Source organism: Dioscorea cayenensis, chromosome 9 (genome assembly GCF_009730915.1).
Source record: "Dioscorea cayenensis subsp. rotundata cultivar TDr96_F1 chromosome 9, TDr96_F1_v2_PseudoChromosome.rev07_lg8_w22 25.fasta, whole genome shotgun sequence".
Taxonomy (NCBI): Eukaryota; Viridiplantae; Streptophyta; class Magnoliopsida; order Dioscoreales; family Dioscoreaceae; genus Dioscorea; species Dioscorea cayenensis.
The window spans coordinates 2,988,950-3,133,128 of NC_052479.1; the positions used below are offsets into that span (position 1 = coordinate 2,988,950).

Here is a 144,179-nt window from a genome sequence, read left to right on the forward strand (position 1 = left end):
GTTTTAGTGTAAAATTGTTTTTAATTTAAAAAAAACTAGTAGGACCCATCTCAGTTTTAAAAAAATAAATTTTAATATTAAAAAACTAGTGGGACCTGCCGATTTTTTAAAAAAAATAAAATTTTAATATTAAAAAACCAGTGGAACCCACAACTATTAAAAAAATTTAAAATTTAATATTAAAAAAATAAAAATGCCTAATTTGGTAAATAATTCTAAAAATACCTATTTTAGTAATTAGTTTAAAAAAAAGCAATATTTAAAAAAAAAAGCCGCAAGTCTTCTAATTTGAACTGATTTATTTAAGCAAGTCAAGATTTTACCATTTTAACTAATATTTTTTTGTAAACAATTATTTGTTTTAAAAGTGGATATAGGTAATATTTTTGAAAATTTAAAATTATTAATTTAATTATGAAAAATATTATTAAATTATTAATAAAACCATGACAAACAAAGATAATATAATTTTTATAATTTAATAAATACATTTCTTCAAATTACTTTTTTTTTCCTAAATCATCTACATCAACTCTAAAATTGGAAAGAAATAAAATAGAAACTCTTTTGTTGTAGAGGTGTTTTCAATATGTAAATTCATATAGTTTAGGAGGTGAAAGAAATAATACTTGAAACTTCATTGGTGATTTAATAGTTTTTATTCTTCTAGAGGTTAGTGATTATATATTAGTAAATATATTGCAATAGTAAGTTGTTCGCATATATCACATCATGCTATTTTTCATATAGATTGTTATTTGTTATATATTCAAACCCATATCTTCAACTTTTTTTTTCTTCCCTTCCAATCTAAATATCTCTTCAACTCTCATAATTGTCATTGCTTGTGGAACCCAATATCTTTATCATTCTCTTCTTTTTATTTTTTTTTTAAAAAAAATAAAAATAAATAAAAGTTTAACTAATTTGTCAAATATGTACACGAATAATTATCAACAAAACACTACCTAACGTAAAATACAAAGATATGTTAGTGCGCGTTGGGAGGTGAAAAGTGGGATCATTGGTATTAATTCTATAAAAATACTATATAATACTGTTTTTTAACTATTTTTGTGAGGCAATATTTATTATCTTTGTCAAAAAATAATAAAGACAACTAAATAATTACCATCTTAAAAACACAGTTAAAATGTGAATAAGACCAAATATAATATCCCACTTAATTAAGTAATTATATATATATATAAGAGATTCAAATAAAAGTAGAGATAGTTTTGGATTTGGATGGAGGAGAAATGTAGATGAGTGGTGTACAAGGGATGTGGTTGCAATTGAATTGGACCAGTCTAAGCTTGTCGGATTCGGGTTACACTAACCACCAACATCAACCCTTCACATCACCCTCTGTCTATTCAATTTATGTTTATTTCTCATTAAGGAAATATCATTATTGCTTATAATATCCGGTTTTAAGGTTCAAATTATTGTTCTTATTAATTTTTGAAATTTTATAGCAATAAATTAAAATAAAATAAAATAAAGGCATTGTTGGTTATCAAGATGGGAGTTTATATATGTTTATTTTTATTAAGAAAATATATATTATTTCATGGATAAATATATCTCTAAAACTATTAACATAATTTTTTTTCTATAAAAAGCAACAACCCTGTATTGACACAATTAAATAAGTTAATATAAATTTTAACTTCATGAATAAAAATAATCATTTTTTTAACTAAAAGTTTCTTTTTTTATTTGCCTTAAAATATCATTTAATGCCAATCTTGCAATAAGAGTGCTGGAATTTCATTTTCCTCGTAACTTAAAAATTAAGAATTTGATGTCATCACTTATCCGCATTTATAAAATATATATATATATATATATCATTCAATTATCATCAATATTTTATTTAAATTTTATTCATCCCTATAATAGGAGAACAAGAGTTCATTTTTTTTCTAAGTGAAAGATCGAAAATTTAACTGTCTTCCTTCCATTAAACACAGTAGTTGAGATTTTATGATTGTTTATATTTATAAAAATAATAATAAAACAAATTTTGTTATAATTAGTGATGAATTATAATTGTAAATTTTTTTTTATAAAGTCAGACAAATCATTTATCTCTCTCACTTGTCAAGTGTAGCTTGTTATTAATCTTCTATGGGGAAGGCCATTGAATATCATTAAAGAATTCATGCACATAATTAAAAGTTTTATATGTTTCAACAAACACACAGCCACAATATGTATACTGTATACATACGTGTGTGTGTGTCTATATATATTATATTTATAATTTTCATGAAAAATAATGAAATAAGATGGTAAAAGTAACAGTTTAATCCAAAATAATTTAAGTGGAGAAGCATACCAAAGGATTCCATTGAGGGTAAGTGAGTGAGAGATAAGCCTGAGAAGAAGGTGACATGAGGAACAAAACAATGTCTTAAAATGAAGAGCCATTAAACTTTTTACCTTATCCGCCACCCCCATCACTTGATACCATATTTCATAATATATATTTATCTCATCCTCTTTATATATTTATATTTATATTTAGCTTTTGAATACCTAATCTCAGTTTTAAAACTCATTTGGTGAACTTCTAATTTTAAATGAAATAAATGTTTATTAAATGTGATGGCGAGAAAAATAGCAAAGATTATGTTGATATCTCCAAGAAAACATGATATTGCATTCATGTTTTCAGAAAAACAAAAAAAAAAAAAAGGGAATTATCTATGTTCTCAAATTTGTTCACCTTTCTCAAATTTGTTCACCTTTTTGAATTTTCGTCTTGATTAATGACCCTGCTAAAAATTTTATAAACACTCAAGGGGCATTTATAGTTTACGGTAATGATATATAACTATCTAATAAGATTACTGTAGTAATGAGATCAGAAATGTTATATGGCCATGAATATTGTGATAATTTATGAAAATCATGTTTAATTGGGAATTCATATTACATAGTAATCAATTTGGTATTGTTCCAGATTTCTCAAAATACCCTTGTATCTGCAATTTTGAGCAAGTTTAAATTTAAAGTAAAATAAAATTTCAGATCAAAACAATTAAATTATTTAACGTCAAAGAATAATTTTTGCACAATTTTTCTAAAATTTATATCTATAATTTTGAACAAATGAAAATTACAGTAAAATATTTTTTTTACATGAAAAAAATTAATTATAATAAAAAATTAAAATTTTGAAGTTTAAGATATTCTCAAAATAATTAAATTTTGTTTATCCACCGAGTAAAGTATGTAGTCATTGAATTTTTTTTTTTTTAAACAAAAGACATATTTATCAAAAAAAAAAATCATATCACCACCCACTTAGTAATCCAACATAACAACCTGATTTAGTCGTAATCAGATTATCAAATTTCATGGTAATATTCCAAGGTTGGTAATCACATATAACCATCAATATTATCACCGTCATTAATTTAAACGTGGTAATCTTTTCAGACTACCACATAACAAGCGGTAATGTGAAAACATTATCGCGAACCAAACAACACCTTAGGTGTTACATTTTTTTGGATTTTTTTTTTTTTAATTGAGTTAAAATTTTTCAAGGAGTAATATAAATTTCACATCATTTCCATCTCTATTTTGTCGCATATATACATGGAATAAAATCTAAATTATATAGAATGAACATGAAATAATAAAAGACATTCATGAATATCTCATCTCAAAGGTGTTCAATTCTACGCTAATGAACTCATATTCTGTTATTTTTATCATCCTAATATAATTAGAACTTCCCTGATGAAAATTTACATTTCATCATATTATTATTTTAAAATACTTTATATATTAAATGGTAATATTATAATGAAGCATCCCACACCTACAAATGCACATAATTATAAAATAACACATCTTCTCTTAACACCATTAAACACCATTATATGTTTATAACACAAGCAAACCGCTCATTTATATTCAAAAAGTGCTAATTCTAATTTAACTTGAGCATCCAAACAAAAGCTAACCTGGTTATTTGAATATATCATTATTTTCACAATAATTTTAAAAATACAATTTTTAAAAATATAAAGCATACATCCTTGTCTCCATAATATATGTGATTCTAATTTTTATTTTTAAATAAAAAATATACATTGGAAATAAATAAATAAAAGTTTGTCATATTTGTGGAGTCCAAAGTCCAAACCAAATGTGATGGAACTGACACATCTTAAACAATAAATATGATTCTATGCATGTGAAATGAGGAGAAGCTTTTCAAACATTGATGTACCAACAACACTGTTTCATGACTTTAGGGAAACAATTACAATGTTTAAGTCATTCCACAACCTTCCATGTTCTGCCTCTGACAAAAAAACCACCAAATTTTGGAAACTAGGGTTAGGGCTCCACTCTCTTCTTCTTCTTCTTCTTCTTCTTCTTCTTCTTCTTCATCATTATCAATTTATGGGCACATTAATCACAATAACTTTTATTTTAGATTTGCATTTTTTATGCTAGCCCACAGAGTCCATGGTTCGAGTTTTGTTTTGTTTTGTTTTTATTTATTAAACTTCAAAAAGTTGAGCTATTTTGTGTTTAGGGGTTTTAATTTTAATGTGATTAATAGGCAAATTATCTTGCTCTCCATAAAGTTTTTTACAATTTTAAAGATTTTAAAACAATATTTCTATATAAACATACAATGAAATCTCTGATATTATGTTTAAATAATTTATTACAATAGAAACGGTTGGCATATAATTTTGATTTTGAAAAATCACATAATTATTTATTACGCAAACAAATAAATGCCATTAAATTATTTTAATTCTTAATATCATATTTGATATAAATACAAATTTAAGTATAATAAAAAATATTTAAATTTAATCCAGATTATACATCATTTTAATGTTATGTAATATGTATGGATTATTATGGTTGTTGTTTGAAAATTTTTTATATGTGAAAAATAATTTATTTATTGATAACAATATTTCCTTTAAAAAAACTTAATATTGGTATAAATATGTTTGTTATGAAATACATATTTTTTACGGAAGCAATTTCAGAATAAAAAATTATAGTTGATACAAGCATTTGTCAAAAATATAAATCAGGCACTTATTTTTTTTAAGTTAATGTAAAGAAGCCTTTCTTCTCAGATATTTTTATTTTATTATTATCAGGGCATTGATATTAATTTATTTATTTTACTTATGAGTTGCCAATAATGAAATGTGAGCTTTTAATTAGTTTAATAGGCCAAGCCCTTATTTTCATAAATTCATCTAATCAGGTCTTTCTTCTCAAATATTTTATTTTATATTTTCTTCCTATCATTGACATTAATATAAGTTCTTCATAGTCCATGAATAAAATTGATAATAGAACCATACAAAGAAATTAATTATTATGCCAATTTGCTTGAGTAAATGTAAACCTAGAATTTACTTCTAGCTAAGGATATTTAATTATTTCTTTTGATTTTTCAAATATAAAAAAAAAATCACATTCATGTCTTAAAAGTCATATAAATTTAATGATTTTGACATTTATGTCTACTGTGAGAGCTAATATGGATCAACCATACAAGTATACAACATAGTTATACAAATTTATGATAGATAATCTAAAATAATAAACATACCTTAATTTTTAAAGTATAAAACCAACAACCTTAATCTCTAAAAACTTAAGAAAGATAAATTAAGATTTAAGACTACTTTCCAACAAAAAGAATCTACCTAAAATTCAGAAATGATGAATTAAGAGTACTTTTCAACTAAAACTCTCCCTAAGAAATAAGAATATGTTAAAATATACTACTAGTCCACATTAGAACTTAGAAGAGAAAAAAATAAATAAAGGAAAAAAAAGGAAAAGAAAAGATAAGTTCCAAACCTTTTAGAAACTAATGGTGGGGATCTCAATGACCATAAAGAACCAATAAGATGAGTGCTAACAGTGCTAGTGCTAGTCCTTTTTTATCTGCAACAAAGATTGCAAGGTTTCTCTTAAAGCCTTTTCAATGTAGCCTTTCATGAAATGCTTGCTAATTGATTACCCTTTTCCTCCAGGGAACATAATGAGTGTCTCCTTTCCAAAGATATGCTTACTATTAAGTGTTTCTCAATGGAATCTATTCTTCCAAACTTGTATGCCTTTTCTTTTTATTTTTTATTTTATATTGTTTAACCTCTATTTTATTTTATTATTTATAGCATGGTCAATTTTTTGGAATGATTATGATATTGTCACTCTCATTTTTTCATTAGCTGATGCAGTTAACACTAGAAAAATTATTTGGAATATATATATTTATATTTTTTTAATTTAAGTTAATATGGTAGTGTAGCATGCAGTGACTCATGCCACATGATAAATGATTCTAATAATTTTTTTTTGAATTTTGACCGATTAAAAGTAGATATTTTTTATGAGTATTTTTTTATATACATAAATATTCGAACTTAAAATCACTAGCTTAAATTATCCAAATCTCTACTACTTGTACCAACTTTTTTTTAGTGATTTTGGTGATTTTAATAATATCCTCATGTTGACTTGAATTTATAATTTTAATTGAACCATAGATTTTGAGAAATATGGATAATTATTTCATGTTTTGTTTTATTTTTTTAGTTATTATATTTATAGACCGTAGAATTTATAACAATAGGTTATAAATAATAATAAATATGTTCACAAAATTAGGCAAAATTTTTTTCTTTAACATCAAAACTCTTTTCTCATTTACTTATCCTTGTATATATATATATATATATATATATATGGGCATTATTTTTTGTAACTGTTCACAGAACACAAAAAAGTAAGAGAGAGAGAGAGAGAGAGAGAGAGAATGAAGGTAAGATAGAGTGAGGGCGTAAAGAGAGGAAAAATAGTGTTAGGGTTGGGGTTTAGTATAGCTGTATGAATTTTTTTGGAAGATGGAGAATGGGAGAGAAAGTGAACTGTGTAGGAAAGGGCCATTAAGTGAGAATCCAATTGCTCTGCATAGGTTCAAAATCTACGCATGTTTCTAGAAGATGTGGTCCTATATATATATATCAAAAGATATTTATTCATTCAAATAAAAAATTATTTTTTTCTATTATTCTCAATATATATAATCTTATTCTTTGCACTAAAATGATCCTAGAATTCATGCTAAACTAACATGGATGATAAAACCAACATCTCATCCTTACCTATTAATACTTTATTTATGTTCATTTGATCTTATTTTTCTATAATTTGTAATTTATAAAGAGCATTTGTATTTCCCCTATAGATCTAGGCCTTAACAAATCATTTTTATGTTCTTTAGTTATGTCATTTGATAATAAACGAATAATCATACATGAGTTATAAGATGAAGAAAATTATTGTCCACAATAATTCAAAAGTTTTTTTTAAAAAAAGTGGTACAAATTAAATTCATATTACAGTGCCAGCAATCATAAGAAGATCATGAAAACCCTAAACATAGCATGAGTGGAAACCCTAACATGACCTTGGTCAGTGTCAGTCAGTATCATGAATAGTAAACCCTAATCAAAACACGCTTCTCAAAATAAATAAATAATTAATTAATTAATTAAAATGAATATATATTGAAACTCTAGCTAGATCTGAGTGTCGTCTCTGAAATGGCGAACTGTTCATTGGTCTTCGCCCACGTGGTCGCTCACGTCCCGACGTGCATGGCTACGCATGCCATGAGTTCACGTAGCGTTTGGACCAACCCTTGAGGCTCTCACCACCTTTCTTCATTTCTCCTTGTCCTTTTTCTCCTTTTATTTATTTATTTATTTTATTTTAGTTTTCACCATGTTCGCTATTCCAATCTCTAGTCTTCTTGGATGGTTTATGTTTGGCTTTCATGTATCACTGCACCTGCTCCATGTGACCATGTTTCTAGCTTCTGTCACTTTGACAATTTATTCATATAATATGAACTAATTGCTTAATTGCACACCCCTATGTAATTAAGTGGCGAATTGCTGATATATTCTAATAAAAAAAAATTCATATTTATTTATATACATGATTATGATTAAAAATTATCACAAACATCGACGGTTTATTCCTAAATAAAGTGAGAACAATAAATGATAGTTTATTTTTTTTTAAAAAAATTATTGACTTTTATTTGAAGTTATACATAAATAACAATATTTATACAAGTACACAAGAAAATATTGAATTTTATAGGTATAATATCCGAATTGGTTTATCTAATTTTCTCTCTATTCCCTTTTGGTCCCTCTCTACTCAAAAATGTTCTCAAATACTCTCTCTACTCTTGAAAATGATTCTACTTAGTCTCTTCTAAAATATGCCTACTATAGGCTGTATTTTCAAGACTATAGAGACTAGCACTATAAGAAAAACAGGAATTTGGCACGATCTATTTGGCACAGTTTTGACTCCGTGCCAAATTTGTCACGGAAATTGGCATGAAATAAAATTTAGTGACAATGTTGTCACGGAATTTGGCACGATTACTAAATCGTGACAATTTTGTCACGATATTTAGCACCATTTATATTTTCGTGTAAAATTTAGATAAAAAACCGTGACAAAAACCATGACAAACACATTTGTCACGATTTTTGGCACGGACAATCCTAAACAGTCCCAAAACCATAACAATGGAGTCCATGTCTTTTGGCACGGTTTTTGGCACGGTCAACCCTAAACCGTGCCAAAAAACCATGACAAACACATCATACATTTATTTGTCACAGTTTTTGGCACAGTCAAGCTTAAACCGTGCCAAAAACCGTGACAATGGAGTCCATAATATTTGGCACGGTTTTTGGCACAGTTTAGTTTTGACCGTGACAAACACATCATCCCTTTCTTTGTCACGGATTTTGGCACGGCCAACCCTAAACCGTGACAAAAACCTTGACAATGGAGTCCATAGTATTTGGCACGGTTTTCATAGTTTGGCTACATCGTAGCCTTAGAAAAATGGTATTTAGAACATGATAATTGCAAAACTCGATATATTAACAAGGTTCATAACCAAATAATCAAAGAATAACTAAAAACTAAAGGTAATCCACTTTAAGCCAACCGGTTTCTTCCCCTCTGGAAAATCAACAAGATCCCAATTGTTGTTTCGTTGGATCGACTTGATTTCTTGTTCATGCCTTGTTTCTTTCTCACATATGTACATCTGGGAATTGCTTTATTCTATACTTTTATTTTAATGGTGAGACATGAGAATTAAATTAAGGTTGCTTGGTTGATGTTTCTTAGTTTCTCTACTAACTTGTTTTGATTCTTTGTTCATGCTTTGTCTCTTTCTTATATATTTAGAGAGAGAACTTTTCTCTCTTTGATTGCCAAATGGATAGTTACATAGCTGGTTGGTAGTTTATTATCATCCACTTATAAACCATACATGCATATTTATGACAACATTAACAAGGACTTTAGTTTATATATGTATCAATATGTGCATCTTATAAGTTATATGTAACATTAATGATAGTTTCTATATACAAAGTATGTACTATGTCCAATAATGGATTTCTATAGTTCATATCTTTGCTTAATTTCCATATATAAAGCTCATGTTTCAGCTAGTTTTACTGAATGATATATTTTATTACTCCATGAGTGAAGAGAACATGTATATCATTAGCTTTTTTTATCATTACCTTTATCATCTACTAGACAAAGATTCATATTTATATACTTTAGCATACAGTATTCATATAAACAAACATTTCCACAAATCATACAAGAGAGTTAATTACATGTATTTTTTTAACATACAATAATAATTATTTTGATTTCTTTTTAATTTCTAATATGGATTGAAACAAGATGGATACTATGGAGTCAGGATCAACACCATCAAATGAAGTACAATTTGATTCTACAAGTAAAATATTCGACAAAAAAAGACATTTGATAGGAACGCAAGTGTACCCACTGATCAAGTAGTAATAGCGTGCACAAAGGTAGGCATCGATACACAGGGAAAAATGAAAGTACTAGTATTAGCCCTAATTCCAAAATCTAGCCTAAAGAAAAGTTGTGATGTGTGTGAATAAACTAAGAAGCAAGAGAAAAGAAAAAAAGAATGCGGAAATAAAATCAATCGAGAAACAAGGGGAGAAATGCATGTCCGTGTATAGTATCCCCCTAGGGTTTGTTAAGTTCAAGACTTATGTAAGTATGCAATTCTATTTAAACTGAGAGAAATCATAAATTATATTAAACCCTCTTGCAAGGGTGAATAGTAACTAATTTAGTACAGTGCTAATACAGACAACCAACAATCACATTACACTCTATGAAATCTTAATGTGAACTAACAAGAATTTCTGAAATAGATAGTCCTTCTTGAGAAGAGATTATCCCTAATCCCATACAGAATGAAAATGCGATTTCTCTAAAATCTATTCTCTATTATTGCAAAGAGCATGAAAATTTTTTGTTAATCCACTTGAGAGGATTGAGGGAGGAGAACTCTTGACTCCAAAGTACCCCATTACTAGGCTTACTCACAATTCCCTCCAATCGTGGCATGTCCATGCTAGGTGAGTATATCTACTTATCATAAAGCACATCATACATGAGAACTATGGCTTTTGCCTCATTAGCAATCAAGCCATACAAAACACATAATTTGATTCAAATAATATGGATTGCAATAAAGAAACAACTAAAGCATTAAGATCCATAACTAACCCCAGCATAAAGTGACTTCTCATAACGGCTAGATGAGGCACTATGGATAGCAAATGCAACCCCAGCATTGCGGGCATCTCACCCTTAATTCATGGTCTTGTGACATTCTTCTTGAACCACCAATGCATAGGCACGGTTCAGAGGAGGCAAAGGATCTTAAGCTATGAGATTGGAACGATAGGTCCCACATAAGTCATCATCCAAACCAAGCAAGAACTAATAAATACAGCCTTCTTTTTGCTCTTAGCTTAAATCCACGACCCAATTACATGTGCGCTTACCACATGTGCATCCTCGTGCATTGACGTATGTTGAAAGCTCATCCCAAATCTTCTTCAAGCACCCATAATTACAACACTCTAGCCATTCTTCTCACATCGCGCCAAATCCAAAGTCAATTGTTGTATCCAAGGTCCATTGCTAATGGAAAACCGTTGGTGAAGATCATCCCAAAGTTCCTTCACCGTATCATAGTAGGTGATTGTAGATCATAGCATAGGCTCGATAGATTATATGACCCACTCAATGATCATGGAATCAACACTCCACCAATCTCTATCTCGCTTGTAAGATCATCAGGTTTTGTCACTAATCCATCCAAGAAACCAAGTTTATACTTTGCACGAAAGGCATTACGCATACTATTTTCCCATTCTTGATAATTGTCTCCTGTCAAAACCACTGGATACAAATTCATCCCAGGATGATTAGAAGGATGTAGATAATTAGGAGAAGTAAGATCAAGAACCACCGGTTTCTTGCCCTTGTTGCCTCCATTGCTGTCACCCATGGTGTGCACACAGCACCAAGATCAGAAAAAAGAGAAAAAAATGAGCTAGGGTTTTATGTTTAACCTTGCTCTGGTACCATAAAGAAATATTGCTTTAGTACCATAAAGAAAGGTGTTGAATATCTCAATATCTCCTCTCTGTACTTTGGTAATACTTGAATTTGTCTTTACCTTAGTGATGTTGGAGATCCTTGCTCGGAGGTGCAAAATCAGTTTTAGGCACATGATATTCTATATTTATAATAATTATACTTTGTTTATAATAATTACATAATAATTTTACTCTTTTGATAATAATTATGTACCAAATAAAAAACATAAATTTTTTCATGCATAATATTTTCTTACAAAATCTCTACTATTCTTCACTAAAATATGTGAGAATTTGGTACTATAATTTAATTACCCATACACATGATATTCTATATTTATAATAATTATACTTTATTTATAATAATTACATAATAATTTTACTCTATTTATTTATTAAAGAATAAATGAATTATTATTATTATTATTGTTATTATTGTTATTCTATTATTCTATTATTCTATTATTTATTTATTTTTAATTAATTAATTTTTTTATTATTTAATTATTTAATTATTATTATTATTTTCTTTTTTTATATATTTTTGTATTATTTTTATATTATATATATATTTTTATTTGTTTTATCATTATTTGTTTATTATTATTATTATAATTATATGTTTATATATTTTTTTAATAAATATATAATAATAATAGTAATAATAATTTAAGGCTTTTCATTCTTTTGGGAAAGCCATAGTTCTAGTTTCCCAACTTTCTAAAAAATTCTCAGTCTTTACTGCCCACCAAATCTCAAAATTTCCCAACACTAGTTCTAGTCTGCGCCGGGGTTTTGCCTCCATCTTCTTCTCCGCCCACCCACCACCTGCCGACCAACCCAAGAGCCCATTCGACGAGCCTTCAACCTCGGCAACGAGAAAGGAAGCTAGCGCCGAAGCCGACGAGCCTTCAACCTTGGTTGTACCGACTCGCCGCCCCTGTGGCCGTCCGGCGGGGTCTAAGAACAAGCCGAAGCCCCCCATCATCGCAGATAACGTGGTACCAAGGGACGGTGAGGGGCGCTGCCCTGCACGATCAGTAGCCGAGGTCGCTGATGCTCCAGGTACTTATTTTTACCTTCCTTTTGCTATTTTTCTTGTATTTTTTGTCTATTTTTGTTCTTGAATCTGTGCTATGTTTGTTCTTGCGGCCACGAACCGGAACTTCAGGTATGCTGAGAAGTTGCTAGGGCTTGATTCAAAGCTTGCAAAGAGCCTATTGATTCCATTCAGAGAAATCAAGGTATTGATTGGGGTTTTTTTTTTTGGTTTTTGAAGCTTAGGCTGATGATAGGATGAGTCAATTGGTTTTTTGGTTATTTCATTCAGAGAAATCCCTTTTAGATTTTGCTGGTGTTCTGTTCATGGTGTGTATTTTATCCGGAAATGTAGATATACTTTGTTATTCTTTGATTGCGTGATTCTCTACTGAAAGCGAACAATTGTTCTTGCTGGATTTCTTTGTTATGTTGTTTATTTAATCCATAATTTTTGTTGGTTAAAACTGATCCTTGGTTTATGGTGGCTGTGAATCATGGTGTTCTTCCCTCTGTTTCTTGATTAAAAAGTGATGCTATTATTGTTTATAGGATGAAAGTCTAAAGCAAAAAAAGAAAGTCTATGTGGGTCCTTGCGTGTTGCAATTGGATAGATCAGGGCAATTAAATTAGGTCCTCTGCTTGGTCTTTATTCCCCTGCCTTTTTCCCCCTTAATTATTCTTTGATTATTTCTTTTAACATGATGAAAATAATTTTTTTTTTTGGCAAAGTGTGAGCTATATTAGTAAGTTTTGTTGACATAAATTCAGTGCTTAAAAGACCTTGAATTGGATATTGGAAGTGTTATAGCTTTGTGTCTTTTGTTATCTTCAGTTTTCCAGGATTCTATTTGAAGTTTCCTCATTCTATTTCTTTGAGTTAAATGTACTTAAATTCTAGCTGAGTTTATTTTTTATTATTCCTTCATCAATATATCTGTCCAAGACTTGATAAGGTTCAATTATTTCTTGGGTCATTAGATTTAATTCTGATGGTTGATAGCAGAAGTATGACTCCTCAAATGTTAATTTGATGATTTATCAAATAGGATTTGAATATATAAGTTAAAATTGAACTTTGTTTTAACATGAGCTCGTATTCTAGCTTTTCTTGCTTATTGGCTTGTGTTTAACATGTTTTCATAACCATGCTTTTAATGCATATTCTTTCCTCTTTGTTATCATCAATTTTATTCTTCAGCAAACTAAATTAGTATGATCAGTTTCCAAATTTCAAATTGAATTGAACAATAGAACTAGTTAAAGCTAAACCAAATGGTTATTTTCACTTCAAAATAGCTTGCATCATAATTTAATAGAAGCCGATTTTTTTACCAAAGAATGTATCTCGGAGATCTTGCAGTATCTTTGTTGCTCCTAAAAAGCATGCTAACATGTGCATCATGTCCGCACGCATGCATTTTCCCATCCACTTTGCTCTTATGATCCCATTCAACAAGCTCCTGCAGTTACTAATATCCTTGAATTGGATATTAGTAACTTATATATTCGAGTGCTTAAAAATAAGCTATATAGTACATTTAACACATTTTTGGCAAAGTGTGAGAAATTTCATAGTTTAATATGATTAGTTAAAAAGACCTTGAATTGGATATTGGAAGGCCAAATACAAAAATATGAACATTGTGGTGATAAGAGCTTTTGATATGTATTCTATTCTTGGTAACCGAGAAGGTAAAGAAAGGAATAAAAACATGCAAATATGGCACAATAGTCTGTTACCATAGCTAGCTTTTGGTCAAAAAAACATATAAAACTGATTGACACGTGCAAATTGCTGATTTTGGGTATTTCTTTGACGCTTAACTCTCATGGTTGGTGATCCCAATGGTTATTATTTTTGTGTTCATTACTTGAAAGAAGGTGCAAGAACTTGAAGATAAAAAATTGAAAAAAAAGGACTTAATACTTGATTAATGATCACAAGCTTTGAAGATGATGATGATGATGATTTCCTAAAATTATAATTATTGAAATCTGGAACTTGTCACCGAATGATTTTCTAAAGGATGTTGTGAATCATTTAATTACTTGTCTCATACCAAATTAAGAACCTCGGTCATGAACAAATGTAGTCAAACTATTGGTTACTTATGTGAAGATGCTACCGACTATTTGATGGTTTCTTCGGGTTTCATTAAATATGATGCAACCTGGACTTCACGAGTGTAACTAGATGGGTGGGTGTGTGTGTTTGTGTGTGTAGTTAGAAATATCATGTGTACCAACAATGAGTTTTATCATGGAAGACTTTGTCAAATGTAAGCTTTAATTAATATTATTCACCTTGCTACGCAACCATACTGATGACTAAGAGACGTTAGAAAAATTCTGTATACTATTATACATCAGTCTTGCAATAGGAAAGAATATGTCGTTGGTCGCATTTGTAGGAGATTCCATTATGTGCGACATTTCTCAAACTAACAAATGGATAGTGTTGCTTGACAATCAATCCAATAAATGTGCTTATTTTTGAAGAATGAACACTTAGCAGAAATGGCTGCCTGCTTTGCTCTTGCTGCATGAATTATTTCAACTGGTTCTTTATGCTGGTGACTTCTTTATATGGCTTATGTGTGAGTCAGGGCAGGGCCTTGCTTTTTTATTTAACTTATATAAAAGCTAAACTATAATCCTACTGTATTGCAAGTCCTTGATGGAAGCTTTTCAAGTCCTTAGATTTCCCTTCGGTGAGAAGCATCTATTTTATTTTTATGGGAGTTCATCAATGGTTATCTTTATAATTTAATTGTGTTTATATCACTTTATTCTTTGGGAAATCTAAGGTTGCCTTCTGCAAACAATTCGATTCCATGGCAAAGGAAGCTTCTAGTTGTTAATCAAAGTGATAAGGAACTAAAATTATGCATTAGAAGTTTGTAGAATGTGTAGTGTGGCTTAAACTATGATTAATCACTAATGATAGTTTAAGCGATAGATTTTAATTAATAAGATGGGACCGAACAAATTAATGCATAGTAAATTCAATCATATCTCTATCAATCACATATGTTAAAAGTTTATTCGAAAATCATGATTATTATATCCCAGTCTCATTAATTTTAAAATTTTCATTAACTATATTATAGATTTTGAAATTTATATAATATTTAATGTATTTTATTTTATATTTTTAGTTATTAAATCCAGTTCGACCCGTTTGAAACTTGTTAACCTGAATCCGCTTTAATTTTCCTAATATCCAGTTGCAATGCGTTCAGAGCCAAAACCCTAGTTCTCGATCTCCCCCAAATTAGGGTTTCAATTCAAAGAGATGGAGGATGAGGAGATCGAGAAGAAGGTGCTCGCATACTTGAAGAAAAAGTGCTTCTTGCAGACCGAGCTCGCCCTTCAAGAAGAGCTTGGTCGGTTCTCGTCTTCCTTTCACCCCGATGTTGTAATACCCTGAACCTTTACATATCTGTTGGAAAATATATTCAGGGTATTACTACAGTTGCAGTAAGAATTTTCTACAGAGTAATCTTGTTGAGAAACCCCAAGTGGACAGAACAAGGACTTAAGTGTAAAAAGTTTTTAAAAAGATTTTTGGGTTAAAGAGTAATAGAAAAAAAGGATTGATATAAAAATATTTCTGAAAAACCAAGGACTGAAAGGTAAGGCGGTAGGGACCTTTTTGAAATATTGTGTTATACTTCAGGGACCATTTGATAGTTTCCAAGGACCTTTTGAGAATACTATTTCATAATTCAGGGACCATTTGTGAGTTTTGCAGGGACTGACTTGTAAGAAGTTAAGTTTTGAGGGACTAAATGTAAATTTTTGGCTGAAAACTTCATTGGGAGAAAAAAATCTAGACTCTTGAGTGTTCATCTTCTTCATCTCCTTCTCATTCTTTCCCCGCTACGATGAAACCGTGAGTTAAAATGGGAGTGATGGAGCTTTTGTCATGATGGAGGAGAATAGGATGAAGTATTGTTTGGTAAGTATTGTGATGATTTATTTATTGCGTATACTTGAATGTATGTGTGTGTGTATTTGGTGGATTTGATGAAGAAAAAAATGATTTATTTGGGTTGAAAAAGCATGTTTAATTATCGTAGATGATGAGTGTATTTGAAATTGTTTTGGAAAAACCTCAGATTCGAGTTGAAAAATCGCTTGAAATGGAGATGAGGGTCTGGAATTCATCAGTAGCATTCTCGTAGCATCGAGATTAGGGTTTGGTTTGATTAATTAAGTTGATGATGATGATGATTAAGGTGTTAATGAAGATGGTTGAATTGATTTGTTGGGTTTAACCAAATTGATTTGGTTGGATCAAACCAAGTTGAAATCGATTTTGGTTGAGTTGAATTGATTTGGTTAAGTTGGGCTTGATCAAATCAAGTTGAGATGGTTTGGGTTTGGGTTCAGTTGATTTGGGCTAAGGGTTTTGGGGCTGAACCAAGTTGGTTCAATGGATTTTTGAATAAGAATTGAGTTGGTTCAGTCTGGTTCAGTTTGATTGAGTTTGGTTCAGTGCAATTAAGCTTGGTTCAGTGCAATTGAGCTTGGTTCAATGGAATTGAGATTGGTTCGATTGGTTTAACGCGTGTTTAGTCTAAATTGAGTTGGTTTAAGTGCAATTGAAAGTTCAGTTGGATAATGCAAGGTCGGGTTTTTAACCGATTGGAGTGAGTGGGCCCAATAGAGTCTATTGTTGTTTATTGTATTTTATTTTTGGGTTTAAATATATTATTTATTTTTTTATTATATTATTCCATAGGGTGTTGTTCGATCTTGGGAGGAGTTCCAGGTCTAGCAAGGAACCCAAGGACACCGAGTGAGTTGGTAGTGGCTATTATTTTTAAATAATTGATTAATTATTATTATTTTGAAATAATTATTTAATGGCTAGTATTTTGAAAAATAATTGTTTAAGTATTTCTTTTTATCATGTTTAATTAGCGTATAATGTTGAGGTATACATGATATTTACTTCTTTGTTGATGTTCCCGACAATCGTATTGATACATCGGGTTTTCAGTATAATTATACGTATTTATGAATAGTGAAAAATACATGTATATGTGATTTAATTATTCAATTCATGTATTTATTTCTATGGTTATATATGCTTTTTGATTTGGAATGATTTGTGAAATCATGTGAGCATTTTAAAAATGTTTTACCAACAATATTTGTGGAATTGGTTTTCATTCCCGGAATAGAGCAGTATCATGAATCTGGATTTTACTGGTTTTATGCATTGTTATACTTTTGACATCGGGCTTTGTGGAAATGATGTTTATTTTCGTGATGTGAATGCTTGTCCCTGGATAAGGACCATGTGATGTGATTTATACTGATTAGTATTATCGCTACATTTACATGTTGGTTTGGATGGTGACGCGGGCTAAGGGCCCCGACTCATCGCGAGAGTGGGTTCCCACGGGCCGCCTTTTAGAGGTGGCGTGGTGGACCTGAGTGTTGATTTGTCCAGATCAGGTGGGAGCGTAGAGCCCTGATTGGATTATACATCGGGATCCTAGAGTCACCACATGGGACCGATGGGCCAACGTCAAGGTTATGAAGACCTTGGCGGCTCCCAACCTAGTCGCGACGGCGGCTAAGTGGGGGAGAGTTTTCCAGGCAGTGGAATTGAGAATGGATTTTTATATTACTTGTTATTTTGGGTTGTGATGAGGGGGCGAAGCCCAGCTGTCGCTCTTAGGGAGGTCTCTCACAACAATTTGGATTTTCTTAGAAAATTGATTTGATATTGATTTGTGATGAATTTATGTTTCAAAAAGTTCTTTAAAAAAATGTATTTTGCTAGAATTCTAGTATTTTTGGAAAAAGTTGGAAAATTATTTAAGCAGTTGGTATTTATATACTTTATATACACTGTATTTTAGTATTTGAAATTATTAAGCCACTACCGACCAACTGAATGTGCTGTAGCTGCAGGAGCATGACCCTAGATCGCTCGATCGAGTATAGAGCTAGTCGTGGGTTGAGTCCAGGACTGCAGTGGGTCCCTCATTTCTTTCTTTCTTGTTATTGGTGTCATGATCTTGTAGCGGTTGTACCCTGCAAATTAGAGTAATTATATTTATTAGTATTTATGTATTTGAACCCTCGTACTTGGTGAAAAAAATTGTAAATTGTGATTTGTAGAGTCGCTTTTTGTTTAAAACAGGTGTCGGGCTTTCAGATTAAAAGGGAATTTTAACTGATGGGTGCCACATTTACCTCGGTAGAAGGGGTGGGTGTGACAGATGTCCCCAGGTTTGAATCATTCCAAACTCCATTTATTTTTTTCTGGAATTTTCTTTTCTTTGTTTCACTATGTATGCTAAGCGTTTGTAGTGCACATTGATTACAAAGATAACTTCTTTCCAATCAATCAGTTTGTTTTTTGACTTTCAGTTTTACACTTAATCGAGTAGATAGTTGTATGTTTTCCAGTGCTGATTTAATAATGCATGTTACTGAGTGGTTTATATGGTCAAAGTGTTTTAGAATTACTGTTGAAAATATAAATTGCAATTGTAATTATGAGTTTATGCCATGTGAATTTTAATTTGATTTTCTTGATTGTGGAATGTCATCTAGCAGGCCAGAGAGTGGTGCGCTTCGATATCATGATGGTTATAGCAAGCTAAGATCTTGGGCGTACAGTTCTTTGGATTTGTATAAGGTAACTCGTGCCAAATTCTTCAATTTTATATTTGTGAATTATGGATGAGTTGGGTTGCTGACGTGAATGGTGTCATCATGGAATTGTATGTTCTTATCTATGTGATTTCACACCTAATTCTGATTCCTGCAGCACGAGCTTCTTCGTGTGCTCTATCCGGTATTTATACATTGCTTCATGGATCTTGTAGCTGCAGGATATATGCAGGAAGGTATACTCTAATTGTTGCCTTTTAGTTGGGGCTCTATTCATATGTAATGTTATTGCTATCGTGCATCTATTAACCTGAGCTACTTTGTGCTTCTATTTTCTCCTAGCTCGGACTTTCTTCCATACCTTCCGTGAGGACCATGATCTAATGCATTTACGTGATCTTCAAAAATTGGAAGGTGTTCTGTCACCCCAACACCTTGAGGTTAGGGTTCAACCCCTCATCCTTGGTAGTTTTCTGCTTGTATAAGTTATCTAAAGTACAAGATATTGCATTGTAGGAGATGGAACTTGCTCGTTCTTTGAGGCAGAGCAAAGTCAACATAAAATTATGTGAGGTACTAGCTTGTTCAAAATCTTCCAGTTTATTTTCAATCAAGATGTTTATAGAAATGCTTGCTTATTATTGTCGCAATTCAGTTTGCCTCACTATTTCATTTGTCTGTTTGAAAGAATAAAGTAGCAAGCTTTTAATTTGCAATGATGAACACTAAATGATATTTTAAGTCCTTTGATTTCTGTATGCTGGGTTATTGTCCGATTCCACACTCATGTTTGCATATTAGAAGATTGACTCACTCTTCCACTTATATCTTTATTTGTCTAACTCCTTAATTGAAGAACAAGATAACTTATTCTTTCATTCTTTCCATAAATTATGATGATTAATCTGACAATGTTTCTATGGTTATACAAAAGTAGTTTATCTGTTATTTTTAAATAAAGCTTAAGAAAGCTGGCACACACATAGGGTTCTGACACAAATTCTTCATGATCCCATGTTTTGTTAATGACCTGTCTCCATGAAGATTTAAGTATGTAGCCGTTCAAAACACATTTGAGGTTTTGGTTAACATTTTTTACCCTTGATTTATTCATCTAGTGGCAAGTTTGTGCTAGTTTAAGGCAAGAGAATTAGGATCAATGATCCATCAAGTCCAGTTGGTTTTAGGCTTGACCCGAAATACATCTTGTTGAGTTCAATGTGCTTATATTGGTGCTGGCCAAAGTTTAATGTTGTATTCGAATCTTGCCAGCAATCAAGTATCTAACTCTTCAAAATTGTTGTCATTTTATACCTTCTTAAATTACTTTGTTTAGGTGATAAAATAATTAAAAATTATTAGATAGCTCAAATATGCTGGTAAAAGAGCTTGTATTAATTGTTCAAGAATTAGACATTACATAGGATTATAGAATTGCCTCTCTAAGTTAATTCTGTTACTTCTATGAACTTAGAATCAAACCCCTTTTGCTTTGATTATCTTTGAAACTGGCCTTTTCATAGAATGAAATCATTGAATAATTGAGTGCACCACATCCAAACTGTTTTTTATGCTTGTTTGTCTTTTTATGTAACTTCTCCCACCAAGGTTGAAGGTACATGTTAGAACACGTCTGGCTGACATGAGATTGATTGGTGCTAAGGTGGCCTATTTGTTGCCCTTTATCTTATTGTGGACTCCCCATAGAGTTTTTGATGCTGCTAAGGTTGGAAATTTGTTTATAATTGAGCAGTATATGAAGCAGATCATGGTGTTTCTGTAACTTTTTAAAAGGAGATTGCATTCTCTGAATAGGTCTATCCTTGCTTGGAATTCTTGCAATGATGCAGTGATGGATGTGTTTCCTGACCTGCCTGATAGATGTAAAGGGCTTAGTTTAGTTGAGGCTTACCTTTGCGGTATTCATCAAGGTGAACTATTGATTGCGCCGCTTTCGACATTGGCTCTTAAGTGCCAATGAATTGACTCCTTTTGTAGTTAGATCTTAGACTGTCCTTTAAGATTTATTATGAGTTTCTTCTTGATTGCATTTCATGTCTTGGGTGCTTATTTTTTCTTTACAAATTATGTAATCAATATTTGTTAAAGGTTGCAAACATTCTTTTATTTATAAATGCTGATTCTATATTCGTATATTTTTGTCTCAGTATTCGTATGACCTCCTTCTGCAATATCTTCAGAAGACACAGGCATTAACTATGCTTGGAATAATAAATGAGCATATTAATTTCCAAGGTATGGCTTTGTTGTTGTCAAAAAGCTTAAATATGAATAACTGACAATGCTTTCTATTATATGTGTGAATATTCTTTTCACTTGAACTAAATCTATTGTTGTTCCTTACATTTGTACTGTTCTTTTGATATGGTCTCCCTTTTAATAATTGCATTCTCAGTTTCTCCTGGCCAGCCTACCTCAATTTCAGAAGATGCAGATGTTGTTAGTCTAATGGGGTCTAGCCATGAAATTGCTAAGCAAATAAATCAGAAGGAAGTACACTGGGGGGTGAGTGCCAGCCAATGACTACCAATGGCTTTCTATAGTCTCATCAGGATATTTTGTTAAGTAAACCGTTCTCATTCCAAGCACATCACCTGCCAATGACAAAATTTACAATTTTTTAGGTCTTAAAATTTTTATTTTCTGCATTAATATAGTAACTTTTTGGGGGAATTTGGCTTATGAGAGCAAATTTGTAACTGGTTAGTTTAAGACCATGGGCCAACTTTTTGGTTGTTACTAATGGATTGCATATTTTGTTTTTCTTTGATTACTGTACACTACCACATAAAACATATCATTCAATGCATGCTTGTGTTGTTATTGTTATAGTTACTTGAAGATTCACTTGAGGAACGCTTGGAGAGGGCGCATTCTGATTCAGAGAAGGTGGAAGGTGAAAACAAAGAGGTGGATCCAGATGAAAATAAGGCATGTAGTTGCAACTCTTGAAAATTGGATATGCTTTGTGTTTCTGTAATTCCAACTAGTACATGTTTGATTATCTGTTTCATCTGCATCACTAAGAAGGTAGTTTTAGCTGAGGGAGGGGTGGGAACTTTTCTCCTTCTATTTACTGTATTCTGTCAAAAATGTTTTCTAAATTATTTTTAGTGATCTCCCAATTTAGTAATTAGTAGTCAAACTTCTGATGGCCCTTGAGGCCTCAATTTCTTAAAGGAAAATTCTCAAGTTTGGCCAAATCACTACAATTGATGAAGATGAACTGGGTGTTAGAATCCCTTTTTTGGTCAGGGGCACTTTTTTTTTTTTTTTTCCTTTTCTTTATCATCACTATAGTTTTCCATGAAATTATAGGCTCCATTTGATGACTCATTCTATTGGAGGAGATTGAATAAAATGCTGTTGGTAGTGTTTCACTCAATTCTTCTTTATTATTATTTTTTAAAAAATTTAAGGCCAAGCTTTAACTTCCTTAAGAGCCAGGAACCAAAAGGTTGAAGACTTTACTATCAAGCAAGCAAAGTTTTCGATTTTTTTTTTTTAATTTCAAATTAAATTTCTTGATAATTCTTGCAGTTCCTTTAGTTTAGTGAATAACAAGAATACTGTGGTCCTTTGACTGGAAATGGGTTTTCCTTTGTGATTTCCAGGGAACATTACTCCCATTAAAGGCTTTGGTAGCTTCCATGCTCTAAATGTTTATGTAGCAGATATGTTTTAATTCTGCTGAGTAAATTCTCTTACCTGATTATTTTTGACACAATCCTACAACTTTCTCTTGCTCAGAAGAGGTCTACTGAAGGAGGAAAACAAGTAGTTCCTGTCAAAAAATTGAAAAAGGATAAAGTTGTAGGCACACTGGGAAAAAATGTTCGTTCGGAGACAAGCACAGTTTCAATGGCACCTCGAGTGAAAGCGGAGCTAACTTTGCCTGTGATGTATTAACCAGCTACCATTTCTTTCCATTCATAATGCTTTATTATCTATTTTATTTGCTTAGACAATGAAAAATTATTAGGCATGGATGGATCGCCATCACATGTTGATGGATTTCTCAGTTCACTTTTTTTTTCTTATGGCACCAAGTTGCTTGAATAGCCAGCTTTATAGAGTCTTTGGTTTTGCTGAATGCATGCTCAAACTACTTTGTTGGAAATTTAAAATAGCAAATTTTCTTGTTTTGCTATATAATTCATGAAAAGTTTGGGCATTGAGTGTTATATAATTTTCTTGAGCATGATTTGGGAAACTAATTATTCTTAATGATGGCATAGTCCTATTCCTTTTGCTTTGAGATTATTTGACGATGTCAACTCTTTCTAACTAACTAATATTTTTGTTTTATTTTAACTCTTGGAACTGCCTGCTGTTAATAGGGTGAGTCTTTTTCTGCGTTCGCGATGTTCATTGGATGATTGGTTTTGATTGAACTGCTTTAAACCTACTTCTGTTTGATTTTATTTCAGTTATTGTTTCAAGTGTTTGATATAGTCCCACATAGTTAATTGCATTATCTGGATGGTCTGGATGGAGAATTTATGGTTCTTTAAAATAAAAATTGTTATTTATATTTTCTAGGCCCACTGAAGCTGAGCAATCTATCCTTGAGGACTTGAGAAATCGTGTGCAATTGAGTAGCTTGGCAATGCCATCTGTCAGTTTCTATACATTTGTCAATACACATAATGGGTAGGTATCAGCTCATCATAAAGTAGCATCTATATTTCTAACGATATAGTTGTGCGGTTTTCTATCATATATCAATTCCCATTGTTATCTATTTTTCTCAACTCGTCTTAAACTAACCTATTTCTCATTTTCTAGACTAAATTGTTCAGCCATATCCCATGATGGATCTTTGGTTGCTGGAGGTTTTTCTGACTCATCTTTGAAGGTTGCTTCCCTGCTACAAGTTGGGTTTTTTTAATTCCTTTCTCATATCTTGAAGACCTTTCTCTTTTCCTTTTCCAGGTTTGGGATGTGTCCAAGATTGGCCAAGCTGCGAAAACTTGTTAGTTCTATTTACCTGGATGCCGTATTTACTCTATTCTTTTTTATTTGGATGAAGCTCTGAATGTGTTTTAGTTATCTATTTGTTTATTTTCAAAAGCTTTTATCTTTCCACTGTTTACTCTTTCCATAGTGCTATCATTTCATCTGTTTCATTTCTGATAGTTTTATATGCTTATATTAAAAATGTTATGTCAGAGTTGTCAAGCTACATTTTAAGGTGCTAAGCTACATTTTTGCAATTCTTGTAATATGAATTTGAATTACTTTGCAGAATTCTTTTGTTGGTTGCATCAAATCTGAAATGGGTTTAATTACTTTAGTCAATATTGATGCTAGGGTTTCATGTCCTAAATACATCCATCAGTTAATACGCAGGGGGAAGGTGAAGCTTCTGAAAATGAACTTTTGTTGGGATCTGATGATGGAAAAAGATCGTATACATTATTTCAGGGTCATACTGGTCCTGTTTATTCAGCCACATTTTGCCCTCTGGGTGAATTTCTCCTATCTTCTTCATCAGACTCCACAAGTAAAGTAACTCTGAGTATTTTGTCTTATTTATAAAAGAGTTGGTTGCTGAGTAACATCCTAATGATCATTGCTTTTCATTTTCTTACTGCAATAAGATTATGGAGCACTAAATTAAACTCCAATCTTGTCTGTTACAAAGGCCACAACTACCCAGTATGGGATGTTCAGGTGAGATACTCCTTACAAAACCACCTGAATAGTCATTATTATGAATGAGGATAGAACACTGTTCAATCACCCTCTAAATTGAGGTGGCTATTGTTGGCTGTCTTTCATCTTATCTGAAATAACCTGGCTGTGTATCTATTTGATGAGTTCAATGCTAGATTTCATATATATATATATATATATATATATATTTTTTTTTTTGGCCGATATGTTAAATCATTTAATTGAGATGCTTGCATGTGGACAGGTTGCCTTACTGTTTAAACTCATTCTCACTGTTTTTGCTTTCCTTTTTTGTGTTCCTCTTGCTTAGTTTATAAGGTAATGAAAGATGTCTTTCCTTTTTTATATTTATTCATTCATCTTGTGTTTTATATGCTGCAGTTTAGTCCTGTTGGTCATTATTTTGCTAGTTGTTCTCATGATCGCACTGCAAGGGTTTGGTCAATGGATAAAATTAAACCATTGCGGATTATGGCCGGGCATCTATCAGATGTTGATGTAAGTTGCACGTCTCAGTCTTGTTTTACTATTAATTATTTGGGTGCCTAGTCGTCGTCGTCATCATCATCATCATCATCATTATTATTATTATTATTATTTACTGCCTTTTCCTCTATTTGCTTTCCTATCTTGGATCATGTAACTTTCAATATCTGTAGCATTATATCAATTATGATGGCATATTTATACATTAAAATTATTGTAGTGAGCCCCTCCCTTGGCCGAAATTTTGCATTTCTTGAGAATTCACATCAGTCTTGTAGGTTTTAGTGCTATGCTCCGAGGCTTATTGAAAGACATCTTGATATTCTCAAATCTTATCCAAGTCTAGAATGTTGCTTTTCTTAGATGTAAGCCAAACATGTTATTTTATCTATTACATCATGATCTTTCCTTAAAGTGTATTTTGTCATTTGTTTATTTTCCTATCATTACCGATCACTGAATATGGTCTGGATCTCATGATTCTCTCAAGAAGAAATTTGATGTGAATTTTTTTTTTTTTTATATTTAAGCCATCTGACTATTGGCAGGATGATATATCTTTGTTCATTTATTAAAACCAAAATAAAACATGTTCATGAAGATGTTTATAGAATATATATCATAAGGGCATGGAGACAGTTGCATTTTGTAACTTACTGATATCATGCAGTGTATTCAATGGCACCCAAATTGTAACTACATCTCAACTGGTTCAAGTGACAAAACAGTCAGATTATGGGATGTGCAAAGCGGAGAATGTGTTCGCATTTTCATTGGTCATAGAGGCATGGTATTATCACTTGCAATGTCTCCTGATGGTCGATACATGGCTTCTGGTGATGAAGATGGTACCATTATGGTTTGGGATCTTTCGACCGGCCGGTGCGTTTCACCATTAATGGGGCACTCTTCCTGCGTGTGGACTCTTGCTTTCAGGTGGGGCATGCTTATATCTTGCACCTTTGTTTCATTGAATATCTACTTCCTACTAGTACAAACAAATTATCAGCAATCTTCGTGATTGATTGGAGTTCTAATATACAACACAATTAATTTCCTAATTGCTTTTTCTTTTGTCCTCTTCTATAGATTAGTCTCAACATATGCATTAAAATGCCACTCTTATAAATTTACATTTTTCATTCTGAAATGAGCGCTGCATCAATTGTGATGATTTACATTTACAATTGGTTTAAAGTCACTGAAGTGGTTGTCACTCTGTCCTTTTGGCCGTCTAATAAGACCATATTCATTGTAGTCCTAGTTTAGTCAACTTTGCTTGTTTTGGCTCCTTAAGCTGATGTGGCTGTTCATATGTGATACATACCATATTATTGTGAGCACTCATCAGCTTGAGGTGCTAAAATTAGCAAATCTATTTACTTTTAAGGCCAAAATGAACTTGTTTTTGTTTGAGGAGCCAAAATGAATGAACCAGTTGCTTGAAACAAGGAAATTCTATCTAATATCTACAGCATGTATCTGAATTCAAATCACTTGGAAAGCTTCAAAGCACATGTAATTATTATGGCTTGCATCATGTTGTTGATAATCGATTATTCGCAAATGTTCTTTTCTTCGAAAGCAGATATCACAAACTGTGAAATACGGTAACATTTCTGTTTTCATCTCTCTCAGCTGTGAAGGGACAGTACTTGCTTCTGGATCTGCTGACAACACTGTAAAACTCTGGGATGTCACTGCCAGCATGAAGCCACTAAGAATCGATGATAAGTAAGTAAAAAAATATTAACCAAAATTAAGGAGCATTCCAAAGTAGGTAACTTCTAATTGATCGGTCTTTGTTTTCATGTTTAGCAAAACTGGAGGTACTATAAACAGACTGCGCTTATTGAAGGTCCTCCTGACAAAATCCACACCGGTTTACACATTGCAGGTAAACAAACCGCTTCATCCGACTCATATTACCGGTTATATTTAAGCTTTGTATAAATATTAAAACAATCATCAAAACTCTTAAAATCTAAAAAATATCGATGATAAGACATTTTTATCTTTGTTAGAGATATTTATTTCTATTAGGGCACACCTCTCTATAAACGAGAAGGGTAAAACGGGAAGTAAAAAAAAAAAAAGATAATTAATGTTTATAGAGCTCTTAAACATGACATAATTTGAAAAAAGAAAAGTTTTCCAAATGCGACAGTCAATATAAAATGGATGGCGTATCTTGTGATACATAAAAATTTAAAATAAAATTTGATTGCTTTACATCTTGCATCTTTAGACTCAAAACTAATTTGCTACTGAATTTTATTTTTTGCAGTTCTCCCGGAGGAATCTGTTGTTCACTGCCGGGGCGCTTTCGAAATGCTAACAAGTTCCTGATTGATTATCGACAGTTCGACACGCAAGTTTTGCGCAAGAAATGCAGACTGGTAATAATCTTCGTCGAATGCGCTCTTTTATGCAAATAGACTGGTTCCGACTAATGGCAGTTTGACGTCCCAGCTATCCACTCCAAATACATTGATTTCAAGGTTTAATTTTTCCAAAGACCTGCAAATAGCTTAAATTAAGTATCTCATATAAATCTGTTTCTTTTAATCATGTGAGAAAATTATTTAAGAACTTTGTTGCAGTTCTAACTTATGATGCCATGAATTTATATATATATATATTGTGTATTGTGATGCTAAATGCTGCTGCTTCTTGTTTTTTTTTTTTTTTTTAATGAGCAATTTGAGGTTTTCAATTTGGTGCTTTTATTTTGCTTAAATGCATGATAATTTTTTTGGCAGGTTTTAATGAACAATTTAATTTAGGATTACCACTAGCTCAATGTTTGAGTATTAAGTCGTTTGGCTTTTATGTTTGAAGGCTTCCATGTTGGAATAAGGTATAACATTACATATTACAAATGAGTGAAGAGCAATATAAATACTTGTGTTGTTTTATGTTTGATGATGATAAATAACATGATGGAATAAAAAAATGGTAAATTTATAATAATATCTTTTGTATTATTTTAAGGGAAAATTACTGTTTATCCTTCGTTATTTTCAAAACTTCCCAAAAACCCCCTCCAATTTTTGTACACTCCGGACAGTCCTCTGTTATATTTTACATTCTCTTTAACCCCTCGCCGGTAAGTTGAAGTGGGTTCATGATATGAAATTCTTTTTTTGCCCTTGCAAAAGGAGGGAAAAATGGTGGCCAATCATATCATGTCCGAACTTTATGTATAATTTTCCAATTTTGTTTGCCTCCTGCTTGCTTTGTCTCAAACAAAATTTAGAAGGCTCATATCTTGTTCTTCTTGTTCTTGTTCTTTTTTTTCTTCTTCTCATTTGGTGACAGAGGCTTCGCCGGTAGAGACAACTTCGGAGACAGCTTCGGAAATGGAAAAGCTGAAGACGCGAGTTGAGAAAAAGCAAGTAAACGACTCCAATAAATTCGTCTCTTGGGATTACCCTACGGAAAACCACCCCACTTCCTCTCAAACCGCCGAGATGGCTGTAGCCACGACTCCCCATGCAAGGGCATTTTCGTCCATAAAATTTGAAACTCACTCCGTTCACATCCGTTACAGGCTTTGGGGGTTTGAAAAACATATAGTTTAAAATGAGGGGGGGTTTTTAGGGATTGTAAAACTAACGGGGTGTTTTTGACAATTTTACAAACTTAGAGGGTTTTTTTGACAATTTTCACTATAATAAATTACAAAGTTTTTCTTTTCCTACTATAAATCACAATGTTTGTGTCATCGAACTTGCAAAGTTTATGATGAAAGGAAGAAAGCTGACTGGCAGCTGACGTGGCTTCGCGTGAAACCGCGTCGGCACGCCGCGGTTGGAACACGTGTCAAGATCAAGACAATGGTCAGTGATCTTAAAAAAGACCGGTAGCTCATCGCCTTTACTACCCATTCTTCTTCTTCTTCTTTATGACTTAATCTATACTTCATTTATTAATAAAAATTAATAAATTTATATTTCCTATTTATTTCCATGATTAAAACTATCCAATTTCAGTCACACTATTCATGACTCCAATTTTCCAATATTTTCAAAATATAAAATTAATAATTAAAAAAAATGATAAATAGAAGGTAATTGGTTTCTTAACTTCACCGCGTGTGTCTTTACCTCTGATCCATCTCCCCCGAGCTTCGCGTTCCTCGTTGACGACCTCTCTACTTCTCCTCCTCCTCCTCCTTCTCGTCGCTCTCTCCGCTCTTGCTCTTCAATGTGGCGCTCATCGTCGTCGAGATTCCTCTTTAGATCCCTCGCCGGAGCGGCTGGAGTTAGGCCGGCAGTGGGGCGCTGCAGCCGCCCCCTTGATCGCCTGTCTTCGTCCGCCCCTGACGCTGGTGGTGGTGGTGGTGGAAGTGGAGGTGAAGAGCCCATGTCGTTTGCGGAGGCGAAGAAGCTCATGCGGTTGGTGAACGTGGAGGCGCTGAAAAGGAGGTTGGGGATGGAGGCTGAGGAGGTCATTGGGTATTCCGAGCTTCTTAAGGCTTGTGAGGGAATGGGGGTTGTTAGGTCGCCTGAAGAAGCTGCTGCTTTTGCTCGTGTGTTGGATGAGGCTGGTGTTGTGCTCTTGTTTCGGGATAAGGTGTATCTTCATCCTGATAAGGTGATTTCAGCTTGCCTTTCTTTCTGTTGATTTTGGTTCTTGTTGCTGTGTTTATTTGTTTGGATGAATGGTTTTGAGATCTGATGAATTGTTGTTGTTTGGATTGGGATTTGAATGCTGTTTGATTTTGTGTTTGTCTAGGTCTTTTGTTGATTTGGTGTTCATTGGATTGAAAAAAAAAGAGGGTATTTTAGATTATTATTATTGTGATTTTGGGACTATTTGTTTAAAAAGTTTGATTTTGATCATCTTGGGAAAATTTTAGATGCTAACTATCTGATGGAATTTTAATTTGCTTGTTAGAATGTCAGAAAGAAGGATTTATTTGGAGAATTGAATTGTGAGATGTTCAATTAGAAGGAAGGTTAGATGGATTTAGAAATTTAGTTATCAATGCAACCTAAAATAAGGGATTGTCTGGAAGGAATCTGATCACTGTCCTGATTGAATGTACGAATATAGGGAAAGAATGGAACCTGGATCAAATAGAACATCAATTGTTACTTCCGTTGTTGTTGTCTTGTTAGAACTGTCCTGCTATTTTGAACATTTTGCTGTCTGCTCTGGAGGGGAAATGGGGGAAAAGAGAATAACTTTGCTGCCATTGGGCCCTCTGGAATTGATGCGGAGTGCCAAGGATGTGGCTTTTTTGTTGAATTATTTCTTCTTCCTTTTTTCCTGTCCTTTGTGGTGAACTTACTGATTAATCTTTTATTGAGGTTGAAGACTTTCTACAATATGCATTCTATTGTCTCTTACTTTTGTTTTCTTTCCATAGTTCAATTTGTTTTCTGACTTTGCATGTCATGCTTGTTGAGGTTGAAGACAGACAGACAGACATACCTCATTGTCTACAAATATTTTGTGAATGATATATACCTTTTTGGTTTTGATGAGATTAGAATGTGGTCCTTTGCTGTCTTCTACTCATTTCTGAACCTGGATCAAGCTCTTTGTCATGTCAGTTTATGTTCATGTAGCTGATATTTTTTACTCTACTGACCATTTTCACTTTCATGACAAACATGATCTGATATTGGTTTTGATGAATTTGGAATGTATTGCTTTGATGACTTGTATTATTTTGTGAACCAAGGTCCAAGTTATCTGTCATGTGTTCATGTACCTGGTGTTTGTTTCACAAGTCATCACTTTCACTTTCACTTTCTAGACAAAAATGATCTGACCAACCTCTATGCTTGCTTTCCCAATTCTACACTGAATATTATCTCCTTCATTGAGAATGTGAAGTCTTGAACTTCAGCTCTACATAGTGTTTGAAAGGCTGATCTTTTTCATCAAATGACAGTCTTCTATGGCTATCATTTTTTTCATAAGACTTAATCCTTAAAGCACCATCTCTTCTGTGTTGCAAATAAATGATTATATTTCTTCGTCAAATAATTTGTTCATGAATATTTTCATTTCATGCACTTTTGGCTGGCAGTCTAACGCTTCAATACCTTTTATTATTTTAGGTTGTTGATCTTGTGAGAAGAGCCATGCCACTTGCATTGACACCGGAGAATGATCCAAGAAGAGAAGAGCTGAAACAGCTTCAAAAGAAAAAGGAAGAGATTGACATGCTCGCCCACAAACAAGTTCGTCGCATTCTCTGGTCAGGACTTGGAATCTTTGTCGCCCAAATCGGTCTTTTCTTTCGTCTAACCTTCTGGGAGTTCTCCTGGGATGTCATGGAGCCCGTAGCATTCTTCGCCACAACAGGCGGCCTTCTTGTTGGTTATGCTTACTTCCTTTTCACATCGAGGGATCCGACATATCAGGACTTGATGAAGAGGCTCTTCGTGTCGAGGCAAAAGAAGTTACATCAGAAACATAATTTCGATGTAGAGAGGTTCATGGAACTGCAGAAACACTGCAAAAGCCCTCTAGACCACACAGAACAATCTGTTGTTCATCACAGGTAACATTTCTGTGATCTTTACCGATGTCTTGCATCAAATGTTGCTTATTGATCTTCTTCACCCATTGCATGATCCAGGCTTATTTACTTCCATCCTGGCATACTTTTTTCTTATTTGAAGAAGATCAATTATAAAATTATGCGAAAAAAATTGTTGTAGAGATACTAACAAAGTATTTATTTTCCATCAAGATTTGCACTCCAATTTGCAAGAGTTTGCAGTTATGAAATATGATGCATCTACTGATAATTGTAACTCCTAATGTCAGATCCTTATGTTAAACAGTATTATAATTGTTATGTATTTTTAATATTGGTCTTTATTTGTAAATTGTATATTCATGAAAAAAATTGGCTAATTTATTAAAATATTGTTTATTTTTAAATTATTTCCCAAAATGCGCATTTCCGTAAATAATTACGGAAATGCACATTTTATATTTTTTATTATTTTTTTAAATTAGCTGGTCCCACGGTAGTTTTTTAATATTTAAATTTAATTTTTTAAAAAAACAGAGGGTCCCGTTATTTTTTTAATATTAAGTTTTTATTTTTTTAAAAACTGCAGGTCCCGATAGGTTTTAAATTAAAAACATTTTACATTCAAACCTTTATAATTTTCATTAATTTTTCTTATAACTTATTTTTTCTCACTTCTACTATGTTATTTTTACTTTTACTAATTGTAACCGGCTGTTAATAATTTAAATAAATAATTTTAATATTAAACACTTATAACTTATTTATTCTTTCGTCAAGAGTTCCTACGGGCCTTGGTCGGTGTTCCTCTCGACCAAGGTTGTCTCCTTCGTTCAGTATAACAAGAATATGAATTTTGCTAGATTTAATGTAAAAAAATAAAATAACATTGCAAGAAAATAAAAAAACTACAATGACAAAAAATTTAAAGAAGAGCTTCTCTATATTGATAATTTTTTCTTATAGAAATACTTGTGTGTTTTAGAAAAAGAATTTGGAGGGTTTATATAGGCCTCCACCTAACAAATGGATGGTTAAGATCAATTTTATCCAATGGCTCTCATGAATGTGGTAGGTGCCAATTGCCACCAACAATTCATCCCAACAACCCCCTTATAATGAAAAAATATTAAAATTATTTATTTAAATTATTAACAGCCGGTTACAATTAGTGAAAGTAAAAAAAACATAGTAGAAGTGAGAAAAAATAAGTTATAAGAAAAATTAATGAAAATTATAAGGGTTTGAATGTAAAATGTTTTTAATTTAAAAACTATCGGACCTGCAGTTTTTAAAAAAAATAAAAACTTAATATTAAAAAAATAACGGGCCCTTCTATTTTTCAAAAAAATTAAATTTAAATATTAAAAAACTACAGTGGGACCGGTTGATTTAAAAAAAAATAATAAAAAAAATATAAAATGCGTATTTCCGTAAATAATTACGGAAATGTGCATTTTGAGAAATAATTTAAAAATAAACAATATTTTAATAAATTAGCCAAAAAAAAAAAATTTTCCAGTTAGCAGAGGTTTTCATAAAAGTTTTTAAAAAATTTATAGAAATTAAATCTGCAACTATTGAAATTGATATAGCGTTTGCATATTTAAATCTCTAGAAATGTAGAAATTAAATAAAATAAAATTAATGGAAAAATAAAGTTAAAAAATAATATTTGCCCCAAAATTAAGAAACTGCCAATTACAAGGGTCGGTAGTACAGTACAATATAGTACAAGGGTTGAGTTAGAGCGCAACTATTTGTATTGTGTTATGTTTGGTAGTACAATACAACATAGTACATGTAGTTGAGTTAAGCACAGCTATTTGCACTGTGTTATGCTTGATATTTAATAGATAACACAAAAAAAAATTTGTGTTGTTGGCTATTTGATTCATACAAGTACGAGATATAAAAAGCAAATTTTTTTTGTGATATTTTTTATATTGTTTTATGTTAGTGATATCTTCAATTTATTTATTTTTGTTTTACAATAAAATTTTCAAAGAATAATAATTTATAATTTTTTGTTGCCTTTTCAATATTCATCACTTAAAATTTTTATGATCAATAAAATTATAGATTTTTTTTAAAAAAAAATTTACTATATATTGATTAATAATTAATTATAAAAGAAATTTGAACCAAAAAATTGGATTTTCAAAAATAATTCACCATATGTATTAATTCATAAGCTAAAGCAACAAATATTAATGCATGATTAATTAATAAAAAACATTAGTCTAATAATGCAGATAAACATTTATTTTTGTCTTTTGACTATATTGTATTTCAAGTACCCTTCAAGTTGTGCTATACGTAATCTCCCTTTTTGATATTGTATTCCTACTTTATTTGTTAATTATAAAGATAATAAAAAAAATTGTGCTATGTTGTACCTCAAATTTATTAACAGCTCACAAATTGAAATAATTTGTGCTTTGTAAATTTGAGAAAGAATTTTTATTTTTTTTTGGAACTTTTATTTGCCCTTTTTTATAGGGTTTTAAAATACATTTTTTTAACAAACCATACAAGGTTTTTTTTTTAATAAACATATAAAATATAAATATGTATCATATAAAAATCACATATGTTTAAAACTGTACTTATAAAAATATAAAAAGATATATATATATTTGTTTTTTATTCATTAAAAGTTTGGAATAGTTTATATAAAAATAGAAGATATAGAAGTGTACAAATCTTAAATTTTTCACATGAGGTGTAATTTTTTGTTTTTGAGGATTTATATATAGTTTTTAATTTTGAATTGATAGTTTGATATAATGAAATGTGACGCATTAGATACATTAATCAATAAAAAAAAGAGAATTTATTTTTTTAGAAAATTATTCGATATCTTGATTGCTTCAAAGTTACAAACATTTATAATAATAAAAACCCTAAAAACCCCCTAAAATGCAAAGGGATTTTTAAAAATAAACAAAAATAAAAAATAAAATAAAATAAAACATAAATAAGATTAAATAAAAGACTATAAAAATAAAAATCTTCTTCCTTACGTCAGCATCAAAATGTGAATATAATTTTTTTTAAAAATTGTTAATAATTTATATATATCAATCTAATCCAAGAATATCATTGTTGAAGGGTCAAATCAATAGGACCCCAACTCAAGTGAATCTTTATAACAGATTAATTAATTTTGGCATTATAATCTCAAAAATATCTCAATTAATCAATTATAAAATGATAAATAATACTTTTTTTAATCATGCATTAAATAATAACCATAACATAAATATGATCACATAATTAATTCTAAAACAACAAATTAATTAATCAAAGGCACTGTTTTCACATTATTAGAAATTATATTCTTCTAATTAAAGATTTGGTGCTTTGTAAATTTGGATTACTTGTTATAAATATTCAAGGTATCATTAAATGAGTTTTAATTTTAGAAATAAAAATAAATAATCACTCATATTTTTATTTTATTTTTCTTATATTTCTGAAATTAAAAATATGGGGAAAATCTAAGTTTAGATTTTAGTAAATATTTTTTTGTTATATTTCACAAAGAAATGTTTTTTTAGATCTATGTTTGGATGACAGCCTCATAGATCATGTCCAAATTTTGACTGAAATCTAGGGTTAGGTGGGACCCGTTTCTCTGACTATCATGTTCACCTTATGAATTAATAATTTACTAATAAATATTATTATTTCATATTATAAAATTATATATATATATATATATATTTTATATTTTTTTCGTATACCTCCCTATAATGTTCCATATTTTCACCAAACATGCCATGTTACTCTGTTGGTTTTACTTATTTTTAGATCCCTGCTTTTTTTAAGCGAACGTTTGGTAATTGAGATTTGAAAAACTGAGTAAAAATATAAAAAAAATTAAGGACACACAAAAACATACTCGTTTAAATCTTATAGATTGATTGAATATTTGTTTTTATATAAAGTGGACAAGTTATTCGTCTCAATGATGTTATTTATTTTTAATAAAATATAATTTATCTTGTAAATTTTAACTTTTGTTTTAAATGGGGAAAGTTTTTAATATGCATTAAAAAAAAGTCCATTTTGTTTAAATTGGTCGTAGTTCACTCAAATATTTTAATTAATTGAAAATTAGAAATTTATTTTCTGAATCTCTCTCTCACTCGCTTACTGATATATATTTGTATATGTAAATTTTGAAATTTATTTATTATGAAAATCATTTTTTCCGGAAATAATAAGCGGTATTTTCACTCCGAGCATGTCCATTGACCAAGAATTAATCATCCAATTTATGCGCTCTTACTTAATGATGTAAGATTTGGGTTACAAATCCGTAATCTCAACCAAAGACTTGTTATCACTAATACTATATTTAGTGAGACTTCAACTAAAAGACTTGTTATCACTAATACTATATTTAGTGAGACTGAAGCTGAGAATTTTTTAAATGTCTTACACTCATTTTAAATCTGATGAAAATGTGTTTTTGGGTGAAATTCAATAGAAAATTTAATAAGATAAATAAAATTTAAATATAGGATGGTACTTGGGCTTGTTTGGATCACGTGGAGTTTTGAGTTTTGATTAAAAATGAGATGCCCACAAACCCTTTTTAAGAAAATTCGAATACATGCTTCAAATCCATCATAGAAGATAAAAATAATAAATTATTTTGGAATTTATAAAAATAGATAGATATTATATACCATAGAGCAAGTATTCTTGATTTTATGAAATTATTTTGGAAACTTTTTTTCCCTTTCATGAAAATTGCATTTCCTTATAATGTATTATAATATTTTTAAATTTTTTTAATATATACAACAACAATGTCAACAAACCTACATTCTTTCGGTTTCAATTAAGTTTATTTTGAATAAACGGTTCATTTAAATTTTTTTTAAAGCTTTTAATTTAGGTTTTTTTTATTAATACAACAAATGCATATATATATAATCAAGAGGTGCACATAATAATTCACTAGCGAACTCTCACCCGATGGATATAAAAATTTTATAAACCAAGTTTTGCACAATTGAGCCAATACCATTGGACCAAAAAGTATGCAGATTTTTTTGATATCATATAACTAGATTAAATAATCATCAAATTGTTATTATAATAACCAACTTAACATAAATTATATTTGAATGTAAATTGGTGTTTATTGTGATCTAATACCTAATTCAAACATCTCACATCATTCATCTTTCTACAAAAACCTGCCCTCATGAAGTCACCCTTTATTAGTCATAGAATTATCTTACAAAAATTAATTGACTAAAAACATTACATTCAAAATATCATCATATATATATATATATATTAAAATTTTATAATTATAAAATCATCAAAAGTAACAAATAGAATGAGTTTATTCATAACAACACACAATGCTTTCATTAAATATTAATTAAATAACTCCACAAATCAGGGACCTATACAACAACCCAAAACAAATAAACAATTAGGGTGTATTTATTACTAATAAATCTATAACAACGAATGTCTTCATAAATATTAATAAAAATATCTCTAGGATCCACATAAAAAAAACCCAAAAACAAATAAACAAAGGGGGTATATGTAAAATTCTCAGAAAATAAATAATTATTAAAATTAGAAAAATTAATAATAATCTCACTTTTTCTTTTCTTTCTCTTTCTTGTCTCACTGTCAAAAGCTCAACGAAAACACAAAGCTTTCAAAGCTCTACCCAAAAAAACTCGCAAACCGACATCCACTCTCACTCTCTCTGGTACTCCGACGAGCTTGGAAGACGACGATGAAGGGCTACGTCACCTTGACGGCGCCGCCGGCGAAGCGCAGGTGGAAGGGCGTGGCGGTGGCGGTGGTGCTGGCGCTTGTTGTCTTCTCTATGCTCGTCACTCTGGCTTTCCTCCTTGGTCTTCATAACCGGCTTCCTTATGGTTCGCTTCTTTGATCCCTACCTGGATCTGGCATTGCTTTGATCTGCCCCGGATCTTGAGATTTGGGGCGGAGAGATCTGCATTTCTTGTTTGTTTTTTCTTGTGTTTATGGGTTTTTGGTTGAGATCTCTGATTTTGGGTTGGGGTTTTGTGTAGGGTATGGGAGTGGAGATCGGGCGCCTTCGGTGAGGAATTGTTTGGATTTGCTGTGATTGTGGGTGAGCATTTTGTGCCTTTTTTATGCTTATTTGTGCAGGAGTCGGGATTTCGGAGTTTTGATCATTTGGATGTTGTTGGGGGTGAAGAGCAGCAGATTTCTGAGGTTTGGGTTGCGTGTGTTTTCTAGTAGTTTGATTTCTATGTTCTCTTTTTGTTTTTTTCTTGAAAATTGGTTTTTGAACTAATGCATTTGATTGCTTGAAGCTTCTGATGTTTTTTTTTATGTGTTAAATGATGCCATTTTGTGCTATGGTCATCCGCAGGGTGAAGAAGCGAGGATTACTAATCTGGTGGAAAGATTTGGACATGCGCTGGTAAAAATTTAAGTTTTGATTTGGTTTTTGTTTTTGGTGAAGTAAATGCTTGTGTTTGTTAAAGAGAAAGCAGTAATTTTTGTTGGACTTGTTCAAATTTGTTTGGTTGTTGAGCTTAGATAAGTTCTTTTTTTGTATACTGTTTCTGGAAGCTTGGATTATATGTTTTTGTTACTACTTAATGTGGCAAGACTCTTGATTTGATACTTTGCTACTACAACTATGAGATTTTTTTTAAGCATCTTGTAGATAAATAGTTTTTGCTTAGTTTTCTCTTTAAAATGAGGCAATGATTGATCGCCAGGCTTTGGCAGAGATATCAATTTTTTGGCATTACTTTTAATGCATTGACAGAAGCCTTTTTTTTTTTTGGCTTTAAATACAGGTTGTGGCTTTTGTTCTGTTAGTTTATTAAACCGAACTTTTGGTGCTTTGGCTAAAGTTTATTTTGTTTGTGCGCCACTTCCATGAGAGTTGTTAATTACTATCAATGGTTACAATTTTCTTGTAATGTGTTTTTCCCATTTTCCAATTTTTTTTTATCTTTACTGACGAATAAACTGAATGTAATATTTAAGAATGATTACTCAAAGGGGACGCACTAAATAATGTCTCTCAGGATGTCACTGAGGACCTAACAACACAACCTGAGGCCACCCCCAAGAGTGCTGCAAAGGATACAGTCTCCTACTCCAAAGGTGCATGAGATGTCAAATTCTTGGTCTTTACACTTGAATTGCTCATAAAAGTAGTTGTCTTTTATGATATTGAATCTCTTAATTCCTTTTTGTTGTATACAGATTTGCCCCCTCCACAAGTAGAACCAAAGAAACAACCATCAAAAAAGGTCGGGGTAAGATTACTTGTGTGCATTTGCCAATGCTGTTTATCAAGTGAGGCTTTTTTTATATATATTATTAGTTTTTTGCATATTGTGAAATTGTTTAATTGCATATATACCATTACCAAATATGACATTCGTGCTATTACAAAGTTATAAACTTATATGTTGGCATCTATGCACTGTAAGATCGATCCTAAAAAGAAAGTGATTGTAGGGCATGTGTCAATCAGCATTAGTTTTACAGGGGCATGCGCTCAATTACATATTTTAGAAGGGTACTGCTAAATTCTACATAAAGGACAATTTTTTTTTTATTGTTTTACTTTTATATCCATTTATCTTTCTGCTTGATTCAACCAAGTGACTCAAAAATTAGTTGAATGATGAAGTTGCTTACAAAGATTGGGATGCCATGGTGTTAGCTTTTAGTCTTTTGTGGGTCTCAATTCTTGACAAACAAGTCAATAACTTTGTTGGTGATTATTCTTCATTTCTTGCGTTATTACCTTCTGAATATCATTCTTTGTTTATCTGCCAGAATAATGAAGTCAGTAAAAAGAATTCTGCCCAAGGTTCAAGCAGAGATGAAACTGGTAAACCTTGTCAGGTTGAATTCGGTAGCTACTGCCTTTGGTCTTCAGAACATAAAGAAGTTATGAAGGATACCACAGTGAAGAGGGTCAAAGATCAGCTTTTTGTCGCTAGAGCTTACTATCCAAGTGTCGCAAAACTCAAGCATCAGGAGAAGCTGTCTCGTGAAATGAAACAAAACATTCAAGAACATGAACGGATGCTTAGTGAAGCAATTTCAGATGCAGATCTTCCACCACTGTAAGATATTACATGAACCATTTGGATCCTCTTTCCTTCTTGCCTTTACAGTTGTTTTATGACCTTTACAAAAGTCTAGTATAAGCCTAATAGTGGGTTTGCCACCTTGACACCTTTAGCCATCTTGTGATTGGCTTGGACTAAGATTGGTAACCACCCTTCTTATACTATAGGTCTTCCTGAGCTCCCAGTGTGGGTTTATGTTCTCTGAAACAGATTCATTCTTCCTTTTATTTTCTGAAGTTGCCCCATTCTTGTAATGCTGCAAGTTAAATTTTAGTGTGACAATTTTTGTTAAAATAAAGTAAATTAAGAAAGGATTTATTGAGGCAAGAGATCGGGACTCGTGGTCCCTGAAAATTCATATGACAGTTGAGTATTTTCTAGGGATCATTCATAACCTCTGAGTTATCTGCAAGATTACATAGCATATTTTTAGATCATTATCTGCTTAAAAGAAAGTAACCCTATATTTAAACCTTGTTGGAGTAATTGGGGGGATGGCTATCTGACTAGGATCGTATGTCTAAAAATTGACATTGAAACTCCTGGATTTGGTGGTGATTGTGTTAGAATTTGTTTTGTTCTCCTGAAAGCGGTGCTTGTTGCTCCAGACATTTAGATTATGAAGAAAATACCTATTTTTATAGTGGGCATACTTGCGTATCACTTCCATATATGATATGAGGCTGCATGTTAGTTGCTTGGACCACCTTTTGAAACAATTGGAAAATTTCTTATATTTGTTTGATGACCATTCATCTAGAATGATATAAAGGTCCAGTCGGCCCTTTTTCATCCGTTTTGTGACTGCTCATCTAGGATGATGTCAATGTCCAGTCAGCTACTTTTCATATTTGTTCATCAGATATTGTATTCACGCAAGGGTCTGACAAAGCTGACGTGACTTCCAAATAACTTATGTTTTTAATGCTATGATAGTATACACTTAAATGTTAAAAAAAAGGGGGAAAAAAACTAATGGATGAAATTGAATACAGTTTGATTTTGGTTAATTTTAAATTGCTGTATAGGAGAGCATTACAATTTTGATTTGCATTGTTTTGTTTTGTCTTGCAATTGTTGGCGAAACTTTAATGTCCATAAGATCTTGATAATCTTCTACATGAGATTCAAGAGATATATTTTAATTTCTCTTTGTTGCAGTTGAGATCTTAGATTAGTTGGATTGCATGTACAAACTTTATGTTAATATTTAAGAACTTATTGCTTTTTTATGATATTTTCATAATCCTTTTTTTGTGACATTGTCTCTTGCTCTCTCTTGTGCACAAAATATCTATTTATTTTGATTTTTCAGGATGTGTACTATCATACTATAAATTTCTTGATTGATAGTCAGGAAAAGATAAGTAGGTGATTTTTCAACCTTTTTGTCCATGTAATCAAAATATTTGTAGCGGGACTTCTTGGGTTGGAATTTCATGGCAGGTCACATGCTGTATGAATTTTTTGGTTTGAATCTTTTGAAGCCTATGGCTGAATTCAAGCACAGTTTTTATGATACATTTCTTTGACAAGGGATATTAATGGCATCTTTTCTTTTCAGTGTTGAAAAGAGGATACAGAAGATGGACCAAACGATTGCAAAAGCCAAAGCTTCTGTTTCAGACTGTAATAATGTAGACAAGAAATTTAGACAAATACTTGATTTGACTGAGGATGAAGCTCATTTCCATATGAAGCAGAGTGCATTCTTATATCATCTTGGCATACATACCATGCCTAAAAGTCTCCACTGCTTATCAATGAGATTAACTGTTGAATATTTCAAATCACCATCATTAGATAGAGAACAGTCACATGGCCAGAAATTTGAAAACCCAAATCTCCATCACTATGTGATATTTTCTAAAAACGTACTTGCGGTATCTGTTGCTATCAATTCGACGGTGATGAACTCTGCGGTATGCTATTCCCTTTAAATTCTGTGTGCTATAAATTATATCATGTCTCTTTAGTAATTTTGACTTGTATCTGTTTTATGCAGGAAAGCAGCAATATTGTTTTTCATATTGTTACTGATAGGCAGAATTTCTTTGCTTTGAAATTATGGTGTGCCAGAAACTCATTTAAGAAAGCTTCTGTTCATATTATTAATATTGAGGATCTGGACCTAGAACAGCCAATTGAATTGGATTCTGAGGAATTTCGTGTCTCAATTCATGCCAGTGATCAACCGTCTTCTCTGCAGATGAAGACTGAATACATGTCAGTATTTAGCCCAGCTCACTTTCTTCTCCCAAGAATATTCAAGAATTTGAAGAGGGTGGTGGTTTTGGATGATGATGTGGTAGTCCAGCGGGACTTATCACCCTTATGGAAGCTTGACATGGAAGGAAAAGTGAATGGTGCTGTGCAGTTTTGCAGGGTGAGATTGGGTCATTTGAAATCATATTTGACAAATCAAAATTATGAGAGCAGTACATGTGCTTGGGTGTCTGGGCTAAATGTAGTCAACTTGGAAAAGTGGAGAGAGCTTGATGTCACTGGAACTTACCAGCAGCTACTTAAGAAGGTATTATTGCAGCTGAAAAACCTACCTGAGCTTGTCTACAATTTACAAAACTTATCTGAACTTTCTAAAATTTACACAAAAACTGGGTGCTTCATTGGTGAAATCAGTATGCTTTAGTTGCTAACTAGGTGAGCTTGGTTTATTGAGCCCAGTTAGGCTTGGTTCTCATTTCAATTTTTTGGGTATAATACAAATTATCTAACCAATGCCAGTTTGGTGTCTTGCCTGCTTTTTTACCTGATTGCTGAGATTTGAATTATAGGCCTTATTAGGAAATATGATATAAAAAAGTGGCTGCATCAAGCTGCATCAAGCAACAGTCATCTCATTGCTTATACCGTGCATTACATTTAGAACAAGAGGTATCATGCTCTTTGGCCAGTTGATCATACCCCCGTGTGGTGGCTTAATGGATTTTCATGGCACTACAAATGAAATGCCCTAATTTTTACGACTAAGTTTCTGTGATTTCTGATTGTATTCTACATTTTACCTTCTAATTAAATCTTTTGACAAATCTTTTAATGTTTTGTAGATACTTAAGACTATTTCTTTCGAAATGTTGTAATGATTTCTTTTATCCTTGTGTCCTTGAGACAGATGAAGAGCACTAGTAGTGATTCCGGGAGAACAGCAGCTCTGCCTGCAAGCTTGCTTGCATTTCAAGGTCTGATCTATGGTTTAGATGATTCCTGGGTGCTCTCAGGACTTGGTCATGACTATACACTGACCAGAGACTCAATAAAACATGCTGGAGTTCTGCATTATAACGGTAACATGAAACCTTGGCTTGAACTTGGTATTCCAAAATACAAGAAAAACTGGAAAAATTTCCTCACAAAAGACGAGCGGTTCATGGATCAGTGCAACGTAAATCCATAGCGAGCTTGAAGTACAAAACCGGGAAATCCTATGTTTGGAATTTGAGACAACTGAAGCAGATTGTTGAAATTTTGGCACCTCAAGTTCAATGAGATTCTATATGGAGTGAAATATCGAAATCATATAGGATGTCTACTACAAGGGAGCGAACAATTGTATTCCAAGCAAGTACTACATCGAAAATTCAACCCTGTTATTTACCCAGGCTGGCGAAATTGTACACGGGACGAGCTCGACAAGGTTGATGGTGTATGTAGACAGCCATTCAGGTCAGTTTTGAGTTCATTTAATTGTACCATTCATTTGTGATATAGTTAATAGTTCTGATGATTATTCCCTTTGTCCATGTACAATTCCCCCCTCTTCACATATTCTTTGAGCCCTTGTTTTTCTCAAACAATAAGGGTATACACTAAGCTATATTTGTGATTCTTTGGTTGTCAACTGCTAAATAGTGTATGAATTACTATTCTACAATTGGTTTGGGAATTTTAAGTCACTAGCATGATTGATAGCAACTAGCAACTCTTGCAAGCTTTCTTATGCTCTAAAATGATCTCATATAAGTTACTCCTTAATTTTAACCATTTATTTTCATAAAATATATCTTTATGCGGATCTTTAATATTGTTTTGCCAAAGAGATTTTATATAAATAAGAATATATAAAAAATCATTCTTAATCCAACTTAAAAACATAAAAAAAAAATGTTTAGTATCTTTATTTTTCTGGGAAAGGAGAAATTTTACAATAGTTACAATAGTGTATCTGTAATTTTAGTTTTTCTATAGAATATTAAACATTCATAAAATAATTTCACACTTAACAAAACATATCATTCAATATCATCACATTTACTACAATTTAATCATTTGTAACCATCCAAAATTTAGCACTTAGATTAGTTTAATCTCCACAGTACTTAAATAAAAAGCCAAAATCCACCCTCTAAATATAGTGGTCAGTTGGTTAACAAGAGACAGAGGAGCTCAACTCATGGAAAACAAACTAACGGACAAGCAAACCACAATCCAAGTTCAGGTCATATAAATCAACATCCACACAACTCAAAAACAAAGTGTAGGAAAACAATAGGAATAAACCTTTCCCTCTACCAACCTTCTCCCCACTCATACCTCTCCAATGGCCTACTGCTAAATTCTTCTATCCTTCCCCTCCCAATCTTTTTTACCCACATTGTTCCTTCTTACTCTCAAGAAGGAAGGTGGGGGGAAGAACCCATAAGTTAGCAGGCAGGTCATAGTGAGGAAAACCAACAGAGAGATAAAATTCTAAAATGGCACACACTCTTGTTCTTCTTCCCCTCCTCACCTTAGCATTCTTCACAGTTGCATTTGCCGAAGATCCTTACCTTTACTTCACTTGGAATGTAACCTATGGCACGCTCTCCCCTTTCGTCATCCCCCAACTTGTCATCCTCATCAACGGCCAATTCCCCGGTCCTAACATAAACTCAACTACCAACAACAACATTGTTCTTAATCTTTTCAACTATCTTGATGAGCCTTTTCTTTTATCATGGAATGGCATTCAACAAAGGAAGAATTCATGGATGGATGGTGTCCCCGGCACTAACTGCCCAATCCTTCCCGGCGCCAATTTTACTTATCATTTCCAAGTCAAGGACCAGATTGGTTCTTTCTTTTATTATCCTTCTCTAGGCATGCACAAGGCTGCCGGCGGCTTCGCTGTCTCCGTGTCAACTCCCGCCTTCTTATCCCCGTCCCTTTCGATCCCCCGGCTGATGATTACACTGTCCTGATCGGCGACTGGTATGCTAAAAACCACACCACTCTCACCCACTACCTCGACAGTGGCCCAGGCCTGCACCACCCTTCTGGTGTTCTTATCAATGGAAAAACCGGGAAAACACCAGACGGTAAAGATGAAGAACCACTTTTCATCATGGAGTCTGGCAAGACTTATCGGTACCGCATTTGCAATGTTGGTCTGAAAACTTCACTGAACTTCTGATTTCAATCTCATCCTATGAAGCTCGTCGAGATTGACGGCTCTCATACCGTGCAAAATGAATATATATCACTGGACATTCATGTCGGACAATGTTATTCTGTTCTTGTCATGGCTGATCAAACCCCCGGTGATTACTACATTGCCGTCTCCACTCGTTTTAGCCGCTATAAGTACACATCCACCGGTGTTGTTCGTTATGCAGGCTCGAACTCCCCGCCGAGCCCTGTGCTTCCTCCGGCTCCCGTCAGTTGGGCGTGGTCGTTGAATCAACGGCGCTCGTTTAGGTGGAATCTCACTGCAAGTGCTGCTCGTCCTAACCCTCAGGGCTCTTACCGTTATGGTAGCATCAATATTACTCGCACCATTAAGCTCACCACCTCATCCAATACCATCGACCATAAACTCCGATACTTTTTCAATAAAGTATCGCATGTCGAACCCGATACTCCATTGAAGCTCGCCGTGTACTTCAATGTCACTGACGACGTCTTCACCTACAACTATATGAAAGACGCCGAGGACCACATTGATGTCCCGGCTGCTAAACTCACTCCAAATGTCATCACCGTTGAGTTCCGTACCTTTGTTGAGATCATTATTGAGAAGAGCATGCAGGCTTTTCATCTCGATGGATACTCTTTCTTCCCGGTCGGGTAAGTAATCAGTAACTCTTTTGATACATGCTAGTCTATTTTAACTAATCATACATATACATATTATAGAATGGGTCCTGGAAGATGGTCGCGGTGAGTCGACATGAGATTCAAGTGTACCCTGGGTCTTGGACGGCGATCTTACTAACGTTCGACAATGCCGGAATGTGGAACTTGAGGTCCGAAATTTGGGAGAGGAGGTACCTCGGCCAGCAACTCTACATCAGTGTAATATCTCCGGCGAGGTCACTGAGAGATGAGCACAACATGCCTCCTAATGAGCTTCTTTGTGGCAAAGTTGTTGGACTCCCCCTACCACCTGCCTACAGTTTAAAAAAAAAAAAAGAAAAAAAAAATCAAAGGAGAAATGGGGAAATTGACCCATAATTGTATTATGTTATGGTTGTTGGAGATTGAAGGAAAGGAGAGGAAAAAGTGCAAAGGGTTTGTATGTTATCATCAATCATCTCACTAATTCCTATATGAGTTTGAATTTCATAATGTGTATATGAAGAGGATTTGTTTCATTTTTTCTTTTTTCCAATTTGCCATTTATTTTTCACTTGGTTGTATGTTTGATTTTAATAACTTGTCCAAGTTCTCTAGTGATTACTGGTCCTTATGTTATAATAAGCAAAATAATATGGGATTTTTTTTTTTCAAGAAATATATAATTTTTATTCATAAAAATCACTCTCTTTTTTTATCCATATTTACTTATAATTAAATTTTAAAATATATCTAAAAATATACAATTTTTTTAAATATATACAAACTAATAGATTAAAGTCATTTTAGTCTAATAACATAAAATTCTGCATAGAATGTTCGTGATCTATTAAAAAAACATATTTGAATTTCAGCGCATATAGAGTGAGAGAGCACATGTCACTTTTATGCACGCTAGCTTATTCACAATTTATTAAAATTAAATAAATAAAACACTAAAAACATTTCTAAAAATATACATATCAACATAAAAAAATCATTATATTTTTGTTTTAAGACTCAAAACTAACCTAAAATATCATAATATCATATCTAATTTGGCGATTTTGAGGGTATATTTGGAAAGTAATTAATTATAGTAATTTTTTAAATAAATAAATAAATAAATATTTATTTATTTATTTATTTATATGGGAAAATAGGACGAAACTTCTTCTTTCCTTCATCATGCCTCGCCGTCTCTCTCAACTCAGATTGTTGAAATTCCTATCTAATTTTGCTGCTTGATTAGGGCCTCCGTTTCGATCCCTTTCAATCGATTTCCCATCTTTTTCACCAGGTATGTTTGTTTAATCACTCGTTGATTATGCTGAATTGTTTGTTTTTGTTGCTGATTTGATGTTGTTGGTTTTGTATGCAGATCAATTGACGTTGAATTGAAGATGGATGATTGGGGTACGCCTGTGAATTTTGATGTGAATTTTGAAAATTTTTATCTGTGATATTTGTTATTATTTTTGAAGTTTTAATTATTTACAGATTGCTTGTATATGTTTTTCTTTTCATAATTAAGAATTTCTGGTTGTTTTTCTTGTTTTAAAGTTTTGATTTTTGGGAAACTTATGAAAACTTTGATGGGATTCAACAATTTTTGATAATATACTGTTGTTTAGAAAGAGCATCCTTGGTTTTTTTAATTTGATTTTTATTGAATTTGAAGCAAATCTATTGGATTGTGGGTTTGAATGGTTGTTTGTGCACTGTGTTTGATTAGGATATTGCTGCAAGATCATTATACGTAACTCAAAATGCAATATTGTAATGAATTGTTGACAATTGGCACTTTGTGTGTGTGCGTGTGCATGTGCTTGCAAGGATTTGGGTACTTGCAGAGTGTGTTTGTGTGTGTAACCCATAAATTATAACTTCATTCTTACAAATTTAATCCCAAGCAGTAATGTTTCAAAGTTGAAGTTGTGTAGGCACATTCCTTTGTATGGAGCTGGTTGATTTCTGGGCTAGCCAACCTTTGCCTTTTCACTTACCTCTACATAGATTGTCAATTGAGAGGACATTTATATTTCTATTATCCAGTTTGCTGTTTAAGGACAGCACTTACTTCTAGAGAATCATTCAACTCCAAACCGGGCAGGTCTTTGCGAGTATTTGGACTACAATATATGTAATCACGAGCAATTTTTGTTATATGTATAAGTTCTGTGCATGACTTTTTGATAGTAACTGTTATAATTTTGTTTCCCTTAAACATAATTTAGTAAATTAGATATTTTGTTAGTTTCCTTGGGATGTTCCACTGATTAGGAGATCAATATATGACCCTTTATTCCTTTTAATAATAAAAGCAAACTATATGTTCAGATGATGAAAATTTTAAACCGGCGCCTCCCAAAGAACAGCCAAGAAGTATGTGGGATGATGAAGATGCAGAAGACGATGGTGTAAAGGAGTCTTGGGAAGATGAAGATGTTACTCCGGTAAACTAATGCTATTTATCCCAACTTTTTTGTATTTCTTTTTGTCTTTTCACATGCGATTCACTTATCTAGCTCAGAGAATGGAGATCAGGTAGTAGTGGTGTTACTCATCTCAATTTTTGTTTTCAAAAAGGTCACAGTTGTGTTTTCCTTAACAATGGGCACATGGATTTAGGGACTGAATTATCATTAGAAAGGATAGAACTTCATAGGACCATAATTGAGGGGTAGCAACTAATTTATCTATATATATAGTAAGCATTTCCTTTTTGAATTTGTTATACTGTTTAGATTTCTAATATTTCATATGATTTGTGGGTTAAGGAGTTATAATTTAAGAAGTATTTTATTGCCCTCTTGGAAACAATTGCCTAAACACATTTGGGTGTTAGAAAATCTTTGCTATTAGCTGATTGATGCTAAGGTAGTAAATAGTAATTAACTTCACAAAGGGCTATACATGTGCTGTGGGATTTATGGTTGATCATTGCCTACCTTGTGATGATCCCATTGGTACAGGACAAATGGGAATGAAAACATAAAAAATATCCAGTAAAGGGATGGGACAATTTTGTCATGTCTTATTTGACAAAAGCGAAGTAATTTTATCTCTCTATCATCCGTGGGATAAATTTGTTGCTAGTGAGAACAATGTTTTACCTATTATGCCCTTTTTTTTTTAAACTAATGGCATTGTATCTAAAATAATGTTATGATTTAAAATTTTAAACTATCCCATTGGTACGGGATAGATGGGAATGAAAACAAAAAAATATTCACTAACATAGTGTTTGGATACAAAAGCAGAAGGGAAAATAAAGGAAAGGAAAGAAAGGGGAGGGAAAGAAAGGGAAAATAATAAAGGAAGGGAAGGGTTGAACCCTTGTTTGGATAGTTAAATTTTATGAATGGAAAGACAAGGATGGTTGTTTGAAAACTTGTTTGGTTACGGAAGGGAAAGGAAAAGAAAGGATATATAATAATATGATTTATCAATTATACCCTTAGTATTAAATAAAAATTACTTATTTCTATTTAAACACATGTATTTTCAATATCTCAAACAAAAAGTAGGTATTTTGTTTTAAATATTGAACTTATTACTCTAAAATTGCCAGTATTGTATGATTCCTTTTCGTATCGATTGTTATCATTGAGATTCATGAATAGTTTAGATTAATATTTAGAGATAGATCTTATTTCTATATTTACCTCCTCAATACAAAAAAATTCAAATAATTGAAGTTTTTCTATTTGGAATTGTGTTAGGTTTAATTTCTATTTCTTTAGTAGGATTATTTGTAACTGCATATGTATAATATAGATGATGTGATCAGTTGGGCTTTTAATTGAGTAATATTTCTTTGTTTGATTGACCTAGAAAAAATACAAACAAGTAAAGAAACATATAAACAAACAATAAAGAAATACATAATATTGAGAATTTGCGATGGGGATGATGTAAACTCACTAAATCTACGATTTGTATATTTTCTATAAGAAATTATGTGCATTAACAACCAAACAAAAACCCTAACATATGAGAACGACGGGATGTTGGCCATAAACAATTAAAAAACACATAATAACAAAAACAATATAATAATGAAAGCCTAAAAAGGAGAAGTCTAGTGATAAAGTAATGTTCAAGGCCATACAGATGTGTGATCTACATCGATAAGTAAAGAGAGAAATTTAAAAAACATAAGATCAAATTAATGCAAGATATGTGGCATTAACAATAGGGATTGAATCAAGAGTTGAAAATAAGGTGCATGAATTTTATTTTTAGACAAGATGATTGGTGACGGGTGAATCCTTGATTACAATAAAATTAGATTGAAAAAAGTGAAAGAAGAACTTTATATAAAGTGTTATGTAATTAATTAAAAAAATCGAGGGTAGTAAGATCTTTTTAAAAATTATAAAATTTTTAGGAGGTTCTCCCTTCTTTGGTACCCTAAATTGGGTGGTTAGAAAAAGTGAGATTTTGGAGGGTTTTGGAAGGTCAAAGTTAACCCTTCCTTTCCCTTCATTCAATTAAAAAAAATCATCCAAACAAGGGAAGGGCTAAAATTGACCCTTCGAAACCCTCTCTTTCCGTTACATTCCTTTCTTAATCCTCAATCCAAACATAGCATAAAGGGATGGGACGATTTTGTCATGTCTTATTAGACAAAATCTAGGCCTTTGACAAAAGCGAAGACATTTTTATCCCCCTATCATCCGTGGGATAAATTAGTTGCTATTAAGAACAATGTTTTACCTATCATGCCCTTCATTTTTTAAACTAATGGCATTGTATCTAAAATAATGTTATGATTTAAAATCTTAAACTAGTCTATCAATAATGCTTTTTGGTTATACAAAATAATATATATATATATATATATATATATTTTGAACGGTATCTATGAATTTATTTCTATTAGACTTCCATTATCCTTATTTAAATGTTATGATTCAAATCTTGAGTAGATGAGATTATTAATAAAAATAGGCAATTCAAATATTAAATTAATATAATTTTTCATGAATATGAAATTTGGGAATTGGGAAATCACTTTTACATCAATCTAAAGGTTAAAATTTGAAATAGGAGTAAACTTTTGTCTTATCTGTTTTATTAATTAGATATTTGCAATTTAGCAAATGCAAATATCCAGATGCCTGTAAACATTATGTGGTAATACCCTTAAAGCATCATTATATATCCAATATGATTTTTATGGGGAGATATAAGCAAATGTGTTTTTTCAAGTGTCTATAAACAATATACACTTTTGCGAGGTATTTATGTAATGATTTCCTTAATTATTTATTAAATTATTATATGATATTATTTGAATAAATATTTGTTTTAACTTTGGACAACAATAGGGGTAGTTTTGATCTTTGTTTTTTATTTTTTATTTTATTTTATTTTTACCACTGTCATAGTATAAGCTAAGTGTTTTGGTTGTGTTGTACCAAACAGCGAAGAGGCAAAAAAAAGGAAAATTGTTCTATTTTGTCTGGAGTTGTCTAGTCATGTCTATCCTCCTTGTTCTGTGTTGGTTACTAAACACTATCTTAGTTGGAGTTAATCCAATCTAGCTCAACCAAACACAAGGCCCTTATATGTAATAAAACCAATCTCAAACATGTTCATCTAACAGGACAATTAAATGTCTGATCAATCATTGAGAAGAAACATCTTGGGATACTTTACTGTTCCAAGCCATTTGATCTAACTTTTGCTTATGGTTTTGATGCATACAATGAATGGATAGTTAATCTGAATGCTGTATGCAAATGAACATGTCCTTGAAAGCATTGCTAGTTGCAGTGTTATGTGCTATATAGTTTTGGATTAAATCTGCGGCATTTACACTTGAGCCATATGCTCCTCCATATCTCAACTACAATTCTTTAATTAAAGAAACTATGAGACATGGTCAAGGAAGTATTCTTAAGTTTGTTCTGTGGTTGGTGGTCCTGTTGAACATGCTTTGCTGTTAAACTCTAGTGCTTCTGTTGCTTGATTGTTCAGATTCATCTAAGTGAGCAGCTTATAGATGGTCATCTCTTGCTTCAATGCAACGCTGCTAAGTTTAAGTTCTCTTTTGCAGTTTTGCTTATATCTTATGTGAATACTTTATCCCCAGTTTTGCTTGCATATCCTTCATGTTATTTTGCATCCTACATATATATATATTTATATATATAAGCCATCCAGTGTAACTTTTGTACATGATATGTTTTTAGAAAACTTGTTTGGCTAATCACTTATTCAAGTTCATCTTTTAAGTTTCTACATGAGAAACTTGTCAAGCCCAATCAATTTATGCTTGTTTATATTATCCTAAATCCTAGGCATGCTTGCAGTGCATGACATTAGGTCCTAGCAGTTCTTTTTGTAACATTTATGTGCTGATCGCCCTCATTTTACGCAATCACTTCAACTCATTTATTCCATGTTATATTTGATGGAGTTTTTATTTTTTTAAGCAAAACTTGTGATATTACTCTCCCGTCACTTTTCTGAATTATAGCTGACATGTGGGTAACTGGTACAGGCACCTAAACCAGCACCTTCAGTAGAGAAGACTGTACTTAAACCTGATAGCAAAGCTATTGGGAAGAAAGCAGAGGAGTCTCAACAGAAGGTTACTGAGGCTAGTCAAGTAGCTGCTGAAGTTCTCATAGATCCTGTTGCAGAGAAACTCCGGCAACAAAGGTGATTCTTGTGTTGTATGGATCTGTCCCCGACTTTTCAAGCAGTCATGCAAATTGATCATATCCATTCACTGACTTGGCGTCCTCTTTTGGTAGACTTGTAGAAGAAGCTGACTTCAAATCTACTGCAGAACTGTTTGCCAAGAAAGGCGGTAATAATTCTCTGGATAATTTCATTCCCAAGTTTGAGAGTGATTTCCTGGAGTATGCAGAACTCATTTCTCATAAGTTGCATCCTTATGAGGTAATCTTAACTTTGTTATGCGGAAAGCCCATCATGAAACAAAACCAGTGCGTGTACTAAAATGACTTTGTCCAATTGATTTCATCAGAAAAGCTTCCATTACATAGGCCTTCTTAAATCTGTCATGAGGCTTTGTATGACCTCCTTGAAAGCAGCAGATGCCAAGGAAATAGCGTCCTCCATCACAGCGATAGCAAATGAAAAACTCAAGGCTGAAAAAGAAGCTAATGCAGGCAAGAAGAAGCACGGTAAATATCCAGACTTTCACTCAATCAAAAAAGAGATTCTCTCGACTTTTCATCACTATGCTTATGCCTATTTTGTTTCAGGAGCAAAGAAGAAACAACTTCATGTTGGTAAACCTGATGATGATATGGTCGCTGATAGATACGATGATGTGGGAGAGGATTACGACTTCATGTGAGATGTGGAACATTGCTATTTTGTTTGGCTTCATTGGACTTTGAAGATGCCCGGCGTTAGTTCTATACATGAGTGTTAGCTTATATTATAGTTGCCATGTCTGGACCTCCATTGCAAAATCTGATCTCATAGTGAACAAGAGCACGCTAAGAATTTGAAATATCCGGGAGGCCATTCTTCAAATTTTCTGCACAAACTGTTTTATGCTGTAACTTTCATATTTTTAAAATACCCAAATCCTACTGATTTCATGTTTTGAATCTGTTTTTATAGAAATCATGAGTGGTTTGTGCTATGATTTCTCAAACAAAACGGATATACATCAAATCAAATTGAGAAAAAAAAACTTCCTGTTTGCTACTACTTGGGTTCAATCTTTGTTGATAATGCATATGCACCACTGTAGTCAAAACCACTGCTGCTTGCTTCCTTTGTTGGCAGTTGTTGATCATTGTACAGGTGACCATGTAGAGCAGTACCAACTCCTGCTTCTCTATAAAAATCTGTTGCCGATGAAGGTTCTGATTCTGGTTCAATTTGAAAGCCATCAGACTGCAACATGAGTTCGATTTCCTTGACGACTTGGTTCATTTTTGGGCGGCGTGCTCCTGTTTCTTCCACGCAGAGCATGGCCAGTTGAACAAAGCTTTTGAATGCGATGAGGGTTTCTGAATTCCGAATGACAGTGTCAACCATGTCCTCCAGGCCACAGTATGGATCTTCGCCCATCATGTTCAAGGCTAGCCTCACTTCACGCACAATGTACTTGCCTTTGTGGAGCGGTGGCTTACCGGTTATCAATTCAAGCATCACCACTCCGTAGCTGTAGACATCGCTCTTCTCCGTCAGCAGTTGAGTCATGTAATACTCCGGGTCCAAATACCCCTGTTGGAGGTAGGATGTGAGATACAAAATTATATATTCATATCAATACTTGGTAAATCAATGTTCTTACCAATGTTCCTTTGACTTGGGTGGAAACATGCCCTTTTTCTGCATCAGATACTAGTTTGGAGAGTCCGAAGTCTGCAACCTTTGCATTTAGGAGCTTGTCGAGAAGGATATTTGCAGACTTGATATCCCTATGAATTATTGGAGGATCAGCGAGTTCATGAAGGTACGCAAGTCCTCTTGCTGATCCTAGAGCAATCTTCAACCTCTTCATCCAGTCAAGTTGTTGCTTACCATTCTCTGCAGTTGATAGTATCAGCAAATATTATACTTTTGAAAACTTAAGCCACTAGAAAGCGAGAGACCTAGACATATATATTATTCTGACATTTGTTCACCATGTGAGACTATTAAGATTAGTAAATTTACCTGCGGACAAATTCTCTCTTAGTGTTCCATTTGAAATGAACTCATAGACTAGCATTTGCTCCCCTTGCTCAAAACAGAAGCCAACAAGTCCAACAAGGTTCTTGTGGTGAACTCTTGAAAGCAATTCAATTTCAGTCTTGAACTCCGCAGCGCCTTGCAGGGATCCTGCTTGCGCTCTCTTGATGGCAACTACCTGCCCGTTTGTCAGCTGTCCTTTATAAACCTGTATTGAAATTCATGTTACATATCAAATTTAAGCTAGGAAGAGAAACCACAATATATATATATATATACATATATATGTATATTACTCGCCTTCCCGTAACCTCCTGCTCCGATTTCGTTCATTTCTGCAAAGTTATTTGTGATCTTTGTCAGCTCATCAAATGTGAACCATCTGGCTCCTTTCAGTTGTGGTACTCCATCGACGCCTTTAGTACTTGCCCAAGCAGCTGAGTTGTTGCAAAATAAGCCAAATTTAGGAAAAAAAATCAGAAATATTTAAATTGTAACTGATTATATACATGATGTGTTGCTTTTAATACCAAAAGGTTTGCTAATTTCGGTGGCTCTCTCTGCTCTTCTTTTCTGTCTGAATGCATATATTCCCATTCCAATTAGCGTAAGCAGAACAATAGCACAACCTGCTGCTATTCCAGCTGCTGCACCTTTGCTTAACGAGCTTCCTCCTGATTGATTATCTGAAAACATTTCTTCTGAATTTAATTTGGATTTTTTGATTGTTTAAGTGAAGTAATTAAAATAGTTTGACTGATACCTAGGCAAGGATAAGGATTGGCAGTGAATAAGTATGGTCCAAAGATCTTTGGAGGCTTGAATTCATTCTGTTGGCCGAGTTGAGAAGAAATTCTGGATACTTCTGATTGATTGAAACTGGTTCCAGTTGGTGGGAACAACTTCACTTGAACTTGCATATATGAGTTTTCATCAAAAAATGGGTTTTCAAGGTATACTGAGCCAGGAGAGAGCGAAAGATTTTGCCATAGTTGGTTCTCTAGATCTTGAAACACTGTGCTATTTGTTACATCTGAGAAGTATGGTGCTCTGAAGGTCAGCATTCCAGTCAATGGACAAGCGCAATTGCAACTTAGAGGTCTGACACTGAGACCAGAAGAACATGAACTAGAGCCACAACTTGCTAGACTCGTAGAGTATGGTGTCAGCGCTTGTGGGTGATCACTGCAGTATATTGTATTCTTTAGCACTGACACTGTTTCACAAACTTCATTTCCGTGAAGCCTACGTTGTAGACAAAAATGAAGAAAATGAGGATGAATTCGAACAGAACAAGGATGAGATTTTGTGTGTTGTGAGATTCACATTATGATGCCATGGAAATTGGGAGGTGGAGTGAATAAGCTGATGTTATTGTTTTCGAAGTTCACTGTTTGTAAGTGAGAACTGATGTTGCTGCCCATGCCAAGTGTGCCGGTGAATTCGTTGTTGTCTAGTATCCTGCCAAAGATCTTCAATATTCAGAGACATTGTAGAAACGATCACTATCAATGACTCTGTGCCATATGTTGACAAGATACTTACACTTGTTGTATTTGTGGGAGGCTGAATAATTTTTGCGGCACTGGTCCGCTGAGTCTTCCATATGATACAACTCTGTTCCAACAAGAATGTTTCTGATTAGTAGAATTAAAAAGTGCATTGATCTCAGATAAGTTATACAGGCAGAAACTCACAGAGAAGTAAGAGTATCCAATGTCGAGAACCATAGCGGAGTTTCTGAACGATTAAATGTGTTGTTGCTCAAATCTCTGTTTGTCATTTCAGTGCAATGTTGCTTATTCTTAAGAATTTCAAGGAAACAACAGTAACTGTTTATTGTTGAAAAGGATTTTTACTATCTCTTACACGTAATTGAGACTGCTCATTCCAGTCAGATTTGGCATCAGTCCGGTTAACTTATTGTTTGCTAAGTTCCTGAAATGCAGAATGAATTCATACAGCGAACAAAGTGAAACCGATTGTAATTACTTGTGATAACTTTGCTATTTATAACTTACAGTTCATGAAGGTTTGTAAGATTGGCAATGGAGGAAGGAACTGGGCCCGAAAAGCCATTCCTATCAAGCCGACTGTTCTAGAAATGCACAGAATTAATGCAGAGAATTTGATGAGTAACTCTATTTAATTGCAAGACACTTACAGAGCTTCAAGCGAATTCACAAGACCTATACTCGCTGGAATCTCACCGGTAAAATTATTCCCATCGAAAAGTCTGCTCACAATGTGTCGAAAGATTCAGCCCAAAGTTAACCATGAAGAAGGTAACAATGAGTAAATAGCAACTTACATGTGTATCAGTTGCATCTGAGAACTGAAAAGTTTTTCTGGAATGGTTCCTGATAGATTGTTTTGGTTGAAATGACTGTAAAGAAGAAATATTAGGATAAAGACAAGTTTGACTGTTTACAAGAGTGGCTTTGAGAGTGAATGAGAATACTCACAAATGCTGTGTATGAACAAGTAGGTCCAATCCCGGAGATGTGCCTGACGAGATTGGGAGTTGCCCACTTAACTGATTATAGGAAAGGTCCAGCCAATAGACATTGGAGAGATTACCCAAGGATGCAGGAATTGTTCCGCTGAACTGGTTCGAGTTCAAAGCCCTTGTAGATTTCATTGCAGTCAATTTAAGTTTCAGCAGAAATACAGAGTTAATTCAAGCGTATTCGCATAATTCTTACAAGAACGAGAGTTTCGATAAACTGCCTAATACCCCCGGAATGCTGCCAGTGAAGCTGCAATTTTGGAGACTCCTGCAATGTTCAAGACGTATACCGGATGAGCTATTATTGTCTGGTAAAACACCCTCAACTTTTTCAATAGATAAACTTACAGACTCGTAAGCTGTTTCAGATTGCCGATGTTTTCCGTAAGAGGGCCGCCTAGACCTCCATTAAGAGACAAGTCCCTGCAAGTTTGAACTTAATCTTTTCGATTCGCTTCATTTCTGAAGGACAGAAAAATACTGATCCATAATTCAAAAACTCACAAAGTTTGCAACTGGGATAGTTGTCCTATGTCTCCACTCAGTGTTCCTTGGATATTCTGGTTTGATAGAATACTGAGAAAGGAAGAACATCAAATAACAAAATTTTTCACATGATTAACAACTCTGGTATAGGAAAGAAGAAGCTCTCACAGTGTAACAACTCTGGAACCAGTGCAGGTGATTCCTTGCCAAGCTGTGCCACAAGGATCATCTGTTTGTCCCCATGCTGATGGTGTGTTCTGCCACTGTTCCATCAAAGATCTCAGTGCAGCAACTGCAATTGTTACATTGATTTAGTCCAGTTTTTTACAGCAAAAGAAAACAAGCAAAGAATTACTGAAACTGATTGAAAATACTGACCATCTTGAGGATCTGTGTTTCCGAAACAGACATGAAAACCGGACAAACAAACAAGAAACAAGAGAATTCCGGTGAATTTCGCCATTCGAGCAAACTCGAGAAAGTTAGCAGTTTGTCAAGAAGACTGCATGCTGAGCAGAAACATAAGATGACTGCAATCTGAGACCTTTTCTTCAGAAAACACAGACTTTTTGTGCTTGAATTGTCTTTGAATTGATCCAAGATTGTTGGTTATGCTAATAATTTAATTCCATTGATCCTTTCTTTAAAGTCTTTGGAGCACTAAAACATTGAAAGTCAAAGACCTTGTTGTGCTTTCAGATAAATGGCTGGAAGTATGACAATTCAACAGCCACTCAGATTTTTTTTCTTTTAGTTTGCAAATTATTTGGTCACATAATAAGAAAGAGATTTTTTTTTTTTTTTCAAATTTATGTCATTGTGTTTTTAATACGCTTCTATGGCAAGTGCTAGTTTTTTATTTAAATATTTATATCATTGTGTTTTTAATTAATAAGCTTTGGTGCAATTAAATAAGAAGAAGAGTAAAATAAGACAATTATATATATATATATATATATTTTGATGAAAGTGACACACGTTATATATATTAGAGGTGTGCACATGGGCTGAGAATTAATCATCTAATCCATGCATCCTCAATCGGGGACGAGAAGATTGAACAGTACTACTAGGCTATGAGTCTTTTGGTAAAACAATAATATATTGTAATAATTCAGCATTTATCCAATATTTAGACTAATTTTTATATAGATTTATATTTATAGGCACTGAATATTTTTAATGATAATAAAAAAATTTATTTTTATCAATTTGTTGAATTTTCTTCCACTTTTGTACTGTATATGTCTGTATCTTTCTTTTGTCTTAATTTATATTATTTTTCTTCTTCTTATAAAAAACATTTGTAATAGGTAACGTGTAAGCAATTATCATAATATTTAGTAATATATAAATGATTTTTTTTTAGGAGAATAATAATAGTAATACAACTAAACATCCAATAGGAGGGATTATCATATATTTACAGCCATATTTGCTTAATCAAACTATCATCAAAGAAAAAAAAAACATTACCTCTTTAATAAATTTCTTTTATTCCAATTCTTCTCTTTCCTCCGGCCGTGTCTGTTTTTTTTTTTAAAGTTCTTTCATTGTGACAGGGTCATATACAACTTGTAAACCTCCGCATTACTTGACCCAATCTTTTAATTCAAAATGGCAAGCCAACATGTGAACAAATTTACTCTTTTTATTATGTTTAATAGAACTAGTTGCTTGCTAATCTTTATCTAGTTTTTTTTATTGATTTAATGTGATTTTAATTATTATGCTTATCAACTATCCCAACTAGTAGTCTATTTAATACTTGATGTATTTGTCCATGATCTAATTGATTGTTTTACTAATGAAAAATGGTTTGTTAGGTTAGGTATGAGGGTATATAGATTTGGTAAAACATTGTGTGAGATGGACAAATGGAGAGGTTAAATTTCAAATATGTAATAATTTAAGGAGCAAATTGTAAACTATCAAATGTCAACGAATTCTTTAATCCTTTGCTTAGATTTAGTACAAATGTGTGGTTTCATACTATGATGTATACTTTTGTGCAATTTGGTAAATATAATATTATTTTGCCATCGTTTAATTAACCAAATATTTGTTTGAATATATATATATAGGGAGGGACGGAGGGTGGGTATGCACACATCATATATGAAGATAATTGTGTGATAGTCAATATATTATATATATTATGTAAAGTGAACAAATAATACCACAAACTTATATTAAGATTTCAAAATTGATTTGACAACATTTGTCAATAAATAAAACAAATAATTGAAATGATTATATTTTTATTTATTTATTTATTTGAAAAAGGTGATAATCTACTTTCATTTAAAAGAAAACTAATACTACAAGCCACCACAAAGAGTGGACAGAGAAAAACAGACATATCAACAAAGACCTCGGCCCACTAGAAGTAGCTCAGCAACCAAACAAAATAGACCAAACAAGACCACCACAAAAACCCGAGGAAGAAATGGTGCCCTCCACCCAACGCTCCAACTGACAGCCTAGCCCATGTTCAGCACCTGCACCTTCTCAGCTGTGGAAGCACCAAATGTCTTCAAAGAGCGAGGCCCCAAGAGCACTTGGGTTAATTTCTTAGTTGATGGGTCCTAATCAACATCACCCGAAAGGCAACCATATTTGCTAATGGGCCTAAGACCCGGTCCACAAAAACCTCACCAAGTTGCCTAATCAAAGAACATTCGAGCTCAAAGATTGGAGCCAATGGCCATCCCAAAAGATAACCAAACCTCAAAAACAATCAGATCCTCTTGACATCTTATCAAGGAACCAATCTCAAAACATCTTATCAATGGGCCCAGCCCAGAACGCCCACCAATCTCAATTGAGTCCACCAAGCTTAAATGGTCCACAATCACCAAGGTGACCAATGGTGGAGTTGAGTCATGTGCCGCAACTTTCGAAGTCAATAGTTGCTCATAAAATCCACCACATATCAAGGTGGGATTTGCCACAAGTCTACAAGCAGATTCCATGCCTCCCATTTTGACAGCAACCTCAATCAACGCATAGTCGACAACGTTGCCTTTGCCTTAGGAATTGCATGCCTCTCGATTCGTTCCAACCGACTTCAACTAATTGGAGGATAACTGTATGTGTTTATTAGGCTGGCAAGGAGGCAACGGACCATCGGTCCGAAGCGATGCCTGTTTTTGAACGTTTGAGTCTCTCCGCCGGTCATCGGAATCCCCGGGAGCAGCGCTCTCTGGCCGAGATTCAAGGTTCTCCTTCAGCACGACCTCGGGAGCGAAGCTCATCTGGTAGGCCGTCACATTCTCCTTTGAACTACTCGAGACTCCGAGAGCAGAGCTCGCTGGACGGGTTCGTTGAGGATGGGTACGAGATCGCCGCACACCGGAATCTTGTCTCTCATCAAGTCCAAGAACTGGTTGCACTTTCTCCTCCTTGTCTACCGTACAAAATTGAGGTTCAAATGTTGTTTTCCCATTGGCATCTCGGTTAACCTCACGAGTGGATTTGGTATAGGTCGAAACCTTCACCGAGTCAAGAACCTCCTCACCCTCACTCGGTCGTCGGAGACCGAATCATGAGAGGGAGCCGCCCTCGAGGTTCTTGAGAAGACCCCGAGAGTAAAGCTCACCAGATGGATCTCCTGCCCCATCACCGGAGAGGCCCCGGGAGCTCTGCTCACTGGACGAGTCTCCATCACCCTCTTTACGAACGTGCCATCCCAGGGAGCACACAACCGGTGCTTAACATCACCCACCCTGGAGTCATCCTTCCTCATCGTCGAGACCATCTTTGCCATGCTACCTTGTCCACCAGTACGGGAGCAGAGCTCGCCTTTGCCAATGTGGGAGCCAAGCTCTACCACATCTGGATAATCTTCCGTTATACCAACTTGCCCTCCAGAATGGGAGCAAGGCTCAACCAAAGTCGGGCAGGCATCCTTCTTAGCCATGTCACCAACAAACCGAGCACTTCCAAGACTTCCACCGAGGCGAAGCTCGGCCACCGTCTGCCGTTCACCCAAAGGGGTACCATGGTCACTATAGGAGCAAGGCTCTACCACCGCCAGCGACTCACTGAAAGAGATCCCCAATCCAACCTCCGTCGGTATCTCACTCAACGAACCTTCTTTGTCCCCAAGCATCAGGTCCAAAAACGCCGACAACACACCAACTTCTTCCTTCTCGTCATCAGAGGACCAAAATTCCTCCACATCATCCTCACAATGAGGAGGGGAGTAACACACTGGCACATAGACCGGCCGATCATCGGGGTCGAAGGTGAGGCGAACATCTCCGTCCATCCTTTCCCCTGACCAAACTTATTTTATGTATATTTTTATTTATCAATAATTAAAACAAATATTCATATTTGCTCTTACTTGTAGTGTTTATTTGCCATTTTAGAAGAAACAAAACATTCAAGAGAAAGAAACCCACACCAACGGTGCCTTTATGAAAGATAGTGTAGAAAGCTTAAATTGAATATCTGACCTTGTACTCTCCAAGTGTGTAACCTGTCTTTTGTAAGATTGAAGACTTCTTGTTGAATACCATCATTGTATACCATGATAGTTAAGCAGATAACACTCCCATTAACATTGCTGCCCATGGCTCCACTAAATCTATCATACATATCAAATATTGCTGGCAAACTCAATATTGCATGTTATGTATCATGAGACAATCATGGATTCACCTTTTTAAGAGAAAATATTATCATTTAAATCTTGTAATATTTTTTGGATAAATGCGATGAGCATTATGAGTCAGGAGTGTGCACGGGCTGAGAGTTGATCTTCCAGTCTGTGTGCTCTCACTTGGCAACGTGGGACTTAGGTAGCAAGCCAGAACTCACATTAGGGGACCAGCTATTACCATAATGTTCAGCGGGACTTGAACTCGGGACACTTGAGAGTCTTATATCACGCCTTTCGCAGTAGAGCCAATGTTGCTGGGTTATAAACATTTTAGCAAATCTTGTAGTTTGTTTGTCTTCAGTTTGCCAGTCAATAGCTATTTGTGAGTCTATCTTTCTAGTTAAATAGCTGTTAATGATTGAAGTGGTGATCTACATCAATATTTTTTTATTTATTTGGTGATGATTTATAGTTTTTGATAGTATACATGAACCATCATATAAACTATAAAATGCTAGAAACATATAATTAAATTATATCATGCAATAGAGTATTAATTAAAACAACAAATCTAAGTTAGAATATCTAAGCACTAGCCTAAAACTGATTTTGCACCTCCGAGCAAGGATCTCCAACATCACTAAGGTAAAGACAAATTCAAGTATTACCAAAGTATAGAGTGGAGATATTGAGATATTCAACACCTTTCTTTATGGTACGAAAGCAATATTTCTTTATGGTACCAGAGCAAGGTTAAACATAAAACCCTAGCTCATTTTTTTTTCTCTTTTTTCTGATCTTGGTGCTGTGTGCACACCATGGGTGACAGCAATGGAGGCGATAAGGGCAAGAAACTAGTGGCTCTTGATCTTACTTCTCCTAATTATCTACACCCTTCTAATCATCCTGGGATGAATTTGTATCCAGTGGTTTTGACAGGAAACAATTATCAAGAATGGGAAAATAGTATGCGTAATGCCTTTCATGCAAAGTATAAACTTGGTTTCTTAGATGGATTAGTGACAAAACCTGATGATCTTACAAGCGAGATAGAGGATTGGTGGAGTGTTGATTCCATGATCATTGAGTGGGTCATATAATCTATCGAGCCTACGCTATGATCTACAATCACCTACTATGATACGGTGAAGGAACTTTGAGATGATCTTCGCTAACGGTTTTCCATTTGCAATGGACCTTGGATACAACAATTAACCTTGGATTTGGCGCGATGTGAGAAGAATGGCTAGAGTGTTGCAGCCTATTATGGGTGCTTGAAGAAGATTTGGGATGAGCTTTCAACATACGTCAATACATGAGGATGCACATGTGGTAAGCACACATGTAATTGGGTCATGGATTTAAGCTAAGAGCGAGAAGAAAGCTGCATTTATTAGTTCTTGCTTGGTTTGGATGATGACTTATGCGGGACCTATCGTTCCAATCTCATCGCTTAAGATCTTTTGCCTCCTCTGAACCGTGCCTATGCATTGGTGGTTCAAGAGGAATGTTACAAGACCATGACAAAAGGGCTAGATGCCCGCAATATTGGGGTTGCATTTGCTATCCATAGTGCCTCATCTAGCCGTTATGAGAAGTCACTTTATGCTGGGGTTAGTTATGGATCTTAATGCTTTAGTTGTTTCTTTATTGCAATCCATATTATTTGAATCAAATTATGTGTTTTGTATGGCTTGATTGCTAATGAGGCAAAAGCCATAGTTCTTATGTATGATGTGCTTTATGATGAGTAGAAATACTCACCTAGCATGGACATGCCACGATTGGAGGAAATTGTGAGTAAGCCTAGCAATGGGCTACTTTGGAGTCAAGAGTTCTCCTCCCTTAATCCTCTCAAGTGGATTAACAAGAAATTTTCATGCTCTTTGCAATCATAGAGAATAGATTTTAGAGAAATCACATTTTCATTCTATATGAGATTAGGGATAACTCTTCTCAAGAAGGACTATCTATTTCAGAAATTCTTGTTAGTTCGCATTAAGATTTTATAGAGTGCAATGTGATTGTGGGTTGCCAGTATCAGCACTGTACTAAATTAGTTACTATTCACCTTGCAAGAGGGTTTAATATAATTTATGATTTCTCTCAGTTTAAATAGAATTGCATACTTACATAAGTCTTGAACTTAACAAACCCTAAGGGGATACTATACACGGACATGCATTTCTTCCCTTGTTTCTCGATTGATTTTATTTCCGCATTCTTTTTTTTCTTTTCTCTTGCTTCTTAGTTTATTCACACACATCACAATTTTTCTTTAGGCTAGTTTTTGGGATTAGGGCTAATACTAGTACTTTCATTTTTCCCTGTGTATCGATGCCTGCCTTTGTGCACACTATTACTACTTGATCGGTGCGTACACTTGCGTTCCTATCAAATATCTTTTTTTGTCGAATATTTTACTTATAGAATCAAATTGTACTTCATTTGATGGTGTTGATCCTGACTCCATAGTATCCATCTTGTTTCAATCCATATTAGAAATTAAAAAAAAAAATCAAAATAATTATTATTGTATGTTAAAAAATACATGTAATTAACTCTCTTGTATGGTTTGTGGAGATGTTTGTTTATATGAATACTGTATGCTAAAGTATATAAATATGAATCTTTGTCTAAGTAGATGATAAAGGTAATGATAAAAAAAGCTAATGATATACATGTTCTCTTCACTCATGGAGTAATAAAATATATCATTCAGTAAAACTAGCTAAAACATGAGCTTTATATATGGAAATTAAGCAAAGATATGAACTATAGAAATCCATTATTGGACATAGTACATACTTTGTATATAGAAACTATCATTAATGTTACATATAACTTATAAGATGCACATATTGATACATATATAAACTAAAGTCCTTGTCAATGTTGTCATAAATATGCATATATGGTTTATAAGTGGATGATGATAAACTACCAACCAGCTATGTAACTATCCATTTGGCAATCAAAGAGAGAGAAAATTTCTCTCTCTAAATATATAAGAAAGAGACAAAGCATGAACAAAAAATCAAAACAAGTTAGTAGAGAAACTAAGAAACATCAACCAAGCATCCTTAATTTAATTCTCATGTCTCACCATTAAAATAAAAGTATAGAATAAAGCAATTCCCGGATGTAAATATGTGAGAAAGAAACAAGGCATGAACAAGAAATCAAGTCGATCCAACGAAACGACAATTGGGATCTTGTTGATTTACCAGAGGGGAAGAAACTGGTTGGCTTAAAGTGGATTTACAAGACAAAATACAATGCAAATGGTAGCGTTCTAAAGCACAAGGGTCGCTTAGTTGACAAAGGATACTCACAAGTGCATGAAGTTGATTTTGATAAAACCTATGCTCTGGTGGTGAGGTTTGAAACCGTGCGATGTTTTCTTGCTATAGCTGCACAATACTGATGGCTGGTCTACCAATTGAATGTCAAGTTGATATTCTTAAATGGCGAGCTCCTAGAATAGTTGTACGCCCATCAACCTAAAGGGTTTGTAATTCAAGGTTTTGAACATAAGGTGTACAAGTTGCATAAGGCTTTGTATGGGTTGCGCTAAGCTCCGCGCGCTTGTACAACAAGGTGGATAAAACTTCATACAACATGGGTTCACAATAAGTGAAAATAAGCCTACTTTGTACACTGAGATGTAAGGAAGCAAAGGAAATTTGATGGTGTGCCATTACATGGATGATATCATCTATATGGGATCATGCCAAACAATCACAGAAGAGCTCAAATGTGGGATGATGAAGGTGTTTGACATGACTGACCTAGGTCCCTTGCATTATTTCTTAGGGCTTGATGTAATTCAAGGAGAAGATGGAATATTCTTGCCAAAAAGGAAATATGCTGAATATTTAGTGAAAAGGTTCAGTTTACAAGGATGCAAGCCTGCTACGACACCTATGAATATAGCAGAAAAATTGCAGCTTGAAGACGGCACTGGAAACAGTGATGTTCAGAAATATTGAAGTCTTGTGGGAGGCTTACTTTATCTAACACACACACACACGCCCTAATATTATGTTTGCTATCAATATGATGTCAAGATTCATGCAAAATCCCACAAAACAACACAGTGGACCAGCTAAACGAATCCTTAAATACATTGCAGGGACTCTGGAGTTTGGGGTTTGGTATACATGCTCAACTAAGTTTAAATTGCAGGGATATTCTGACAGCGATTGGGTGAGCTCACTTGATGACAAGAAAAGCACATCCAGGAGTGTCTTTACTCTAAGCACCAACGCTATCACTTGGTATTCTAAGAAACAGGAGATCATCACACTCTTGACTGCTGAAGCTGAGTACATCACCGCTACATCTTTAGCATGCCAAGCGATCTAGCTCAGAAGGATTTTTTCAAACTTCGGTTTGGTGTAGAGAGAAGCCACAGTGAATGTACTAACCATCAAAGATGTTTTTCCATTGTTCCATCAAAGATCTCACTGTAACTACAGTAATTGTTTCTTTGATTTAGTCCAGTTTTTTACATGAAAAGGAAACAAGTAGAGAATTACTAAAACTGATTGAAAGTACTAACCATCTTGAGGATTTGAGTCACCGAAAAAAACATGAAAACTAGCCAGAGAAACAAGAGAATTCCTGTGAATTTCACCATTTGAGCAAATTCAAGAAAATTGGCGATTTGGAAAGAAGATTGCTTGCTAAATATAAACATAAGACAACTGAAATCCGAGAATTTCTTTTCAGAAAACACAAGCTTTTTGTGCTTGAATGATGTTTGAATTGATCCAAAGTTGTTGTTGGTTATTCCAATAATTTAATTCCATTAACACATTCTTTATTTGCTTTCATATGTTTATATAAAACTCTGATAATTCAACAGCCTCTAATCAGTTTTTTTTTTCTTTTAGGTTGCACGAGGTTGGTCACATTATAAGAGATGTTTTTTTATTAAAAAAAAATTATGTGAGATCTTTTAATACCCTCTTTCGCAAGCGCTAGTTTTTATGTATATCATTGTGTTATTATTTCATCCGTTTTGTGATTTAAGAAATTTACCTCTTAGTGTCTTCCCTGCTAGATTGATTTCTCTTATTCATACATATACATATATTGTGCTGATGAGTATAATTTTCATTCAATTGTATAGACTTTTTTAACTCACGATTAATGAAATGTGAATTATTTTGAACCAATTTTACTTATAATCTTATTGTTATTGTGTTGTAGGAAAGAAAGAGAATGATTTGAAAGAAGAATGCATCGAAAGCACAAAATTCGAGAAAAGTGGATCAAGTTTCAATTACCTTTAGTTTTTAGTTATTCTTTGATTATTTGGTTATGAACCTTGTTAATATGTTGAGTTTTGCAATTATCATGTTCTAAATACCATTTCTCTAGGGCTATGATGTAGCCAAACTATGAAAACATAGATTCTTTTTTATTTAATTCAATTGATGCTTGTTTGAAGGTTTTGTTGGATATTTTAATCTATACTTAATGATTGTGATTTCTTGATCAATAATTACATGATTGGTAATTTGATTTGAGACCAAGAGGTGATAAATTAAATTAGGTCTTGATTGAAATATCACACAATCATTATAAATTTTTAGAGTTTAATGAAATTGTATGCATCATTATAAATTTTTAAAGTTTAATGAGTTCCATAGATTCATAGTATTTCAGAGATGATGTTAACCTATCTAATGGAATATGCTATTAATGATCAATAGGTAATTTAAGGTAATTTGATGACAACATAAGAAATAAACATTAATTGGTTGAACTAGACAATGTAGGTGGAATTAGTCCAAGTGAACTTAGAAACCCTAGAGTCTATAAGCATTAATTTCTCTTCATCTAACTATCTCTCTTTATTCCTCGAATTAGATCTTTCTAAATTAAATCTTTCAATTTCATTAATCAAGTAGAATTGGGGTTTGAGTAATTTTGGTAGTTAATATACTTAATCCTCGTGGGACGATACTCTCTTATCATTATATTACTTGTTTACGATAGCGTATACTTGTGTTATAAAAATTTCACAACATGTGACAAAGGTGACATTTGTTGCCCTACAAGAGGATTATCAAAAGGGACAAGTGAGTATGATGTTGTACCAATTATGGTAACTTAATGACCCCCTAGAAATTTAACATGTAAGGTAGGTTGACACACGGGGTAATGACAACCTATTATGAGTACTCAAGATAATATATTAGGGACCACAATCTCACAATGATAAAATCACCATGTCATGCAACCTTAGAAGAATGGAGAATATGGTTCTTCCCACAGGGAACCAAGTGAACAATGGATAAACAAACTGCTATAGTATTTCTATAGTACTTGTATAATACCATGGCACAAGAGGTTCTATCCCGTATTACTCACCCACCATTTTGATGAGTTAGCACTAATTCATATATTTTCAAACATATAAATGCTCACAATGGTGTATTGCATGCATTTCATAGCATCTATTCAAATTAACTTATGGTTAACCATGCATTAGGAGGTCAAACTAACATTAAAAGGTTTATTTCAACAACCACCAATATTTGAAAGAATTATATGCAACTATAAATAAATAAATAAATAAATAAATAATTTTAAAAACAAACTAATATGAAAATAATAGAAAAGATCATTTAATATAAACTTTTTTTTTTTTGATAAATCTGGGTAAGCCACTTGTCGAGGATAAGCACAAATGAGAAGTTAAGTTCCATAATATTTGTGTACTCCACTTGGTTGAGATGGGGTTCGATCCTACTTAATTTCTCAAAAAGGGGCACTTTATGTAGGAGAGTCGGTGGCAATAGACCATTTAGACTAAACAATTATTTTCAATCCACATAAACTCATCACTTAACAACTCAAACCCTTTTCATTTACACATACAATATATAACCATAAACCACTTCACTTCAAGAAGAAAACAAGAAGTCAAAAAAGCTCAAAACGGAAAAAGGCAGGCAACTTAGGAGTAACAGCTCTTCTAACATAAACTATTGACTTCTCACCATCACCCCAAATGGCATAAGCCTCCTCACCATGAGCAGCATCATCACCAACCATAAGGTCCTCTTCTTTCATCCTTAGTTGCACCACTTGTCTTATCAAAACACATATAACACTAGTCACCACCAAATTCCACACTGTGACAAAAATAGCCCCTAAAATTTGAATACCAAGTTGGTGCAATCCCTTCCCAGCATTGCCTTGTAAAAAACTGTATAACAAACCATGGTGATTCTTGTGATATCCATACTGAAGACGCATTAGTCTTGGATGTGCTAGTATTCCTCCAAGAATTCCTCCAAGCAGTCCTGCAACTGCATGAGTGTGAAGCACTCCTAGTGTGTCATCTACCTTTTGTAAGAATGAAGACTTCTTGTGGATTACCATCATTGTGTACCATGGTAATGAGCCTGATAAGACTCCCATTAACATTGCTGCCCATGGCTCCACCAAACCTATCATGCATATATATCAAATATTATCATGTGATAATCATGGATTCAGATTCATTTTTTTTGAAAGAGAAAATATTATCATTTAAATCTTGGAGTTTGTTTTGAAGTTTAATTTTTAGGATAAATCATGTACAATTATTTGTGATTCGAACAACTGTTTGTATATATTTCTTATTAAATGCATGTTCATGAATATTATAGCATGTAATAGATTAACTAAAACAGTAAATCTAAATTAGAAACTCCAAGTCTTGGATTAGACATGCTAATCATTGGCCTAAGATCGATTATGCCTCTTTGTGCAAAAAATCTCTGACATATATCACTCTAGTCATTAAGGTGAAAAAAATTCAAGTGTTACCTAAGTGTAGAAAGGAAAATAAGAGAATGAAAGATTGAAGGAAAAATGATGATGCTAAGGTTTCATTTAATTACTGTGCTGGAAGCAATAACATAGTTGTTATGATATACTAATAAATAAACTCGGTCTAGCTCAGATCCAATAATAGTTCTAGAATGGTCCAGTCTAGCATAAAAAACTTATAGTCGTTTAATTAATGCAAATTGAAAATAGATAAAAAGTTCAAATTGTAACAATTAAATCTCAATATAGAAAGTTCATCATGCAAAACGTAAACTTCAAGAAGATATATGTATAGATATAGATTATGCATTATTCATCCTATGCCTTACTATTTAATTCAAGCTATTCACATTAAAAAGAACCAGTTCATGCATGCAGTATGGTATGATAATGATTAGATACATAGAGGTAGATAATTAATTAACCTGCAGCAGGAGTAATACAAACAAGGCCAGTCATCATTCCTTGAACAGCGCCAATGACAGAACTCTTCTTGTAAACAATCATGTCAAGAGAGAGCCAAATGGAGAGACTAGTGGCAGTGCAAAGGTGGGTATTAAGTACAGCAAGAGATGCAATCAAATCAGCTGAACTAGATGCACCACCATTAAAACCAGACCAACCCAGCCAAAGAAACCCTGCACCACCAAGCATGTGGATGATGTTGTTTGGTGGGAATTGTTGCCTGTCATGGGATAACCGAGGCCCAACCTAAGCATACAACCAAACATAGTCTAAACTCACTCATGCACAAAAATAGATATTTAATAACAAATTTAATTATATCAACTAAGTTAATGAGTTTGCACCGTGTATATGTTTATGCAAATTTTTTTTTATTTTATTTTCATTTTTTTATTTTTTATTTTTTTTAAAAAAAAGCTATTTGGTCGTTAAGAAAAACAATAACATACACAAAACTTAAAAGAGCAAATGGGGGCGAGGGCCACATATATGTATATTAGTTTAATCTATTTAACTTATGAGCACTTATTTTATATAATATGACATTATTACTTAAAGATTTAGAGTTTAAATCTTGCTTGTGGATGGTTGATAATTATCTCTAAAAAAATAATAAAATAAATAAATAATGTGATATTATTTGGGTATATTAGATTAAATATCTAACTGAATATATTTGTCAAATTCAAAACTCAACATAAATATAATGAATTGTTTTTAGAGAATATAAAATTAAAAGATAACATTTTTATATAAAAAAAAAACTTGTACGAACATATGCATTGCATCATAACCATCCAATATATTTCATGTAAACTACATTCTAAAGTAAATGATGATTTTAAAAGTATCTTTATTGTCATTTGTGTGATCTATGTCACATGAGATATATATTCATCAAAAACATTAAATATGTGGCCTAAGATAATAAATCAAATGATTCACTGTAAGGCATCTATACCAAATTAAATAAATATATCTTTGTAAAAAAAAAAAAAAAGAAAAGAAATAGATAAATAAAATAAAATAAAAAGAACAGAAACTAACCCAGTAAGCAGCAGTGAAGCCAGCAACACCAGAAGAGAGATGAATAACATAACCACCAGCAAAGTCCACAAGGCCCCATTTATAAAGAAAACCCTGACCCCAAATAGAGAAGGCACCAACAGTATAAGACAAAGAGACCCACAAAGGCACAAACAACATCCATGCATAGAAGTTCATCCTCCCAAGCAGTGAACCAGCAAGCAATACAACAGTAATGGCAGCAAAAGCAAACTGAAAGAAAGTATAAGTAGCATTTGGAAACAATGCAATGCTTTTGCTCTCAAGAAAGCTCGATCCAAGCGAAGATCCAGGGAAGCCGATGATCGGAAGAAGTTGCTCGTCAAAGGCCATACAGTGACAGAAAAGAACCCAACAGAGGAGGACAACAGCAAAAGCATATAAGGCCATGAATGCAGAGTTCACTGCCCATTTCTTCTTGACAATTCCACTGTAGAGGATGATGAGGCCTGGAACACTTTGGTAGCCTACTAGAGAGGCAGCTATGAGTTGCCATGCATTGTCACCGGAGTTGAGCCAATCTGGCCGGTTTTCAGTGATTGTTAGGGATGTTGGGAGAGTGACTGGAAGGACTTGGGACATGTTGTTGTAGTTGGAGAAATGAAATGTGGTGAGATTAGTGTTGTTGGTTTTTCCTTAATTTTGTTTGTTGGATGGGTAGGAAGAGCATTGAAGTTATCATTGAAGATGTTGTTGTTGTTGTTGTTTGGAATGGACGTTGATTCTCTTGGATTCTAATTTTGTGTGTGTTTTTAGTTATGTGATTTCTTGTGGAATCCGGAGGAATCGATGTTGTATTTAAATTGTTGTGGAGATACTTGCAAGGGTATGATTCATGTGGGTCCTTGTATCTTCAATTATTATTATTATTATTATTATTATTATTAATTTTTTCATCTTTTGATCCTTCTGTTTTTTTAGGAGCATGGGCACTGAACTAGCCCGGAGAAATGTTAAAACTTTCCGTAATTTTTTTTTTATATATAAAAATTTGAATTCAAAACTACTTACTAATTAAGTGACACAAAAAATTTTATTATTGGATTAATCGTCATTGATTTTATATACTATTATTGTTGTTGTTGGTGTGTGCTTGGTGATCACTTGTGAGAGTGCACATTATTATAGTAGTAAAAATCATTGTGAAGCATAATATAAACTAATTTCAGGATGCTTAGTGTGTGATTGAGTAATTACTTGTTTGTTGACATGTTTGCAGATGGTTAATCTTGTAACTTTATTTTTTATTTTATTTTTGAGAGAGAGAGGTTTTGTTTTTTCCTTTTTGTTTTGATGGTTTTCTTGTCCGGTTTTTAGACACGGTTTATTCTGTTTTTAAATAGAAACATTATTTGAATGAAAATAAGAAAGAAACTTTTGGTTGACTTAATTTAAAAACAAACTCTCTTGAATGAAGAATGGCTTTATAAATTTTGAACTTTGATGTAGCTCAAGCTCTGGTTTATTTATATTTACAAGCTGTATAAATGATGAAATATTTGAAACTAAACCAATTGTTCTACTTTATGAGTAAATCAATTGAGCTCAACCATATGTCATTACTAATATAGCATTAAATTAGATTAAATATACAAAGAAAAATAAAATAAATACATGCTAGTTATTTAAGTAAACATAGCAAAGAATAGGTATAATAAAATGTAAATTTGGGTGCACAAATGGAGGCTTAATTTAGAATATCAAAACAATTTTGGGACTAAAATGTAAAGTCACCATATGTCAATGTGGACTTCCACACAATAAGACAAATGCTAAGAAGTATTTAATTAAATTTTTTACAATGAAAAAGCAAGAACCTACAAGAGTATATTATATCTTTTCTTTTCTTTTCCTTTAATTTTTTTTTCAACATTTGATAACTTCGAGAAATTAAGCACTTGTGAGAGAGAGAGAGAGAGAGAAACTAAAAGAATAAAAGCAGTAAAAAAAATCTCAATTTAACTCAAAAAACTTCTACATTGGTAAACAATAACTAGAACAAGTCTCTTTCTATTTTCCGATGGTACTCATTGCATCTCATCATTCAACGTTTCTTGAAGCTAATGAAAAACAAGATTAAGATTAAACAGTTCAGCTCACCATCTTTATTATTAATATCGCTTAACCTTCGAGTCGCTTTTCGCAAGCATCACTCCTGAGAGCTTGTCAATCTCATATAAAAAGGCAGCTGAAAACAAGAAACTGCATGAAAAGAAACGAAAAAATTACAATTATGATATAAGTTTTTGCAGATGAATTCAACCGGAGAATGAGAAAGAAACGATGTTAAATACTCGGTCATCTAGATATCCCAACAAATGAGATAAAGAAGTACATGAACAACTCCAAAGACCATGAACAGATTGTTTACGGCTAATAATACGCCTTATAGGAGTTCAGGCATGTCATTTTTAAGAACTTATACTATAAAGGACTTTGCATATGGGTTCACTAACAGTTTGTTGATGAAAATCTTAAAAATTCAAATGTAATGACAGCAAATGGGATGAGTGAAATACCATGTAGTGATACAAACACGATGAACTGTGCTGGCAACAACTAATGCTACAAATTCCGCCAGGAAAACTGTAAAAGATTAGATGGAAATAGTATTAGAACAGAGGAAAACGTTCTAACCGTTTATGTACAAACTGACTTACCAGCACCCCATCCCGTCCTGGCACCATAAGATTCTTGATAATTTCCAATGAACTATACAAGATACACGTAAGTCATCAGAAGCAGTGTGGACACCAAATTCAAGATCAAAAGAAAATGAAAGCATGTATTACTTTCAAATTATCAAGATTTACAATTGAACATGCTAACCAGTATGTAATTTCACATACTGTTTTAGTTTCATCATTAAGCTTTCGAAGTACAGTCAGCACAAGGAAAATTATTCTGTTTCAGCTTTGCAAATATCATTTGTGCAATTAATAAAATAACCTTCTCCTTTTGATGGAAGCATAGAATAAGAAACTCAAAATGTAAATTATACATAACATGATAACGTCATTCATCACTCCACTTTTAACTGAAATAGTCAGTTGCGGCCTGCTGTATAAATGTGATTGATAACTATTAATGATCCCAAGGGCTTGAAAATACAAAATTAATCATGCCAAATTGCTCCCATATTCGCAAGCTATTATACTTGTAAGAATGAATCTCTACATTGGGGGGTGACATTACTATATATGCCACTCAAGAGATGCAGTACAGGAAAAAAGAACTCTGATGTTCTAACAAAAGGCAAAACAAATACATGTTTCAGTAACTGGGTAACAGAGATTATGTAATTGTTCCACTGGCTTCAGGAAGCAGAGCCCTTGAGTAAAAAAATTCAATAGCTAACTAAACTCTTAAATTGTAATAGATTCCAAACTTTTAATTTGCATGCCATATATTGTCATAAAACTAATTGCAATAGATTTCGCTATACCTCATTTCCATACATAACAGATTCTATGTATCTATTTCTTTCTATTGCTCTTCATGCAACACAAAGTCAAATTGCTCTTTTTGCAAATTCCATGCAACTTCTAAAATGAATGTTTTTGAATCATCATGTACATAACAATATTATACTGCCATTTGTAACTCTTCACAAAAGAAACAGTAGAATCTGACTTAAAAAAAACAGCCAACCAATAAATAAGATGCAAATAATATAATCAACTGGTGATCACAGGTTTGATATGAGTAGGTTGTTCATTAGATTAAAAAAAGAAACCAATGTTACAAATCATTTGCTTGGTTGGTTACATTTTGACAGACTACAAAGTATGACAGAAGAAGGAGATGAGCTTTAGCAAAAAAAAATAAAAAACTAATCGGATGAGAATTAAAACAGAAAATACATATTAGCACATCAAAATAATATAACAATAACAAGGAAAAACCACTTGTCTAAAAGCTTCCTAAAAACATAATCAACCATGATTCTTCTCCTAGCTCAACTTTACAGATGTAGCAAGACATGAGCCAGATTACCACACAACTTCGACGATAACAAACATGATTCAAAAGTTTAAAGAAGGAGACTGCATGGACTTCCCCACCTTTTAACTAATGCCTTTGATATATTGATCATGATGTTTCACCAGGGAATTAATTACACAATAAGCAAAACCAACATAAACAGAAGGGCCTAACTATTTCCATAATAGAACATTAACTTTTTTTAAATTTTTATATAAATAAAAAAGCTTAAATCAGGCAAGATATACATCATAGCAAGTTAGAAAACAGACGGCATTGAAAAGACACTTGAATACTCACAGTCAACAGCAAGACAAACAAAAGTGAGCTGATAAAACCACCAGCAATAGTTAACAACTCAGATGATGCTAATTTTCCCCTGTACATTTCAAGAAGGGAGAATGTGACAGCAAACAGAAGAAGTGAGTACAGCATGGATCGTCCAGGACCTGCCATGGCCTCAACCCTGCATAAATAGAACAAAAGCATTATAAACAATGGGCCATCATAGTCAAGCAAGAATAAAGTCTTATAGGTATTGCTGCACATTCTAAAGTACATATTAATAACTTAGCTAAGGATAAAATACTAGCTAGCATAGTTAGGATGTTACCAGAGGCTGGACTTCAATTTGCTTTAGACTTATTGGATAAGATGATCATTTCTAATCAATAAGAAGGAATATTTGAGAAAGAAAAGTTCTCTAAAGATCTCCAGAAGGGCATAACTTCTCCCACATGAGGACTGAACTTCAGAAGAAAAAAAAAGGATATAAAATGCATAACGGGTGATGCTTCTATTTCATACACCGGTTCATATATATGGGTCCCCAGCACTAACACACAAATATAACTATATGATAACAAAACAAAAAACAAATGTATAGGCTAACATTGTCAAGGATGCATGTGGAAATTCTAAAACACACATCAGGCTAAATAGATGCAAAGATTGCTATGCGTAATGCGGCAGGGCATCTCATTTGAAAAGCTTCCATCAAGGACTTGCAATACAGTAGGATTATAGTTTAGCTTTTATATAAGCCAAATAAAAAAGCAAGGCCCTGCCCTGACTCACACATAAGCCATATAAAGAAGTCACCAGCATAAAGAACCAGTTGAAATAATTCATGCAGCAAGAGCAAAGCAGGCAGCCATTTCTGCTAAGTGTTCAAATTTTTTATAGTGATTACAAATGATAAGCATTTGAAGCCACTAAAGTAACACATAGAAAACAAAGAACTTTGCAATTAATATTAGACCATTGTAGTTTCATATAATTAAATTCAAATGTTCAATATTGAGCATCCTTCTTAGAGAATATCTTAACTACATTATACTAGATGACTAACATAGCATTATGCCTAAGCACTCAAAACTACTTTCCAAAATTTATACAACTAGATGTTATCAACAAACACCAAACAATCACCTTTCATTACTTTACTACCAGTTTGAAATAAAAAAAATCTTATGCGGTTGGCTACCAATTCACTAAACTCAAAGATACCAAAACCAATGTAAACATGATCACAATAAAAAAACTAGCTTTTTTCTTTCATTTCTACATCAAATTCATACAACATGGAGTACCCTATAGTGGAAATCCTGAATCATTTTCGAATGGATCTTATGCAATGTGAGAACAATTGAGATCAAACTCTTCCTCTATACCATTAAAAAAAAAGGGAACAAAAAAATATCAATTTTGATAGAAAATAGATCAAACACAACCATTGCTCAGCGATTGATTTAGAAAAAATTTCTGGATCAAGATTCATACACTTCTCAATTTCAGAAGAAAAAAAAACAAAGAAAAAACATAGAAAATCACACCACATCATCAACGCAACAAATCAACAGATTTAATGGGAAATTGGTGAGTTTGAACCGAGGAAAAACCGAACCTTGAGAAAGAGAAGAGGAACTGAGAAGAAGTCTCTCCGATCGCAGCCGTGGGCGAACACTGGAGATGGTAGTCTCTAATATGAATTAATGGGTTCGCACAGCCGTTAGATTGATGTCCTTGGAATATCTGGGCCGTCCATTAAGAAAAAGGATTATTTGAGACTATTTTATATTAAAATATCAATATAATTTAAGAAATTACTAGGATGCCCTTACAAGATTGGTTAATAACTAACATGCCCTTGTAAAATCAAAAGTTAATTTTAGAAGCAACTTTAGAAATTACTAGAAACCAGTGATTTAAAAACCGGACTGGACCGGCCTGTTGAACCAGTTCAACCGGGAACCGACCAGTAAACTGGTCCGATTACTCACATAAAATAGTAAAAAACTGGACCGGCCGGTTCAACCGGTGAACCGATTAAACCGGACCGACTAATTTATTAATTTAAATTATTTAATTGGTTTATTTATTTTATAATTAAAAACTTAAATAAAATTAATAAACTTATTAAATTGGTCCAAATTTCAAAAAAGTAAAAAAGTAAAAAATAAAAATAAAAAACAAAATGCCGCAAGATATTAATATATTATGATTTATTATCATTAATTTATTATAATTAACTTATAATTTTATGCTAATCAATAATTAAATCATTAAAGTTAAAGTATTAAAGTATTAAACTAAACATTTCAGTGGTTTGGTTTTTATTTTTTAATCATTATTGTTGTTGTATACTTATATACTTATATTTTATTTAATTATTTATTTTTTAATATTTATTGTATAGTTATATCCTTGTATGTTTGTATATTAAAAATTTTAATTTTATATAAAGTTGAGACTTTGTGACCTTATAAAGGTAATTTAACTTTGCCATATCTAATTTTGTATCTTTATTATTATTTTTCCTTATTTTTGAAGTTATTTTTTTACTTATTTTTTTAATGTTTTTTAATTTTTTAAATATTTATTTATTTGAAAAAAATTAATTCCGGTTGAACCGGCCGATCCAACCGGTTCAACCGGTTGGATCGGAACCGGTTGCCTAACCGGTTCGACAACCGGTCCGGTTATTAAAACATTGCTAGAAACCCTAACCTCAAGGTGTTGGGGTGACATAACACCTTCCAATTTTTGAAGGTCACGTAAATGCATTAGATCATGATCCTCACAGAAGGTATGGAAGAAAGTCCGAGATAGGAGAAAATAGAAGCACAAAGTGGCTCAAGTTAATAGAGGCACGATAACAATAAGATTATATAAGAATAGAACCCCAACTAAAAGGCAACAAGTAGAGTATACCTTCCTGCATATTTCCTGCAGCTACAAGATCCATGAAGCAATGTATAAATACTGGATAGAGCACACGAAGAAGCTCGTGCTACAGGAATCTGAATTAGGTGTGGAATTACATAGATAAGAACATACAATTTCATGATGACACCATTCATGTTAGCAACCCAACTCATCCATAATTCACGAATACAAGGCTGAAGAATTTGGCACGAGTTACCTTATACAAATCCAAAAAACTATATGCCCAAGATCTTAGCTTGCGATAACCATCATGATATCGAAGCGCACAATTCTCTGGTCTGCTAGATGACATTCCACAATCAAGAAAACCAAACTAAAATTCACATGGTATGAGCTTAGAATTACAATTGCAGCTTACAATTCTAACAATGATTCCAAAACACTTTGACCATAAATTCATTACATAAACTACTCGATCATAGGCATTATCAAATTAACACTGGAAAACATACAACTATTTACTCAATTCAGTGTAAAGCTGAAATTTAAAAAACAAACTGATTGGTTCGCAAGAAGTTATCTTTTCTAATCACTGTGTACTACAAACCCTTAGCATACATGGTGAAAAAAAAGAAGAATCCAGAAAAAAAAAAAAATGGAGTTTGGAATGATTCAAACCTGGGGGCATCGGGGTGAGAGGAGGACGAGAGCCGACCAAGCTTTTCTTGAAGGGCGAGCTCGGTCTACAAGAAGCCCTTCTTCTTCAAGTACGCAAGCACCTTCTTCTCGATCTCCTCATCCTCCATCTCTTTGAATCGAAACCATAATTTGGGGGGGATCGAGAACTAGGGTTTTGGCTATGAACGTATTGGAAATGGAAATAAGAAAAGTAAAAGGGATTCTGGTTAACGGGTTTCAAACCCGATAGTGGTATTCGGATCCAGGTAAAACTTAAGGCCTTCTTCAACCACTGTTTATAGTGGGGAAAAAAAATATAATGTGGCTTAGGTAACATTGAACATTGAAGAAAAAGATGACCCGTATCTTGCTATATTTATGGCTCATTGTAACATTGAAGAAGTGAAAGATAGCATCTGGCTAGTGGATAGTGGATGCTCTAATCATATGACCGGTATCAAAGGGTTGTTTACAGAGCTAGATGAATAAAAAAAAGTTGCTAGTTTGATTGGGTGATGATACTCGAATACAAGTTGAAGGGCATGGCACAATAGCGCTTCAGACATCGCAAGGCACGGTGAGATACTTACATGAAGTTCAATATGTTCCTTATTTAGCTTATAATCTTTTGAGTGTTAGGTGTTGGTTTATAGTGGCTATTCACTATTATTTGTTGACAAAGCATATACAATTACAAAGAAAAAAACCAGTGAACAAATGATTAAAATACAAATGACAAAAAAATAGAATGTTTCCACTAGAGGTTGGCAATGTAGATCATCTTACATTATTTGTCAATAGTAGTGCAAAGGAGTCCAATATATGGCAATTGAGATATGGGTTAAATATTAAAGGTCTAAAAACATTAAGTCAGAGAGGAATGGTCAAAGGATTGCCACATGTTGAACAGTTTGGAATACCTGAAGGCTGTGTTCTTGGTAAACAAACCAGGTAAACATTTACTTTTGGCAAGGCCTGGCGAACTTCATCTCCATCACAACTCATTCAAGCTGACATTTGTGGTCCAATGCAGACTGAATCTCTTGGTGGAAGTACTTATTTTCTTTTGTTCACATATGACTTCACATGCATGAGTTGGGTTCAATTTCTCAAGTTCAAATCACAGGCATTTGAAAATCTTAAAAAGTCCAAAGCATTGGTGGAAAAACAATCTAGATGCTTCATCAAGACATTATGCACAGATAGGGAAAAAGAGTTTCTCTTTGAAGAATCTAAAAGGTATTGTGAAGAACAAGGTATAAGACATGAACTGAGGGCTCCTTACACACCCCAACAAAACGAAGTCGCCAAGAGAAAAAATAGGATTGTCGTGGAGATGTCAAGAAGCTTACTCAAGGAGAAGGCTCTTTCAAACAAATTCTGGGTAGAGGTCGTTACTACGTTAGTCTACTTTTTGGACATTTGTCCTACAAAAGTTGTGAGAAATCTGACGCAATTTGAAGCATGGAAGTGTATTAAACCTTCAGTTTAACACCTTCTCGATATCTCCCAAATTAGGGTTTCGATTCGAAGAGACAGAGGATGAGGAGATTCAGAAGAAGGTGCTCGCATACTTGAAGAAAAAGGGCTTCTTGTAAACCGAGCTCACCCTTCAAGAAGAGCTTGGTTGGCTCTCATCCTTCTCTCACCCTGATGTCCCCAGGTTTGAATCATTCCAAACTCCATTTAGTTTTTTTCTGAATTCTTCTTTCCTTTGTTTCACTATGTATGCTAAGCATTTGTAGCGCACAGTAATTAGAAAAGATAACTTCTTGCGAACCAAACAGTTTATTTTTTGAATTTCAGCTTTACACTGAATTGAGTAGATAGTTGTATGTTTTCCAGTGCTGATTTGATAATGCCTGTGATCGAGTGGTTTATGTAATGAATTTGTGATCAAAGTGTTTTAGAATCATTATTGGAAATATAAGCTATAATTGTAATTCTGAGCTCATGCCATGTAAATTTTAGTTTGGTTTACTTGATTGTGGAATGTCATCTAGTAGGCCAGAGAGTGGTGCGCTTTGATAATCATGACGGTTATAGCAAGCTAAGATCTTGGGCGTACAGTTCTTTGGATTTGTATAAGGTAACTCGTGCCAAATTCTTCAGCTTTGTATTCTTGAATTATGGATGAGTTGGGTTACTTACATGAATAGTGTTATCATGGAATTATATGTTCTTATATATGTGATTCCACACTTAATTTTGATTCCTGCAGCACGAGCTTCTTCGTGTGCTCTATCCGGTATTTATACATTGCTTCATGGATCTTATAGCTGCTGGATATATGCAAGAAGGTATACTCTACCTGTTGCCTTTTAGTCGGGGCTCTATTCATATGTAAAGTTATTGAAAGTCCAAGCTAGGAGAAAATAGAAGCACAAAGTGGCTCAGGTTAATAGAGGCACGATAGCGACAACAATAAGCAAGCATTCCTAAAAACATCTTGATTGAAAATAAACTGGAAGATTTTTGGACAAGCTAGCATCTCACATAATTTTATGTTGACTTTGCTCTGCCTCAAAGAACGAGTAAGTTCCATCTCCTGCAATGCAATATCTGGTACTTCAGTTAACTTATACAAGCAGAAAACTACGAAGGATGAGGGATTGAACCCTAACCTCAAGGTGTTGGGGTGACAGAACACCTTAAAATTTTTGAAGATCACGTAAATGCATTAGATTATGGACCTCGCGGAAGGTATGGAAGAAAGTCTGAGATAAGAGAAAATAGATGTACAAAGTGGCTCAGGCTAATAGAGGTACGATAGCAATAACATTACATATGAATAGAGCCCTAACTAAAAGGCAACAAGTATAGTATACCTGTGACATACCCCTTACATGTGTGTACCACAAGTGCACAGGTTGTCGAAGTAATAAAATACCCAAAGGGTGAGTAGTCGAATCCACAGGGAATAGATGTCTAGAAACAAGAAGTATTGCTACTTAGCTAGAGTGAAAATTAATTGATGATTGTGATTCAAACTATGAATAAAAATAAAAATAAAAGAAAAGAGAGTAAACAAGAGTAATCAGAAGAGGTAATCAATGGTAAAGTGGGGTACCAGGACAATGCTTACCCTAGGACTATTGTTTCAAGTGCAAGATTAAATATTATGTTTCCCTAACTAAGATTTAATAAGTCGTGAAAATCCAAAGACACACGGTCCCAAACCTAAGGTCAACCGTAACTAGCCTCTACACTATGCAACAGTGGAAAAGGGATACTCTCAACACCTCACACTGTGTAGGACTGCTTGAGGTTCTAGGGACTCCAAGTGATAAATCCCATTTCCTAATTTAGATCAAACCCTTTGGTCCAGGAGAAAAATCCCTAATCACAACTAAGCCCCATCACTAAAGACTTCTCAACACTTCACTCTGTTGCTCGCGCAACTAAGCCCCAATGGAAAAGATCTCTTAGCACTTCACTCTATCATGATTGCAAAGAACTCTTGGAATGTAGAGGTAGGATAAATCATGTCAGAGGGGAAAGGGGATGTTTCGCTACCTCTCGACTTACACTCTTAACCCTCTTTAATCTTGCTAAGTCTAACCCTAATGGAGATGATCACTCATCAAAAGGATGACTAGATGGATTCTCAACCCTAGTGTCATGTCACTCAAAGGGAAAATCAAATCAATAAGAAAACAAGATTGAAACTCAATTAAAACATAAATTAAACGAAACATAATAAAAGTTAATGAAACAAAATCATCCTAAGGTTTACAAGTCTAAGTACCTACTAGGGGTTTAGCTCTCCATAGAGTGATACAAAATCAAAGATAAAATCAAAAGTAAATGCAAACACTCCATAAAGATAACCCCTTGTCGTCCATGGTGATGGTCTTTAAGAGCCACATCTTCTTCTCCAAAGGCTCCTCCATCGAGCCTAGGGCACACCTCTCCGAATCAATACTGCCGAAAGCTCCCCTCAATAACTTTCCTTCAAAGGTAATCGATGTCGAATGCCGTAGAAACACTCCAAAATCCCAGCAAAAACCTCTTCAAACCCTAGCTGCACTCCCTCCAAAAGAAAAGAACAAGATCCCCAAAATAACTCTTCGAAGCGGTATTTAATAGACTGAAATTGGGATTTCACACGCCCCTGTGGAAATTCCACACAGGCTTGTGGATTTCCAGGTTCTTCATTTTCATGTCACATTCTCCCTTTCAAGCATATTGACAAATCTCTTGAAAACACTACACAAGTCAGGGCATGTGTATGCGACTGCCTTTGTGCCTCTTCAATTTGTAGGTTTGCTTGTACACTTTTGGAGGTTGGCACACACCCACATGCATATGATCACAACTTGTGCCTTAATCCTTATTCGATGCAAGAGATTCCTCAAAACTCGCGTTCATAATCCATTTTTGCTTTATTTCTTCAAAACTTGTCTCTACAACCCTAAATACACAAAAGAACACAAATACACACGAATAAGCCATAAAACTTGGTAAAAGTGATGCTTAATGTAAGAAAAAAGTATACTTAGTAATACTTATATATAAGCACTTATCAAACTTCCTATATATATCCTGCAGCTACAAGATCCATGAAGCAATGTATAAATACCAGATAAAGCACACGAAGAAGCTCATGCTGCAGGAATCAGAATTAGGTGTGGAATCACATAGATAAGAACATACAATTCCATGATGACACCATTCATGTCAACAACCCAATTCATCCATAATTCACGAATATAAAGTTGAAAAATATGGCACGAGTTACCTTATACAATCCAAAGAACTCTACACCCAAGATCTTAGCTTGCTATAACCATCATGATATCGAAGTGCACCACTCTCTTGCCTGCTAGATGACATTCCACAATCAAGAAAACCAAACTAAAATTCACATGGCATTAGCTCAGAATTACAATCGCAGTTTATATTTTCAACAGTGATTCTAAAACACTTTGACCATTTAAACCACTCAATCACAGGCATTATCAAATCAACAGTGCAAAACATACAACTATCTACTCGATTCAGTGTAAAACTGAAAGTCAAAAAACAAATTGATTGGTTGGAAAGAAGTTATCTTTTCTAATCAATGGCCACCACAAACACTTAGCATACATAGTGAAAAAAGGAAATGAAAAATCCAGAAAAAAATAAATGGAGTTTGGAATGATTCAAACCTGGGGATATCGGGGTAAGAGAAGAATGAGAGCTGACCAAGCTCTTCTTGAAGGGCGAGCTTGGTTTGCAAGAATCCCTTCTTCTTCAAGTACGCAAGCACCATCTTCTTGATCTCCTCATCCATCGAAACCATAATTTGGGGGATATTGAGAACTAGGGCTTTGGCTCTGAACGTATTGGAACTGGAAATAAGAAAAGTAAAGCGAATTCGGGTTAACAGGTTTTAAACCCGATGGTGGTATTCGGATCCAGGTAAAACTTAAGGCCTTCTTCAACCACTGTTTATAGTGGGGAAAAAATATAAAGTGGCTCAGGTTAGTAGAGGCACGATAGCAATAACATTACATATGAATAGAACCCCAACTAAAAGGCAACAAGCAGAGTATACCTTCCTGAATATATCCTGCAGCTACAAGATCCATGAAGTAATGTATAAATACCAGATAGGGTACAGGAATCAAAATTAGGTATGGAATCACATAGATAAGAACATACAATTCCATGATGACACTATTCATATCAGCAACCCAACTCATCCATAATTCAAGAATACAAAGCTGAAGAATTTGGCATGAGTTACCTTATACAAATCCAAAGAATTGTACGCCCAAGATCTTAGCTTACTATAACCATCATGATATCGAAGCACACCACTCTCTGGCCTGCTAGATGACATTCCACAATCAAGAAAACCAAATTAAAATTCACATGGCATGAGCTCAGAATTACAATTGCAGCTTACATTTCCAACCATGATTCTAAAACACTTTGACTATAAATTCATTACATAAACCACTCGATCACAGGCATTATCAAATCAGCACTGGAAAACATACAACTATCTACTCAAATCAGTGTAAAGCTAAAATTCAAAAAACAAACTGATTGGTTCACGAGAAGTTATCTTTTCTAATCACTATGCACTACAAACACTTAGCATACATGGTGAAAAAAAAGAAGAATCCAAAAGGAGTTTGGAATGATTCAAACCTGGGGATATCGGGGTGAGAGGAGGACGAGAGCCGACCAAGCTCTTCTTGAAGGGCGAGCTCGGTCTGCAAGAAGCCTTTCTTCTTCAAGTATGCGAGCACCTTCTTCTCCATCTCCTCGTCCTCCATCTCTTCAAATCAAAACCCTAATTTGGGGGAGATCGAGAACTAGTGTTTTTGCTCTAAAAGAATTGGAACTGGAATAAGAAAAGTAAAGCATATTGTAATTAGTGTAATTAGTGTAATTAGTAAATATGTTATTTTTAAGATTGATTAAAAAGGAGTTGGCACAAAATGATCTTATTTTTCTAGTTCTCAATATAAAGACATTAATTGAAAAACTACATTTTCTCATAATATAGTTAGGGTGTTTCTTTATGATTGACTACAAAGAAGTTGGCATAAAATGACTAATTTTTTTCTGATTCTCGAATTATAAAATTAATTTTCTAATATCAATAGAAAATGACTAGCGAAAATTTTTCTAGTTCTCGAACTAAAAATTATTTTTTTATATCATAATTAGTGTTGTTATTAAGGGTTTTTCCATTAGTATTAACTTAAAAGAAGTCGGTAGAAAATAACAAAACTTTTCTATTTCTTGATATAAAGATATTAAATTAAAAAAATTAAATATAAAGTAAACTAAGGAACTGCAATTTTTTTCATTAAATAGAAAACACACAAAAAAAAAAAAAAAAATTTTATTGACTAAAAAAATATAATTTTAAGATTACATACTTGGAATTTTTTCTTTCCACATGATGACTAATAATCAAATCAAAACCTAATTATCTTTTATCCATACCACATATCAAGATCCAAGTCAAGTTTAATTGCCCATTTAATAAACACTGAATCTAGACTATTTGAAAGTCAATAACTTTATTATATATATATATGTATGATGATGATGATGGTGATGATGATGATGGGTGGGACCCACAAGAATTTTTCTAATCCAACCTTTCACTTTCTTTAAAGTTTCTAAATCCAAAAAAACTCTTTAGTTTGCTAAGATTTGTTCTAATCCACTAATATTTACAAAAAATTTGAAGTAAACTTTGGTGTTTGTTTAATCATGGATTATTATTGTTGTTATTATTATTACTCTCTCTGTTTTATTTTAATTGTTGTATATAAGCTTTACACAAATATTAAAATTATTATTAAATTTTCTATGATTTTAAAAATAATTTATCATAAGACACATTTATTTTTATTAGAGTTATTTATTCGATGCACATACCTCATTTAAAAAAAGATAAAATTAAGAAAAAAAATAATTAATATTTATAGAATTTTTAAAAATGATAAGTAATTTAAAAAAAAAATGAATGTAACAGTTAAGACGGAGGGAATATTGTTGTTGTTATAAGGTAATTAATTTTAGTAATTAAACAATATTTTATAATATGAGTTATAATTTTTTTTTTGTGAATAAAATTAATAAACCACAAATTTATTAAAAAAATGAGAGAAAAAAACAGAGAGCACCAAGTACAGAAGAAAATACAAAGTACCGGACATAAGAAAACATAAAAGACTGTCTTCCTCACCAGGGATGAGGAAAACAAAATCAGTACTGACAGTAAAGACAGAAAAGAAAAGGAGAGTAAAGATAACAAGCCGGGCTGACGAAGTCAACCATCTGGAGACACAGGCCTGTCTAGCAACAATAAGAACAGATTACTCCTTACCAGAAGTGTGCATCGAATCACCAGCGGGATCGGTTGATCTAGAGCTCAGGAAGTTAAGAGAATGTTTGATCCTTTGAGCAGCATCTGAGGGTTTCTGCTGATGGGACTCCGCATCTGCAGAAATCCAAGAAAGAAGCAAATTAGTTGTTTTGTAGAGAGTAAAAAAAATGGGAGACCGATTTTGATTAAAAATACGGTTATTGCGTTCCAGCCAGATATTCCAAAAAATGGCTCTAGTGCAGAGATCCCAGAGAATCCTGGAAGTAGGATTCAAAGAGGGGATCCAATTGGTCCAGATATTAGAAACAAAGGATGGAAGAGTATCAATATCTAATAAACATTTGAAGTAAGACCAAATTTTTTCTGAGAAAATACAATCAATGAAAAGGTGGTCCACTGTTTCTGAGTTGTTATGACATAGAATACATGTATCAGTAGCATTTGGATTACAACCTTTTTTAAATAGATTCTCCAGAGTTAGAATTTTATTTTCCCAGGCAAGCCAACAGAATAAAGTTATTTTACTAGGGGATTTTGTCTTCCAGAATTTGGAGTAGAGTTGACTGTGAGTTCCTCCATCAATAAGGAAGTTGTAGTATGATTTGATAGAGAAGGTTCCGTTTCTATCTAATGACCAGATAATGGAATCCTCTTGGTCATTAGAACAATTTGGAATATAAATTTGAATTATGGCAAGATCGTCCGTGGAGGCTGTTCTTAATGGATTACCACAGGAGTTAAGAATATGAATAAATTTTCTTAAAGTAATCCAAGAAGAAGAACAGTCTAAAAAAAGTGATGCCCAATGATCTTTTGGAGATGAACCCTCCAACCATCTATCAAACCAGAAAAGTGTATTATTACCATTTCCAATTGATTTGGTTATACAGGAACGAAATGAGGGTAGAATGGCATTAATTCCTAACCAGAAGAAAGATTTATTTCTTGGTGGTTGATGAAATAAAATGCCAGGTGAATCTCTAATCGCGTAGTTGGCATTGATTATCTTGGTCCAACAGGAGGCCGGCTTTGTTGTGATTTTCCACCACCACTTACCCAGCAACGTGTTGTTGAAGATCTGTAAATCCAGAATTCCCCAACCACCCATGCTACGAGGTCGACAAATTCTTTTCCAAGTAATTACTCTAATTCCCTTAGAACCCAGGTATAGGCCCTTCCAAAGGAAATCTCTCCTGATCTTATTGATCTCATGTATGAACCAAGATGGAAGTTTAAATACTGACATCTAATATACTGGGAGTGATGAAAGTACAGAATTGATAAGGGTAAGTCGACCCCCAGAGAAAGGTAAATTGCTTTCCAGTGTGAGAGCCTCGAGCGGACGGAATCAATTAACCTTGTCCAATCTTGTCGTCTAGGGCGTCTACCAGAGAGGGGTACATCCAGGTATGTAATGGGTAGACAATCCCTATTGCAATTGAGAATTCTAGTTGAAGATGCGTGAGGTTGGTAATCAAAATTGGTGGAGAATAGGCAGCTCTTCGAATAGTTAATTGAAAGACAGATGCTGTTTCAGTGATCGAGCTGAACTCCAACTAAAACTTTGGAATTAATAGCATGATAGAACATAACACTGAGGGTATCAGCCGCTAGAGCGAATAGGAGGGGAGAAAGGGGGTCACCTTGTCTTAATCATCTTTTGCATCGAATATACCCTTGAGGTGTTCCATTAATGAGTATTTGTGTTTTGGCAGTATTGAGAATGGTGTGTATCCAAGAAATCCAGCGGTTGCCAAAACCTCTAGCTTTTAGAATTTCAAGAAGAAAGTTCCAGTCTAATGAATCAAAAGCTTTAGCAAAATCAACCTTTAAAGCAAAGCCAAGTAATTTCTTTTTTTGAAGATTAAAAATCACTTCCTGGGTAGCAATAATGTTATCAGCAATGCATCTACCCTTAATGAATCTGGATTGTGATATGTCGACTAGTTCCCCAATCTTTTGACTCAATCTTGGAAATGATTTTATAAGTGGAATTGATGAGACTGATGGGTCTAAAATCTGTGACCTCAGTTGGGGCATTTGTTTTAGCAATGAGAGCAATGTGTACCCAATTAAGTCGTTTGACGTTAATGGAACCAACATAGAAGTCACTACAAAGTTTGATGAGGTCCTCCTGAATTAGGCTCCAGTGTTTTTGAAAAAAGAAAATTGGGAAACCATCTGGGCCTGGGGCCTTATCCGCATTTAACTCAAACACGGCCTTTTTAATTTGTTTATATAAAAAACATTTGCATGTCCTAATTCAAATCAAATTAAAAGTTTTAAAAAAAAACATATGTGACCCAATCATAATCAAATTAGGACAACATGTGGATAAGATAAATAAATTTTATAATATTTGGATATATTCAAGATCACCAAACAATACATATCATGAGGCGATCTAAATATTAAATCCAAAGATCAGCCTAGAGCACAGATCTCAAGGCGATCTAAAAATACTCAAATATCAAGATTAGCCGAGAACACAGACCTCGAGTCAATCTAAAATAGTCAAAATCCCAAGATCAGTCGAGAGCACAGATCTCGAGACGATCTAAAAATATTCAAATCTCCGGATCAGCTAGAGCACCGATTTCGAAGTGATCCAAAATATACAAAATATCCAAATATTAAGATTAGCTGAGGGCACAGATTTCAAGACAATCTAAAATAGTCAAAACCCCAAGATCAGTCGAGAGCACAGATCTCAAGACGATCTAAAAATATTCAAATCTCCGAATAAGCTAGAGCACCGATCACGAAGCGATCCAAAATATACAAAATATCCAAATATTAAGATTAGATGAGAGCACAGATCTCAAGGCAATCTAAAATAGTCAAAACCCCAAGATCAGTCGAGAGCACAGATCTCGAGACGATCTAAAAATATTCAAATCTCCGGATCAGCTAGAGCACTGATCTCGAAGCGATCCAAAATATACAAAATATCCAAATATTAAGATTAGTTGAGGGCACAGATCTCAAGGCAATCTAAAATAGTCAAAATCCCAAGATCAGTCGAGAGCACAGATCTCGAGACGATCTAAAAATATTCAAATTTCCGGATCAGCTAGAGCACCGATCTCGAGGCGATCTAAAAAAATTTAAATCTAAAGATCAGCCGGAACGTAAATCTCGAGGCGATCTTAATCCCAAAATCAGCCACGTATGCAAATCACGAGGCAAATATATATATATATAATAAAAATAAAAATAAAATAAAATAAAATAAAGATAAAATAATCGAATAAGATAAAAGATGAAATAAAATAAAATACATTAAATTAAATCAAATCGATATATATATATATATATATATATATGTATATAATAAGATAAATTAAAATAAAATAAATCAACTCATGCAAAAATATATATACAATTAATTGAAATTAAATAAAATAAAATAAAATAAAGAATCGAATGAAATCAAATAGTATAAAATAAAATCTGATAAAGATATATATATATATATATATATAAAATAAAACAAAATAAAATAAAATAAAGAATTAAATGGAATCAGATAAAATAAATAAATAAAATTCGATATATATATATATATATAATAAAACAAAATGAAATAAATCAAATCAAAGAAATTAAGTAAAAAAAGAAAGTAAGTAAAAAAAAATCCGATAAAATATGTATATAATAAAATAAATAGATTGGATCAAATTAGATAATATAAAATAAATTAAATATATATTAATAATAAATAAAATAATATATGTATATATATATATAACAACCAATCAATCAATCAAATCAAGTAAACATGGAAATAATATATACATCTTTAAAATATATATATATAATAATAATAATAAAATAAAATACATATCTTATAAATATATATATATGCAAAATTCAAATCATAAATAATAGATATGATATATATGTATATAACATAATAAAAAAAAATATACATATAATGTAATATATATATATATATGTATTTAAGAGAGAGATTGGGGGTTATGCACGTGGTCGTCCCACGATCAACTCATTTCACAACCACTCCCACGTCCACGCTTTTAAAGAGAACAAAGGAAAAAAATAGGAGGGGGAAGGTTGGTTTCCTCTCGGCGAGGGAGATACTCATATGAAAAAGAAGTGAAAAAGAAGAGGAACAGAAGAGGACAGGAACCCCGGAAGAAGCGACCAAAACACGAAGCAAAGAAAATAGAGGAAGAAGTCACCGCTACAGCCGTCATCGCTATTACTACTGCCATTGCCTCTCTGTCAGATGGGAAGAGGCCGAACCTAGAGAAAGAAGATCAGACGAGAGAAGATAGAAGGAGGAAGGCGAAAGAAAAGCAGAGAAAGCAACAAGCGAAGAAGAAGAAGAGGGTGCTCACGTTTTCTCTTCCCCTGTACCCCTGTACCCCTATACATATTCTTGCTGCTCTTGATGTGAAGCCGTGAAGACAGAGAAGCCTGAGAAGCTGTCGCCATCGCCGACATGGCTGCTGCTGTTATTCTTGCTTGCCGCCTACAGTCACTCTTGATGATGAACCCATGAAGACGGAGGAGGACCAACTAGAGAAAGACGATGAACGGAACTCGGCCAAACATATAGTCATATAATAAAGTAGAAGAGGGGAACAAAACTAGCAAAAGAAGAAGAAGAAGACGGAGGATTTGTCGCTCTTCATCATCATCGAAACCGCTCGTCGCTGCTTTGTCATAGTTGCCTGTTGTCACCTGATGCCTGATGCCGTACTATTGCTGCTTCTGTCAGCGCCGCTGTTGCCTCTCTTGCAGATGAAAGAAGGAGTCTAAAAGTAGTAGGGTTCCTGCCACCGTTGCCGTTGAAGCTTCGTCGTTCGTTGCTATCACCGGTGCATCTCTGTGAGATGGAGGAAGGAGGATCTCTGCCGCCGTTTGAAAAATATCAAAGTCGTCATTCCCGTTCCTCCCTCATTGTTGTCGAAGACAGAAAGTTACATGGATATTAATGTATACTACACCAGGAGAGAGCAGTAAACGAAGAAAAAGAAAAGAAGACTCTCACCATTACTGTTACCTGCCGCCGTTGTAGCAGTAGAAGCCTCAGAAGATGGTCAAGGAGCAGGAAAACATGGCTGGCTTTCTTTCGCAATTCTCTCACGCAGTATAAGGGAGTCTTTAAGAACAATATACCTAGTTGAGGAATCATTAAAAAAATCCACGTGAGATTCTCTCTCTTGTCGAAAGAAATTCATTTAAAAAAAATGAATAATATATATGTCCGAGTTTCTCTCAATTATATATATATATATATATATATATATGTATATATTATATGATAACACTACAAGTTTTGTAGTTAAATAAATGCATTACATGCATGAATGCAAGCATGTGCGTGCCCAACCAAACACTTTAGTGGATGTCTCCCTCACAATCAAGACACCTATGGATTCAATTAAAAAAAAAAAGAAGTTTAAAAAAAAATGAAGAGGAAACAGTATTTTGGAATTCTTGGAATTCTATGAAGGTCTTAGTTGAGATAGCCAAGGACAAGTACCTGATCACGGAAAAGAAGGCATAAATGATTTGAATTTATGGTAGCAGTGCATGATACATTTCTTGGGTCTTAAAAATGTGAATGTGCATTAATCTGATCGTTAGGCTGCTGATGATTCGTAGTGGCACTGTTTACTGGTTGGAAATTTTTTAGAACCAAAAATTGTTACATATATATATCACCATGTATTATGAATGAATTTTAATTGTTCAAATACCATGGGTTAGTCAATGACTAAAATACCCATCCCAACAATTAAAATGTTCATTCTAAAACAACGATAAAATGCGCATTCCAAAACAACAAGAAAAATTATCATTCCGAGACAACGCCAAGATATTAAGTATGATTAATTTTCATACACAATAAGATATATTTCAAGACGACAGTGAGATATATAAGATTGCCAATGATTTGCATAATCTCATATCTCATTTGTGTAAGAGACCCACATCATGCTATCATAAAATCACCATGAAAAAAAAAAAAAGAGATTTGACTTTGCATGCATACGTGCATGATTCAATATATAAAATATAAAAAATAAAAATAAAAAAAATCAAAAAATCAAAAGGCTTGGGATCCCACCATGACAGAGACCCACATAAAAATGACTGAATATTAAGCAAAAAAAATAAATGAAATGCAATGTAATGGCATGCATGCACATATATTTACTCATGTGTATCATTAGTTAAAATGAAGAATTCTCAATAGGGCGGGTCCACCATTCACATGGGATTATTTTATATATATAAACATCCCAGAGCAACATGCTTTATTGACTAAAGAACAATGGATGGACATGGTATGATGCTGCCTCTTATAATTGCATGGAAATCTTGATTTGCTGACGTTACTCAAGGAAGTGGCAAAACAATTTCAAAAGTGGGTCCCACTATGAAAAATCGCATGAATGATGTGTCTAATAAAAATTTTATAGGAATTAAATCTGGGCATTCTTCAAGGTATGCAACCAGCCTTTTATATATGTATATATACATTTATATATATATGTATGTCCGAAAGTTCAAAGCAATAACAAAATCACTTATTCTGAAGAATGACAAGAATGCTTATCTCGAGGCAAGTCGGCAATGAGACATGCGAGACTACAACGAGGCATGCAACGCGATGATGAGGCATATGCAGCGACATGTGACAAAACAAATAAAAATTAAAACCAAAGCAGTTAACTCGAGATTCAAGTTATGAAAAGAGTCAAGACTTGAAAAATCCATATAAATCGACAATTGGATTCAGCAAGGTCAAGGCATCATAAGTCGAAGACCCAAAGAGTTCCACAAGTCAATATTCATATAAACGACAATTGGACTCAGCAGTCCCAAGACATCAAAAGTCGAAGACCCAAAGAGTTCCACAAGTCAATATTTGAAAAATTCATATATAATTGGACTCAGCAGTGTTAAGACATCATAAGTCGAAAACCCAAAGAGTTCCACAAGTCAATATTCGAAAATCGATATAAATCGACAATTTAACTCAGCAGTGTTAAAACATCATAAGTCAAAGACCGAAAGAGTTTCACAAGTCAAGACTTGAAGAAAGTTTCACAAGCATAAAAGCCGAAGCTTATGGAAAGTCAAAATCAAGTTTATGATTCATCAACATAGAGGATCCGGAACTTGAAATACAAATCAAATCCAAAATGCAAAAAAATGTCCAAGACACAAGTTCGAGCACAAGTTCATAAGTCAAGATGATTTCAAATTTCTTGTATTTTCAATGAAATCTATGAATTCATATTTATTGAAATGAATGAAATTAATTGTCACAAATTGTTTCCTTTTTCACACTTATTTCTTAATTGGAGGGTCCTGAGATAATGTCCAGGGTAATTAACATTAGGGGCTTGCCTCTAATGGAAGTCATGAACCCATAATCTCTTGAAGTCATAAAAATTAAATTTGATTTGTGATCCATTTATTTTAACCGGTCTAACCCTAATTAAAGGCCTGGTGAGAAAAAAAGGAGTCCACAATCTCATCAGTGGAGAACGGAACTTCAAGTGAAGAAAGATCAACACTATCTTTGTATTTGAATTGATAATGCAAATCAAACATGAAACGATGAGTAATTGGAGTGCCAAGTAGTATTTGAAAATGTTCAGTAAAACTTCCCCAATTTCTTGGTTCCCTTCAATCCAATTCCCATTACTACTGATGCGCGGAATAAGCTTTTTATTCCTTCTTCCATTAGCCAGTAGGTGGAAAAAATTTGTATTTGCATCACCCTCTTTGAGCCAAGTAATTCGGGAACGTTGTTTCCAATAAATATCTTTTTGTGTTATTAAGATGTGTAGTTCATTACGTTTAAGAATTAAACGATTGGAATCTTCCTCAGAGAGAGGTCCTCTTTCATGTAAGGAATCAAGTGTATTAAGTTCAGGGAGCAAACTTTTTTTATGAATATTGGAAGCTCCAAAGTTTTCTTTGGCCCACAGGCGTAGTTTCAATTTCAAGAATGCAAGTTTTTTAGATATTATGTAGGTGCCACAACCCTCAAAGTTATGATCTGACCACCAATCATGAATTAAATTTTCTAATTGATCACTAGTGTACCAAGATTTTTCTAATCTAAAGATTCTGGCTCTTGGTGGGTGATTACCAAATCCAGGTATATAGGAGAATGATCAGAGCCAAATCAAGGTAAAGAACTTTGGAAGGTATTAGGAAAAAAACAATGGCCAGTCATGTGAATAAAGGAATCTATCCAATCTGACCCATATTGGATCTGATTGTCCATTAGTCCAAGTGAATTTATGGCCAGATAAAGGAGGATCAATAAGATTGAGATCACTTAGGTGCTTTTGTGAATTAGCAATATCCCTAGGGTTAGGGTCTCCTTTATTTTTATCGTCCAGTGAAAATAAAGTATTGAAATCTCCACAGATTAACCAGGGTAAATCGTGTATGTTTTTAACTGTGCGGATCTCGTTCCAAAATTCAACTCTGATGGGAGCTGCATTAGGTCCATAAACACTAGTGCAAACCCATTTAATGTTAGAGAATAGATTTGTGAATTCCATAGTAATGGAAAATTGTCCTTTGTAAATAAAGGTACCATTTACCTGGGTGCCATCCCAGGCAATAATGATACCACCAGTAGTACCTGTGGTAGGGAGAAACTCAAAAAAGTTCAGTCTCAACCTACCAATAGATCTCCAAATAGAACAATGACAATCATGAAGTTTGGTTTCTTGTAAACAAACAATATCAGCTCGTGAAGAAGATATAATGTCTTTAACTAAGTGGCGTTTAGAGGGTCTGCCAATACCACGAACATTCTAACAAAAAACAACCATTAAAAAACTGAAGGGGTCTAGCTGTCAGATCTCGAATGAGATCCAGACTTGAGAGATGAAGTTCCAGCCCTAGCAGTTTCAAGTCTACGAACATTTTCTAAGCATTTATACTTATGGTTGGGAGAAACTTGGAATTTAACACCACATGCATTGCTATAATTAAAGAATTGTGCATTAGTCCATGAAGAAAAAACAACTGAATTAATGGAATTAGACATACCGTCCCGAGGATCATCAGGAACTTTTTTCTTGGATGATCTGGGTGGGTGAGGAATAAACCCAGCATCTTCATTCCATCGACCAGAAAGTTTCTTAGGTTGATCTCTTCTTCTGATTTGCTTCTGAAACTGGTTTTATGTGGAAGTGATTGCAGGTTGCTTGATAGATTGTGAAGTGTCAGGGGCTGTCTCAACCATCATATTAGCATAAGTGATCTTTCCAATGGGAAGTGAATTCCCGGGGGCAATCAATTGATCAGTTAGAAGATCATCCCTTTGGATTTCAGCTTCTAATTGTGAGAGATGCTCCTCACTCAGAATATGATCATCATTAGCTATTGCATCAATAGGTAAATCATCATCATCACCCCAGTCAACCAACTCTTCATCAGAGTGAACAATCAATGGGGAATTAGGAGGAGATGGATCCTGAGAGTAGAATTTATCTGAATTGATGCAAGGTACCAGGGACCAACCTCCATGAATAAAAATCCATTTATATCCCTCAGGAATATAAATCGACGGCGGTAGGGGTTTCAAGTGAATATGTAACTCATCAACATTAGATTTAGTAGAATCCAAAGGAATAATGATCTCCTTGCCTTTAGGATCAAGACGAGAATCTGAGATTAGAGAATCAGAAATTATCTCTAATGAAGTGTCCAGACTCGAAATAATATTAGCATTAATAGTATTAGGCTTAATTGAAATGGGTTGGGATGATTCATCTTTAGAAATGATGATATTATCCATATCCCGAGGCAGGTTCAGATCATCAAAAGAGGAAGAAATGATCTCAGTGGAATTTGTATCTCAAGATATAGTCTTTAAATGTGTTGAAGTATCCTCGGGGTTATTGGGGATAACCATATCCTGACGCAAGATCGAATCAGTGGTAGGATATGAGGGGATCTCAGTGGAAGTTGCATCTCGAGGCATTAATTTCTCCTTAGAGATCAAGGTTTGAATCAAGGTGCCTTGAGATAATTCTTTGTTTAAATTATTAAGAGAATCAGAGTTATGATCTCAAGGCGAACCAGCCACCAACAAAGTTCCAATATGATCAGAGGAAACCTGATCACGATGCACATCAACGGTTGTTACACCATCGGCCTTCACGTAGGCGCTGTGCATGTACAGTGTGCCTCTTTCCTCGTTACACTCACGAGGAATCTGGGGACCACTGTAGCTCTCTCACCGGAGCTTCGACTCCCCTTACCCGGGAGAGAAATGTCTGAGGCCCAGGCGGAAGCACGGGGTTTAAAATAAGATGTCGACGACCGAGATGAGTGTGTAACTGCCTGGATATTCTGAGTGTGAACCATCTATGAACAAATGATTGGAACGCCGTCATCTTCAAGCTTAACTTTGAAGCTTCTCACTCCCACGTCCACAGTTATCTCTAGGGGGAATGAGGTGGGTGATTTGAGTCTCACCAAAACCGTCATATGTTCGAGAGAGACTTCTTTGAACGAATATCAAATCCCCTAGTAGCTTCAAGACTGCAACGATAGGGTCCCAGTTCCAGCAATGAAGTGGGAGATTGGTTATCTTGATCCAATTGTGGTTACTGGTGGCGACAGCATGTGAACCGAATTCCGGCGTCCAGTGTGAGAGATTAATGGTGCAAGGGCCATGTTTGGTGGTGAATGACAGCTTTCCCTTCTTAACAACGGCCATAGCTGCTCGAGCTGTGAAGAGTGTGAGGATGAAGTTATCTCCGAATGGAGTGATATTTTCACAATGATCAGAATTCAGTTGGACCGGGAGTGCATCATGGAGAGATTGGACACTCGCATTTCCAGAAACAACCTTGATAATCACTCGCCGCTTGAGGTCTTCCTTAGATTGGATGATGGCTTCGGATATAGGGAGAGATACCCTAAGAGAAGGTATCTCTGAGCTAGATCAACGAGCAGGGATGTGTAACAGTGGTTTAGTGGGCGGTGAGGGCTTCTTCAAAGATAGATGCTCCCTAGGGGTAGTAGATTGTGAGTGTTTTAGCGGACATCTAGTAGCAAAGTGTCCAATACCAGAGCACCGGCGACAGGTGAGTTGATGACGGAAATCTTCAATTTTGTGGCCGTATCTAAGACAATGTTTACAGACTTCTTCATTCTCTGGTGAGCGACAGCGTTTTAGCGAGGAAGAGGGTGGTGGGTTAGAGCTTTCAGGAGGTGGGGAGATACGAGCAACATCAGCGAAGGTAATGTCGTCCTTCACAGGAGAGTTCTTGTTTTTCAAGGATGTATCCGCCTGAGGATGAGAGGCGTTGTCCGCGCGATGATGAGTAACTGATGCACGGAAATCTCTACGAGCACCATCGAAAGACTGACGAGCGCCTCCACGAGATCCACTATGAGAATGACGAGCTCCGCCTCGAGATAGACGGGCACCGCCATGAGATCCGCCATGAGGCTCACGAGCACCACCCAGAAATCTCATAGCACCGCCCAGGAGCTACAGTACTAATCAACCAATTTCCAACATACTTTAAGTTCATCAAATTTTTTTTAAAGAGTTATGTAAAATATGTCAGTTTTCTTGTAAATCATGAAAATATTTTTAAATTTCACAATTATTATTATTATTATTATTATTATTGTTATTATTATTATTATGTACTTATCAAATGGGACCCATTAGGTTGGACTTGAATGTGTCTAGTTGGTCTTCTAGTCGTCATAGATGGGACCCGGGATCCTTGAAATTTTTAATTATTGTCGGAATATTCTCCATTTTCAAAAAAAATAAAAAATAATGACTTATACAATAAAAAGTTCTTTTTAACAGAATTTTTTTTATAGGTAATGAGGAAGCCAATTTTTTTTTATCATTAATATGATTGAAATTTATTTCAAAATTATGAATAATAAACCTACCTCATCATAAATATTATAAAATCTCATATAATTAGTAATTATAAAAAAGTAATTTATAAGATACTGATTGGATGAAGATTATCAAAAGTAAAAAAAAAAACAAAGTATTGGTGGGTAAAATATATAAATAAATAATAATAGGGGAAAATTACTTTTAGTTCATGTAACTTTTTCGGTTTACCAATTAGTCCTTACAAATTAAGTCTCCAAGATATCCCTCCTTTTTGAAACGTTTACTTCTTCATCCCTGTTGTTAAGAGCTCACGTTAAGTTTTTTCAAAATACCAAAAGTGCCCTTCAACGTGGAGGGAAAGTTGGCGCCATATCACATCATTTTTTCGGCTGAGATCAAGGTGTATATGTATGGGAAAGTATAGAAGAAGCAAGTACCATTTATTTTTTTGTTTCTTCTCATGCTTTTCTCCTTGTTGCTGTCCACCTTGTTTGTCTAGCATGAAGGAGAGAGTTTAGTTGAGTTTATTTGAAGGCGACGGAGAAGCTCTATTAGAGTTGACCATCCTTTGTTTTCTCAGGTTTGCAACCTTTGCTTGGCATATTTAGGTTTCATGTTGTTTGTATCGATGAGTGACTTATTCATGCAAACGACGTAGTTATCTAAATGAGTTTGAATGCATGATTGACTCAGGTTTACATGTGCCGAAATGTATCACCTATTTTGTAGGGTGTGGATGGATTCTCTTCACTGCATTGTGAGGTATAAAGAAGAGGGTTGTGTGTTGGACTTTTCTGTGTTGCAGGGGTGGGAAACAGTGACAGACGAGGTATGCAAGCGTTGGGGATCTTGAAGCTGATAATTTGATTTTAAAATATTTAATTTCGGACGGGCATAAGACGATTTCTTCTATTGGATCACAAGATGATTTCCAACGAATGTGATGTGTAATATACACCAGATGTTCAAGAAAAATGTCGTCACGATGATAGTGGATGTCACTACTGACATGGTAGAAGCAGAGGGTCCATTTGATTCTTCCATTGGCTCGTACGTAACTTATATGCTTATTTTGCCATTTGTTGTCAGTTGTGACCTATATTCGAGTTTCATGTTTAATATCTTGCATTTGTTATTGTTATACATAGTTAATAATTAATGAGCAGTATTACCATTTAATATTTAGCTTTTCTATTCAAATTTTGGAATAACTCTTTATTCCTTTCCCTATATGCAGGGATTCATTATCGCAAACAGTTTCCTTTGACCCATACCCCATGCTACCTTCAGTGTTATCTTGGGGGTGGGATTGGTTGAGGGGTTGGGGGTTGGGGGCTCTTCAACAAATGTTGATGCAGAAATCACTGCAATTGGTCGACGTTATGATAGTGCACAACACTTTAAAGAAGCATTACGTGATTTGCCGATCAAACGCAACTTCGATTTTCATTTCATTAAAAATGATACACAAAGGGTTACTATTAGATGCACCAAATCTAGTTGTCAGTGTCATGTTCATGCTTCAAGAGAAGGTAATCTTCCCACTTTTAGAATCAAAACTGCTAATGGAACACACATTTGTGGTGGTGGTATTGTCACGACATCTCATCCAAAGGCTTCAAAGAAATGGGTCAGTAGACAAGTAATTCGGAAACTCCGTGATCGTCCTTTATATAGTGTAGTTGATATACAACGATATACATTACATGATTATGGTGTTCATTTTCCCTACAAACAAGCTTGGGTGGGCAAAGAGTACACAAGAGAGATTCTTCATGGGTGTGATGTGGCAAGCTATGACTTACTTATATGGTACGCCGATAAAGTGTCTATAACCAACACCGGTAGCATTGTCATCATCGACAGAGACGGTGAGCGTTTTAGGCGTGGGTTTTTTTTGTTTTCATGTATCTCTTGAAAGGTTTAAGAGGGGTTGCAGACCTTTACTATTCTTTTATGGACTCATTTATTGGGGAAAAATGGTGGGATCTTATTAGGTGCAACTGGAAAGGATGGTAATGAAGGTTTCTTTCATTTAGCTTTCACAATTGTCGACAATGAGAAGGAGGAAAATTGGACTTGGTTCGTGTCGACATTGGGTGATGCACTGTATGGCAAAGATGACTATGACAAGATTATAACATTCATTTCAGATAGATCCAAGGGGCTTGTAAATGTAGTTATGAAGGTTTTTCCTTCATCACCACATGCATATTGCTTACGGCATCTGCAGGCAAACTTCTACAAAACTGGTAGTGGCCTAGGGAAAGCATTGAAAGATGAATGCTGGTCTTTGATTGTCAAGGTTACGTATGCTTACATATCCGCAGAGTATGAAGATGTTGTGCATGCACTTCCACTTGCATCCGTTCAAGCGCATAACTAGTTATTTAATAAATCATACATGGCTCACTGGTACAATTATTTGTTTAAAAGACCAAGATGGAGTGAGATGTATTCTAACGTTGCCGAGTCATTCAATGCTTGGGTGAAGGATGTACGCCATCTTCCTGTATGTAACATGGTAGACTCCATTAGGTACAAGCTTTTGGAATGAAACATTATATTTCATAACTAATTTTTTATTTTTTGGTGCACTTGTTCAATTAACACTTTACGTGATGTTGATAAGGTCTACGAACTTAGGTTCCCTCTTTCATGTTCTAGATTCGTAGTTCACATTTAACATTCGTGTCAATTGTTTAGGATTGTTATTTACTTGTGTTATTTGTTAATAATCAATTACTTTCTTCTACTTGTGTTCAACATTAATCATTTAAGTTTAAAATGTTATATTACCGCCTAATATTTATGGTTTGTACTTATGTTCGAACACACATTTGTATTAGGTTCAAATTGATGAATATGATGTACGATCGATGTGAATGTTGTAAAAAGTGGGAAACACATCTATGTCCCGAGATCCACAAAGTCCTCGAGGAAACAGTAGAGGAGAGCAGGTCTTTAGTTGTTGGCCGCTCATACGGGGAATGGTTCAAAGTGCTTGACCATCAAAGTTATTCTGTCAACCTATCTAGGAGAGCATGTTCCTGCAGGCACTGGGAGGTATCCGGCCTCCCATGCAAACATGCGCGTGCAACAATTATGCAAAATGATACCAATGTCCATCGATATATCGATAATTACCACACTGTTGATTTTTACAGAGCAACTTACACAGATCCTATATTTTCCAATCCTGATGATGATAAGCCGATGGATACTTCTCGCGTTCTCTGTATACGACCGCCCATTACAAAGAAAAGACCAAGTCATCCTAGACGAACACAAATTGAGTCACAAGCATTTGGTGTGCGAGATATTCATCGTAGTCATTGTCATATCATTGGATACAATCGGGCAACTTGTAATGCCGTGATTGAGGATTGATTTGGATGTTATCTGTACAAACAATAGTTTTTGAATGAAGTTGTTCTTGAAAAGTTTTGCAGTTATTAAGATGCAAACATGTCTTATTTAGATCGCAAACTACTAAGGGACATACTAAACCAGAAGTAGTAAACATAGAATGGAAATTGAAATTATATGTACATATGTTCACTCAATACTTTGCTCAGTTGCATCCTAACTCGAAAACATTGTTTTTAAACACTGAACATTGTCTATAAATAGTATTGTATGAAATGACAGATTTATGGTAGATGTTAATACGCAAACATGTTCTTTAAATGGCAATTCGAAAACTTAAAGTGAAAACTTCAATAGTAACCGGCAAAGGCCAGACATGTAACGTATTGCAGATATTAGCACAAATATAGTAGATTTTAATTCCCAAATAGAGTTTTAACCAATTATCCGACAACATAAACTAAAAAACTGCAAAACAAAGGCATACTGTCTATTTCATAACTGGACATGCAGCATAAAAGAAAATCAAGCAAGAGTATCATTTGGGTCTTCATTTGATGACACTAGAGGCACGGCTACCATGGTCTCCGGTTTGGGAGTGGCACATTCTTCAGTTGGGGGGTTAGGAGCCTCACCTTGGTCCACCTCAACTTTATCAGCAACAACTTGGTCTACTTCTCGTATGGCATCCATCTGCTTTGTGGTGTTGGGGTTTCTGCGGAGGTCATCTGTATATATTTTGTTAGCATACACTAAACGTAACCACGAGACATCAATTTCAGGCAGATGGAGTTGTTCTCCATTCAGGATTTGTTCTAGAAATCGCATTATGTAGATTGAACAATCGACACTATCCATCTTCTGTTGTGGACAATCCTGAGCATGTATTAATGGGTATCCACTCATCTCACTAACATGAAGTTTAACTTCGAGATACTTCTCCAACACTTTCCGTTGTTAAAAAAATGATATGATGGTAGTTAGTTCCAATTTCCATCTTGAACCCATTAAAACATATGAACTTATCATCTCATTTGCAGCTGCGTCATGTAGGGGGCTTGACATCGAGCTATAATGCAAGTACTCTTTCTTATTTTTCTCTATAACAAGCAGGTGGTAGTGGTTGTTCATTATTATCGGCTTAAGCACGACTTCCACCATGGAGTACTCATCGAGATAGGGGCCCATTAGGTTGTCTAACCCATCTGCGGAACGGGGCATCCTAGATAGTGCAAGCTCCATTGGCCTAACAATATACACAGCTCTTTTATACTCACATGGAGACTTCTTCATATCTTCTCTCAATATGAGGACATACACGTCCATGACGTCATCCGGCACCAGGCTCTTTCCATCAATCAATGCATACAAGTGATCACGTGTTGTGTAGCCCCATTCATTGGTCCATACTCTTGTGCTGTAGATACATCGCATAATTAAACAATAACTACTAATGACGAATACGACATTTAGATCATGAATAACAGTATTAGTTCATGAATATTTAAACAAGATTATAAACTATAACTTCTAATCTTACACGTAAACATGAAATTGATGATCAGAAGTATTAAATATGCAGTATTATATGAGGTCTTTAAACAAGTAAGACACTTACTTATCTATACGGAGGTTCAGAAACATTGAGAGTGATAACTGCTGCATGTTGTCTGGCCGTGCAAACCTCTAATGTTAGAGATTCAATTGCACTGTTGACATCCTCTAATGTTTTCTGCTCGACAATTCCCATCTCTGATGGGGGTGTTACAATTTGTTTATTTCCCTTCCTTGGAGCTCTAGGCTTGCTTTTAGGGACCGCTACAACCCCTAAGGTTGACGCTTTTGTGGCAGTTATGGCAGCACGGGTAATTGGTTTCTCATATGTACTCTCTTGGGAAGGTAGGTCCTGCGTCGACATCTGATGTTTTCGTGGCTTCACCGCAACCATCTTCATCTTTTTCGGTGCAGGTACCATGGCTTCATGTTCATGTAGGTCACAAATTGTGTTTTTTTTGCCAACAAATGTCTTTCTTTCTTCTCAAGTGCGTCTATCCTTCACTGAAGTGTAACAACCTCTGATCTAAGTGCTCTTAGCTCGTCCCATAGTTTATCTTATTTTTTATCACCACCACGATCTTTATCAGAGATGGAAGATGATGATTCCCTGTTATTTTTTTCCTTCACAACCATTTTGGTCGGGCGACTCTTCTTTGTTGGTGGCCCTTCAATCTCTTTCCTTAAATCGACTTTTGTTCTTACAAATTTCGATGACTGCACTACAAGGGATGTCTCAACGGCACCCTTCCATGTGTTCCTGCCTTCAACTGTTGTAGAACCAAGTAGATCCACTTCGTATTGGTTCACAGGGTTCAAATTGGCAAACTGATTCATGGGAAACAAAAGTTTAAACAAAGTAATAATTAGTGAACTTATATTGAAGTGTTTGCCATAATACAAGTGTGTCACATCTATTTGTAAACATAAGAAACATATCATGAATTGTTCTGCCTTATATTGAAGTGTTTGCCATAATACAAGTGTGTTACACCTATTTGTAAACATAAGAAACATATCATGAATTGTTTTGCCTTATATTGAAGTGTTTGCCATAATACAAGTGTGTTACACCTGATTGTGAACAATAAAGCATAATATTAACAAGTCAACAATGCATCATAAATGATAGCCAAAATAGGCTTACCTCTTTTCCTTCGAGGGAATCGATCAGAGTAGCAACAGAGCCTTGTTTTTTATAAGTAAATTCACCATAGCATAGAATCCTTGGTCTTCTTCCAACGTGGGCTTTCTTTCCTGTCTTAGTTATCTTATAAAACCAAAGATTTAACGCAACTGCACATCCCCTTAAATACCCTATGCTTGTTTCTTTCCCTGCGCATCTATCCTTTACTCGAGTGGCAACACTTGGTATAGAATCCATGATCCATTTATGTGTAGCTTGAGCCCACGCATATTTATCCAACGATGACAAGTCATCAATATATACAACCAACCATGGTGGTGCTGTACACGATGTGTTTGCAAACAACAACGACCCTAAGAGATAAATCAGTAACAACTTCACAAAGTTTTCCTCACTGTCCGTTTCTTTCTGCTCTACTAAACTAAATAATGTCCTGCTCAAACCATCTCTTTTTCAGTCTATCCCCTTCTGGAGAAAGTTTTTCTCCAATTCAGTTTCTCCCATTTGCTCTCAAAGTCTATAGCATCACCATCACATCGCAAACCCAATAGAAATGGCATATCCTCAGGCTTGAACTGAAGATAACTTTCACCAAACTTGAATCCATTGCTTTTCTCATCAAACAACTGCATCAAAGCATCGAGTACAACCCTTTCTTGGATTATGGGCTCCATATCCATGAGATGGCCGAATGGTGTTCGTCCCAAGATCTCTCAATGCTGCCTTGTCATCTTGTTTTTCAATTCCTTGCGGGTGGAGACAACTAGTGCAAAGTAGCACTGTCCATTTACATGATTCTGATTGTTGTTTGCCATAATCTACATCTACTTTACAACATTTACAAAGAAATAAATTCATTATGAAATAGGGTGGCATACATCTTCAGTAGAAAAATTAAACAGAATGTCATAGCATTGAAGACATAAATAATACTTTAACAATGAAAACTAAAAAATGAACAACAACTATACAATTTAAAGCAGAACAATGCATAAGTTGAATGTCACAAATGCATACCAAACAACTAATTAACGTTCTAAACACAAAATACACATGGAGAAGATAGTTATTCATGGATTTAAGGGAATTAACACTGCCATACTTCTTAGATTTTACATAAACCCTAAAATTCAAGATGGGATCATAACCAACCCTAAGCTCTGCCTGGTTCAATGCGGCCGCAAGTGGTGCCAGGACAGTGAACAAATGGCGATGGTACGGCCTTCAGGTTAACACCGGCAACTTATCAGTGGTGCCCTACTCTTTCTCTGAATAGTTATGTGGTTGAAGACAAGAAGAAGAAGGCGGTTCGTGTTTTCCAACGCTTTCATCGGGAGAGGTAACGATTTGATGGTTACCCATTTGGATTATTTAATACTTTAAATATTATGAAGGGGTAAGAAGGTCTTTTCCCTTGCTGTTAAGTCCGTCAACCAGGCTGCGGGAGTTAAGGGTATATGAATTGAAAAGGAGGGGTATTGTGAGGATATGAAAAAGTTGAGGATTGTTTCATTTAACCCACAAAGATAGGAGGACCTCCTGGACAATTCCTCTAATAAGAATAACTAGGCATTCTCCCCAGCTTTGCATCGGAGTTTTTAAAATTTTATGAAGAGTTTTGAAGTAATATCATATATAAAATAATATAATTAAACAGCTTCTACCATGAAGCTATTGTATACCTTGAATTTCAAAAGTCTTATGAATATTTATTGCATAAATAATTATTTGTAATTAATGTTTTTCAATTATTAATATTATAAGTAATATAAATAAAAATTTAAATGTTATAAAAAAATTTAAAATTGTTCATTGAAATACTCTCGGAGTAGATTATACATTAGTTTTGAGGCAATATCATATATAAAATATTATAACTAAACAACTCCTTCAATGAAGCTATTGTATATCTTGAATTTCAAAGGTCTTATGAACATTTATTGCATAAATAATTAAGTGTAATTAATATTTTTAAATTATTAATATTATAAATAATATAAATAAAAATTTAAATATTATAAAAAATTTGAAATTGTTCCTTAAAACACTCTCACAGTAGATTATACATCTACTTTAATAGTATGTATAGATTTTCATCTTAATGCAATTATTATTATTATTATTATTATTATTATTATTATTATTATTATTATTATTATATGTAAAGAAAAAACATGTTTAGATTAAATGTAATAAATTAAATAAATAATAATACTCCCTCCGTTCTTATTTATCTGTCACAAATCCATGTTCTTTTTTATCTGTCATTTTCTGACATCAAAAAACATTTATTATTATTTTTTTAAAATTATCCTTAACACTCTATTCAATTTTATTCTTGGAATTAAATATGAGAGAGAAACGTGAAAATATAAATTAGGGGTATTATTATTATTATCTTATTTTTAAAAATAAATTCATTTCCGCAACTACTTGATGAATGACTGTTCCTTGGTCAATACATAATTATTTCTCTTTATTTTTTATATTTAAATAGTTTCTGTCTGTACGTGCATAAAACCATAGTATAAAAAAAATTCAACAGGCAGTACAAGTAAAGATGTTATTTGACTTGAAGTAAAATAAAAAATTACAGTGATGCCTTGCTCACCATCATCGACCATCATCACAAATCGACCATTAAAATAATACAAAAAAAAATTATTATAAATTTATTATTTTTTATTCCGTCATGTTATTTATCATCATCAAACACCACAAGTATTTATATTGCTCTTCACTCATTTGTAATGTGTTATGTTATACCTTATTCCAGCATGGAAGCCTTCAAATATAAAAGCCAAACGACTTACCACTCAAACATTGAGCTAGTGGTAATCCTAAATTAAATTGTTCATTAAAACCTGCCAACAAAACTATCATGTATTTAAGCAAAATAAAAGCACCAAATTGAAAACCTCAAATTGCTCATTAAAAAAAAACAAGAAGCATTTAGCATCACAATACACAAAATATATATATATATATATATATATAAATTCATGGCATAACATAAGTTAGAACTGCAACAAAGTTCTTAAATAATTTTCTCACATGATTAAAAGAAACAGATTTATATGAGATACTTAATTTAAGCTATTTGCAGGTCTTTGGAACAATTAGACCTTGAAATCAATGTATTTGGAGTGGATAACTGGGACGTCAAACTGCCATTAGTCAGAACCAGTCTATTTGCATAAAAGAGTGCATTCGACGAAGATCATTACCAGTCGCATTTCTTGCGCAAAACTTGCGTGTCGAACTGTCGATAATCAATCAGGAACTTGTTAGCATTTCAAAAGCGCGCCAGCAGCGAACAAAAGATTCCTCCGGGAGAACTGCAAAAAATAAAATTCAGTAGCAAATTAGTTTTGAGTCTAAAGATGCAAGATGTAAAGCAATCAAATTTTATTTTAAATTTTTAAGTATCACAAGATACGCCATCCATTTTATATTGACTGTCGCATTTGGAAAACTTTTCTTTTTTTCAAATTATGTCATGTTTAAGAGCTCTATAAACATTAATTATCTTTTTTTTTTTACTTCCCGTTTTACCCTTCTCGTTTATAGAGAGGTGTGCCCTAATAGAAATAAATATCTCTAACAAGGATAAAAATGTCTTATCATCGATATTTTTTAGATTTTAAGAGTTGTGATGATTGTTTTAATATTTATACAAAGCTTAAATATAACCGGTAATATGAGTCGGAGGAAGCGGTTTGTTTACCTGCAATGTGTAAACCGGTGTGGATTTTGTCGGGAGGACCTTCAATAAGCGCAGTCTGTTTATAGTACCTCCAGTTTTGCTAAACATGAAAACAAAGACCGATCAATTAGAAGTTACCGACTTTGGAATGCTCCTTAATTTTGGTTAATATTTTTTTTACTTACTTATCATCGATTCTTAGTGGCTTCATGCTGGCAGTGACATCCCAGAGTTTTACAGTGTTGTCAGCAGATCCAGAAGCAAGTACCGTCCCTTCACAGCTGAGAGAGATGAAAACAGAAATGCCACCGTATTTCACAGTTTGTGATATTTGCTTTCGAAGAAAAGAACATTTGCGAATAATCGATTATCAACAACATGATGCAAGCCATAATAATTACATGTGCTTTGAAGCTTTCCAAGTGATTTGAATTCAGATACATGCTGTAGATATTAGATAGAATTTCCTTGTTTCTAAAATAAGGTTAAAAGCAACTGGTTCATTCATTTTGGCTCCTCAAACAAAAACAAGTTCATTTTGGCCTTAAAAGTAGATAGATTTGCTCATTTTACCACCTCAAGCTGATGAGTGCTCACAATAATATGGTATGTATCACATATGAACAGCCACATCAACTTAAGGAGCCAAAACAAGCAAAGTTGACTAAACTAGGACTACAATGAATATGGTCTTATTAGACGGCCAAAAGGACAGAGTGACATCCACTTCAGTGACTTTAAACCAATTGTAAATGTAAATCATCACAATTGATGCAGCGCTCATTTCAGAATGAAAAATGTAAATTTATAAGAGTGGCATTTTAATGCATATGTTGAGATTAATCTATAGAAGAGGACAAAAGAAAAAGAAATTAGGAAATTAATTGTGTTATATATTAGAACTCCAATCAATCACGAAGATTGCTGATAATTTGTTTGTACTAGTAGGAAGTAGACATTCAATGAAACAAAGGTGCAAGATATAAGCATGCCCCACCTGAAAGCAAGAGTCCACACGCAGGAAGAGTGCCCCATTAATGGTGAAACGCACCGGCCGGTCGAAAGATCCCAAACCATAATGGTACCATCTTCATCACCAGAAGCCATGTATCGACCATCAGGAGACATTGCAAGTGATAATACCATGCCTCTATGACCAATGAAAATGCGAACACATTCTCCGCTTTGCACATCCCATAATCTGACTGTTTTGTCACTTGAACCAGTTGAGATGTAGTTACAATTTGGGTGCCATTGAATACACTGCATGATATCAGTAAGTTACAAAATGCAACTGTCTCCATGCCCTTATGATATATATTCTATAAACATCTTCATGAACATGTTTTATTTTGGTTTTAATAAATGAACAAAGATATATCATCCTGCCAATAGTCAGATGGCTTAAATATAAAAAAAATAAAAAATTCACATCAAATTTCTTCTTCAGATAATCATGAGATCCAGACCATATTCAGTGATCGGTAATGATAGGAAAATAAACAAATGACAAAATACACTTTAAGGAAAGATCATGATGTAATAGATAAAATAACATGTTTGGCTTACATCTAAGAAAAGCAACATTCTAGACTTGGATAAGATTTGAGAATATCAAGATGTCTTTCAATAAGCCTCGGAGCATAGCACTAAAACCTACAAGACTGATGTGAATTCTCAAGAAATGCAAAATTTCGGCCAAGGGAGGGGCTCACTACAATAATTTTAATGTATAAATATGCCATCATAATTGATATAATGCTACAGATATTGAAAGTTACATGATCCAAGATAGGAAAGCAAATAGAGGAAAAGGCAGTAAATAATAATAATAAAAATAATAATGATGATGATGATGATGATGATGACGACGACTAGGCACCCAAATAACTAATAGTAAAACAAGACTGAGACGTGCAACTTACATCAACATCTGATAGATGCCCGGCCATAATCCGCAATGGTTTAATTTTATCCATTGACCAAACCCTTGCAGTGCGATCATGAGAACAACTAGCAAAATAATGACCAACAGGACTAAACTGCAGCATATAAAACACAAGATGAGTGAATACATATAAAAAAGGAAAGACATCTTTCTTTACCTTATAAACTAAGCAAGAGGAACACAAAAAAGAAAAGCAAAAACAGTGAGAATGAGTTTAAACAGTAAGGCAACCTGTCCACATGCAAGCATCTCAATTAAATGATTTAACATATTGGCCAAAATATATATATATATATATATATGAAATCTAGCATTGAACTCATCAAATAGATACACAGCCAGGTTATTTCAGATAAGATGAAAGACAGCCAACAATAGCCACCTCAATTTAGAGGGTGATTGAACAGTGTTCTATCCTCATTCATAATAATGACTATTCAGGTGGTTTTGCAAGGAGTATCTCACCTGAACATCCCATACTGGGTAGTTGTGGCCTTTGTAACAGACAAGATTGGAGTTTAATTTAGTGCTCCATAATCTTACTGCAGTAAGAAAATGAAAAGCAATGATCATTAGGATGTTACTCAGCAACCAACTCTTTTATAAATAAGACAAAATACTCGGAGTAACTTTACTTGTGGAGTCTGATGAAGAAGATAGGAGAAATTCACCCAGAGGGCAAAATGTGGCTGAATAAACAGGACCAGTATGACCCTGAAATAATGTATACGATCTTTTTCCATCATCAGATCCCAACAAAAGTTCATTTTGAGAAGCTTCATCTTCCCCCTGCGTATTAACTGATGGATGTATTTAGGACATGAAACCCTAGCATCAATATTGACTAAAGTAATTAAACCCATTTCAGATTTGATGCAACCAACAAAAGAATTCTGCAAAGTAATTCAAATTCATATTACAAGAATTGAAAAAATGTAGCTTAGCACCTTAAAATGTAGCTTGACAACTCTGACATAACATTTTTAATATAAGCATATAAAACTATCAGAAATGAAACAGATGAAATGATAGCACTATGGAAAGAGTAAACAGTGGAAAGATAAAAGCTTTTGAAAATAAACAAATAGATAACTAAAACACATTTAGAGCTTCATCCAAATAAAAAAGAATAGAGTAAATACGGCATCCAGGTAAATAGAACTAACAAGTTTTCGCAGCTTGGCCAATCTTGGACACATCCCAAACCTGGAAAAGGAAAAGAGAAAGGTCTTCAAGATATGAGAAAGGAATTAAAAAAACCCAACTTGTAGCAGGGAAGCAACCTTCACAGATGAGTCAGAAAAACCTCCAGCAACCAAAGATCCATCATGGGATATGGCTGAACAATTTAGTCTAGAAAATGAGAAATAGGTTAGTTTAAGACGAGTTGAGAAAAATAGATAACAATGGGAATTGATATATGATAGAAAACCGCACAACTATATCGTTAGAAATATAGATGCTACTTTATGATGAGCTGATACCTACCCATTATGTGTATTGACAAATGTATAGAAACTGACAGATGGCAATGCCAAGCTACTCAATTGCACACGATTTCTCAAGTCCTCAAGGATAGATTGCTCAGCTTCAGTGGGCCTAGAAAATATAAATAACAATTTTTATTTGAAAGAACCATAAATTCTCCATCCAGACCATCCAGATAATGCAATTAACTATGTGGGACTATATCAAACACTTGAAACAATAACTGAAATAAAATCAAACAGAAGTAGGTTTAAAGCAGTTCAATCAAAACCAATCATCCAATGAACATCATGACGCATGAAAAAGACTCACCCTATTAACAGCAGGCAGTTCCAAGAGTTAAAATAAAACAAACATATTAGTTAGTTAGAGAAGAGTTGACATCGTCAAATAATCTCAAAGCAAAAGGAATAGGACTATGCCATCATTAAGAATAATTAGTTTCCCAAATCATGCTCAAGAAAATTATATAACACTCAATGCCCAAACTTTTCATGAATTATATAGCAAAACAAGAAAATTTGCTATTTTAAATTTCCAACAAAGTAGTTTGAGCATGCATTCAGCAAAACCAAAGACTCTATAAAGCTGGCTATTCAAGCAACTTGGTGCCATAAGAAAAAAAAGTGAACTGAGAAATCCATCAACATGTGATGGCGATCCATCCATGCCTAATAATTTTTCATTGTCTAAGCAAATAAAATAGATAATAAAGCATTATGAATGGAAGGAAATGGTAGCTGGTTAATACATCACAGGCAAAGTTAGCTCCGCTTTCACTCGAGGTGCCATTGAAACTGTGCTTGTCTCCGAACGAACATTTTTTCCCAGTGTGCCTACAACTTTATCCTTTTTCAATTTTTTGACAGGAACTCCTTGTTTTCCTCCTTCAGTAGACCTCTTCTGAGCAAGAGAAAGTTGTAAGATTGTGTCAAAAATAATCAGGTAAGAGAATTTACTCAGCAGAATTAAAACATATCTGCTACATAAACATTTAGAGCATGGAAGCTACCAAAGCCTTTAATGGGAGTAATGTTCCCTGGAAATCACAAAGGAAAACCCATTTCCAGTCAAAGGACCACAGTATTCTTGTTATTCACTAAACTAAAGGAACTGCAAGAATTATCAAGAAATTTAATTTGAAATTAAAAAAAAAAAAATTTGAAAACTTTGCTTGCTTGATAGTAAAGTCTTCAACCTTTTGGTTCCTGGCTCTTAAGGAAGTTAAAGCTTGGCCTTAAATTTTTTAAAAAATAATAATAAAGAAGAATTGAGTGAAACACTACCAACAGTATTTTATTCAATCTCCTCCAATAGAATGAGTCATCAAATGGAGCCTATAATTTCATGGAAAACTATAGTGATGATAAAGAAAAGGAAAAAAAAAAAAAGTGCCCCTCTGACCAAAAAAGGGATTCTAACACCCAGTTCATCTTCATCAATTGTAGTGATTTGGCCAAACTTGAGAATTTTCCTTTAAGAAATTGAGGCCTCAAGGGCCATCAGAAGTTTGATTACTAATTACTAAATTGGGAGATCACTAAAAATAATTTAGAAAATATTTTTGACAGAATACAGTAAATAGAAGGAGAAAAGTTAAACCACCAATCATATTAGAACAACGGCTGACAATAATCTATATATTGCTATGAAATATTCCAAATATAGCTAAAGTTCCCACCCCTCCCTCAGCTAAAACTACCTTCTTAGTGATGCAGATGAAACAGATAATCAAACATGTACTAGTTGGAATTACAGAAATGCAAAGCATATCCAATTTTCAAGAGTTGCAACTACATGCCTTATTTTCATCTGGATCCACCTCTTTGTTTTCACCTTCCACCTTCTCTGAATCAGAATGTGCCTTCTCCAAGCGTTCCTCAAGTGAATCTTCAAGTAACTATAACAATAACAACACAAGCATGCATTGAATGATATGTTTTATGTGGTAGTGATCAAAGAACAAAAATATGCAATCCATTAGTAACAACCAAAAAGTTGGCCCATGGTCTTAAACTAACCAGTTACAAATTTGCTCTCATAAGCCAAATTCCCCCAAAAAGTTACTATATTAATGCAGAAAATAAAAATTTTAAGACCTAAAAAATTGTAAATGTTGTCATTGGCAGGTGATGTGCTTGGAATGAGAACGGTTTACTTAACAAAATATCCTGATGAGACCATAGAAAGCCATTGGTAGTCATTGGCTGGCACTCACCCCCCAGTGTACTTCCTTCTGATTTATTTGCTTAGCAATTTCATGGCTAGACCCCATTAGACTAACAACATCTGCATCTTCTGAAATTGAGGTAGGCTGGCCAGGAGAAACTGAGAATGCAATTATTAAAAGGGAGACCATATCAACAGAACAGTACAAATGTAAGGAACAACAATAGATTTAGTTCAAGTGAAAAGAATATTCACACATATCATAGAAAGCATTGTCAGTTATTCATATTTAAGCCTTTTGACAACAACAAAGCCATACCTTGGAAATTAATATGCTCATTTACTATTCCAAGCATAGTTAATGCCTGTGTCTTCTGAAGATATTGCAGAAGGAGGTCATACGAATACTGAGACAAAAATATACGAATATAGAATCAGCATTTATAAATAAAAGAATGTTTGCAACCTTTAACAAATATTGATTACATAATTTGTAAAGAAAAAATAAGCACCCAAGACATGAAATGCAATCAAGAAGAAACTCATAATAAATCTTAAAGGACAGTCTAAGATCTAACTACAAAAGGAGTCAATTCATTGGCACTTAAGAGCCAATGTCGAAAGCGGCGCAATCAATAGTTCACCTTGATGAATACCGCAAAGGTAAGCCTCAACTAAACTAAGTCCTTTACATCTACCAGGCAGGTCAGGAAACACATCCATCACTGCATCATTGCAAGAATTTCAAGCAAGGATAGACCTATTCAGAGAATGCAATCTCCTTTTAAAAAGTTACAGAAACACCATGATCTGCTTCATATACGGCTCAATTATAAACAAATTTCCAACCTTAGCAGCATCAAAAACTCTATGGGGAGTCCACAATAAGATAAAGGGCAACAAATAGGCCACCTTACCACCAATCAATCTCATGTCAGCCAGACGTGTTCTGACATGTACCTTCAACCTTGGTGGGAGAAGTTACATAAAAAGACAAACAAGCATAAAAAACAGTTCGGATGTGGTGCACTCAACTATTCAATGATTTCATTCTATGAAAAGGCCAGGTTCAAAGATAATCAAAGCAAAAGGGGTTTGATTCTAAGTTCATAGAAGTAACAGAATTAACTTAGAGAGCCAATTCTATAATCCTATGTAATGTCTAATTCTTGAACAATTAAAACAAGCTCTTTTACCAGCATATTTGAGCTATCTAATAATTTTTAATTATTCTATCACCTAAACAAAGTAATTTAAGAAGGTATAAAATGACAACAATTTTGAAGAGTTAGATACTTGCTGGCAAGATTCGAATACAACATTAAACTTTGGCCAGCACCAATAATAAGCACATTGAACTCAACAAGATGTATTTCGGGCAAGCCTAAAACCAACTGGACTTGATGGATCATTGATCCTAAATTCTCTTGCCTTAAACTAGCACAAACTTGCCACTAGATGAATAAATCAAGGGTAAAAAATGTTAACCAAAACCTCAAATGTGTTTTGAACGGCTACATACTTAAATCTTCATGGAGACGGGTCATTAACAAAACATGGGATCATGAAGAATTTGTGTCAGAACCCTATGTGTGTGCCAGCTTTCTTAAGCTTTATTTAAAAATAACAGATAAACTACTTTTGTATAACCATAGAAACAGTGTCAGATTAATCATCATAATTTATGGAAAGAATGAAAGAATAAGTTATCTTGTTCTTCAATTAAGGAGTTAGACAAATAAAGATATAAGTGGAAGAGTGAGTCAATCTTCTAATATGCAAACATGAGTGTGGAATCGGACAATAACCCAGCATACAGAAATCAAAGGGCTTAAATTATCATTTAGTGTTCATCATTGCAAATTAAAAGCTTGCTACTTTATTCTTTCAAACAGACAAATCAAATAGTGAGGCAAACTGAATTGCGACAATAATAAGCAAGCATTTCTATAAACATCTTGATTGAAAATAAACTGGAAGATTTTGGACAAGCCAGTACCTCACATAATTTTATGTTGACTTTGCTCTGCCTCAAAGAACGAGCAAGTTCCATCTCCTACAATGCAATATCTGGTACTTCAGTTAACTTATACAAGTAGAAAACTACCAAGGATGAGGGGTTGAACCCTAACCTCAAGGTGTTGGGGTGACAGAACACCTTCCAATTTTTGAAGATCACGTAAATGCATTAGATCATGGTCCTCACGGAAGGTATGGAAGAAAGTCCGAGCTAGGAGAAAATAGAAGCACAAAGTAGCTCAGGTTAATAGAAGCACGATAGCAATAACATTACATATGAATAAAGCTCCAACTAAAAGGCAACAATTAGAGTATACCTTCCTGCATATATCCTGCAGCTACAAGATCCATGAAGCAATGTATAAATACCGGATAGAGCACACGAAGAAGCTCGTGCTGCAGGAATCAGAATTAGGCGTGAAATCACATAGATAAGAACATACAATTCTATGATGACACCATTCATGTCAGCAACCCAACTCATCCATAATTCACAAATATAAAATTGAAGAATTTGGCACGAGTTACCTTATACAAATCCAAAGAACTGTACGCCCAAGATCTTAGCTTGCTATAACCATCATGATATCGAAGCGCACCACTCTCTGGCCTGCTAGATGACATTCCACAATCAAGAAAATCAAATTAAAATTCACATGGCATGAACTCATAATTACAATTGCAATTTATATTTTCAACAGTAATTCTAAAACACTTTGACCATATAAACCACTCAATAATAGGCATTATTAAATCAGCACTGGAAAACAGACAACTATCTACTCGATTCAGTGTAAAACTGAAAGTCAAAAAACAAACTGATTGATTGGAAAGAAATTATCTTTTCTAATCAATGTGCACTACAAATGCTTAGCATACATAGTGAAACAAAGAAAAGAAAATTCCAGAAAAAAAATAAATAGAGTTTGGAATGATTCAACCTGGGGACATCGGGGTGAAAGGAGGACGAGAACCGACCAAGCTCTTCTTGAAGGGCGAGCTCGGTCTGCAAGAAGCCCTTTTTCTTCAAGTATGCGAGCACCTTCTTCTCGATCTCCTCATCCTCCATCTCTTTGAATCGAAACCCTAATTTGGGGGAAATCGAGAACTAGGGTTTTGGCTCTGAACGCATTGCAACTGGATATAAGGAAAACTAAAGCGGATTCAGGTTAACAAGTTTCAAACAGGTCAAACTGGATTTAATAACTAAAAAAATAAAATAAAATACATTAAATATTATATAAATTTTAAAATCTATAATATAGTTAATGAAAATTTTAAAATTAATGAGACTGGGATATAATAATCATGATTTTCGAATAAACTTTTAATATATGTGATTGATAGAGATATGTTATGATTGAATTTACTATGCATTAATTTGTTCGGTCCCATCTTATAAATTAAAATCTATCGCTTAAACTATCATTAGTGATTAATCATAGTTTAAGCCACACTACACATTCTACAAACTTCTAATGCATAATTTTAGTTCTTTATCACTTTGATTAACAACTAGAAGCTTCCTTTGCCAAGGAATCGAATTGTTTGCAGAAGGCAACCTTAGATTTCCCAAAGAATAAAGTTATTAATGAAAAGATATAAACACAATTAAATTATAAAGATAACCATTGATGAACTCCCATAAAAATAAAATAGATGCTTCTCACCGGAGGGGATGGGTGGTGCTGGTGGTTGACGGGAGAGATGATGGCCGGTGCCGGTGCTTGACCGGTGGTGCCGCTTCTTGACGGGATTGGGAGGGGGATTCGGTGCTTGATCGGTGGTGCCGATGCTTGACGGGAGGGGGATCCGGTGGAGAGTCTGGAGACCTAGCTCACGGTCACGGGTGAAGTCTGGAGTCTTGGTCTTGAGTCAATGAAATATTTAGATGATTAGGGCCAAATTTTTAATTCACTGCTGAAACCGGGTGAACCGCCCCAGTTCATCTAGTTCAAAAGGGATTTTTTTTTTGTTTGCCTGATTTTATAAGCTGAATCGGACCGATCTAATGTCCGAGTTGAATTTTTTTTTTTTTACCTGGTTTTATAGGCTGAATCGGACCGGTCTGGTGCCCAAGTCTGATCCAACCCGGTTTTAATTACCTAAATTATATCTGCACTTGGATCTTTTAATAACATTTTGAAATAAAATTTAATTTATTAGTAAAACTCCAATTAATAGCAAAAGTTGAAAACACTTTTTTTTAAAAAAATAAAAATAGAGCTTGATCAATTTTTCTAATTAAAATAGAATTCGTTTAATTTTTCTTTCTTTCCAATTTTTTATCACTGAAAAAAAAAATCATTTAATAAATTATTCAACAAAGAATGGCGACATATGTTAAAGATTGATAAAAACCAGTGATAATTTTATAATATATATATATATATATAATTTATGTTTCTACTCAATACTTTATGCAAAAAGACCTTTGAAGAGTATTTACTATGTCGTAATTACCTTACAGACCTTAGTTGTTAATTGATTGTATTTTATGAAAAACCCCCTGTGCAACTTGAATATTAACAACACGAGAGCTTCCCAAACAAATGGTTACAAAGAAATGCACCAAAAGCATGTATTATAGATTGCGCTCAGAAATTTTTTTATTACCACCAGTTGATACAAAAATGCAACATCACATTCTTACAAGAATGCTTTCAGAAATACATTCAACAAGCAAAAAACAATGCTTGGAATTTCAATGAAAAACAAATTAGCCACAAAACTAATATTGATTCCATAGAATGAATTGCCAAAAAAACTGAGCAATCGATATCTCAGGTACTGTCGATGACAAAAGGATAAAAATGCCATCGCCAAAACGTAAAATTCGGAGTTTATTCCGGGATTCTAAATACGAACAACAACTTTATTTGCCTGCTCAAGGCAAGCTTGGTGTGCACAGGAAGATGTTCTTCAGAGAATTACAAAAGAAGTCTTTGAATGTTGCTGAAGTTTAGTGCCAGAGCTGACAGGAACTTACCTGCAAACATGCAACCAACAGATTTTAGGAGTGTTCCCAAATAACAAAGTTGAGCATACCTGAGAATCACCTCCAATGTTCTCATCGAAAACACGATTATCAGCTGATAATGTCAAGTTCATCTTTGTAACGACGGCTGGTTTTTCAGTTCCTGAAAAAATGAAAACATAAATGTATTACATGAATGAAGAGAGGAGAAGATAATGTGCAGAGTGCACGGAGCATCAAAACAAACCGTCGCTGTCGATGATGGGTTCAACCACTTTGTTCCCTCGGCCAACTGCAAGTATACAAGCCTATGACAAAATGAACAAATTCAGACACCGACAGTGGTCAGTAAATATCCATGATCAGTATTTTTCTTAGTACATAACAAAGCACTGGTTCCTTCTAAAATTCGATGCTCTTCACGGAGCAGAGGAAACATCAAATCTTTTAGGTGATCATGGTTAGTAGTAAATGCATGTCCAAACTTCATCACACTTGAGCAGGAAATCTATCAAATGCTAAGGAAAAAAAACTTTGACGAGTATCAAGAAACTAGACACAGTAAACCAAAATTAGAAGGTCATTTAAGTTGACAAAAGAGGAAATTGACACAAGATCTAGACAGCCAGAAAATATTAGATGGCCTGTTTTGTTAATAGATAATTAAACTCCCTTGGATCACATTGCTAAGCATTTTATTTTCAGTGATTAAATTACAAAATATACATGTAGTCATATTTGCAGAGTATACGTCAGCATAATTGGTTTGGATAATAGACTTTAAGACACAACAAATAATTAAACAATATTTCACTAAATGCCCTTGGCAGAAAAGGCAAAGGAAGACAAAAAGAATTAATGAGGTAGGGAGAGGTTGCATCTTATTTCATCGCAGATACTATAGATTATTAGTTATAATACACCGCAACTTGTTTTCAAAGAAACAAGATCTTTTCTGCATATATATCTATTAATATAATATATATACATATATAGAAGGGAAGAGAGAGAGAGAGAGAGAGAGAGAGACCTGCGGAGGATTTATTATAGCACAAAAGTGGTCAACAGGAAACATTCCAAGATTTGAAATGCTGCACATAAAATACAAACAGTGTAACTGCATGGAGCATGGGTAAAGCAATTGAAATAAACATCCTTTGTAAACAACCCACCTGAAAGTTCCACCTTGAAATTGTTCAGGTGTCAACTTCCCAGCACGAGCCTTCTCAGCTAATTCTTTGACCTAGAAAAAGCTTATGTTAATGGCACAAAGCCAAAACAGCTTCTATCCATGTTATCACAAAGTTACCCTAGTTATCATACTAGAAACTCTGGCAGTTATGACAAAAGAAAATATCTGGCAGAGGACCTACAAACAAGATGCAAATACTTGCCTCCAACTGGTTAGAACAATGTAAAAACATGACTTCTCAAAACGAAATGCGAGGGTCCAACCTAGTTGCATCATATAGCTATAATTTTTAGAAGGGGAAACATGAAAGAGGCTTGACATTTAGAGTCAAATATGGACTACCAATAGCAAGGCATCCGCTAATACATTATTCAATCGTTCTAGCACAAGAAATAAGTGATACTGAATTAATTAAAAGTGTAAGCATATAGTACTATGGTTCTTGAAACAAGCCAATGGTTCCAACAATAAAAGGCTTTTGACACAAAGGTGGTACTGATATACCAGAAAATAAAATGCCAGAAGCTACATCACAGATTCACAGGGTTCATTGAACTCCATATAAGTACCTCAGAAGATATTGCTGACAGAGTCTTTTGATCTGCATTCCTAACAATTGGAGTCATCAAGCCCTGCAACTCAGATTTTACCAGATGGATCAGTTAACTGCTCCCAATTTCATCTTTTTTGATAATAACAAAGGGTAAAAGCACCTTCTCCGTGGCCACTGCAATTGATATATCAATGGAGTCACACAAAGAAGTATCTCCTTTCTCGGCGTTCCAGTAAGCTGTCAACTCAGCAGACAGAAATATTTCATAAATAAAAGGACCAATGTAGGATGTACAAATATGAAGCATAACTAACATGAGATAACAGATGAATATCTCAGACCCAACAGAGCATTTGCACAGGTAAACAGTATAATCAGAAGTTTAATCTACTGCTGCATAGAGGCAATGCCAATTACAAGCATAACTTTTAATCTAGGTTGTTAAAGCCCCTTCACAGATGAAGTAGGAAGCATGCATAAATTTTAGCAGAATATTTCATTGAAAAAAAAGAAGCCAAATTCCTCTAAAGTTTGTTTGGATTGGACTGGACGGAAACGGAGGAAAAGAAAATAAAAGAAAAATATGTGAATGAAAATGAGAGAGGAAAAAAAAAGGAATATATGCAATGTGATTTCTTTCATTTTTCCTACAGATCATTTTTTCCATGCAACCAAACACATGAAATAGTTTTTCCGCCTTATTTTCTTTTCCTCTACTTTCCAGCAACCAACATAGAGAAGACCCTTTTTCCTTCTCCAGAGAACTCAATCCATCAAAAAACCAAAATAAAACAATCTACTAGACATCTTACCATTAGCTTCAGGTACACTTCTTAGTGCAGTAGCAACAGCCTTTATGATGATATCATTTACTGAAACTTTCACATTATGCTGCTCTGCAAATTGAGACCACAAAAGGAGCACCAACTTTCCCATGTAAATATAATTCCAAAAATATCATGAAATATAAGTTATAGGTTCCAAATTCAAACCTTTTAGATGATTTCTGAAAGCAAGTAAAGGATCCAGTATGATGTCTGATAGCAAAGCAACATAAATTCGAGTTACACAATAACAAGCAGTTGAAAAGCTTCTCTAAAAATAAGATTATACCTGAGGATAAATAAAAATGTGGTGTTCCTTGTTTTGATTCTAACAACCTTTTCGCTATCACCTACACGATCTTGAAAATTTTAGTAACATCATGAATTAAGAAGTAGAGTTCATCACCCAGATTTTGTACAATCAGAAGAAGTTTATTCTAACCATTCAGAAATTATTTTCATCAATGGTATCATGTCCCTCACTGAATCTTAACATAAATCTATGCCCACAGTTTTGAACCTCCATGGAATAAATTATTCTGCATCTGTTATCAGAATTTTAACTGAAAATTAAATCCTAAAAGCTCACTTGTATGCAATATATAACAGTTTATCTGTCATGTAATTTACTTCTCATTGCCAAAACTAAAGATGAATATATGATGTGATTCGATTTATGCCTCAATTAGGATAATCCCCAAACAGTTGTTTAAGTTTGCTGATCGAATGTCTGCAATCTATAGACTTGTAACAGATAGTTTGAGAGGTCCGCTATGCATGATCAAGACACATTTATCAAACAATCTGCATCATGAGGGATTTGCATCACAAAAAAATTTCTACCATTAGTTCTACGTGGGAATCAAGGCTAACTCAAATCATGTTAAGTTGCAGAAAACTTACCTTGCGTATTTGGCTATTTGGCAAATCTTCATGAGAATCAACAACTTGTTTGGAAGAGGCCAACTGTGGTGGTTTACGAGCAGTTGGCTGGGCGGATTGCATTGTTGAAGATGTACTGTCTTGAGATGACTTGGATGGTTGTGGAGAAGCTCCTCTAGACTTTATCGCTGCCAGTATATCACCTTTCAAAAGAGTACCACGAGGACCTGATGCCTTCATAGAAGATGCATCCAGTCCATATTCCAAAATAAGCAACTTTGCTGATGGACTAATTCTGCGAATATCTGTCTTCTTTGCACTATCTTTATGCCCCACATCCTGAGGTACTTTTTCCTCTTTGGTCTCTGCTCCACTCAATATGGTAGTTGGAACATTTTTAATGTCATCTGGGTCTTCAACCTAAACAATCAAAATTAGAGAACAAAGAGCTAAATGGAATTATCACTCATAAACAGAAAACAATGCTAGTATCATGAATTACAATCAACATTGCTAGATTTATTGTGACTAAATACAGAAAAAAAATATATGATTAGATCATGTGTATAGGGCAATAAGGAAACATAAGTAAATGATGACCAGAAGGGCATACAGTTATTGCAATAGGCTGCCCAACAAGCACATCTTTTGAACCTTCGGGAACTAATATTTTAGCCAAGTAGCTGCATAGAATTAAGAAAATTTCAACATAACATAAGAAGGGAGAAATTTCTGAATTTTCTGCAATGACTACAACCTAGATAATTAAAGTAAAGAAAAAGTACATTACGTAAGAGGAAATAGCACTCAACACAAACATAAAATGAATTTTAGAGCTTACTATCACTCTCCTATTGTGGAGGTGGTAGTTCATTTTCCTTACAAGTGGAAGGTCGAGGGTTCGATTCCTTCCAACGCGGTTGAGAGTTTGTGGCTTGTCCAGTTTATCAAACATATATATATTACAGCTTACTATCATAAATTATTTAATTTGGTAATACAAGTATTGGACAGTCATGGCATTTCCAAGCAAGTATAAGCTTGACTAGAGCTGAAAACATGTCGCAAGATATTCACTTAATTTAATCAACAAAACATATTTGATAGAATGAAAAATAAAAGCATGCAACAATGACCAAAAACAGTATCACATGAAACATCAACAGGAGGTACTTTAACAAGTATAAACAAGGCATCATTTGTTCAAAGTCCAAAAGAAACTTATTGGCACAACCACAATGTGACCATGCAATCATGCTAACACCATCATGGTTAAATAGTTTATGAATCACTACCTAATCAATTGGTTATGTCCTCATTTTAAAAAACATGAGATCCAAATATAAATTTATTACACCACAAAAATAAGTGACTTGTAGAGGAAACCAGTTAGCACAATTAATTAACACATCAGTCCATATATTTTTATTATCAGTCTACCAAATTCATAAAGAATAAACAACATGCGTATTATACCAAACATCAGAAACACCATCAAGATTTATCCAAGTTTCTACTAGTTTTAATAGCTATCTCCAGATAGATGAGTTTAAATACATAGTGTTATATGACATTAACTGAAGAACCCCCAAAACATACTGATGAAGACCAGAATAAAATTAAGTGAATTATTTGAATTAAATTCCATTATTTTGTATCATAATCCTTTTATGTGATGACAAAGTTAACACAATTGCATAAATTTGAACCCACATTACTTGTGTATTTTATGCCATAAATTGTTACCACCAGGTTGAACCAATAAAGGAGAGGTGACATTCAAAGGTAACGTCACCAAGCAAAAGCAACAATCTTGATTACAGAACACATGACGTGATTGTGGCTGTAAAATAAATGCATGTCCACAATTCCTAAACAGTCTGCAAAGGAACATGGTATCCTCTTAAAGTGCACTCCTAAGAATTCTGATCTTATGCATCCTCATCCTCTGCAATAAGATATGGGCATTCATAGGATGATGTGCCCATTTTCTTATGAGTTGAATCAACAAAATTTTGTCTAAATACCATGCAATAATCTTAAGTCTTGCCTAGAAAATAGAATCCGAAAAGATCAGGTCCCACAAACTACATGAACCCACCGTTGTATCTTGTTTCTTGAATATCTTATCATCCAAAAGAATAACCTTTTGTATATATATTTTTAGTATCAGAAACAAAGATGACTTTGAAACAACAAAGTAATTTTAATGAGAAATTAGAAGTAAATGCATCATTTTATCTCTATTATCAATACTGTTCAGGGAGCAGAATTGATAATTAGAAAAAAAAAGTATATATCAGGTGCTATGCAGGGAATGATGGGACAGTGGCCTTGCCCTATCTAACCTAGTGATGTTAGCACAAGAAGGTATGCTTCACTAAGGCCAATTATATCTCTCCATATTCACTATAGTCCAGAAATTAAAAGAAAACAACAAAATAAAACTAATGAATAAGAAAATGACAAACTGCATCAATTACACCTTTATCAACGCAAGTCTCTAAATGAAATTTATTACCCCTCTTCAAGGCTTTCAAATTCAAGGGTTGCTTTGTCAGTCTCTATCTCACATATCACATCACCCACATTTATCTGCTCAGAGAGATGGATTTGAAGATGTTAAAACCAAGAAATTTCTTGATCTATATAAAGAAGGAAGGCTAATCCCACAAGAAAAGAATTGCTTATTATTTATAGCACAACAAACATAAATTCATACCTTGTCCCCCTCTTTCTTTATCCATTTTGCAATATTGCCTTGGTTCTGAAATCATTAAAATTAAGCCTTAAGGCCATTGTCAAATCCAAAAGGAGCAATATAAAACAACTAGACAATATTGCAGAATATTAAAAAAATCCCCCATTCCCTCCCATACCATTGTTGGAGATAATGCTGGCATTTCAAGAACAAGATGTGGCGCATTTGCTGCACTGACAAATGAACAACAGTAAATTCACCATACAGGTAGGGTATACTAGAGCTAGTAAATGCAAGGCATAAACTACACAGCACTTGAAGAAAATCACAGAAATCAAACAAAGTATTCATAGTGATCATCTGGGTGGTTAAATACCCCTACATATTCATATTTAACAGGTCATCTAGCAGCAAAAATATTTTTAAAGAATTTCGCAGCATTTACTTGTTTCCTATTTGACCTTATCAAGCTTTCCTTACTCCTGAGAAAATCCTCCTAATATTCTCACATCAAAAACTTTCAGTATGATTTATCAACAAAAACCAGAAGTAGTGTTTCCACAGTTGTTGCATGAGAGTTTGGTAGAGTTATTACTTCAAGATCATCATCTTTACTTCTTCATTGAGATCATAACAATCTGACTAATTTCCAAAGCTTCAAAATCATAATTTTAATCATCTGATGTACGCGGATGATCTAATTCTTATCTCTCAAGCATCTAGAAGTTCTGCTAGAAATATCAAGCTCTGCCTGGATATCTATGGCCGGCTCACTGGTCAACAAGTAGAAGAGTTTCTAATAGCATTTGTTCTATCATCCAGTTTACTCAAGCTTCATTCCCTATAACCTATCTGGGGGTAATGGTTACTCCTACGAGACTTGTGATGGCTTCCTTTAATCCTATGGTTAATAGAATCCGCCACATCTGTTCCAAATGGAAACACTCTAAACTCTCTCAGGCGGTAAAGACAATTCTCATTAACACATCAATTCTCTCCATCCCAATTTATTATTCCTCTGTTTATCCCATCCTTGATACAGTTCTTATAGAAATTAACAAAATTGTTAGGGATTTCCTCTAGTATAAGAGTGGCAATGGAAAGGGCATCCATGCTGTAGCTTGGACCAATTTAACTGATTCTAAACCTGAGAGGAGGCTTGGCATCAAAAATCTCTCTTTTGGAAAAGTCTCTTTGATGGCTAAAAACATTTTCAAATTATTAAACAAAGATGATAATTTTTGGGTCAACATTCTCCTTCATAAATATGGTAAAATTAATTTTTGGAAAGATCATATTCCTCCCAATTGCTATTGGTTTTTTAGAGGACTTTGTCATGTTGCTGCCAAATTGAAACCATTCTATGGTATTGATTCAGTGAACCATAACCAAACCTCCTTCCAATTTGACCCTAGTGCTCAAACACACATCTTGCTTTAAATCCCGCCTTTTTTTAACTCCAATCTGGATTTTGAAATTCTTCGTATTATGGATTACATTCACAATAATAATTGGGATTTTCACAAGCTTCGTAATCTTTTTGGGGAGAATGTTGATTGTTTCTCCAGTACACTTGGACATATCAATCCCAATGCACTTTGCCATTGGAATTGGACTCCTAAGTCTCACAGTAACAAAACTTCTTCCAAGATATATCATTTCCTTATTCATAATCACTATGATCTTAACTCTTGGAATGGTTGGAAGTACATTTGGCACCTCAAGGTGGCTCCCCGTGCTCAGCACTTCATTTGGCTCACACTGAAGGGAAGACTTGCCACCAATGAATTTCTTCATAGCATCAATCTGGGCCCTCGTGATCGCTGCAACCTGTGCAGTCTTGATAATGAGAATGCGGATCATCTTTTAGCTTACTGCCCCAAAGCTCTGCTTGTTAGGCAGATTGTTGGATCTAAGACTAGGCTCAACTTTGATTTTTCTAATGGTTTCACTGATGGTTCTTGGCTTACTGATAATAATTCCAATATGTTTGCCAAATCCATCATTACAGCTACAGCCTGGTTTATATGGAAAGTGAGATGCGACGTCATTTTCAGACAAATTACTCCCAATTATTCAACTATTGCCTGTAAAGCTCTTGCTCATGTGGCAAAATTCTCTAGATCAAATGACGACCAATTTGGTCGAAAGCTTCTTCTCAATAATTCCTCTAGTGCAGATTGGCCTTTTCTCTTCTATTCAACTGTGTGGAAGCCAGATACTGAGGTAGGTGGATTTGGATTTTTTGTGTCTAATTGTAACTATCAAGTTGCTTTTGCAGGATGCGGCTCTTTCTTCGCCAATTCTGCTACTTTGGTCGAATTGCAAGAACTTGCGATCTCATTCAGGCTACATCAACCAATCAACTAAATCTTCATCATATCTTCACTACTAATATGGATGTGCATCAACTCCTTCGCAGCGATCAAATCAATCCTGACAGGAGACTGACTCAATGGATTCATTACATCACGGACTCTATTCGCTTGGCGGGCAATCCTCATATACAATAGATTCCCAAGGATTGGATTAGGCCTGCTTCCAGACTGGCTATCCATGGCTTGAGCCTTCATGCTATTACAATGTTCCATCAAGGCAGAGACCTCCCCAGATGGATAATGAAATGTTTTGATGGCTCTGGTTTTCAATTTAACTGACCTTCATCTGTTAGCTCCTTAGACTTCTTCTTCTTTGTATCAAGTTTGTTAGTTAGTTCCTTTTTTTTCTACTTTTCAATAAATTAGCCATGGGCTCCTTTTATTCAAAAGCTTCAAAATCACATAACATGATAACAACCCCAAATAATCTAAATTGGCTTGACCAACAATTTAGAGGTATATAGTAAAGCTAAACGAACTAGTTAACTTGATGCATAATTCTTCATATTGTTTGACATGTCAAGCTCAGCAATCAGTATGAGTTCAAATAACAACCATATTTAGAGAAAGACAGCCACCACATGTTTTAACAATAGAACTATGCAGACAAATAAGCATATGAACAAATCATTCAGTACCTGAAGATGCTAACCATCGAACACGAACAGAACACTGCACCAAATAAATAATATTAGCACATGAGAACTAATGAAGGGAAATTAAATTCATAACTGACAGACCTCATAAGATGGACTCCTTAAGATGCTCTTGACAGGAGAAAATGTGAAAAGCCTGCAAAAATATTGCAATTCATGCTAGCTTTTGGCATCAGCAAAGTAAAGTATTAACTTAGCATCTACCCATGCACTTCAAAGAAGTTTTTTCTTGTGCAAAACTGTCCTAGTCAACATCTGAAGAGAACACAGTCATGAATCTTTATGGACTGATTTTTTTAAAGATGAGCTTGTAGCGTACTATAAACATACAGATTAGACACAAGATATAATTTTTCTAATGCATTTCTGGCGGCTATTGCTGCATAATTGCTATGTTTGGAAACTTATAGTGGTACAGCAAAATAATTTGAGCGGCTTGTACAAATTACCTAAAAGAAATTTGCGAATATAATCATTAGCCCATTCCAAGCCATGCCATTTTTGTCTAAAGATCAAGAAGAACATAAGGAATTCTGCCTACATGAGCATGCAACTTCAACCCAAATAGCTACGAAAATTGACTGCTTGTGCAATGCGGTATTCAGACCAATGTCTTGAATTGTGACAGATTCAATAAGTTCATAATCTTAAATATAAACAATACCAACAGAAAAGTATATATTAACATCAAAAAAAGCCACAAAGATGAAATTTTTTTTTTTTACTAATTGCATATTATGAATTCACACAAATGCCTTGAATCTATCGATTAGATAAAATTATGCTAATTTAGAATAGGAACAAAAATCAAACCTTTTAGGAGCACTATGAGCAGTCCGTGAGACAAAAGAACTCCTAACTCGGCACAAACTACAATAAAATAAAACAAAAAAATCAAAAAAAAAATTTTCATGCCCAGCTACCAAAAGTCAAATCAAGGCAAATCGCAACGGAGTAAACATGAGAAACAATGGAATTTGGCAGCTCACCCAGACACAAGCACACGAATGTTCCTCATGACTTCCTTTCCTTTTTTTTTTCTCCGACCAGCTCCTCTTCAGAGCTATTATGCTGAATCTAATGGAGAAAAAAAAGATCGGAAAACAAGTTTGAAAACAAATTGAAGATAGTGGACGAACGAAGAATGGATCCAAATGTTGAAACCCTAGATTCTGCTGAGAAAGAGCGCGAGAAGGAAGCATACCGAAGGATTCTTCTTGGTTGTCGCAGCGGCGTTGAATGGACGGTGATCAAAGAGAAAGAGAGAGAGAGAGACGGGAAAGAGCCGGTTTGGTGGACCGATCAACGAATGAGCCGGGTTTGGTTGCTCAATACCTATATACCGCTGTAAAAGCAAATACTGTATTTTTTTTTTTAAATAAAAAAAAAAGAAGAAATGGGACATGAGCGTGCCAGAGAAGTGCATAGATGTGTTGAAGGCGCAATAAGCACTTGTGCTCTTATATTATGGGATTGTTTAGATGGGCTTATTTTAAACCTAAAAGTATTTTTTTATAAGTTAAGCATTTTTAGGTTTTAAAAAACATGTTTATTTGGGTTTTTTAACAGAAGCAAAAGCTATGAAAAAAAGCTGAAATTCAGTTTTTTTTTCAAAAGCTGGTTATCTGATGCTTCTCCGAAAAGCACTTCTGAGAAGCTATTTTTGGGGTGTAAAATTACTAAATTAGCCTTGACAAATGAAATAATTCCCTCATTATTTCCATAAAGCCCTAACTTTCAGACTGCCTGATCATGCGTGGAACTTTTCTTCTTTAGCAATTGTGTTCTCCGATTTTCCTCTCTAGTCTTTGCTTCTCTGATTTTCCAAGGTGTGCTTCCGATTCACGCAGAGATTCATGATCATCGGTTGATTGTTGGGTGCATTTTTTATCATTTGTTGGGAATTGAAAGATTGGGTTTTGGTGATGGTTTATGAGTTTGAACTGTTTAAAAAATCTGCAGGCAATTTATTTGCTTTTGTTCTTGTGTTTGATTTCATATTTGATGGTGTTTGAGCAACAGAGTTTGGATTTGTGTTTGTTGGATGTCCTAAAGTTTCTTTATGAATTTGGGAATTGAAAGATTAGGTTCTGATGATGGTTCTGAAAGTTTTACAATGTATGTTATGTGATGTCATTGCTCTTGTTTGTATTTTGCCAAAGTGGAATGGTTAGAGCTTGAGTGGTATGCTAGTTTTTTTTTATTTTATTATTTATTTTTAATTTATGTTTCATAAAGTGCAGCGAATAACTAGAAACTATTATGAATAACTAGAAACTACAGTGAATAATCAAAAACTAATAACCAGAAACTGCAGCTAATAACCGGAAACTATTATGAATAACCAGAAACTGTAGCGAATAATCAGAAACTAATAACAATAATAATTAAAAGAATAAGAATAATAATAATAATAATAATAATAATAATAATAATAATAATGAAAAGCGGAAACGATAAATAATAACCAGTGCAACTTTAACCTAACCAGAAATTATAAACAATAACCAGAAAGTAAATAGAAACTACGATGACTGTATAGACAATAATATTCAAAATTAGATAAATTAGGATATTTATCATTTTAAATTTTATAATTTATTTCATGATTTAATTAAAAAATAAATTATAAGACCTTAGTGACTTGTTTATAATTAAAAAAAAAAATCAATATATAATAGTAACTTACGAAAACTCAAAGAATGCCCATTTTAGTAATTTGTCATCTCCAAAGTGCTTTTACAATTCCACATCCAAACAACTTCACACATATAAAAGCACTTCTACATTAACCTATCCAAACATAAAATACTGAAAAGCACTTAACTTACTCTGAGAATCACTTTTTTTAAAAGTACTTCTACAAAACTTAAAAAAAGCACTTATATTAAAAGCTAATCCAAACAAGGCCTACATGAGTTTTGGAATTCAATCTTTTGGTCATCTTTAAAATGAACACCCTATCAAAGAGAGCTGTGACCCCACAAACTCGGTTCTGTGGGAATTCCCACAGAACCGAGAGGTGGAATCACACCAACCATTTTAAAAAAAAGTTATTAAATTTTATATTAAAACTTTGAAAAGGGTATTATTGTCATTTACTACAACTCTTGCTTTAACAAGGGATCATATGTTCTATTCTTCTCCTGAACAACTGACTCATCTCCTTCTTTCTCTCCCTCTCCCTCTCCCTCTCCCTCTCCCGTCGTCTTTATCTTTCTTTTTATGAAATTTGGATTTAGAATCTCTCACAACAACTATGCCCTAATAGCCTAATAAGGTAAGCTCTCTCTCTCTCTCTCTCTCTCTCTCTCTCTCTCTCTCTTTCTCTCTCTATTTCTCTTTTTCTTTCTCTCCCTTCCTTTGTCACACGCCTCGAACGCAGCTCGCCAGACCCGGTGCGCTGACAAACGGCCGCACACCCTTAGTACATAGCACAATATGCATGCAAGGCCTCAAAACCTATTACAAAACAAAACATACAATCTAACATAATTGTAAATTTCAAAAGTCATAATCGAAAATTTACAAAAAAATTTACTAAATACAAACTCATAGTTTACAATACAGACAAAATTATAGCTTAACCAACACCATGGATAGGCTTGCTACTTGTTCACTCTCCGTAAGCTATTGTACTCCTGATCTGAAAAAAAAATTAACAACAGATAATGAGCTTATCAACCCAGTAAGTACCCACTAAAAATATCGAGATCATAAAAGTTTCAAAATTTTGAAACTCAAACAAAGTATAATAAAATACAAGTTTATTAGTTTCAAATTCAGAAGTCAAGTTTTTTCAATAAAACATAACTAATCAAAAAGTCAAGTATATATGTCCCATAAATAACTATTGCCAAAACAAAATGTCAGAGGTCATATGTTTACTCTCGGTAACCCAAGCCAGAATATTAGAGATCATATGTTTACCCTCGGTGACCCGAGCCAGAATTATCAGATGCCGTTATTCTTCACCGAAAGAAAGCGGTAGGAATTTATAGTTTGTATTTCACAAGTACATGTCTACACGGTCAATGTTTAACCCCCAATGACAGGGTTATTGCAAAGTTAATTGTGGACTACAAGTTCATATATCAAGATACGTTATGTCCAAACATTTATCAAAACAAAATACAGAAATTCGTTGACCCTGTTATCAGATAGAAAATAATTACAATTCATTCCCAAATCTAAATACTTACATATGAATTGCAAATAATAAATAATTAAGTAGTTAAAAATATAAATCAAAATAATCAGTATTTTTCTCAAAAATTTCAGAAGTTCAGAAAACTAGAATTTTTGAGTATATACATATAATAGGATTTATATGTGGGATACTTACCTGTGTAACACCCAAATTTCAAATTCAAGCCAATCGAGTTATCTCAAAAATTCCTATATTGGGGAATAACCTATCAAAATTACAGACAAAACAAATTCTAAAATTCACAAGAATGCAAAAATTATTTCCAAGACACTAACAAAGCTACAAAAGTCAAGATTAATAACCAATTCCCCTATAACCCTTAAGATTGAAATCAGAATAGCTTTGCGAATTCTAGCCCAAATTAAGAATTTCATTCTTTTGAGAAAACTAGACATCTACATTTATAACATATCCAAATTTCACAATAATTAAAGACCTACAGAATTTAAGCCATCAAATTAAGTATACATACTTCTGCAACCACTAAATTCATCCATGCCCTTTCTAATAATAATATCTCACAACATATAACTTCATACAATATTATACTTTAGAAGCATATAAATAACTCAAAATTGAACAACTTTCTTATTAAACATTAGTCATGTTTCAACTTCTAAGATCCTCAGATTCTTTGATCAATCCTCATGCTTCTTGCAGAAATGCCATTAAGCATATTTACAGAAATATGGTCATATCTCACAAATTACAGGGGTGAAATTCTAAAATTTGATAGAGCTAAAGATAAAAGCATCCTATACAACTTTCTTATATAAATCTAAATCTAAATAACAACTTACAATCATGAAACAAAATAAAAAATGGATCAAAGCTGCCCAGAAAATTCTGACTGCATCACCTGCGTTTAAAGCTTATAATTTACAGGATACTTATGAAAAATTCTAAAATTTGGTAGGTACTTAGCCAACGTCGAACTCTACAAGTTTCTTATTCTACTCTCCTCCAAATTCGGCCTCTAAGAGGGGTTTCTGCTATACTAACAAGAATTTCTGAATCTAATCCTCAAATTAAATCAAATCAACATTCTCACCAAACCCTAACCCCAACTAGTATCATGTCACAACAATCATAAGAAAGAGCATAAATTAAATAAATCAGAACCTTACCTCAACAATAATAGTGAAACAAACCCTTAACGATGAGACACTTCTCCTATCATTACTGCTGACACCACCAGCAAATAGGGAGAGAAAGTGATGAGGCTAGGTCTCTTTCTTTTTTTCTTAAACGGTGATCTAAAATCAAAGAAGGTTAAGAGACGGCTAAGGTTTTGAAACTAAAAACAAAACCAACAACTAGGATTAAAAGTAACAACAATGGCTAGGATATAATTAGGAGCGGGGCTCACAGATAGAAGGGCTTGATTGAATCTAAAGCTCGGAGATTTTGCCTATCTTTGTTATTTGGTATGTTTTCATAGATTTTTAGAGGAATTTATCTAGTTGAATTATTGGAATGATGACATTATAAACATTTGTTTCTTTTTTCCCTTTTTTTTTAAGTTTGTTTTACTAGAATAATTCTTTATATTCTCTTTGATTTTGTTGGGATATTCATGAATTATGCTTATAGTTTTTTTTTTTTCAATTATAGCAATTGTTGTGGCTAACTTTCTAAATACTAAAAAATATTTATTGGCATAGAATGTTCAATCTAAACTAATATATTTTTTAGAAATTGTTCATATTATCCCTCTAACTTTCTCACTTGATCAAAAAATCCCTGAACTATTTCATATTCCCAAAAAGTCCTTCATTTTTCTGACACCATCTGATAGTTTATATTTCAGTACTTTTATCAGAATTGGCCCTCAACGATTTTAAAGGGAAACATAAAATAGTAAACAAGAAACTAAGATATTAAACATCAAATATAAATATTAAACAAAAATGTTATATTTTAAATGAAAATTTGTGTACTTACACGTAAACACACAATATTAAATAAAAAATATACTTAATAAACGGGAAGTACATTTCATAAGCGGGGCAAAATTGGATTTTTTTAAAAAATAAATAAATTGCTGTAGGAACTGAAAAATAAGTAAACTGAAAAAGGAGGGATTGCAGGGAAAATTGAAATGTCAGAGGGATGCATGGGATATTTGAAAAGTTGCAAGGACTAATAGATAATTTTCCCTATATTTTTTCAATTAAAAAAATATATATTTTTCTAATATTTTCTGGAAATGGCAAGTATCATTGAAGTACAAAATTCATATCCAGAAGTATGGGAAGTGGATGATCATATATTAATGCAAATGAATTTCAATTGGAGAAAGCAAATGAAGATCAATTTTTGAATGAAGATGAAGCCTATGAACACCATGAAACCCAAGGGGAACTTACCAATGAAAAAGTTATTGAAAATACTTTTTCTCCACAAAAGATTTCTTTGAAGCCATATGTTGGTATGGTTTTTGATTTTGTGGATGAAGCATATGACTTTTATAATCGTTATGCATACCAAAAAGAGTTTAGTGTGAGAAAAGGACCAATAAGAAATCAGAAAAATATGGTATATATCGTTATTGGGTGACGCTTGTATTGCTCTAAGGAAGTTTATAGAGAGGAAAGATTTGAGAAGAATAAAGGCAACAAGAAGAGGCAGCGGGGTGACACACGTTGTGGTTGCAATGCTAAACTGTTAGTAAACAAAAACTTGGATAGATCATGGGTTGTTTCTATGTTTGTTGAGGAATACAATCATATCTTAGCAACTCCAAAAAAATGTCATCTTTTGCCATCACATAGAAAAATTGATGAAAGTCAAAAAGATATGATTGATAAAATGAAGCAGTCAGGTATTAGAACCAACCTTATGATGAATTATCTTTCACAAGAATCCCAAGGGAGTTGAAATGTTAAATTTATCGAGCCAGATGCAAGAAATTATATGCGCACTAGAAGAAAAATATATTATATATTTATGTCGGAGATTCACAAAGATTATTAGATTATTTGAATAAAATACAAATAAAGAACCCTCATTTTTTATGCAATTCAACTTGACGTCGATGGAAAATTAACAAGCATATTTTGGAGTGATGCAAGGTGTAGAATGGATTATAGGTACTTTGGAGATATTGTTTGTTTGGATCCAACTTATGGAACAAATAAATATGCAATGCCATTTGTTCCAATTGTGGAAGTTAATCATCATCTACAAACTATATTATTTCATTGCGGATTGATTTTTGATGAAACAAAGTATTCTTTTGTTTTAGTACTTGAGAATTAGCTACAAGCAATGAAAGGAAGTTATCCAAAAATAATTCTCACATATCAAGATTCAGCTATCACGGGTGCAATTGCCCGAGTCTTGCCAAATACCATTCATCGATATTGCTTATGGCATAATTTTCATAATGCTAGAAGACATCTAGGGAGATTATTCCCAAGAGGATCCAAGTTTGGACAAGATTTGTCTTATTATGTGAGTAGTCCTAAAACTATTAAAGATTTTCAAGAAAAGTCGGCTGAATTGCTTACTAGATATGATTTGAATGAGAATGATTGGATGTTGAGAATGTACATGAAGTGTCATCATTGGGGTCATGTGTATTCCCATCGCTTTTTTTGTGCAGATATGTGTACCACTCAATGAAGTGAGATTATAAACAATTTTTTCAAAGGGGTTTTGAGCAGAAAAGTGATGCTATTGGATTTTGTTCAATGTGTTGATAAGGCACTAATTAGATGTCAGGAGAAGAAAATTGAAGCTGACTTTAAAATGAACAATGTGCAACCATCCTTAATTCTTCATATGCCTATTGAAGAAAAAACAAGCAAATTGTACACACCGGCAATGTTTGCAACATTTCAAAAAGAACTACTTGGTAGTCTTCATTACAAGTGTGAAAAAATTGAAGAGAATGAGAATATAGCTTCATATAGATGTTGGATACCTGAAAAAGAAGTTAGAGTCATTAAACTTTGCTTGGGATTGAGTTTTTTTGTGAGATGTACTTGTTGCAAGTTCAAGTTTGCGGGTTTATTATGTCGGCACATTTTGAAGGTATTTATTGTGGCTAATGTGGATAAGATTCCAGAATAAATACATGTTAAAACGTTGGTTAAGGGATGCAAAATGTGGAAAAGTATTTGATGATGAAGGACAACAAGTTGAAGAAGATTGTCATACTCATTTGACACTCAAATATAGCACCCTTTCCCATGAAGTATCGAAATTGCAACCAAAGGATCTTGTTGTGTAGAGGTCTACAAAGTAGCTTTGCATTGGTTGAGGAAGACAAGAGAAGAGGTTGAAAAGGCCATCAAAATGAAAAATTTTGAAGTTTCAAATAGCAACAATAATGAGTTCTTGTCACAAAAAAAAATTATATAAACCCAAATAACAATCCGTGATCCTCCTCTAGCAAAATAAAAAGGAAGTGGAGGAAGAAAGAAAGCATTTAGGAGAAAAATCACAAGAAAAGAAAGCCCAAAAAGAATTTAGAAATTACGCTAACTCAAGCAAGCAAAGATACTCAATGATTTATTAAAATTTAAATGAAACAATTTGATGTATATGTAAAATATTATTATCATATTTTTTTTATTTTTGTTCCAACATTATTGGTTGAACCTCAACAAGTATCTACATGTGATGACAATTTCAATCTAAACGTCTCCATCAAGGTTTGTTTTGGTGTGATTACAAGCTTTTATTCTTAGTCAAGTATATGTAACATATTCTTATATACTTGAAAATTTTTTGGGGCCATCAAACTTTCACTAGGAGCCAATATGGCTAAAATTATTGTGCTGCAGGTAATGTTCCATGGCAATATTGAAGTTCAAGGTAATTCATATTCTGTTATCAATCAATTTCTCTAATTAGCTTTGAGAAGAAGTTTATTCTATTTGCTTAGTTATGGTCACCTATGATTTATTTGTAACATAGCTATACAAATGAGATGCTATTGTTGTTAACTTATCTTGATAAGGCTTCATCCAACTTCTATCTGTTTTTTATTAGTTGATGTTACTTTATTATATAGTTATATTTAATACTTACTTATGGTACTTAATCATTTTTATACAGTTAACATAGATTGATAATCTTTTTGTCCATTTTTCCTTTAAGCAGTACTGCTATGAAGCTTTTGAAATGGAGTTGATTGTGCTAGTGCAGGCTCAATTCATTATATTTTATGGAGTAAAGCTTGGTTACGTGATTACTTCACAATGTGCTCACTCTCAAGAATGGACACAATTCAATCTTTATGTTTGGATTTGATAATTAAGTTTATTTGTAATCTTTGGACCATGAACTTTTGAACATGTTTTAATCTCATATTTGTTAGTAAAATTGAGGATGTTTTGATTGGCTAGCTGTATTTTTTTTTTAGTACTCAAGTTATATTTTTTATGATATCCTTTTTTTTATGGGTTCATGTTGCCATTGTTATTTCAATGATTATCTCATGCTCTCAGTGTCATTTGAATTATGAAATAAATTCCCCTTATTGATTTCAAAGTTATTGACAAGAATTAGAAGTTATGTCCACTTTGAAAGTTTATGGTTATTTGTCTTCCTGCAATTGATTATTTGAAAGGGGATTATTTGCAACATATGTAAATATTATTTCCATTTAGAATAATGACGGGTGAGGTATGGGTGTGTAAATTATGCAAATATAAAAGCATGCGAGTATATACTTAATACTACAATTGGTCTGTTATACCACAAGTGTACGAGTCGTCAAGTAATACCTCGTGGGTAAGCATGAGGGTTGTATTTCCCCAGGAATGGTGAGAGGCTCCTATTACTTCCTTTTCACTTAAGCCTAATCATTTACACTCTTTCTTTAGTTTACTTGTACAACACTATTAAATAATACAATTGGAGACGTCGTTAAGCACACTTAGAGGGAGTTGGGAGTATATACTATAGTTATCTTGATTATTAATTATGATAGGTGTTAAGTATCAATTATGTTCTAGGATCGAACCAGGGGAATTGGAAGGCCTACTAGCCCCAAAAACCTTTTAGCGACTAGGTCTACATCACTAGAAACTTAAGATGAAATCTCTTCTACCCCAGCTTCCTATGTTTGCCTTAAGAGCGGGAATCCCAAGAGAAAGGACCAATCAAACCCTAAGCCTAAGAGGCAATCAATTCCTAATCTGGAAACCTAGCTATACCTAACCTCTTAGAAAATACATAGATCTATCATGGCATGGGCATCATCAACATGGGGGCATAACCTTCTCATCCACATCAACAGTAATAATCAATTAAGAACATGCAATGATTACGAAAACTAGAACAATATATATTAATCAATCAAGATTTATAAATAATAATCGAGGGACCTAGACATACAATTCCCCTCGAATTAGGTTCATATGAATTAGAAAAAGTAAAGCATCAAAGCACAAACTCCCTAAACTAACTCCCTCCAATAGTTCTCTAAAAGTTGGGGATTAAAGGATCCCAAGATTGTCTGGATGACGTATGTTACTCACGCCTCTCTAATGATGATCTTTGAATATGCTTGTCACGCGCGATCTTCTCCGATGATGCTCATCGGTATACTCTTGAGAAATCCGCTGGAATCTATTGGAATATGGAAGAAACACCATCTCATGTCGCTCAAATCTTTAGAAATCCGGCCACCCTAGGTTGTTCGGCAAAAGAGTCTTCCCAATTTTAGAGAAAACTAGGATATTTATAGTAATTGGGTTAGCCACAGCCTCACCACGGCAGTTATGATTCCCGTTGTGAGTAAGTTATTACTTGGGCTCCAAGTCGCTTCCTGGCATAATCATTGGGCATTATGTGTCTTGACAACGACTGTTATGGATTTTACAACGGCCGTTGCGACGCCGTTGTGACTTCTATGTTGGTACCGGTGAGCTCATACTACCATAGCTTGATCACAGCAGTAGTAAGTATAGAAAACAAGCGTTGTGAGTTGCCATAACGCCCGTTGTGAGTCGTGGTATAGCCTTGACTCAGCAACTTGCTTCATTTTGCTTCAAAGCATCCTCGAATTCGCTTTTTCCTTCCTAAAATAGAAATAATGGTTTTTGTAAACAAAAGAATGAAATTTTGTACTAATGAGGTGCTAAACAAGTACAATTTTATGCTAAATACGGTGTAAATGATATAGAAAATATGACCATTTTAGCACTTATCAGTTACCAATTTAAAATTTTCTTAATCTATTGTTGTTCATGTTGTTAAAAAAAACATCAGCATAGTGAATGAGTGCATTTCCAATAAATTGATTTAAAAAAATATATATATTTCTTAATATTTTTAATAAATAAATATGAATACCAACAAAATAAATGCGTCAACAAGAGAGAAGGGGAAAAAGTCAGTCATTCCACAGAAGAAGAGAACATGTGATTTCTGTCAAAATAAGAGCTGGATTAAATGACAATAGTACCCTTTTTCAAAGTTATAATATAAAATTTAACATTTTTTAAATAAAAAAAAAAAGAATGGTTGGTGTGATCCCATGTCTCGGTCCTATGGGAATTCCCACATAACCGAGTCTGTGTGATCACAGCTCTATGCAAGGACCCGGTACCAATAGGCCCTCATTCATGTAAGTACTATAATTGCTATATGGTTATATATATATAAGATTTAAGTCATCTGCAAATGTCAGCAATAACATCTGTTAATTTTACAAAATATAAGAGAGAAAACAAGAGGAAAGAGAGACAAGGAGAGAAAGGGTTGTGGGCCAAGAGAAGGGTTATTATAATGTTTTTTGTTTTGGCAACGGAGGAGAGGGGCATTGGATGCTTATCCAACTCCCCCCAGGATGTCAGTGAGCTCATATATATATATATATAAAGATTTTTTTTTCAAGTTAGCTATTTTTTTTATAATTACAATAATAGCCATGAAGTTATTTTATTCATCAAAATGATCTTGGAGTCATTACATCAAATGGTCAGTCAACACCTTATGGTGACTAGTGTCTAAAAAATCCAAATGTTGCATCCTCCAATAAAAAACAAAATCAGTAAACCTAAAATTGTTCATGTTTCTAATGATATAAACGGACTAAAATAAAACCAAAACAAGTGCATGTGGTGAACGTAGACAATCTGTTTGCAATAGGAGCGTTGTAAGTATGTTGTAATAAAATGACTATCATTGAAGGACAAATATTTTCTACTAACATTTGAAGCTTTAAATATGACTACCATTAATAATACTTTGGTATAATACCCAAAATAGTCAAAATGCCACTTTCGTTCCTTTGATAATATTTGTACACAAGAGGTTTCTCTATTATTCGTTTTAGAAAAAGTTGGTTCCTCCCTCTAACGCCCATCAGGTTTTCCATTCAAGAACCTGGTGTGGCATTAAATAAGATTAAAATAACATTAAATTATTACTAAAAATATTTGATAAAAAGTTTACTCAATTAACCAACATTATTAACTAATTGGGTCTTGATTAACATACTAACTAGCCTTATTACATAATCATGCGGGTCAGGATCCAAATCAGATTCGGACCAGAAACTAAAATTAATCTTCCCCTCCACTCCATCGTCAACCCATGCACCTAATGATGACAAAGGCCACTGATGTTGCAACCTACACCGCATCTAACTTTTCCCCCGATGAGCCACTACCACCTCCAGTGAAGGAGGTTGTTCTCACAATTCACAACCCTAATTGCTAGGGTAAAGCCTTTTCAACTCGTTTACAATCTGACAATCCTTCTACATCTTCAATTGGCCGAACTAGGCAAGTCTTGTTGATTTTGGCATTAGGGTTTAGATTTGTCTTTAAGTTTGGATTTGATTTAATTTGAATTTGATTTTGGTAATGCTTTGTGACTAGTTTAGTGTTGAGTTGTATGGAATGACATGTGGCATTTGTTTTGCTTTCATAGATCGGTTAGATTATTTCCCATTTATAGATTAGTTCAAATGTAGAGTTTTGTTATTCTCTTTTATGCTGAGACTGTAGTTAATATGCTAGAATTGTGGGGTAGAAATCCACAATGAAGTTTGTTTATTCCTTTGTTTAGTACAGATGGTCCCTTCTCTAGCGAATAGACATAATAATTACCAAAAAAAAATTATGTTCCTTGTTTATTTATTTATTCATTTCTCTTCATTGAGATTGATGGACCCAGAAGCATTTGATCAACACTTCATCAATATAAATGATTGTGGTCTCCTAATATGACAAAGCTATTTTCAAGACAGGATAAAAATACCTTCTCAGTAATATTTAGGTTATTAAAACTTTGGCCTTTCTCAAAACTTAGTGTTCCTTATTTATTTATTTATTTTTCTCTTCATTAAGATTATGAGAACCTCTACTATGGATAGCCATGATAGTTGGAAAAAATAAATATTTAAATGATTTTGTAAGACATGTTGAGGAACTAAATGAAGCGATCTTTATCTAAAATGATCAAGTCTTCAGCATTATTGTCAGCATAGCCCCCAAAGATGATCAACTCTTCATCTTTTTTTAAATTGATCAACTCTTCATCACTAATGGACAAGATTTAATTACTTTCACTAGTGCTAACATAATAAAGCAGAAATAACTTCATTGATAACCTCAATTATTTCATTAATTTTTTTTATTATTTTTCCTTTCTACTATATTTAAATCAATGTACTATGTCGGGTTCTGTCCAACCAATAAATAAATGTATTCAATACTTTCTCACTAACATCTAGGGTATTAAACTGTGGACCCCGCCCTTAATTAGAGCCTGCTTAAGTTGCTAATCATGCTTACCTTTCCCTTAATCCATTTTTTTTTGGCTTCTTGCTTTGAAAAGCTTGCAAAGTGAGGAAAATATGGAGGGATTCCCGGATTTAGTCCCATCCTTGTCAGCTGGCAATGTTTCCTCATCCCTTTGCCTTATCTCTACCCCTTCCTTGCTTCCTTCCACCTTTAACCTCATTCTCCTCTCCATTGAAGCCTCAAAAGTGAAGAACCTCACCGGAGCACTGTAGCGGTGACGATCAAACCGGGGAGGAGCTCTTCCACTCATCAACAACCTAGAGGTATTTGTTGAAGGTTGTTCATATTGTCCGGAAGATAACTTCTCTTTCATGCAAGATGGTTGTTAGCTTGTTGCTTGGGTTTGCATGAGGTTGTTGTTTGATTTTTTTTTTCTTTGTGCTTATCCTTGCATGAAAATCCTCTCTTTATGCATGTTTTGAAGCTCTTAGTGAGTGATCTATGCTCTCATGTGTCTATGGTTGCCTTTGATGATAATGTTTGCATGAAGAGCTTCACCATTTTGATTTATGTTTGGCTTATCCTTGCATGGAGATATAGATTTATTGTTCCATGCATGAAACCACCTCCATGTGTATATATATACATATATATATTTGAAACCACTCATACATGTGCAAGAAACCATGTTCTCATTTGCATAAAAACTTATGTTTACACCCTTGAATGTTAGCTTGCATGACCCATGCCTTGGTGTATGAGTTTTTCATGCATACACCTGCCCTTATATACATATATATAGATTATATTTATTTACTTTGTGTGCTTTACAATTGTGTTTAAGTGACATGCATCTTGGTTGTGTTAATATGAGATATATATGTATTGGCATATCAAACCACTATGTTGGTAGAGCATGAGTTGTGTTCTTTTGTTTATAGCAATTGATGTTTTGTTGCTTCCTTTGAATCCTTGAGTTCTAAGTTGTGTTTAGAAAGACCATGCTTTGTAGTAGAGTGTTGGTATTTTAGACTAGTTTATCTTTAACCTTTGTGCTTGAACTCTTCCAAGTATTCATGTATATTTGGTAGGCTTTCCCTTGGATTTTAGGACCACCTTGAGCATCATCTGGGATTTCTTTTGAATTAGAGGATCACCAAGTAAGTAATCCCTTGAACTCTTGTGTTTAAAATTTTGTGTTTTGTTTATTGTTCATGTAAAATTCTGAAAATTTATTGCAATTATTCTTTGAAAATTATTGTGGGAATGCCATTTTATTCTTGACTTATGGCTATAGATGAAGAGAACTTTCTATACTTAGTTGGAACCATAGTGTTATTACTTGCCAAAACTTATATAGGTTATT

At 33.8% G+C, this 144,179-nt stretch overlaps 11 protein-coding genes and 1 pseudogene across 16 annotated transcripts; 6 read left to right on the plus strand and 6 right to left on the minus strand.

The window, feature by feature from the left end:
* The first annotated feature begins 15,885 nt into the window (after window positions 1-15,885).
* LOC120269306 (transcription initiation factor TFIID subunit 5-like) lies at window positions 15,886-28,062 on the plus strand. Its single transcript, XM_039276638.1, has 20 exons — window positions 15,886-16,018; window positions 18,848-18,857; window positions 19,188-19,269; window positions 19,402-19,480; window positions 19,587-19,684; window positions 19,761-19,817; window positions 21,413-21,500; window positions 21,661-21,770; window positions 22,098-22,196; window positions 23,016-23,167; window positions 23,808-23,918; window positions 24,054-24,123; window positions 24,201-24,240; window positions 24,607-24,771; window positions 24,865-24,941; window positions 25,326-25,442; window positions 26,101-26,366; window positions 27,069-27,164; window positions 27,249-27,327; window positions 27,718-28,062. The coding sequence occupies exons 1-20, from the start codon at window positions 15,901-15,903 to the stop codon at window positions 27,766-27,768; spliced, it is 1,965 nt and encodes a 654-aa protein (XP_039132572.1). The 5' UTR covers window positions 15,886-15,900; the 3' UTR covers window positions 27,769-28,062.
* A 1,439-nt stretch (window positions 28,063-29,501) lies between these two features.
* LOC120268331 (calcium uniporter protein 6, mitochondrial-like) lies at window positions 29,502-32,263 on the plus strand. The gene is made up of 3 exons (XM_039275767.1): window positions 29,502-30,029; window positions 31,508-31,953; window positions 32,032-32,263. Exons 1-3 carry the CDS (start codon window positions 29,640-29,642, stop codon window positions 32,111-32,113), a joined length of 918 nt encoding a protein of 305 aa, XP_039131701.1. The 5' UTR covers window positions 29,502-29,639; the 3' UTR covers window positions 32,114-32,263.
* A 5,280-nt stretch (window positions 32,264-37,543) lies between these two features.
* LOC120269116 (probable galacturonosyltransferase 7) lies at window positions 37,544-43,929 on the plus strand. Of its 2 annotated transcripts, none has more exons than XM_039276400.1 (10): window positions 37,544-37,856; window positions 38,013-38,041; window positions 38,113-38,178; window positions 38,339-38,389; window positions 39,009-39,087; window positions 39,190-39,242; window positions 39,772-40,064; window positions 41,635-41,992; window positions 42,076-42,603; window positions 43,204-43,929. In XM_039276400.1, exons 1-10 carry the CDS (start codon window positions 37,712-37,714, stop codon window positions 43,483-43,485), a joined length of 1,884 nt encoding a protein of 627 aa, XP_039132334.1. In that variant the 5' UTR covers window positions 37,544-37,711; the 3' UTR covers window positions 43,486-43,929. The 2 variants fall into 2 exon arrangements, with proteins under 2 accessions (XP_039132334.1, XP_039132335.1); XM_039276401.1 differs by having other exon boundaries at window positions 37,545-37,856; window positions 39,190-39,236.
* Window positions 43,930-44,261: 332 nt separating this feature from the next.
* LOC120268744 lies at window positions 44,262-46,679 on the plus strand (annotated as a pseudogene).
* A 615-nt stretch (window positions 46,680-47,294) lies between these two features.
* On the plus strand, window positions 47,295-53,822 carry LOC120268868 (eukaryotic translation initiation factor 3 subunit J-like). The gene is made up of 7 exons (XM_039276128.1): window positions 47,295-47,421; window positions 47,503-47,537; window positions 48,462-48,577; window positions 52,636-52,796; window positions 52,892-53,039; window positions 53,128-53,287; window positions 53,369-53,822. Exons 2-7 carry the CDS (start codon window positions 47,525-47,527, stop codon window positions 53,461-53,463), a joined length of 693 nt encoding a protein of 230 aa, XP_039132062.1. The 5' UTR covers window positions 47,295-47,421; window positions 47,503-47,524; the 3' UTR covers window positions 53,464-53,822.
* Window positions 53,637-58,459, minus strand: LOC120268867 (probable leucine-rich repeat receptor-like protein kinase At5g49770). The gene is made up of 19 exons (XM_039276127.1): window positions 58,171-58,459; window positions 57,961-58,084; window positions 57,811-57,882; window positions 57,655-57,729; window positions 57,503-57,574; window positions 57,263-57,424; window positions 57,109-57,183; window positions 56,962-57,033; window positions 56,819-56,890; window positions 56,667-56,735; window positions 56,495-56,569; window positions 56,343-56,414; window positions 56,124-56,258; window positions 55,561-56,042; window positions 55,328-55,483; window positions 55,098-55,234; window positions 54,783-55,005; window positions 54,418-54,653; window positions 53,637-54,347 (listed from the first exon to the last, which is right to left on the minus strand). The coding sequence occupies exons 1-19, from the start codon at window positions 58,253-58,255 to the stop codon at window positions 53,823-53,825; spliced, it is 2,919 nt and encodes a 972-aa protein (XP_039132061.1). The 5' UTR covers window positions 58,256-58,459; the 3' UTR covers window positions 53,637-53,822.
* A 10,822-nt stretch (window positions 58,460-69,281) lies between these two features.
* Window positions 69,282-72,346, minus strand: LOC120269108 (ammonium transporter 2 member 3-like). Its single transcript, XM_039276393.1, has 3 exons — window positions 71,747-72,346; window positions 70,660-70,945; window positions 69,282-69,870 (listed from the first exon to the last, which is right to left on the minus strand). The coding sequence occupies exons 1-3, from the start codon at window positions 72,344-72,346 to the stop codon at window positions 69,341-69,343; spliced, it is 1,416 nt and encodes a 471-aa protein (XP_039132327.1). The 3' UTR covers window positions 69,282-69,340.
* Window positions 72,347-73,689: 1,343 nt separating this feature from the next.
* Window positions 73,690-77,739, minus strand: LOC120268404 (protein KRTCAP2 homolog). 2 transcript variants are annotated; one of them, XM_039275829.1, is made up of 5 exons: window positions 77,655-77,739; window positions 76,049-76,214; window positions 74,425-74,476; window positions 74,284-74,350; window positions 73,690-73,952 (listed from the first exon to the last, which is right to left on the minus strand). In XM_039275829.1, the coding sequence occupies exons 2-5, from the start codon at window positions 76,202-76,204 to the stop codon at window positions 73,937-73,939; spliced, it is 291 nt and encodes a 96-aa protein (XP_039131763.1). In that variant the 5' UTR covers window positions 76,205-76,214; window positions 77,655-77,739; the 3' UTR covers window positions 73,690-73,936. The 2 variants fall into 2 exon arrangements, with proteins under 2 accessions (XP_039131763.1, XP_039131762.1); XM_039275828.1 differs by having other exon boundaries at window positions 73,690-73,966.
* Window positions 77,740-85,280: 7,541 nt separating this feature from the next.
* Window positions 85,281-85,866, minus strand: LOC120269111 (transcription initiation factor TFIID subunit 5-like). Its single transcript, XM_039276395.1, has 2 exons — window positions 85,739-85,866; window positions 85,281-85,410 (listed from the first exon to the last, which is right to left on the minus strand). The coding sequence occupies exons 1-2, from the start codon at window positions 85,864-85,866 to the stop codon at window positions 85,281-85,283; spliced, it is 258 nt and encodes an 85-aa protein (XP_039132329.1).
* A 14,200-nt stretch (window positions 85,867-100,066) lies between these two features.
* LOC120269113 lies at window positions 100,067-101,716 on the plus strand. Its single transcript, XM_039276397.1, has 4 exons — window positions 100,067-100,159; window positions 100,292-100,380; window positions 100,621-101,201; window positions 101,328-101,716. The coding sequence occupies exons 1-4, from the start codon at window positions 100,067-100,069 to the stop codon at window positions 101,714-101,716; spliced, it is 1,152 nt and encodes a 383-aa protein (XP_039132331.1).
* A 6,739-nt stretch (window positions 101,717-108,455) lies between these two features.
* LOC120268956 (transcription initiation factor TFIID subunit 5-like) lies at window positions 108,456-118,602 on the minus strand. 2 transcript variants are annotated; one of them, XM_039276231.1, is made up of 20 exons: window positions 118,401-118,602; window positions 117,672-117,867; window positions 117,259-117,340; window positions 117,048-117,126; window positions 116,844-116,941; window positions 116,711-116,767; window positions 115,031-115,118; window positions 114,761-114,870; window positions 114,344-114,442; window positions 113,294-113,445; window positions 112,543-112,653; window positions 112,338-112,407; window positions 112,221-112,260; window positions 111,690-111,854; window positions 111,520-111,596; window positions 111,032-111,148; window positions 110,104-110,369; window positions 109,292-109,387; window positions 109,128-109,206; window positions 108,456-108,738 (listed from the first exon to the last, which is right to left on the minus strand). In XM_039276231.1, the coding sequence occupies exons 2-20, from the start codon at window positions 117,797-117,799 to the stop codon at window positions 108,688-108,690; spliced, it is 1,965 nt and encodes a 654-aa protein (XP_039132165.1). In that variant the 5' UTR covers window positions 117,800-117,867; window positions 118,401-118,602; the 3' UTR covers window positions 108,456-108,687. The 2 variants fall into 2 exon arrangements, with proteins under 2 accessions (XP_039132165.1, XP_039132166.1); XM_039276232.1 differs by having other exon boundaries at window positions 117,672-117,883.
* A 695-nt stretch (window positions 118,603-119,297) lies between these two features.
* Window positions 119,298-130,239, minus strand: LOC120268967 (dihydrolipoyllysine-residue acetyltransferase component 1 of pyruvate dehydrogenase complex, mitochondrial). Of its 3 annotated transcripts, none has more exons than XM_039276242.1 (20): window positions 130,098-130,239; window positions 129,883-129,970; window positions 129,707-129,763; window positions 128,978-129,029; window positions 128,876-128,909; window positions 126,038-126,087; window positions 125,881-125,925; window positions 125,680-125,753; window positions 123,772-123,841; window positions 123,180-123,578; window positions 122,566-122,626; window positions 122,445-122,489; window positions 122,265-122,348; window positions 121,613-121,689; window positions 121,469-121,531; window positions 120,880-120,950; window positions 120,738-120,798; window positions 119,955-120,015; window positions 119,790-119,870; window positions 119,298-119,719 (listed from the first exon to the last, which is right to left on the minus strand). In XM_039276242.1, the coding sequence occupies exons 2-20, from the start codon at window positions 129,909-129,911 to the stop codon at window positions 119,661-119,663; spliced, it is 1,473 nt and encodes a 490-aa protein (XP_039132176.1). In that variant the 5' UTR covers window positions 129,912-129,970; window positions 130,098-130,239; the 3' UTR covers window positions 119,298-119,660. The 3 variants fall into 3 exon arrangements, with proteins under 3 accessions (XP_039132176.1, XP_039132177.1, XP_039132178.1); XM_039276243.1 differs by having other exon boundaries at window positions 130,033-130,110; XM_039276244.1 differs by lacking the exon at window positions 130,098-130,239 and having other exon boundaries at window positions 126,038-126,092; window positions 129,883-129,901.
* Window positions 130,240-144,179: the final 13,940 nt, after the last annotated feature.

Coding starts and splice junctions, on each gene's coding strand:
- LOC120269111 (XM_039276395.1), bottom strand. CDS start 85,866: ATGGAGGACGAGGAGATGGAGAAGAAGGTGCTCGCATACTTGAAGAAG. Junction 85,411..85,738: donor TCTCACCCCGATATCCCCAG/GTTTGAATCATT, acceptor GTCATCTAGCAG/GCCAGAGAGTGGTGTGCTTC.
- LOC120268967 (XM_039276242.1), bottom strand. CDS start 129,911: ATGAGGAACATTCGTGTGCTTGTGTCTGG. Junction 129,030..129,706: donor GCTCATAGTGCTCCTAAAAG/GTTTGATTTTTG, acceptor ATATTTTTGCAG/GCTTTTCACATTTTCTCCTG. Junction 123,842..125,679: donor TTTGAAAGCCTTGAAGAGGG/GTAATAAATTTC, acceptor AATTCTATGCAG/CTACTTGGCTAAAATATTAG.
- LOC120268868 (XM_039276128.1), top strand. Junction 48,578..52,635: donor AAGATGAAGATGTTACTCCG/GTAAACTAATGC, acceptor TAACTGGTACAG/GCACCTAAACCAGCACCTTC. Junction 53,040..53,127: donor ATAAGTTGCATCCTTATGAG/GTAATCTTAACT, acceptor TGATTTCATCAG/AAAAGCTTCCATTACATAGG.
- LOC120268867 (XM_039276127.1), bottom strand. CDS start 58,255: ATGGCGAAATTCACCGGAATTCTCTTGTTTCTTGTTTGTTTGTCCGGT. Junction 56,259..56,342: donor CTCCCACAAATACAACAAGT/GTAAGTATCTTG, acceptor GATCTTTGGCAG/GATACTAGACAACAACGAAT. Junction 55,484..55,560: donor CAATCCTTATCCTTGCCTAG/GTATCAGTCAAA, acceptor AAATGTTTTCAG/ATAATCAATCAGGAGGAAGC.
- LOC120268331 (XM_039275767.1), top strand. CDS start 29,640: ATGTGGCGCTCATCGTCGTCGAGATTCCTCTTTAGATCCCTCGCCGGA. Junction 30,030..31,507: donor TGTATCTTCATCCTGATAAG/GTGATTTCAGCT, acceptor TTATTATTTTAG/GTTGTTGATCTTGTGAGAAG. Junction 31,954..32,031: donor CAATCTGTTGTTCATCACAG/GTAACATTTCTG, acceptor TGCATGATCCAG/GCTTATTTACTTCCATCCTG.
- LOC120269306 (XM_039276638.1), top strand. CDS start 15,901: ATGGAGGATGAGGAGATCGAGAAGAAGGTGCTCGCATACTTGAAGAAA. Junction 24,942..25,325: donor ACCCAGTATGGGATGTTCAG/GTGAGATACTCC, acceptor TATATGCTGCAG/TTTAGTCCTGTTGGTCATTA. Junction 25,443..26,100: donor GGCATCTATCAGATGTTGAT/GTAAGTTGCACG, acceptor GATATCATGCAG/TGTATTCAATGGCACCCAAA.
- LOC120268404 (XM_039275828.1), bottom strand. CDS start 76,204: ATGGCAGGTCCTGGACGATCCATGCTGTACTCACTTCTTCTGTTTGCT. Junction 74,477..76,048: donor TGTTTGTCTTGCTGTTGACT/GTGAGTATTCAA, acceptor TATCTTGTATAG/TTCATTGGAAATTATCAAGA. Junction 73,967..74,283: donor CGTGTTTGTATCACTACATG/GTATTTCACTCA, acceptor CTTTTCATGCAG/TTTCTTGTTTTCAGCTGCCT.
- LOC120269116 (XM_039276400.1), top strand. CDS start 37,712: ATGAAGGGCTACGTCACCTTGACGGCGCCGCCGGCGAAGCGCAGGTGG. Junction 38,390..39,008: donor AAAGATTTGGACATGCGCTG/GTAAAAATTTAA, acceptor AATGTCTCTCAG/GATGTCACTGAGGACCTAAC. Junction 39,088..39,189: donor TACAGTCTCCTACTCCAAAG/GTGCATGAGATG, acceptor TGTTGTATACAG/ATTTGCCCCCTCCACAAGTA.
- LOC120269108 (XM_039276393.1), bottom strand. CDS start 72,346: ATGTCCCAAGTCCTTCCAGTCACTCTCCCAACATCCCTAACAATCACT. Junction 70,946..71,746: donor GCTTCACTGCTGCTTACTGG/GTTAGTTTCTGT, acceptor TTGTATGCTTAG/GTTGGGCCTCGGTTATCCCA. Junction 69,871..70,659: donor TTGTATTACTCCTGCTGCAG/GTTAATTAATTA, acceptor TATGCATGATAG/GTTTGGTGGAGCCATGGGCA.
- LOC120268956 (XM_039276231.1), bottom strand. CDS start 117,799: ATGGAGGATGAGGAGATCGAGAAGAAGGTGCTCGCATACTTGAAGAAA. Junction 111,855..112,220: donor TGGCCAAGCTGCGAAAACTT/GTTAGTTCTATT, acceptor TACATCCATCAG/TTAATACGCAGGGGGAAGAT. Junction 109,207..109,291: donor CCACTAAGAATCGATGATAA/GTAAGTAAAAAA, acceptor TTTCATGTTTAG/CAAAACTGGAGGTACTATAA.
- LOC120269113 (XM_039276397.1), top strand. CDS start 100,067: ATGGATTCTCTTCACTGCATTGTGAGGTATAAAGAAGAGGGTTGTGTG. Junction 100,381..100,620: donor TTTGATTCTTCCATTGGCTC/GTACGTAACTTA, acceptor TGCTACCTTCAG/TGTTATCTTGGGGGTGGGAT. Junction 101,202..101,327: donor TGTCATCATCGACAGAGACG/GTGAGCGTTTTA, acceptor GGATCTTATTAG/GTGCAACTGGAAAGGATGGT.